This window comes from Neoarius graeffei, chromosome 18, assembly GCF_027579695.1.
Source record: "Neoarius graeffei isolate fNeoGra1 chromosome 18, fNeoGra1.pri, whole genome shotgun sequence".
NCBI lineage: Eukaryota > Metazoa > Chordata > Actinopteri > Siluriformes > Ariidae > Neoarius > Neoarius graeffei.
Genome location: NC_083586.1, coordinates 31,963,153 through 32,107,331, shown reverse-complemented (window position 1 = coordinate 32,107,331; position 144,179 = coordinate 31,963,153). Strand labels below are relative to the sequence as shown.

Sequence of the window (144,179 nt, the reverse complement as noted above, 5' to 3'; positions counted from 1 at the left end):
ACGTTAAACCACCATGATGCACAGCATGCGTTCATTTTGTGAATTCACATTTCTGTCTTTGGTAACGGCATTAGGTTTTGTAAGCGTTGTGGCAAGAATACAACGATGCATTGACAGAAAATGTACTTTTAATACTTAAGTATTTTTAAAAGCAAGTACTTCGGTACTTAAGTAAAATAAAATTTGACTGCACAACTTTCACTTGTATCAGAGTAACATTTGACCAGTGGGATCTGTACTTTGACTTAAGTAATGAAGTTGGGTACTTTATCCACTTCTGCATGTTACATTGCCTAGCCTAGCCTAGCCTAGCCTGACAAAAAGCAATACTGGACAATGTGCAATATAAATGTGTAATATAATGTGCAATACCTCTCCTGCTGGACTTTTTTTAATTTGTATATGTAAATATTTAATTTAATTTATCTAGAAGTTTTCTCTATTTTCTGTTCTCTGTTTATCCTGTAATGATGCTGCTGGAATTTAAATTTCCTTGAGGGAACCCTTCCAAAGGGATCAATAAAGTTCTAATCTAATCTAATCTAATCTAATCTAATCTAATCTAATCTAATCTAATCTAATCTAATCTAATCTAATCTAATCTAATCTAATCTAATGTGCTTTTTTTTTCCATCTATTGGGCGGCACAGTACTGTAGTGGTTAGCACGGTCTCCTCACAGCAAGAAGGTTTTAGGTTCGAACCCAGCGGCCAGCAAGGGCCTTTCTGTGTGGAGTTTGCATGTTCTCCCTGTGTCTGCGTGGGTTTCCTCCACAGTCCAAAGACATGTGGTTAGGTTAATATGGGACGGCCTTGGGCTGAGGTGCCGTTGAGCGAGGCACCCAACTCCCACCTGCGCTGTTAGCATGGCTGTCCACTGCTCTGGGTATGTGTGTGTGTGCTCATTGCTCATGTGTGTGTTCACTGCTTCAGATGGCTTAAATGCAGAGAGGAAATTTCACAAGTGTGTGATGAATAAAGTTGTTCTTTCTTTCTTTCTTTCTTTCTTTCTTTCTTTCTTTCTTTCTTTCTTTCTTATTAATCTGTATCCATCCTTTGTACAACCCCGATTCCAAAAAAGTTGGGACAAAGTACAAATTGTAAATAAAAACAGAATTCAATGATGTGGAAGTTTCAAAATTCCATATTTTATTCAGAATAGAACATAGATGGCACATCAAATGTTTAAACTGAGAAAATGTATCATTTAAAGAGAAAAATTAGGTGATTTTAAATTTCATGACAACAACACATCTCAAAAAAAGTTGGGACAAGGCCATGTTCGCCACTGTGAGACATCCCCTTTTCTCTTTACAACAGTCTGTAAACGTCTGGGGACTGAGGAGACAAGTTGCTCAAGTTTAGGGATAGGAATGTTAACCCATTCTTGTCTAATGTAGGATTCTAGTTGCTCAACTGTCTTAGGTCTTTTTTGTCGTATCTTCCGTTTTATGATGCGCCAAATGTTTTCTATGGGTGAAAGATCTGGACTGCAGACTGGCCAGTTCAGTACCCGGACCCTTCTTCTACGCAGCCATGATGCTGTAATTGATGCAGTATGTGGTTTGGCATTGTCATGGTGGAAAATGCAAGGTCTTCCCTGAAAGAGACGTCGTCTGGATGGGAGCATATGTTGCTCTAGAACCTGGATATACCTTTCAGCATTGATGGTGTCTTTCCAGATGTGTAAGCTGCCCATGCCACACACACTAATGCAACACCATACCATCAGAGATGCAGGCTTCTGAACTGAGCGCTGATAACAACTTGGGTCGTCCTTCTCCTCTTTAGTCCGAATGACACGGTGTCCCTGATTTCCATAAAGAACTTCACATTTTGATTCGTCTGACCACAGAACAGTTTTCCACTTTGCCACAGTCCATTTTAAATGAGCCTTGGCCCAGAGAAGACGTCTGCGCTTCTGGATCATGTTTAGATACGGCTTCTTCTTTGAACTATAGAGTTTTAGCTGGCAACAGCGGATGGCATGGTGAATTGTGTTCACAGATAATGTTCTCTGGAAATATTCCTGAGCCCATTTTGTGATTTCCAATACAAAAGCATGCCTGTATGTGATGCAGTGCCGTCTAAGGGCCCGAAGATCACGGGCACCCAGTATGGTTTTCCGGCCTTGACCCTTACGCACAGAGATTCTTCCAGATTCTCTGAATCTTTTGATGATATTATGCGCTGTAGATGATGATATGTTCAAACTCTTTGCAATTTTACACTGTCGAACTCCTTTCTGATATTGCTCCACTATTTGTCGGCGCAGAATTAGGGGGATTGGTGATCCTCTTCCCATCTTTACTTCTGAGAGCCGCTGCCACTCCAAGATGCTCTTTTTATACCCAGTCATGTTAATGACCTATTGCCAATTGACCTAATGAGTTGCAATTTGGTCCTCCAGGTGTTCCTTTTTTGTACCTTTAACTTTTCCAGCTTCTTATTGCCCCTGTCCCAACTTTTTTGAGATGTGTTGCTGTCATGAAATTTCAAATGAGTCAATATTTGGCATGAAATTTCAAAATGTCTCACTTTCGATGTTTGATATGTTGTCTATGTTTTATTGTGAATACAATATCAGTTTTTGAGATTTGTAAATTATTGCATTCCGTTTTTATTTACAATTTGTACTTTGTCCCAACTTTTTTGGAATTGGGGTTGTAAATGAATTAAATATAATAAAAAATTAATAATAACTAGACTGCATTTCCGCAGAGAAAATGCAGTGTGTTTGCTGAGCTGTAGAAGAACAGCTATCATGCTAGCATGCTAACAGCTAGCATACTAACATGCTAACAGCTAGCATACTAACAGCCAGCATGCTAACATGCTAACAGCTAGCATGCTAACAGCTAGCATGCTAACAACTAACAGCTAACATGCTAACAGCTAGCATACTAACATGCTAACAGCTAGCATGCTAACAGCTAGCATGCTAACAACTAACAGCTAACATGCTAACAGCTAGCATACTAACATGCTAACAGCTAGCATACTGACAGCCAGCATGCTAACATGCTAACAGCTAGCATGCTAACAGCTAGCATGCTAACAACTAACAGCTAACATGCTAACAGCTAGCATACTAACATGCTAACAGCTAGCATGCTAACAGTTAGCATGCTAACAGCTAGCATACTAGCATGCTAACAGCTAGCATGCTAACAGCTAACATGCTAACAGCTAGCATACTAACATGCTAACAGCTAGCATGTTAACAGCTAGCATGCTAACAGCTAGCATACTAGAGTGGAGGAGCTCCTTATGACATCATCACTCCAAAGTTCTACCCATTCATTTCAATGGCACGGAATTTTGCCGAAAAACGGGAATACCGAACGAACGACAAGGGGTAGCAACCATTTTAACAAGCACGCCATTCCAGATCGGGCCCTACGTTTCAGCGTTGGAACGGTGTCTCTATCTCGAAAGCCCTAGGAGGAGGAGTGAATCCAAAAAACTGGTGAAATGGAATAATAATAATAAAATAATAATAATAATCAAACTTAAGAAGAACAATAGTGTGCTTTTGCAAGTACACTAATAAAAATAAATAAATTGACTTGCAGCCGGAACAACTGTCAAAACTGCTGTAATAGAAAATGAATCAACACCTTCTGACCAATCAGAATCGAGAATTCAACATCGCGTTGTTTCAGTGTGAAATCGTTCCGAATTGTTGCTTGTGTCAAGAGCTCCATCTCGTGGACGAAGATTTGTAAGTGAATGAATCCTAAATCGCAGTTTTTCACACGCTGAGCACACTAGCTTAGACGTAGAAATCATTATGTCATGCCCTACGTAGTGCTCTAATATGTAGAGTACGTAGGCGTTTGGGAGTTAGCCGCGCTGAGTCGTTTTTGCGACAGTGCGCTCCGGGTTTCCGGCAGCGAGGCCGATGAGGATGAGGGGGAAGATGTCCGAGGCTCATGCCGAGGCGGGAAACGACATCATGCCGGCAAAAAAGCAGAAACTGAGCAGCGATGAAAATAGCAACCCTGACCTGTCCGGGGATGAAAATGTAAGCGAAGTGTGTATTTTAGACATTTCAGAGCTGTGAATGTTGTCTGAAGTGATGGTGGTGTTTGTAAAGCTGCATTCTGTGCTGTTGAAGCTTTAGCGAAGTTGTCATTGTTGTTTGTAGGAAGTTCACTGAGCTGTTTAGAGAAGAGCAGGACTTCCAGCATGACCATATGCTTATTCTGATTTGAAATGGTGCCGTTTTGTGTTTTCTTTCCTCTTGTTTCTGTCCCCTCTGAGAGCCCAGTGTGCTTTATTCACTGAGCTTGGCTAATAATAGCAGCCTGTTAGCAGGCTGGGTTTCATGGTGGACAATTGCCTGAGTTTGTTTTGATGTTTCCTGATATGGATGGAGTTTCACGTTATTTCTATTATTACTAAATAATTAACCTAACAAAAAGTGTATAATTAGGCCTACTACTTCATGTGCTTGGACGAGCTGCAAAGCCTGGCCTGTATATGTGTAGGTGTTTTCTAGGCAGAGATGCTAATCTTACTGAAACACTGCACTGAGAGATGATCCACACTATGAAGAGTAATTACACTGGGTTTAAACACTGCTTTCCTTGCAGACTGTCAATATGAAGGAGTGACACTGGTCTCTCACGACAATCATCTAGCTACAGGTATATAACAATGTTATGAGAATCATCCATCCGTTATCTGTAGCTGCTTATCCTGTTCTACAGGGTCGCAGGATCCTACCCGGCGAGGTACACGCTGGACAAGTCGCCAGGTCATTGCAGGGCTGACAAACAACCATTCACACCTACGGTCAATCTAAATTGGACTGTAGGGACGAAACCTACGAGGAGAACATGCAAACTCTACACAGAAAGGCCCTCGCCGGCCACTGGGCTCGAACCCAGAACCTTCTTGCTGTGAGGCGACGGTGCTAACCACTACACCACCGTGTCGCCGGTATAGCTCCATAAAATTCCTTAATTAGCAGATCAGAATCAACAACAAATCTCATCTCATTATCTCTAGCCGCTTTATCCTGTTCTACAGGGTCGCAGGCAAGCTGGAGCCTATCCCAGCTGACTACGGGTGAAAGGCGGGGTACACCCTGGACAAGTCGCCAGGTCATCACAGGGCTGACACATAGACACAGACAACCATTCACACTCACATTCACACCTACGCTCAATTTAGAGTCACCAGTTAACCTAACCTGCATGTCTTTGGACTGTGGGGGAAACCGGAGCACCCGGAGGAAACCCACGCGGACACGGGGAGAACATGCAAACTCCGCACAGAAAGGCCCTCGCCGGCCATGGGGCTCAAACCCGGACCTTCTTGCTGTGAGGCGGCAGCGCTAACCACTACACCACCGTGCCGCCCCTCAACAACAAATATTTAACTTAAACTAAGCATTAAAGTTTAAGTTGATGACAGTAAAGGCCTCTGCATGCTCTTGCGACAAGGCTTTCGCAGATAGCTTTTCGCAGACAGTTGTAATTTATCGTTGAGAGGGGAGTAATAGGCGTGCGCGATGTTATTCACCGCCACAACGCAAGGGGGCGCAAAGTCGCGAAATCGCTAGGAGTAGTTGGTGGGTGTGGTTAGTGGAGTGTTTATCCTCTGGTTACTTATGGCCCTTTTCCACTACCCTTTTTCAGCTCACTTCAGCCCGACACGGCTCGCGTTTCGACTAGGGCTGGGCGATATGAGAGAAAATTATATCACGATATATTTTTTCAAAATTTTCGATAACGATATATATCACGATATAAATCAAATCACCATTTTTGTATTTTCTTTAATTTTCTGCTCAAAATATGAACATTACAAATTAGTAGTTCCTTCCTAATTAACAAAAATAGCTTAACAAGCCTTCAAGTTTCACAGAACCAAAACAAACTGGATGCACATTCTTTTGTTCTTTTTGTTCAAATGAATAAATTGAAACTGAAAAATAAAAACTATATACCATTGTTAATCATTTGTGCAAATTCTAGCAGCTTTCAAATAAACATAAAAGACATATTGACATGTAAACCTTATGCTGCAAGGAGAAAAAAAGTGCAATCTTGTACATCAGTGTGTTTAAGGTTTTGTGTAACACTTTGTTGTATGTCCGATTTTAAATATCCAAAATACCTCCACACAACCGAAGATCTCTGGCCCTTCTTTTCAACGATGTCCTCCAGGGCAGTGCTCTGACTTTCCTGTTCAGAACTCCGGTCAGTCGGCTTCTCGCTCATTTTTATACAGGGTTCCTACAGATATTTTATGTTGAATTTACTACCTTTTTACTACCTTCACAATTTTTTTTACTACCACAGCGACAATTTGGATTTGGACATTTTCTCACAATTTAACAAGGTAATCTTTGAGTGTGCGGCACGGTGGTGTAGTGGTTAGCGCTGTCGCCTCACAGCAAGAAGGTCCTGGGTTCGAGCCCCGGGGCTGGCGAGGGCCTTTCTGTGTGGAGTTTGCATGTTCTCCCCGTGTCCACGTGGGTTTCCCCCACAGTCCAAAGACATGCAGGTTAGGTTGACTGGTGACTCTAAATTGACCGTAGGTGTGAATGTGAGTGTGAATGGTTGTCTGTGTCTATGTGTCAGCCCTGTGATGACCTGGCGACTTGTCCAGGGTGTACCCCGCCTTTCGCCCGTAGTCAGCTGGGATAGGCTCCAGCTTGCCTGCGACCCTGTAGAAGGATAAAGCGGCTAGAGATAATGAGATGAGATGAGATCTTTGAGTGTATGTGTTAGTCCAAGTGAATGTGCTACATATAAGTTAGTGACAACTCTACCCAAAGAGTTGGATTGATGAGACAAGATAGAAAGAAAATCTGAACGTACCGGTAGTGTAACTCTTTCCCTTTGGACGCATAATAGACCCTCCCATTGCTAGGGCTACACATGGAATAATGCATATTTGCATAAAAGAAAACAAACTTCCACATACAAGTTATAATTTTATTGAACTGTGAAACTGTGGCCCATAACCTCTTAACGGGTACACGGATTTGCACTAAACCTTGTGTGTCAACACTTCACATTAGGTACAAGATCTGATTACATTTTGTCGGCCAACACTTTCAAGATGGCCAACCTTTTGTTTGTGGAATAATCTTTTGAACAGGTGAACAGATTTGCACAAAAAATCTTATGTGCTTAGGTACATCAACTCATTACATTTAGATCAGGTCAAATGGCAAACACGAACCCCCACACACACATGACAAAGACAAGACACACACCCTAAAGATACAAAACACACATAACCCAAGCCCTATTTTGGCAGTCTCTCAACACATTGCCAAGTTTGCTTAAGATAGTCATTTGCACCAGTCCTGTAGTCGTGAAGGCCCATGGGCAGAGTCAACACCTTCCTCCCAGAGATCAGTGTTTTAGAGGGTTAATCTTAATCATTTGAACAGTTCAACAGATTTGCTCATCACATTTTGGATGCCTCAAATGGTGCACACACAACGCACCAGGCGCGCGCGCACACACAACACAACGCACCAGGCGCGCGCGCGCACACAACACAACGCACCAGGCGCGCGCGCGCACACACAACACAACGCACCAGGCGCGCGCGCGCACACACACAACACAACGCACCAGGCGCGCGCGCGCACACACACAACACAACGCACCAGGCGCGCGCGCGCACACACACAACACAACGCACCAGGCGCGCGCGCGCACACACAACACAACGCACCAGGCGCGCGCGCACACACAACACAACGCACCAGGCGCGCGCGCGCACACAACACAACGCACCAGGCGCGCGCGCGCACACACAACACAACGCACCAGGCGCGCGCGCGCACACACACAACACAACGCACCAGGCGCGCGCGCGCACACACACAACACAACGCACCAGGCGCGCGCGCGCACACACACAACACAACGCACCAGGCGCGCGCGCGCACACACAACACAACGCACCAGGCGCGCGCGCGCGCACACAACACAACGCACCAGGCGCGCGCGCGCGCGCACACAACACAACGCACCAGGCGCGCGCGCGCGCGCGCACACAACACAACGCACCAGGCGCGCGCGCGCGCGCACACAACGCACCAGGCGCGCGAGCGCGCACACAACGCACCAGGCGCGCGCGCGCGCACACAACGCACCAGGCGCGCGCGCGCGCACACAACGCACCAGGCGCGCGCGCGCGCACACAACGCACCAGGCGCGCGCGCGCGCGCGCACACACAACACAACGCACCAGGCGCGCACACAACGCACCAGGCGCGCGCACACAACGCACCAGGCGCGCGCACACAACGCATTACATGTGCCTCGATCAACTTTTCAATGAGCGCCTCTCGCCGATTGCCATCTACCGCCTTTAGCCAGTCTTTAAAATCAGGTTCCTCCAGCCAGAGGTCTGAAAATTTGCATTTCCCCATTGTTTAATTCTCGTGCAGATGTCGCCAGTCGGGTTAACAGATAGATTCGACTACAGCCGTATAAACAAAGTCAGTCTCGTACTAAACAATCTCTGGTATAAATTTATACTGGATTCGACCGTTATTGGAATTCAAAGCGCATGCGCCACCAACTCCTCACTGCGGTCCTCCTCGATACATAAAAATAAATTCGCCCAAATGTAGTAATTTATGGATATTATGGCATGCAGGTTAATTAAACGAATTAGAAAACACATAGGCCCAGTTGGGTGGGGGTCAAAAATTTTTACTACCACGTCAGATTACGTTTACTACCTTTTACTACCGTACTTTTTACCGGCCATAATTTAGCCTATTTTAATTAACTACCTTTTAAAACCCCGCGGGAACCCTGTTATAATCGCTTTGTTTCACGCTTTGTTGGAGAAATGCCGCGCTCCTGCAAACTTCACCACAGCCATGCTGTGCGTTGCTGCTACACGTGTGTGTGTTTGTGTGTGCACGCAACCTAACTTGACGTGGCTCTCTTCCAACTGATTGGTTACGTGCGGTACTGTTTAGTTATGATTGGCTGTTCGCGTGTCTGTCAAAACTTCGGATGAAGTAATGTTATTGAAGGCGTAGGCTTATCGTAGGCATATCGTACGTGTCTAATTTCTAATCGTAGAGATTTTATATCGTGAATAACATCGTAATCGTAAAATCGCCCAGCCCTAGTTTCGACTATCTAAGAACAGCACGACTCAGCTCGCTTCAGCCCTGCTCAGCCCCCAAAACTCGCACGGTTTTGGAGTGGGGCTGAAGCGAGCCAAACCGAGCTGAGTGAGGCTGGGGGCGTGAGCAGACACTCCCCTGTGCACTGATTGGTGAGGAGGAGTGTCCTCACATGCCCACACACGCCCCGCGAGCACGCTGGGATCTGTAAACACCATAAACCCGGAAGAAGGAGAATTACGAATTACGAGAATTATGAAGCCTTATGCGCCTCGCCTCATCTATACGCTCTTGCCAGTATCTGTTGGCGTTGTCGGTGACAACAAGCCACAGAACCAAGACCAGCAACACTAACGACTCCATGTCCTCCATGTTTATTGTTTACTATCCGGGTCGTGAGACTACCGCTTAAAAGCTCACTGATGTCACTGTTTGCGCCGCCTAACGACATCATGTGACGTCCACCCACTTTCGCTAACTCCACCCAATGTGTCCACCCACTTCCAGCCAGCACGGTTCAGCGCGGTTGTAGTCGAAATGCAACTCCAACAGCCCCACTCAGCTCGACTCAGCCCAACTCAGCGCGGCACGGCTCAGCCCGACTCAGCCGCGTTGGTAGTGGAAAAGCGGCATTATAATGACTAGAACTGGAGTCGTATAGATGTACATACTTCCTCACTTCCTCGATCAACCGCTCTTCGTGCTGCTCCATCTTCGCTCGTGTTTTTAAAAATGGCGGTCGTGAAAACAAAACAAACCGGGAAAGTAGGGAAGCGGAAGTGCGTGTACAGCGGATGTAGAGTGGACCAATCAGAGCCCTCTTGTCTGCAACGCTGTCTGCGAGGCTTCTGCGGTGGTCACAATTTTTGGGAGGTGCGCACAGAGCGTCTGCGAAGGTGGGGGGGCTACGCAGATGCTATCTGCGACGCCATCTGCGAGGACTGGGTTGTCAGCATAAATTGGCCTTAAACATGGCAATCATTGAAGACGTTTTGTTTCTCCACTGGCAGCCATGGACTCTGAACAGACGGCATATTTGGTTTGAAGTCAAAGCAGAAAATAAACGCGTACATCTCCATCCAGTCATCTTTATGAAATATTATTTTCAACATTGCAGGGCTCGACATTAAGGATTGTCCGGGGTAAGTGGGATATGTCCCCGACATGCCTGACCGGGCAAGTTGGAATGAGTATATATTACAAACTAGCACCACAAAAATGAGGCTTTTTGATCTTTTATTTCAGTTCCTAAAAGCGTCCCTCACTCCGTATCCGCCATTATATCTTGGCTGTTTTCTAAGTCTCAGTTTCATTTACTGCTTTGCAAGTTATTTTCTATACCCCTGCTGTTGTAGGATGGTACGCTTACTGTTTATAGACCCCTTCTGCATGATGTCACGCATCACGTGATGATTACAGCTGGGGTCAGACAGACACCGTCTTTCATGCAAGCAAGGCTTAATCTGTCTTCAGTGTGGTTAATTTTTGTGCTGTTTTTGCTTGTTCAAACAGAGAAATAGATAAAAGGCATTACCGTTTCCCCGCTATCAAGAAAAATGTTAACAAATAGAAGCAAATGCTTCAAGACCAACGATGAAGTAAGTGGTTAAAGAATACGACGAGAGGAGGTCAGCCTGAAAACTCCAGAGAAATTCATTATTGTATTTAAAATGCATTTTACAAAAACAGAAAGTCGGAAGTGAGGATGGAAGAGTTTGCTTAAGAATCTAGTTTTTTTTTTTTTCTCCTGCTCGCATTCGAGTCAGCTCCTTCATGAAATTGTTATTGTCTGTTACAAGTAAAAAGTAACCAAACTCAATAATAAACTTAATCAATAATGAAACTTCAATTCAATGTGTGATCTTCATTTTATGTTGCAATTTACAACTATGCTATGGTTTTCCTAAAAAATAAATAAATAAAAAAGTAGTGCTCGCAAAATAGGGGGCAAGTGATAATATTGGGGGGCAAGTGGAAATTAACCCCCAAGTGGGTTTAAAAGTTAATGTCAAGCCCTGCATTGTCATCTTTTGTTTTGTTTTCTTCTTTTTTAACAATCCATGTCCTCACTTAACTTTTCGCAGAGATTCGGGAAAGTCTGAAAACATTCCTGTTTTTAATGAACTGCCTGCAGTTAAATAATTTGCTTAAATCCGCGTGATTGGACATAACGGACGATCTGGTGCAGAAGCCGTGATGGTTCACGTTTTAAAAATGGTCTGTGAACTGTGTAGCTTGTTTACACACTGATCAGGCCTGAGTTTCCCAAAACCATCACAGCACAAAGATCATCATTAAATGGTGGAGCGAGCAGCACAATAAACGCTCTCTCTCTGAAATAAGACACTTTTAGTGCTAAGAGGCTTTTGGGAAGCCCACCGCCGATCTCATCTCATTATCTCTAGCCGCTTTATCCTGTCCTACAGGGTCGCAGGCAAGCTGGAGCCTATCCCAGCTGACTACGGGCGAAAGGCGGGGTACACCCTGGACAAGTCGCCAGGTCATCACAGGGCTGACACATAGACACAGACAACCATTCACACTCACATTCACACCTACGGTCAATTTAGAGTCACCAGTTAACCTAACCTGCATGTCTTTGGACTGTGGGGGAAACCGGAGCACCCGGAGGAAACCCACGGGGAGAACATGCAAACTCCACACAGAAAGGCCCTCGCCGGCCACGGGGCTCGAACCCGGACCTTCTTGCTGTGAGGCGACAGCGCTAACCACTACACCACCGTGCCGTCCCCCACCGCCGATCTGTTACAGTATATTTCGAGTGCTTGGTTTCTCTGAAATACTTGGCTGTGTCCGTAACTGGACGGCAGTCTGCCAGTTGACAAGCCGTGCTCTAAGAAAGACGCTTGACACGTTTTATTTGTTTCGATGTTTGCATCAGAGCTCTGAATATTGTACTGATTCAATATGATGAAATAATGTCCATGATTCGGTGTTTGAGGCCAGTCTTGGATTGGTGTGTCCCTCCTAGGGATTATAATCAGCATATGAAGTCAGTATTTGAGTAGTCATTTTGGATGAAACACTAATTGTTGATATGTCCTTGTGTTATAGGACGATGCCGTCAGCATCGAGAGCGGGACGAACGCTGAGCGACCCGACACCCCTACAAACACGGCTAACGCCCCGGGAAGGAAGAGCTGGGGAAAGGGCAAGTGGAAATCGAAGAAATGCAAATACTCCTTCAAGTGTGTTAACAGCCTGAGGGTAAGAAAGGAGCAGCACATCACTTGATATAATCTTTCACTACTTTTCTTCCAGGCTTTATCACCTTCTCCGCAGAGTCCAGTTACTTCACGTACTACGACCAGACATTTAAAATATCCGCAATGAGAGAGCAGATGTCTTGGTGATACTCCGCTTAATTGAACGGGGTGTTTTGTGTCTGTTTTGATCTTTCTGTTTAATGCCTTTTCAGGAAGACCATGGCCAGCCTTTGTTTGGTGTTCAGTTCAACTGGCACAGTAAGGAAGGCGACCCCCTCGTCTTCGCAACAGTGGGAAGCAACAGAGTGAGTGGCTCAAGCTCTCTGCTGGGTATAAAAGATTAGCAGTCTTTTGATTATGTAATAAACCACAAAGCATCGCTGTTTAGCTACTAGCCTGTAATTTTCTGATCTTTTTATGTCAAATAGAAACAACCGACCAGCTTCTTGCATAAAAAAGGCCAAATAAGTACAGGTTATATTTCTGTGTTAGCATCTTCACTTTTATGGGTCAATGCTGTACACAACTCAAAAACACCAGATTGTAAGAAACTTGGGCCCTGGTCACACTACAGCTTCCGATGGGTTTGCGAATACTTGGCAATGAAAAATTGGTAGCATTGCCACCAGTCGTGTAATACAGGCTTTCGTCTAAACCGGGGAACAGGGGCGCTGCGCCCTCTTACTCTTGGCGTGCACCCCCTTACCGAAATGCCAATTGAACCCCAAGTAGTCACACTTAGGCCATGCACTTGTATGCTACTGCACAACATGCAATTTTTCTCAAAACGATCTTTTCTCCGCGAAAACATCCCAGCAACACCACGTGACAATGTGTCTGATCATCAAATACGTTATAATTACTCAAAAAATATTCCAATCATAGTAGATACACCGCCAGACGGTGCAAAAACAATCCAAATTGGCGTTTTCCAGACTGAGGCGCCATGTTGTTTAGTTGTTTACTTGTCGCGGCTGCTCTCGCGAGATTTGACATGGGTTACATACAAGGTCAGCTGACTTGTAGAGCGAGATTTCTCGAGACTGAATGACCTTTCACCCACCGGCGCGGGAGCTTTTGACAGAAGAAGTTCGCGAGTTGTTTTTGTTGACACTTGGGCATTTAAAGATGTCATCCCGCAGCACGAAACGGAAGAAAGCCAAAGACTGTCCGGGGCAGAAGAAGATTACTTCTTTCTTTTTCAATGTTGACAGACAATTTGTTACAATTTCCCTCTCAGATAGCCTCAGAATGTCCCACTGTAGCCTCAATTTTTCAAAGGCTTCGCGTGGCGGAGGGGGGGGGACGGACAACCGGCACCATCCCCCTGCTCCCTCACCATGGTGAGCGCCCTCATACTAAATTTTTCTAGAAAAAACCCTGTAATACACAGCTATTGTTCTCCAAGCTTCATGAGTTGTTTTTTGATGTGTCTCTGCCTCGTGAGTGGCCAAAAAACATAGCGAAAAATTTCAGTGCATGTATTGAAATTTGGTGGCGACGTTTTCGTCGGCAACAGTGTTTCCCCCAGCGCTTTCCAGGCAAGGCGGCCGCCCTGGGTAACTCGACCGCCTGCCCTAGCAAGGTTCCAAGAAAAAAAAAATGCGTCCAAAAAAAAAAAAAAACGAAGTGGTAATGCATTTCAGCGCAGGGACTGACAGCTAGACTAAACTGCGGCACCTAGTGGTTGGATATATTACTACGTCATATGTCCTCGAGGCCATATTTACAAACATTTTAATTTTAAATTCAACGGTTCAGCGGGAAAGTCGAGACGTTGCCATTATCGTCGGTGGAATAAGAAGGTAAGTTGTATTTGTAACTGCTCATCTAAACGGTGCATTTGCACTGTTACAGTGAAATTTAATTTTCATGTACTAATATAAGTAAGATAATAATATAATTATATAGCCTAATGCTATATAATGTTCATGTGCTAATATAAGTAGGCCTAATATAAATGTATTAAGGTAGGCAATATAAATTATGGCTGTAGGCTACATTCGTGGGACCCTTCCGTTATTTTTGTTGGTCCACCCAGCGAGTAGGCCCACCAGTAGGGCAGTTCAATTACAGCAGAGCACTGGAGCTGTTTTTTGAAAAACCCAGAAGGATGGCCTGCAAGGACAAGACTTGCAAGATGTGCCATAAGTAGCCTAGTAAATGTTGCACTCTATGTTGTTTCTAACCGTTTTTCCCTTATGTAAATGACCTGCACTTTTTGTTACTTTTTTCTTGCTGCTGTACTGAGAGCACTTTTATTGGCCAGGAAACCATTTTACCTCAGTTTTTGTAAGTAGTTGTGACATTTAATTTCAATAAATACCTATTTTACAGTTCTACACAGCTTTGTTATTATTGTAGTACTACCCCCCCCCCCCCCCCCCCCCCGGACTATCTGTGCAACGTGTGACGCGTTACGGCCCGACAACCCCCCCCCCCCCGGACCACTATCCGTGCCGCGCGTGATGCCCACCGAAGACTCACCACCTTGACTAAGCAATTTTCTGCGGGAAACACTGGGCAAACTAAGCAGCGAATACTCACAGATGGGTTTGGGAATACTTCCCCAAACTCTGAGAACGTTCTTTGAGCCTCTTGAGATGTATTTGTCTCAAATCCATGTCCCCGATGCTCGCAGGCGTCAAGTCAAGTTTATTTGTATAGCACTTTTAACAATAAACATTGTCGCAAAGCAGCTTTACAGAATTTGAATGACTGAAAACATGAGCTAATTTTATCCCTAATCTGTCCCCAATGAGCAAGCCTGTGGCGACGGTGGCAAGGAAAAACTCCCTCAGACGACATGAGGAAGAAACCTCGAGAGAAACCAGACTCAAAAGGGAACCCATCCTCATTTGGGCGACAACAGACAACATGACTAACATTAACAGTAGCCTCGTCAACACAGCAACTCGGTGCAGCCTAACCTCCCCGTGACCTTAAAAAATGCATTTACATTCAGGGATCCTTCGGAGTGCATTGTGCATGCGCTTGGGACCCAGTCATTATGGGAAACACCTGATGCTGATTTGAGTGCAGTCAGCATGCACATATAAGGATGCTGTTTTCATAGAGACTTTGCAAAGTATTCTGTCAGGTATGCGGCGGTAGACGGATCGAAGTGCAGGAAGAGCGTGTATTAGCAGGTGGGATATTTAGAAAAATGAAACCAAAAGCAAAGCCATAAACATGGCTAGGAACAAATGTGACCGTGGTAATGATAATACTTCGCAAAGCCTCCGAAAACAGCATCTTTATACGCTACCGTTCAAAAGTTTGGGGTCACTTTGAAATGTCCTTATTTTTGAAAGAAAAGCACTGTTCTTTTCAATGAAGATCACTTTAAACTAATCAGAAATCCACTCTATACATTGCTAATGTGGTAAATGACTATTCTAGCTGCAAATGTCTGGTTTTTGGTGCAATATCTCCATAGGTGTATAGAGATCTTGCAGTCACGTGACCGGAAAGTACACAACCGCCATCGTGTCGGTCAAAAACACAGCTGAATACTGCTGCACTCGTGTACAGAATGGATCAATTTCAACCGACGGACTACACGGCTCGTTTTTCTAATGAACAGATAACTAGATATATGTCTAAAATAAACGATCTACAGATTTGTGACCCTTATGGCTTTCCGGACGGAGTTTTCACGACCGGATTTTGAACTGCCAGCGGAATACCCGGACGTGTATGATTACCTCATCAACTTTCCCTCGCTGTTCAGTGGTGAAGCACTGCGTGCTTATAAATCTCTGGACAGTTATCTTTACAGAAATTCAGGATTTGTCAGCGACTCAGATGTGGCATCTTGTAAACAAGAAAATGATCCTCACTGGATGGGTAAGTCACTTAAGTATTGAGTATAGCACTGACCAGCCGATTATAGAATAGAATAAGGTAATTCCAAATCGTCCGTGTTGTTTACATGGATCTGGCGTTGGAGAGGTAGAGGCTTGGCAGTGGAGATTTGAGTGGCTGTTTTCTGAGCTTAGTCAACAGGCTGGCTCTGCCTGTAGCCTCGCTTTTGCTTCGGCTCCCGGCGCCGCCTCCTTCGCTTTGCTTCCGATAACAATCCACGGAGACCCCGCTGGTCTCGCAATCTGGTCTCGTCCGGAATGTTGGTTTTTTTTTTTCTCGTCCGGAATGTTGTGCATGCGATGGAAATCGCTACAAACCATCATTCTCTGCTGGAAACCAATGTCCAGTAAGTCCATACGGTTGTAGTGGATATTGAAGTCCGGTACAGACGAACAACACGCAAAAATACACACAAAAAACATAAAAACCGTGCACAGGTACGGAGAGCTTGTAGCCACAGCCGTTGTAGTAGAATTGTATATAGTAGGGTTTTCCAGAAGAAAAGGTAGAAGTAGAACCAGAAGTAGAGGTAGAAGGCGGAATATCGCGTTTGACCGACACGATGGCGTCTGTCACAATCTGGATTGGCTGTGACGTCACATGCAAGATCTCTATAGAGGCCCATTTCCAGAAACTCTCACTCCAGTGTTCTAATGGTACAATGTGTTTGCTCATTGCCTCAGAAGGCTAATGGATGATTAGAAAACCCTTGTACAATCATGTTAGCACAGCTGAAAACAGTTGAGCTCTTTAGAGAAGCTATAAAACTGACCTTCCTTTGAGCAGATTGAGTTTCTGGAGCATCACATTTGTGGGGTCGATTAAATGCTCAAAATGGCCAGAAAAATGTCTCGACTATATTTTCTATTCGTTTTACAACTTATGGTGGTAAATAAAAGTGTGACTTTTCATGGAAAGCACAAAATTGTCTGGGTGACCCCAAACTTTTGAACGGTAGTGTATGCGCGTGCTGATTGTGCTCAAATCAGCATCAGGTGTTTCCCATAACGGCTGGGTCCTGTGAGTGAGTGTGGCCACTCGAGCACGCGAAGGCGTGACAGTCTGGTGTTCACCTGCTGTGTGACCACAACTTTTAGCTCACCTGTATATCGCCATGCATAGTCACCGAAGCGCCTCATTTTCATCCATGACCCATCGCGAGTTGTAGTGTGATCGTAGCTGTACTATTTCTCTCAGACGGAAGAAAAATACAGTTTAAAATTCAATTAGCGGGAACATCCTGAAATCATGAACTTTATGATTTAATGAATGATTGATTAATTATGGTTTGTTTTTTTTCCTTTTCTCTACAGGTCACCTTATATGAATGTCATTCCCAAGGAGAGATCCGACTCCTACAGTCTTACGTAGATGCAGATGTATCCTTATCTCACTCTCTTTTTATTCCTCATCTCCTTATCAGTAACTTTTTTGTCAATAGGCTAAATCACTAACAGTAAACTATAGCAAAGGGCTGTACACTATATCATTGTGGTATCACAGCGTAATATACAAGTGAGCAACTTCAGCAAATCACACTGTGTGTCTCAATTCGTGTGCTGACACACTTACACTTGCTGTTTTGAATGGCAACAATGCTGAGTACCTGTATCAAGTCAAACTCCCTTCCCACGCCATGTGGCACATAGGGTGGCGCCGATCTCCGTTTACGTAGCCCTCGGCCTCTCGCCTATTACATAGCTAGGGTTACAGTGGGGGGCTAGTCCTCTGGTAACTGCGAGAGTTTGACTCCCCACTCGCACCTGTATTGCAGCATGCCTTGCCAGACGGCAGTAGGTACCATTTTTATGACGGTCTTTGGTATGACCCGACCGTGAATAGAACTCCCGATCGAGATGCGGACACGCTAAGCACTAAGCCAACTCGCGGTACAAGTACCTGTACAGTGTACTCAAAATGTTCAGTGTTGCACACTTCCCACCCTCAAGGGGAAGAATCGCCAACCTGTTTTCAGCCAGTTGGAGGAGGGGCCTTTGTTGACGCTGATGGTGTGAAATATCTTTGCACACAAGGGAGGAAAATTTAAAAATGCGTTCATTTTTAAGAGGTCAGCAAAAAAAAAAAAAAAATGGCAGATATTTTTTGGTGGGTTATGCGACAGTCGTGGGCAAATTTTACAGTCGTCATTTGCAGTAAGTGCCATGTTTGATTTGAGACGGCACTACCCTGTTGAAATTCACGCACTACGCAAGTACATGAAGGTTTACTCAAATTGAGACACAGCGGCAGTGTTCAGACTACATATATGTTCTGTGCACGTTTGCTGAGGATATTTTTGATAAATTTTGGCAGTGTTGTGAAACAATACTTTAAGAAGAAGAACAACTTTATTCATCACACGCTTGTGAAATTCCTCTCTGCATTTAAGCCATCTGAAGCAGTGAACACGCACGTGAGCAATGAGCACACACACATCCCCAGAGCAGTGGGCAGCCATGCTAACAGCGCCCGAGGAGCAGGTGGGAGTTAGGGGCCTCGCTCAAGGGCACCTCAGCCCAAGGCCGTCCCATATTAACCTAACCGCATGTCTTTGGACTGTGGAGGAAACCCACGCAGACACAGAGGGAACATGCAAACTCCACACAGAAAGGCCCTCACCGGCCGCTGGGCTCGAACCAGGAACCTTCTTGCTGTGAGGCGACCGTGCTAACCACTACACCACCGTGCCGCCCATGCAGCGCTATTTAACCATGGAACATCACTGTTCGTCAGTGTTGCAATATATGTGTGGCAGTATGAGCATTTTAGGGCAGACAAATGCCCTGGTCCTACAACACCGATAACTACCTGAATTTAGTTCCAGGCTGGAGCAGTCACACCAAAACTATAATCCCGGCTATCGGTTGTTGGTTTTCGTGGGAAAATGTAGTGGTTGTATGCTGTTTGTGTGCACACCCAGTGCACTCAGCAGCACACAATGTCTGACAGTGACCGCGAGGAAGAGCTGCTTTTGATGCTCATTTTGCACAGAAGGCAATGCCGAAAGAATAAGAAAAGGAGAATTTGGGTGCATGAAATCCTGCAGCACATAGATGACTATTAATCTCAGACTCCTGGCACTCCCACATGCAACAGACCCACTCGGACAGTCCGTGCGTGACAGACACAGCTATACACTGTACATAAATAAGGCACATGCCTGTGTGTTTTGCTTTGAGAGTGCTAACCAAACACAAACAGGTAGCCTAAACTGTGGCTGACACGTTTTATCCTGTTTACGGTGGGCGTTCCCACCCCGAAAGAGAAACCAATCAAAACCAAAAGCGTGAAAGTGATTATTCACGTGGTAATGGCGTGATATTCTTTTGTAATTGCGGAAGCGGGCAGTCAGTGCTCCGACTCCAGTGTGAGAAAGGTGCAGTTTTATGTTTCATCTAATTTAGGTAGGCGGCACGATGGTGTAGTGGTTAGCACTGTCGCCTAACAACAAGAAGGTTCTGGGTTCGAGCCCAGTGGCTGACGGGGGCCTTTCTGTGCGGAGTTTGCATGTTCTCCCCGTGTCTGTGTGGGTTTCCTCTGGGTTCTCTGGTTTCCCCCTCAGTCCAAAGACATGCAGGTTAGGTTAATGGTGGCTCTAAATTGACCGCGAGTGTGAATGGTTTTGTCTCTATGTGCAGCCCTGCAATTACCTGGCGACTTGTGTACCCTGCCTCTCACCCATAGTCAGCTGGGATAGGCTCCCACGACCCTGCACAGGATAAGCGGTTATGGATAATGGATGGTTGGATCTAATTCAGGTCATTTAAAAAATATATTATTTGGCAGTGGGCACATTGGAAAGTGTATCAGATATGAGACCTCGTGCTGCAAAATCTTTTTTTTTTTTTTACCTGATTCACAGATAGTATTTGTGGCAAAGTGTGTATGGCTGTGCGCTGTAAAAGATCACTCTACTGCCGATGATCTTCCATACGTCTTCCTTTTTGGTTGTATCTTTGTACAGCTTGTGCTTTTTGTCATAAAGCATGGGATTCTTTGACACTTCTATAATCAACTTCTCCTCCATTGATACCACAAAGATGCCCGGGAAAAATAGCACGTGCTCAGACAACGTCACATGTAAACAATTACCTGATTGGTCAGATCTTTTATTGGATCAGGTTCAGGCCTGGAAAAATCGCTCCAGAAGTAATCTCACTGATACGGATAAACCCAGGCCTGGGCTATAGGTATCGTTATCAGTCTGGTGTGACCATAAACCGCAGGGGACCGATTTATTTATAGTTATCGTTATAGTTATAGGTATAGTTATTGGTGTTGTGGGACTGGGCTCTAAGTGTGATTTCCTCATGCAGTGTCGTGTCTCATTCAAGTTGTTTCATAGTTACATGCTTCAACAAAACGCGCATAAACCTGATCAACGTACCAGCTGACAAATTGTGTCCGAATCACTACACTGCAGTCAGAATGAGATCTTTAAACACATTTTTTTTTTTTTTTCCCCTTATCACTTTTTGGGTTAACCAGAATGTTAAACATGCTAGCATACTAATACTGCTTGCCGTGTAGATACTTGCAAAAGAGAAACATATTCTTCAACTGAGACACATTATAGGTATATGGTTACAGAACCATGTTATTTCCATCAAAAAGGGCTCTTCAGTAGTTTTCACATAACACCAGCCCCATACTGTTGTGATCTCCAGTGCCTGAGAAAGAGGCTGTGGATGACGGTCATTTTAGCCGACTTTGGAGCTCTATTTCTGTCGCCTCCAGTGCTGCTATGGAGCTCATGTTTCAATAGATTATTTTCCCCAGGTCAGAGACTATTTATTCCATCAAAATTTTGAAGCCAGTATTGTGAATGTAATCGAATCATGACTAGAGTGTATTGTTAATCTAGAAGGGTTTTCCCAGGCTACCGCACATTTTGCATATTGCTCTTGGAATATGCTCCAAGTCATTTTTAAATGTATATCGTACAGCCTTATTTAAATATCCAAGTGCATCTCTGGTATTGTGACCCCCCAAAAAATCTGTTATTTGTAAAGTATTTGAATATTTTTATCGCTTCTTAACGACTGCACAGGCAGATGAGAACTTCTACACTTGCGCTTGGACGTATGACACCAGCACCAGTCACCCTCTGTTGGCGGTTGCTGGCTCCCGCGGCATCATTCGCATCATCAACCACATTACTATGCAATGTGTCAAAGTAAGTTAACATTGCTGTGTAATTATTTTCATCCTCCCTGTGCTCACTAGTTATTACATGCCATTCTATCCATAACTAAATGTCATGCCTCCAGAATAAGTGTAACATATGAGGGGCTCTGTATGAAGAACTAAGGAAAGTGTGACCAGTATGTGACGTGAGAAATGTGTAAAACCATCTTCCTGTAGAATGCATGACACAGTAAATTCTTGCGACACAAAACAACAGAAGTATCTTCAGGACTAAGGAGAATATAATGTTTAATATCAGCAACTTATATTTGCCCTACTCTGTCCCAGAAGTTCTTTATTATTGTTCATTTGCAGCATTATGTGGGACACGGAAATGCGATCAATGAGCTTAAGTTTCATCCAAGAGATCCCAACCTTCTGCTGTCTGTGAGCAAAGGTAAAGAACACACTTAATGCTAAACAAGGCTATTGCTCAAGTACGTGGCTAACATTTCCACTGTCACTGATCAGACCATGCATTACGCCTGTGGAACATCCAGACAGATACACTCGTAGCCATATTTGGAGGTGTGGAGGGCCATCGAGATGAAGTCTTGAGTGCGGTAAGTTTGGAAACAGGAAGAGCTGACTCTGTGTGTGTGTGTGTGTGTGTGTGTGTGTGTGTGTGTGTGTTAAAAGGTCTTTAAAATCTGTGAAATAAAGGGTACATATAGTGGAACAAATGTTGGTCATTTATAAAAATATTACAAACTGTTAGTATACATGCAGGACACTTCTTCAATGGAATAAATGTTATTTACCAGCTGGGAGGTCCGTATGGTGAAATACCGTGACCGAGGCCTTGAAAGTACTGAGCGAGGCCCTCTGGGCCGAGGTCAGTATTCAAGGCCGAGATCACGGCATTTCACCATATGGACCGACCTTAAGCTGGTAAATAATATATTTATTTTTTTCTTTACCAAATTCTAACAGAAAACGAGAGCGCCCTAAAGGGAAAACCGAGGCGAGCCGCCATTTTGAATCCTCATTCACGGCTGTAATGCAAATGGCTTCCTCCTCGGTATACAAGTGCACTTCCATGGCAGGAAAAAAACGACATTTTGCTGCCTATGTCGTCCCCTATTTATACAAAATTGAGTAATTCAGGATTCAGCCATGTTTTTGCTCGGCGTTAGCAACAGTTACAGGTTTTTAGCTTTCTCCTGAAATGTTTTCTTTTATTTCGTCTTCCTCAGGGTAGTAAAACTCGCTTTCGCTGTGAACACTGTCGTTATCGCTATCCATGCTGTAAAATTAATGCTATTCTCCTGAGAAATGCTGACAAACATTTATAAGATTCTTGATAAAAATCATAAATAAATCTTATAAAAAAGATAAATGTTGACAAATTGCTATTATGTTTGTTGTTGTGAAGGAGCAAGTCGCCAGAGGTCCGTAACCGGGGTCCGTATCCTAGGATACGGACCCGCTCGCCAGCCAATCAGAGCGCAGGATTTGATGGAAACCGGACCGCGAAAAAAAAACAACATATATTCTATTCCCTTCAGTGGGTTTCATTCATTTGGTTTGATAGCATGCAATATTGTTAGCATATTGCTTATCCTACTTGTATTACGCCACTCTACCCAATGGAGAATGAGCATTGAATATGGTTTACGATATTGCATGGTTGTCGAGACAACATGTCACACGTCGTAGCTGATGCGAACATTCAGTGAGAGTTTTCTGCTGCACATGCGCAGACGCATTTTTGTTTGCTGGCAGCGCCTGCAGTAAACTATCACAGTGAATTGAAAATGCCATAAGATGCGTATTACATGTACAACTTCCGTGCTAGCGAGTGACTGTGATCATTTGTAAGCAAACATGGCCATCAGGTTATATACGGAAGATTTTCAGAGAATTTTGAATGTATTATAATAATAATATGGCTTCTTTTGTGGCATATTAGATATATTCTATTCAGCTAGCATGATACTGAACTTGTCTTCGACTCATTCAGTATAATGCTAGCTGAATGGAATATATATGATATACCACTCAATGCCAGCCAATATTAAAGTATTAAATGTTATAAAAAAAAAACTAAGGATGAAAGAATTGGAAAATAATATTTCTGAGGTCTAAAGATTATATCTAAAGATATAATCCTGTGGATTATAGGACTTTGACCTACTTGGGGAGAAGATCATGTCCTGTGGAATGGACCACTCTTTGAAGCTGTGGAGAATAAACTCCGAGAGAATGCAAAAAGCAATACGAGGCTCTTATGAGTACAACCCCAGCAAGACCAACAGGTAAGAACAGTTACAGGGATGTGATTTTTCCGCGAATTCGCGGAATTCCGCTTTTTTCACCTCAAAACTTGAAAAAAAAATGTTTCCGATTTTTCCCTCAAATCCACATTCGTATCCTATTCGTTCCGACTTTGTTTGAAAGATGGCAGCCTCGGATTTGCATCTTTGCGCCTCGATCACGGAGGTTGCCATCTTTCAACTCTTTGTTTGAAGCGAGCGCATTCATTGGTTGTTACAGAGCGATGGGCCAATCATGTACCTCGTTTCATCTCATTGACGCAATTACGTCATTGAGATGAAACGAGGTACGTGATTGGCCCATCGCTCTGTAACAACCAATGAACGCGCTTGTTAGATAGCTGTACGTAAGCTCGCTTCAAACAGAGTTGAAAGATGGCAGCCTCCGTGATTGAGCGTAAAGATGCAAATCGAGTTAAAGAAATCGACAGAATAGTGAAAAACAAGTTCCGCTGGGAATGGTTGGAGAAAGAGATTGCTACAGACGTTGGACATAAGACTGTGAGACATTTGTTCAGCGATTTCGTTCTTTGGGGAGAGGGCAGAGGTCTCTGGCTGTCAAGTTTGGGGATACTGGGACCTCCCCTGCCCGAGCTACGAGCGTCCAAAGTCGGGTTGGAGCCCGGGATAGAAACGAAACCTAAGCGGAGCGCCGCGGCTCGCCTCGGGGCGAATTACGTCCCAAGGCGCGGGGCTAGCGGGCCCTGCCGCGCTGGTTCTTTGGGGGGGGGGTGAGTGTGTGTGTGTGTGTGAGAGAGTGAGAGAGAGCGCGCGCGAGTGAGAGAGAGCGCGCGCGAGTGAGAGAGAGCGCGCGCGAGAGTGTGTGTGTCTCAGAGTTGCATGTTGACCATTAAATTGGCTTGAATTTGTTAATCATGAAGTTTTTTCTTGTGTGTTTGCTTGCCATTTTAGTACAATTTTTAAGTCAGAAAACCCCAAAACCCAGGAGCTTTGGGGGGCTTCCCCCCTTGTCCCCCCACCAGGGTGCTGCCCTGGACCAGCTGGGGGCCTGTGGCCCCCAGACCCCCGGCTAAAATTTTCAGATAATTTCACCAGCCCCAAATCACATCCCTGCAGTTAGACTGTAGGACAGGGGTGGGCAATTATTTTTTCCATAGGGCCACATGAGAAACAGAAAATTTTGTGGAGGGCCGGACCAAAAGGCTGAACTAAATTCTGCATAATATTAATTGTATTTCTTTATATAAAGCAATAAATAACATTGTTTTTACAAGCTGCTAAGACTGGTAAGAGTATGGAAAAAACGAGGTTGCCTTACAAAAAATGTCATTTATTCAATCAAATTTCCCAAAACAATGGTTAACAAAATGTGAACGTTTGTACCTTTTTTTTTTTTTTTTTTCCAGTCACATTCACCCCAAAACACAATAAAGGCATCACAGTATTGTCTTTCTACTCCAAACATCAAGCAAGATGCATCATATAATAATGATGCCCACATTTCTAGTCTAATCACCTCATTTGGTGTTTTTCAGTTTTTTATTTGTTCAGTGAGAGAAATCTAGTCTCTGTTTGTCTTTAACGAGTGCATCAGAGTCAGGTTGAATGTCTGAGGCGGAGATGCGAAGCACAGCTGACAGATGATCATCAGTTGATTCGGTGTAGGAATCAGATCTACAGATCGGCTCGGGCTCCGGCGCCTGCTGGTGACGTCACACTATGTGATTGGCTGGACCGTTTGAAGGATGACGTACAAGTTTGTGGTTGGTCTGGACAAATTACGGAAGTAGTTATCGTGGGATTAGGTTTTGTGGGATTTCATATCATGTTCATGTCGCGCGCATTGCGTTTTTGTTGAACACAACTTCAAAATAAAAGCAATGCACATTCAGTCCATTCATGTGGTAAAATTAGAAAATACGTTTATTTTGTAATTTCTAATTAACCTTACGCGGGCCAGTCAGAATGAACCAAAGGGCCGGATGCGGCCCGCGGGCCGTAAAATGCCCAGGTCTGCTGTAGGCTATGGCTGTAGTTGTTAAAGTCCCAGGTAATATATTGTGAAAAAAAAACATTTATACCAAATAAGTGTTAAATAATAAACATGCAATGCAGTGTAAAAGGTTGTGAAATACAAGACAAATATTGTTAAACAATAACTTCATTACTTATCAGACCAATCTGAGAGCAGCCCCGGTGTGGTTCTGTGTTATAATAAGTGTACTTGATGGACATCACTTTGTTCATTAAGCAAAATATAAAAGCAAAATAATTGGGATTGCTCCGCTCTGTATGTACAAATCTAATTATTCTGGAGACTGTGTGGGAGGGCAAATGGCCTTGTAATTGGTGAAGAACAGTACAAATACCGACGGATCATCTTTGTCCTATGATCCTGATGGGAGTGGTCTCTTCCAGGATGACCCCACCCCCATACCAGGGCTTGGCATTAACTTTTTAATCCACTTGTCCAGTCGGGCAAGCAGGAAGATTTTTCACTTGTCCTGACCATGACCTTTTTATTACTATGTATTTACTAGTTCAATGAAAGGAAAGTAATTAACAAAGTTCACCAAAAAGCAGGTATAGTTATGATCATCTTTATGCTTTAATGATTTTATAATTTTTCAATAAAACTCAAATTTGAACTCAACCTTAAACAAAAACTATCCAAAGCCCCATTATGGTGCGTGTGTTGTTCTAACCCATTACCTGATCTGCAGTTTTAAGAGTTAGACTCGCCTAAATTCAAAGCTTCTGGAGGAAATAAAGTTAAATCTTGATTAATCCAGTAAAACTTGAAGTATAAATTAATTTATTGAAATGAAACTGAACGAAAACAAGTTGGACATGATAAGGGGGACAGAATCACGTTGTGAATGAAAGCAAACGGTAAGTGAGTTCGGCACTGTCGTAAAATTCCTGCAAAATATTTTATGACATTTGTGATTGTTAATGTGAACCATACAAAAGAAAGATTCAATGAATGTCCAAATGAAATGAAGATTCACCACAGATGTTTATTTTATTGAGGTATTTGATTTTCCATTTTTGATAAATTCAAAGTCCAGTAATCTGTAAGTAGATATTACGATGTGGTTCTTTTTACACACACCTCTGCTGTACTCTGCTTCCCCGGAATTTCGTAAACAGTAACACGATCGGATCACTGAGGGGATTGACCTAGATTTGATGGAGCTTTATTGATGCAACTCTTGAATAATTACTATAAAATGGTGGTTTTTAACAAATATTCATCTTGTCCCATTGGACAGGAAGATGCGGATTTGACTTGTCCAGACCAAACATTTGATTGTCCCGGACAGTCGGACTACTGTTAATGTCGAGCCCTGCATACACACAGCCTGAGGGCTTACTGAATGTTTTTTGAATAGTATAAAAATAATGTACAGTATCAGTCAAAAGTTTGGATAGACCTTCTAACTCAATTGTTTTGTTTTTTAATTAAAATACACTTCATGTCTTAAAGTAATGGTGGATGTCGTTTCGGTTCTTGACATAGTATGGATTACTACAGTTGTGGAATAGGGTTATTTACAGTATTACTATTATTTACTATTTACTGTTTCATCTTCGAGGCATTAAGAAGGCAAGAAATTGCACTAATTACCTTTTGATGAGACACACCTGTTAATTGAAAAGCATTCCAGGTGACTACCTCATGAAGCTGGTTAAGATAATGCCAGTAGTGTACAAAGCGTCCTCAAGGTAAATGGTGGCTACTTTGAAGAATCAAAAATATATTTTTAACACTTTTGGGTTTTTTTTTGTTTATAATAATAAAATAATAAGCTCAATTTATATAGCGCCTTTCTCAAAACCCAAGGTCGCTTTACAATTTTAGGGAGCAAAAAGGTCCACCAAATAAAGGTCAGGATGTAATTCCAATGGCGTAGCAGCCACAGTCCCACCAAAAGGCCCACAAAAACAAGTCCCGCACAGCCGGCGCGCCGCCGCCGGGCAACACCACCCGGAACACCATGCCACAGACCCACAAAGCGAGCACAGACGCACCACCATGCAGAGCGCTGATATGTCCCAAACTGCCTGCGCAGCCACCGCGATGCCACCGAGCAACATCGCTCGGAACATCGCGCCAAGCACTAAAGCATGGCTGCACAGAGCACCGGACAACCACGATGTTAAAATGAGCAACAAGCTCACTGCAGTCCATAGCTAGGAGCACAGGCATCACCCACGGCGAACAAACGCCTGGAGGGAACCGACGTCCAAAAATGGGTCCGGAGCTACACCACAACTGGCGGACAAAAACACTCAAACAAAAAACAAACATCAAACTACACAAACACACACACAAAAAAAATGCTCCGATGAGAAGTGGCAGCCAGAATGCACACTACATACTCTCAACCGGAAACGGAAATGACGGGTTTACCACAATTCCATATATGTTCCAGATGTTATTCCATAGTTTTGATGTCTTCAGTATTGTTCTGCAATGTAGAAAATAATCAAAATACAGAAAAACCTATGAATGCATACGTGTGTCAAACTTTTGACTGACTGTAAATCAGTGATTTGCTTTTTTACGTTTGGTTAATGCTGGTTTTAAGGTCACACATTATGTGCTTGGGCAGAATTCTACCCCGTTATAGAGTACCAGTCAAAAGTTTGGACACCCCTATTTATTCATAGGTTTTTCTGCATTTTGACTATTTTCTACATTGTAGAACAATACTGAAGACATCAAAACTATGAAATAAGATATGGAGCATTTAAGGAATTATGTGGTAAACAAAAAATGTGTTTTAAAAACAAAATATGTTTGATATTTTAGATTCTTCAAAGTAGCCACTGTTTACCTTGACGCTTTGCACACTATTGGCGTTATCTTAACCAGCTGCATGAGGTCGTCACCTGGAATGCTTTTCAGTTAACAAGTGTACCTCGTCAAAAGTTAATTTGTGCAATTTCTTGCCTTCTTAATGCGTTTATGATCAAATAGTAAATTATAAAAATACTGTAAATAGCCCTATTCCACAACTGTAATCCATATTACGCCAAGAACCGCTCGACTAAGTAAAGAGAAACAACATCCTTCATTACTACAAGATAAGAAGTGTATTTTTAATTAATAAAAATCAAGAAAAGCCATTGAATTAGAAGGTGTGTCTAAACTTTTGACTGCTACTGTATGTTCGTTAAGACTTTGAAAAATGCATATTATTATATGGCCTATTGTTTATAGCTATTTTATATTTCAGGCCTTTTGTGTCTCAGAAGATTCATTTCCCAGATTTCTCCACACGGGACATCCATAGAAACTATGTAGATTGCGTGCGCTGGCTTGGGGATTTAATTCTCTCAAAGGTAAGATTTGATTATTTTCATCAAGAGTCACAGCACAGGATTTATTCAGGACTGAATGTGAGAAAATAAATCTCTGTAAGGCTGTGTGGCAGCCCTGCTGTGTGTTGATCCTCAATCCTTTTGCGAGTTTTCATTGTCCAACAGGGTGGCCGCGGGTCCTTAAAAAGTCTTACATTTAATTTTCCTAAAATAAGGCCATTAAAAAGTCTTAAATTTCAAACCCCGTGGTCTTAAATTTTCAATCTTAAAGTTCCATTCCACCATTGGATGTATTTTTTTGGCATAAAATACAATATATTTTATGACAACATGACTAGACAGAGAAATCTTTTAGCTTCAAAATGATCTATCAAACATTATTTTTTGACAACGACAAGTATATTAATTTTGCGACCAAAGTCACCTACCCTTTTAATTTCCGCGCGGTAGTGAAACGTGATGTCATCGGCAGGTTCCCCTTCTTGTGTGACGTGGCACAGATTATCAGCAATGGCGGATAGAACGCGATTGTCAGCTTCGGAAAAGAAGCGAAGGAAAATAGCAAGTGATGCCCAAAGGAGACGGTCGATGGTGAATATCGGCACAGCAATCGACAAGTGGAAATCGCGTTCTATCCGCCATTGCTGATAATCTGTGCCACGTCACACGTGACGTGGTACACAAGAAGGCGAACCTGCCGATGACATCACGTTTCACTACCGCGCGGAAATTAAAAGGGTCTGTGACTTTGGTTGCAAAATTAATATACTTGTCGTTGTCAAAAAATTATGTTTGATATATCATTTTGAAGCTAAAAGATTTCTCTGTCTAGTCATGTTGTCATAAAATATATTGTATTTTATGCCAAAGAATACATCCAATGGTGGAATGGCACTTTAAATTTATGGAAATTTTACTCAGTCATATCGTTAAAATGTGGTACACTTTGGATGGGGGAAAAAGTTTAATCGTTTTTGATGCTCACAATTATACCGCGCAGGCTCCGAATCCACCGGTTGCTAGACACACGCGTGCTTGACAACCACTCAGTGCCTGATCTGTTGATGGAGGGTAGTCCGAGCCACAATGGGTAAATGTAAATTTAATGATAACTGGCTGCAAGATGCAAAATACTCGTGGTGGCTGAAAGCTGTACCCAAAGATGCCAACGAGGCATACTGTGTAGCATGCTGTAAGACTTTTAAGTTGGGCACAATGGGGATAAGAGCGGTGGACTCTCATATGAAGAGCGCCAAGCACGTTGCTTTTGCTCAAGGCCGCGAGCATCAGCCTCAAATATCCAACTTCAGCGCTGCCACCACGAACGGTCGTGGAGAAGAGGATGGATCTGCGAGATGTAAGAGAATATTGTGTGTGTGTGTGTGTGAGAGAGAGAGAATATATTCTATTGCGTGCATGTGAGAGAATAGTATTGTTTGTGTGTGGGTATCGTTCCACGTGTTTTAAGAAGTGCAAGTGAGCATACCTTTTCAAGTGAGTGAGCCGAAGTTTCAGGCGTACGTGCATTCACATTGTTTAACTGTTGTTTTCTGCATTGTTGTTTGACCAAAGATGGAATTGAACAATTCTGCTTACAATGTGACTCCCCAAGCAGAGAAAATAATAATTAAAAAAACCTGTTGCATTGGATTCTGTGTGTGACTTCATTCACATTTTCACATTGTTACATTGGATTCAAACGTTGTGACTGCATTCTGATTGTCACATAGTTACAAGTTTATCCGATCCTTATATTGTGTTCTGAGTGTGTGAATGCCTGTCAAGGAAAAGAAATGAAGTATACTCAGCAAAAATAAAAACTTGACACTCATTATTTTTCAAATAGTGTTTAGAAACTTTTCTTGAAAGAGTTCTTGTTGTGATTCTGGTTAAATGCATTGTCAAGGGCATTACGTCACACATTCATTCTACTGGTCGGGCCTACGTAGATCGTGCGAGAGCACTGCACGCTAAAATCACGTTTCCACGTGACACAAGTGACGTGACCTATTGATACATGTGCAATTGATCTCACGGTAGCAGAGTAGAGTGTCATCTCAGAAAAACAAGGTTTTATGGTTAATTATTCGTTAATTTGCAATGCCACGACTGTCAAACATTCAGCGTGAACGTGTCATCGGCATGCTGAATACGGGAACATCCGTCACTGACGTTGCGAGGGTTATGGGATGCAGTCGACAGACCATCCATAATCTCCAGACACGTCTCCATCAAACTGGCACCACAGCCGACCGTAAGGAACCCTCCACAGAACTCGCAGGAGCTTGGTGCCATGTTGGTACAAATATGGCGGCGCATTCCCCAAGCTGTGTTCAGACGCATCATCCAATCCATGAGGAGACGTTGTATCGCAGTTGTGAACGCCCATGGAGGACACACCCGATATTGACATGATTTCATTAAGTTGTGACTCACAGTTTTTGATCACGGACATTGTCGTCGCATTTCCGGTGGAACCGATTCCGTGACAAACATGATCTGTATGCTATAGCATCTTTAATGACAAGATAATTGAATACAATCGTTATTTCAAACCTATTTTCCAAAATGTTCAAATTATTGACTTTGAAACGAGTGTAAAGTTTTTATTTTTGTTGAGTATACTTCTACTAGAATAGCGTTTTCTGGTGAATGTTTACAAGAACAATAAGTTACATTAAATTATATAGTTTTTTTTTTCAAAAGAGTATGTTTTTGCGTGACTTTAGATTTGGTCTTAATTTTTTTTGGAACATAGTATGAAAAAAATCTTAAATTTAACTTGGACAAACCTGTAGACACCCTGTCCAATTAACCATCACTTTGTGTCTTAGTCTTGTGAAAATGCCATCGTGTGTTGGAAACCTGGCAAGATGGAGGATGATATTGACCACATCAAGCCCAGCGAGTCCAACGTGACCATTCTGGGCCGCTTCGACTATAGTCAGTGTGACATCTGGTACATGCGCTTCTCGATGGACTTCTGGCAGAAGGTACAGTACCTACAAAATACACAGAAAACTACCTCTGCTGCATCTGAAATCACTCATGCACTACCTCATTCAGTGTTTACTCTGCAGACTGACAGTGTACAGTGCTATCTGGGGCAGAAGTAACAGAAACACTAGACTGAGTTCAAACATTTACTGTTACGTGCTCTGGGAAAAACATCATTGTGACTCACCATTTTATATAAAGTTTGAACATTACAAAGTACCTTGCAACTTCTGACCATGAAATACAGTACAGAAGCAAATTTCTGTATTAAATACACCACTAACATGGTGTACACTGGATTTAGAGTGTGCTGTGAGGAATAATATAGTGAGCTATCCAGGTATGTAATTTGTCCACTGAGAATTCAGAGAGCACTACAAAATGGCTGCACTCTAAATACTGCACCCTAAATCCCGCATTTTACGATCCCAAGGATTGCCAAAGCAAGTGAGCAACAATATCGCGTGACCACCATGGGGTGTACAGGTAGTCGTCGACTTACGACTGCGTTTTTGGTTACGACTGACCGGTCGTAAACCGATCTGGTCGTAAGTCGGCCTATGTTAAATGAACGTAAGTACACTGTGATGTATAATGATATTGTAATCATCTTAAAATCTTATTTTATCAACATTTTCTTATTTCATTACCTTGGCTCATTATTTGGTTTAAGTCAAACACTGCATACTACACTGCGTACAGTACAATTCGTTTAATATGTGCAAAACAAAAAATACGAAATACAGGTGTGAAAAATAGAAAACATTTTAGTTTGAAACACACCAAAATACAAATGTAAAACATAGTAAAATACAAAATTTAGTGACTGCTGGCATCACTGGTGCTTGGCTGTGGGTCGTCTACGTCATCATCAGCTGTTGCAGCGCTCGGGCTGGCGGGAGCATTTGCTCGTTTCATAAACCAGGAGCTGGGGCGGAAACTGTATGATAGAGAGCGCAAGAGAGACTGCGCATGTGCCTGGAGTTGGGGCGGAAACTGTCGTACGCTCAGCTGGGAAACACTTGCCAGTCATAACCAGACGGTCGTAAAGTCGATCGGTCGTAAGTCACATAGGTCGTAAGCAGTGATGGGAATAACGGCGTTAGAAATAAACGGCGTTACTAACGGCGTTACTTTTTTTAGTAACGAGTAATCTAACTAATTACTTTTTACATCGTTATAACGCCGTTCCCGTTACTTACAATAAAATACTATGCGTTACTTTATTAAAGCTGTTCTCATCTGGCACGCTGCTCGCTCAGCCTTTCTTTACTCTGCTTTCGTGTGGGGCGGGGAGACGCGAGACAACGGCACAGTAAGCCAATCAGAGTAGATTTGGACAACATACGTAGGTAGGCCACGCCTACTGCACTACTGCGCGCTCTTTCAATCGGAAGAGCCAGCGATGGCGAGCGGTCAGCCCAATACTGCGCTTTCACACTGGAAATACAGCCAGGACTTTTCATTACTTGAAATAAAAGGCAAGAGTGTTTACGTGCAATGCACATTATGTCGAGGAACAAAGCGTTTGTCCTCGTCAGTGGCCAGTAATTAGTAACATAATTTTAATAACTACAAAAATATATTACATTTGATAGATGTCTTATCTCACATTGTCCCACAAAAATATTAATATAGTGTAGATAGCGTTACTAATTGGTTCTGTTAAGTGTCCATTTCAGTCATTAAACACATTTAACATTCACTTTTATTATGATTACACTAATTGAATTTGATTTTTTTTGAGGGGGAACAAAATGTAACGGAATAATTACTTTCCCTGGTAATTAGTTACTTTCATGACAAAGTAACTCCGTTACTAACTCAGTTACTTTTTGGGAAAAGTAACTAGTAACTATAACTAATTACTTTTTGAAAGTAACGTGCCCAACACTGGTCGTAAGTCGACGACTACCTGTATTTGACCTACTTTTAACCAAAACAAGTCGGTGTGGGCAAACATGGCGGACTCCGCTCTCCCGCCAGCTAAAAAGAAAAGGAAAATATGAAAATTAATCAGTTAGAAGACGCACCAGAAAAGCGATGGAAACCAAAAGGTTTTCCGCAAGAATTTTGATGAAGGGAAATCTGGCAAAGAATTTGCAGCATTTGTCTTGGATTAGTGAGACTGAGGCCATGTACACACGTAGCCGGGTATTTTTAAAACCGAACATTTCCCCCCCCTCCGTTTATAAAAATGTTTTATCCACACCACCTCGTCTTCGAAAAAAAATCCCTTCCACACATAACCGAACATCTGCGTTTTCAATCACATTCATAAGCATTCCAAACCTGTAGATGGCATTATTTCCCCAAATCCTACCCCCTAATCACATCAGAATAGCCCTCTGTTGGCGTCACTTCCGCCTAAACATAAAACATGGTGCCAAGCTCGTTCGTCTGGACAGACTCGGAGACAGAATTGCTTCTAAACACAATTTTGGAGTATAAACTTCAAAAGATGCAAGAAAACGTTGATTGGGAATCTTGTCAAAGCAAATATGTGGACATATTGACCCTGTTTTTGGAGCAGTAGTTGGGCTTCTAAAATTAAACATGTAAATAGCACCTGCACAATAATTAACGCTTTCAAGGCACTACTCCGATCCATTACTCTTTGTCCATGCTTAATCTGGCTTCTGCAGTAAACAAAGGTCGCACGTTTGACGTCAGGGCAGATTTGTTGTCTTTTTTTTTTGGCGCAGATTGTGACGTTCTAAAACGCAAAACTCCGGTTATCTCTGTCTACACGAAAAGGCATACACGGAGTTTTCAAAAATCTTCACTTTGCCTGGAGTTTTTTTAAATATTCGTTTTTGATGTGTTTTCATGTGGATGACAGGCCAAAACGTAGAAAAATATCTTCGATTTAGCAGATACCCGGCTACGTGTGGACGGGGTCTGAGTGCACTGCAAAAAAAAATTGAAAACTGAATTTGAGGAGAAAATGACTTAATACTAGTGAAATTATCTTGCTGCATGGACAGATATTTTTACTTGAAGACATCTTAGAATAAGTTGGTCCCAATCTAGAACTAGCTTTAATAATCTCAGAATCGGTATCTTGTATTCTTCTAATAGAAAATGCTAGATCGTTTCAATTATTTTCAAGATATTTTCACTTGCTAAGATATTTTTTGCAGTGTATGGAGTTACACACCTAATGCTTTGATCTTACAGAGAACGAAACGATAACACAAAAGCAGTAACAGACAAAAGATGGATTCGTCTTTTGTTTCACGGATCTGTTCGCGAATGTCAACCACAAATTACATCCCTGCAACTCAAAACTCTCCAGTCGATGCAGAGTCACGATGTTTTCCACGCGTCGCCGTCTTGGTGCGACGCAGTTCCATAGTTATGTGAATTAGTTAAAGCTCCTCGCGTTCGGCTGTTTCCATCGGACCATGCTGTTTACCTCGAGAGGTAGGAAACCGGTCCCAAAACGGAGAAAAGCGACCTTCAGCACGTCAAAATGATCACATCTCGTCCACGTGATATTGTTCTTGCGGGACATAGGAAAATGCCATGCACGATAAGAAAAAAATTTCAAATGACTTTGCAGTCAATTCCTATAAATGTTTTTGCATGATATGACTGTACTGTGATGAAACACTTCCTTGTTGGTATTAATACAGGGTGTCTCAAAAAAATGTACTCACACTTTGAATGACGAGAAAACCTTTATTTATGAACATAGAGTGAAATGGAATAGCTTCGAATACAGAAGACAAATGTAATTGAAGAATCATGTTCACAAATGTTCAAATTGATGACCATTATTGTCCAGACAACGCTGATAAGGCGCACCAAGGGATTCGCAAACGTCATGAAACAGGTCATTAGGAATATCGCGACATTGTCTTTCAATTTCCAATTTCAATGCATCGATTGTTCTTGGTTTGGTGCGATAAACTTTGTCTTTGAGATATCCCCACAAAAAGAAGTCCATGCTGTGATTAATTAATTACACCTGCAACACAAGGCGGCACGGTGGTGTAGTGGTTAGCGCTGTCGCCTCACAGCAAGAAGGTCCTGGGTTCGAGCCCCGTGGCCGGCGAGGGCCTTTCTGTGTGGAGTTTGCATGTTCTCCCCGTGTCCGTGTGGGTTTCCTCCGGGTGCTCCGGTTTCCCCCACAGTCCAAAGACATGCAGGTTAGGTTAACTGGTGACTCTAAATTGACCGTAGGTGTGAATGTGAGTGTGAATGGTTGTCTGTGTCTATGTGTCAGCCCTGTGATGACCTGGCGACTTGTCCAGGGTGTACCCCGCCTTTCGCCCGTAGTCAGCTGGGATAGGCTCCAGCTCGCCTGCGACCCTGTAGAAGGATAAAGCGGCTAGAGATAATGAGATGAGATGAGACCTGCAACACAAAAAAGGCAGCATGTTAGGGACAGTTAAAGTGTGAGTAAATTTTTTTGAGACACCCTGTATTGACAAAATTACCATATTTATAAAAATTGGCATTTTATGGGTTGAAATTGCCTCAAAACGCAAGGCTGATGCTGACGTAGAGTCAACCGTTTGGGGATTTATGTAAAAAAAAACAATGTTAATGCCCTCTAATCAGAGATGGGAGTTTTCAGGGCAGAGGACTCTGTGCTTTCTGGGTCTCAGTAACAGAACAAGCTACGTTTTCCCCCTTATTAACTTAAAGAGGAACAAAAAAAGTTAGGTTAGTGAGGGAACAAATGCCTATAAATGTTTATCTGACAATTTGTCGTGGTATTTGCTACTGCTACAGATGTTGGCTCTGGGAAATCAGGTCGGAAAACTGTACGTGTGGGACCTGGAGGTCGAAGATCCTCATAAAGCAAAGTAAGATCAGTCCTTGCCTATTTAACATACTAGAACTGGTCGTTTACTGTTAATATCAGCTGACTATAGGATTGATGGCCGCTTTGCTCATTCTACAGGTGCACCACTCTCACGCTACCTAAATGCACTTCAGCCATCAGGCAGACCAGCTTCAGCAGAGACAGTAGTATTCTCATAGCAGTGTGTGATGACGCATCTATCTGGCGCTGGGACAGGCTACGCTGATGACTCTTCATTCCCTGATGCTTTCTTCCCTCAGACCGCTAGAAATGAGCGCTCGTCACAGGACACGTTCCTTATGGCTGAGCAGCCTGGACTATGGATGCTTATTAGCTGAAGCTTTGGATGTTGCTTTCCGCAGATGTATCTGCTTTTTTTGGTTCTTCTTTTGTTACCTTTTTCTTTCTTGAATAAAACCTATTTTTACTTGTTTACCTTGTTTTTTAAGACAAGAATATCTGTCTGAATGATTATAAAACTGCTTATGTGTACAGTTTTTAACTTGACTGTTGTGTTGAGTATATAGAGGAGTTTCTTTACATCACGTCGTTGAAGAAGTCTTCTCTATAGCAGTGTTTATCACACAGTGGTGAATAAACAGAATCACCACAAGCGTCAACAACTAGCAAAAGGTAGCGTGAATAAACCAAAAAAACCAAACATTTTAAATGAGATCAACAAGTACGGGTTAAGCAGTTGTGAACTTTAGAGAGTACAAAACAGAGACCCAACTATTGTTTTACAATTTCCTCCTTAGAATTAAAACCTCTTTGAAGCAAAGGGAAAATTTGCCACAAACCAGTTTAAATAACATGCCCGAGACCAGGAATGTCCACGGAGAACATAATAGAAACTGAACAAGATCCTTGTACAGTATGTATGCTTTTGCTGTGGCTGTGCTGTGGTTCTTCGCCCTCTGGACCTGCCTGATTCATCTTCTTGATGCTCTGTTTTGCTTCTGCACTTATCATTCGCCTTCTGCTGCCGGGATGGTCCCATGTGAACACTGCCAAAAGGTTAATTTCTCCAAAACAACTGATGCCCAATTGTCTCTCATGATTTAGTAGATAATCTCACCTTTTACGGTTATTGTGACTAAGAACTGCTGCTGTAATCATAAAGTCTGTGATGCTCGTTGGTCTTTGTCTTGTCTCGGAATCAACCACATTTTTACTCGGTCTTGTCTCAGTGTCAGACATGGAGGACTCAGGAATTTATTTCAAGACCACAACTGCAGGGATTTCACTAAATTGTCTGATTTATTTGCTAATATTACTGTGATTGGATGTATAAATTTCCTGCTTCAAATGCAATTAATAACATGACTCATTGCTAATTTTTTTTTTTTTGTTACTGGTAACTGCTGTCACCCCGCCCCTTCAAACACCCTGGCCTGGTTCTGGTCTTGACTCGATCTCACCCCGCCTTGGTCTTGACTTGATCTGGACCCTCAAAATCTTGGTCTCGATGTACTCTGATCTCGATCGTGGCTTGGGTTTAGATGGTCTTCATTACAAGGCTAGCTCATACTGAACATCCTTTCAGCACAGTACTCTTGTGCTTTTATTATATACTCTAAGGAGTATTGATTTATAATCATATCTAGTGTCATGCAGAAGATAATGGGTTTCCTTTTTAGTCTGGTCCCTTTCAAGGTTTCTTACTTGTGCCATATCGGGGAAGTTTTCCTTGCCAATATAGCCTTTGGTTTGCTCAATGGGGATCTAAGTCTATATCCTGATTTAGGTAAAGCTGCTTTGTTCGAATGTCTGATGTTTAAAAGTGCTATGCAAATATAATACGACAAATTGTATAAATGGCAGGATCTCTATTATGAGGCATTGTTTTCTCTAATTTTGCATTATTCTGTTCTAATATGATAACATGATACAGAAACTATGTCCTGCTGCATAACTGCTCTGGGGTTTTTTTCATATAGAGATGGAAAAAAATATTTAACTGTTTAAACCAGAACCTTGCTATAGCCTGATAATTCTTATGACTGACAAAGACGATAGACTAATTTTTTGACCTTACTGAAAGCCATATGCTGCATTTAATAATAATAATAAGTAGATTATTGTGAATAGTGAACTTGCCATTTTAAAATGTCATTTATAAACCAAATCTCAAAAATAGAGGTTTGTTTAAAAAAAAAAAAAAAAACTATTAGATAGTGGGAGGGGCGGCACGGTGGTGTAGTGGTTAGCGCTGTCGCCTCACAGCAAGAAGGTCCTGGGTTCGAGCCCCGGGGCCGGCGAGGGCCTTTCTGTGTGGAGTTTGCATGTTCTCCCCGTGTCCGCGTGGGTTTCCTCCGGGTGCTCCGGTTTCCCCCACAGTCCAAAGACATGCAGGTTAGGTTAACTGGTGATGCTAAATTGACCGTAGGTGTGAATGGTTGTCTGTGTCTATGTGTCAGCCCTGTGATGACCTGGCGACTTGTCCAGGGTGTACCCCGCCTTTCGCCCATAGTCAGCTGGGATAGGCTCCAGCTTGCCTGCGACCCTGTAGAAGGATAAAGCGGCTAGAGATAATGAGATGAGATGAATGAGATAGTGGGGGCAGTACGGTGGTGTAGTGGTTAGCACTGTCACCTCACAGCCGTGGCCGGCGAGGGCCTTTCTGTGCGGAGTTTGCATGTTCTCCCCATGTCCGCGTGAGTTTCCTCCGGGTGCTCCGGTTTCCCCCACAGTCCAAAGACATGCAGGTTAGGTTAACTGGTGACTCTGAATTGAGCGTAGGTGTGAATGTGAGTGTTAATAGTTGTCTGTGTCTATGTGTCAGCCCTGTGATGACCTGGCGACTTGTCCAGGGTGTACCCCGCCTTTCACCCTTAGTCAGCTGGGATAGGCTCCAGCTTGCCTGCGACCCTGCAGAACAGGATAAGCGGCTACAGATAATGGATGGATATAATAATAATGATGGGTGGCACGATGGTGTAGTGGTTAGCGCTGTTGCCTCACAGCAAGAAGGTCCGGGTTCGAGCCCTGTGGCCGGCGAGGGCCTTTCTGTGCGGAGTTTGCATGTTCTCCCCGTGTCCGCGTGGGTTTCCTCCGGGTGCTCCGGTTTCCCCCACAGTCCAAAGACATGCAGGTTAGGTTAACTGGTGACTCTAAATTGACCGTAGGTGTGAATGGTTGTCTGTGTCTATGTGTCGGCCCTGTGATGACCTGGCGACTTGTCCAGGGTGTACCCTGCCTTTCGCTCATATTCAGCTGGGATAGGCTCCAGCTTGCCTGCGACCCTGTAGAACAGGATAAAGTGGCTAGAGATAATGAGATGAGATAATAGTGGCCGGCACGGTGGTGTAGCGGTTAGCACTGTTGTCTCACAGCAAGAAGGTCCGGGTTCGAGCCCAGCAGCCGGCGAGGGCCTTTCTGTGTGGAGTTTGCATGTTCTCCCCGTGTCCGCGTGGGTTTCCCCCACAGTCCAAAGACATGCAGGTTAGGTTAACTGGTGACTCTAAATTGACCGTAGGCGTGAATGGTTGTCTGTCTCTGTGTGTCAGCCCTGTGATGACCTGGCGACTTGTCCAGGGTGTACCCCGCCTCTCAGTCATTCAGCTGGGATAGGCTCCAGCTTGCCTGCGACCCTGTAGCACAGGATAAGCGGCTACAGATAATGGATAGATATAATAATAATAATAATAATAATGGGTGGCACGGTGGTGTAGTGGTTAGCGCTGCCGCCTCACAGCAAGAAGGTCCGGGTTCGAGCCCAGCAGCCGATGAGGGCCTTTCTGTGCGGAGTTTGCATGTTCTCCCCGTGTCCGTGTGGGTTTCCTCCGGGTGCTCCGGTTTCCCCCACAGTCCAAAGACATGCAGGTTAGGTTAACTGGTGACTCTAAATTGACCGTAGGTGTGAATGTGAGTGTGAATGGTTGTCTGTGTCTATGTGCCTATGAGAACATGGGAAAAACGTGCAGAAGGGACTCAGCAGATGTCCATCTTCACATTCACACATTAAGAAATAAGTGAATTCAGTGGGTAGAGCAAGTGCACAAATTATTATTATTATTATTATTATATCCCCAATAAAGGACCAAATCGAACAACTTTGAAAACTAAAACGATTCGCCGAAAACTGCACGTGACCAGAAGCCACGCCCTTTATGTATTTTATTTCCGGGGTCAGAGGTTGCAGCTGCTGTTTCAGCTTATCAGCTCCTGGTTGAGGACCGCCTACTTTTCGAAGTTTCTAGTAGCAGGAGAGAAAGAGAGAGAGAAACCCACAACACAACATTAGCAGTGTGGTGTGCGCTGCTCGCCAGACTGTTATAATGTTGGTCTCTTTGCGCTCATAAAGCCATGTTTGCATTCAGAGCAGAATTGTCTGTGTTTCTTGGTTCGAGAAGAATAACTGGGTAAACTAGCACTACACTGGCGTTCAGACTGACAGGTGATCATGTTTGGGTGTTTAGTTGCAGGCAGATTGGTGAGTATTGAATCGATGTTGACTGGTAATTGTGAGCATCGGTGTCACAAAATGTTATTTATATCCAGAAAATGATTTAGCTGTATGTTGAGGCCAGTGCTGTGGAGTGGAGTGGAGTGAGTTTAAAGCCATTATAATGAAGCCGCTTATCCATTGTAGGTCCAAACCGACGCCCAGCAGGTTGCTGGTGATAAATTTGTGTTCAACCTGCCTGACTATGAGAATGTTAACCACGTGGTGGTGTTTATGCTGGGCACAGTGCCTTTCCCTGCTGGCATGGGAGGTGCAGTTTACTTCTCCTTCCCTGATCCGAGTGTGGGCCAGGTGTGGCAGCTGCTGGGCTTCATCACCAACGAAAAGCCAAGTGCCATCTTTAAAATCTCTGGCCTGAAAGCTGGTAAGTTATTTAATTAATTGATTAATTAATCATCAGTTCCCGTACGTGTCATTCAGTACGATCAACTTTTGATTGAAGGACGGTATCACTCAGGTGTCAAGGGGCATTTCTTTAACATATTAAACTCTCCATTTTAAGGGCCTGGAATTCCCACAGCATCCTTAAAAGACAATTAGTAGGCATGATGGGCCTCGTACAGGGTGTCCGGAAAGTCTGCATAGGAGAAATTAACCATAACTTTATTATTCATCTCATCTCATTATCTCTAGCCGCTTTATCCTGTTCTACAGGGTCGCGGGCAAGCTAGAGCCTATCCCAGCTGACTACGGGTGAAAGGCGGGGTACACCCTGGACAAGTCGCCAGGTCATCACAGGGCTGACACATAGACACAGACAACCATTCACACTCACATTCACACCTACGCTCAATTTAGAGTCACCAGTTAACCTAACCTGCATGTCTTTGGACTGTGGGGGAAACCGGAGCACCCGGAGGAAACCCACGGGGAGAACATGCAAACTCAGCACAGAAAGGCCCTCGCCGGCCACGGGGCTCGAACCTGGACCTTCTTGCTGTGAGGCGGCAGCGCTAACCACTACACCACCGCGCTGCCAACTTTTTTATTGTTATTTTTTTTTTTTTAATCCTCTACATGATTGCCATTTCTTTGTATGTGCACATGGAGCCGTATCTCCCATTCATGATGAACTTGTTAGCATGTCTAGTGTTATGTATGTACCCGTAATTGCACTTCATATATGTTCCCTTGTGACAGCTTCCCAATCCAGCCACGAGAATGATTTCAATGTGGTGGGGTGTTTTTTGTGTGTTTTAAAGGCTATTTGGGGAGGATCGAGTAGGAAAAATTTTGGAAGTCATTTTGCTTAAAAAAGGGTTAATTTACCTAAGTATGGAGACTTGTTGAACACTGTATTTTAAAAATTTAGTTGCTTATGATAAAGGCACAGCTAACATAATAATGGGTAACTGTCTATCTGTCTTTTTAAATAAGATGCATGCATACATTTATATGGCCAAAAGTTGAACACCTAACTAATCAAGGCTGAGCGAGAATGTCCGAATGTTGTGCATCAATGCTTCCACAATTGGCTTTTAGATCTGGTGAAGGAAAGTCTTAATACTGCAATGTATCTTAATACCACAGCATATAGGTGGCACGGTGTTGCAGTGGTTGGCACTGTCGCCTCACAGCAAGAAGGTTCTGGGTTTGAGTCCAGTGGCCGACGGGGGCCTTTCTATGTGGAGCTTGCATGTTCTCCCCGTATCTGTGTGGGGTTCCTCTTGGTGTTCCAGTTTCCCCCACAGTCCAAAGACATGCAGTTAGGCTAACTGGCTACTCCTAAATCAGGGGTTCTCAACTTTTTCTGCTTTAAGACTCACCTATTCATTCTTGTAATGAGTCGGGGGGGGCAAGGCAAGTTTATTTATATAGTACATTTCATACACAGTGGCAGTTCAATGTGCTTTACAGAAGTAAAAGCAAAACAGTAAGCAATAGAAAATAAAGTTACATAAAATAAATGGGGAAGAAAAATAATAAGAATTAAACAATAGTAGAAATAAAATAATAAAATGAAGTAAAAGTTCAATTAAAAAAACCAGCAGAATAAAATAGAATAAAAGTTAAGTAAAATTTAAAACATGCAGAGACTGTAAAAGTAAAGAGTTTAAAACATGTAGAGATGACAATATTAATAATTTAGCAGAAAGCATCTGAAAACAGCTTGGTCTTTAAAGTGCCATTCCACCATTGGATGTATTTTTTTGGCATAAAATACAATATATTTTATGACAGCATGACTAGACAGAGAAATCTTATAGCTTCAAAATGATATATCAAACATGAATTTTTTTGACAACGACAAGTATATTAATTTTGCGACCAAAGTCACCTACCCTTTTAATTTCCGCGCGGTAGTGAAACGTGATGCCATCGGCAGGTTCCCCTTCTTGTGTACCACGTCACGTGTGACGTGGCACAGATTATCAGCAATGGCGGATAGAACGCGATTGTCAGCTTCGGAAAAGAAGCGAAGGAAAATAGCAAGTGATGCCCAAAGGAGACGGTCGATGGTGAATATCGGCACAGCAATCGACAAGTGGAAATCGCGTTCTATCCGCCATTGCTGATAATCTGTGCCACGTCACATGTGATGTGGTACACAAGAAGGGGAACCTGCCGATGACATCACGTTTCACTACCGCGCGGAAATTAAAAGGGTCGGTGACTTTGGTCGCAAAATTAATATACTTGTCGTCAAAAAATTATGTTTGATGTCATTTTGAAGCTAAAAGATTTCTCTGTCTAGTCATGTTGTCATAAAATATATTGTATTTTATGCCAAAGAATACATCCAATGGTGGAATGGAACTTTAACCTAGATTTGAAGCTGCCAACAGCAGGAGCATTTTTAATGTCCTCTGGGAGTTGGTTCCATAGCTGTACTGCATAGTAGCTAAAAGCTGCTTCACCATACTTTGTTTTAACAACAGGTTTTACCAGTAAATTTTTCTGCTGCGATCTGGTAGATCTGATTGGGTTAGGCCGCTGCAACATGTCAGAGAGGTAATTGGGCCCTGTACCATTTAGAGATTTGTACACCAGCAGCAATGCTTTAAAGTCAATTCTGTAGCTTACTGGAAGCCAGTGAAGGGACCTTAGAATTGGAGTAATGTGCTCTCTTCTTTTTGTTCGTGTGAGAACTCTAGCTGCTGCATTTTGAACCAGCTGAAGTCGTTTGATGGTCTTTTTTGGCAGGCCTGTGAAAAGGCCATTGCAGTAATCAACCCTACTAGAGATGAAGGCATGTATAAGTTTTTCCAGATCATTTTTTGACATAAGTCCTCTTAGTTTGGAAATGTTTTTTAGGTGATAAAATGCCGATTTAGTGATTGCTTTCATGTGACTGTCAAAGTTTAGCTCGCTGTCAATGAAAACACCAAGATTTTTAACCATTTCTTTTGTTTTAATCCCCTTTGTGTCAAGAATAGTGGTAATCCTGAGTCTTTCATCTTTTTTTCCAAATAGAATTACTTCTGTTTTATCTGTGTTCAGCTGAAGAAAATTTTGTGACATCCAGTTGTTGATTTGATCGATACACTGGTAGAGACATTCAAGGGGGGCATAATCATTAGGTGATAGAGCAAAATAAATTTGGGTGTCATCTGCATAGCAGTGATACAAAATTGAATTGTTCTTGATAATTTGCCCAAGTGGGAGCATATAAAGGTTGAATAGTAATGGTCCAAGAATCGACCCCTGGGGGACACCACAGGTCAAGGACATTGATGTTGAGGAACAATTTCCCATGGTAACAAAGAAGCTTTTATCTTTTAAGTATGATTTTAACCAATTGATAACTTTACCAGTCAACCCAACCCAGTGTTCAAGTCGATATAGCAGTATGTTGTGATCAACAGTATCAAAAGCTGCACTGAGGTCCAGTAAGGCCATTATTAAAAAATGTTCTGTTTCCGGTCCACCGGCCAGGTGAGTGCCGTTTGTGCGGGTGAATTTTTTTTTTTAAACGCCGGTTTTTCGACTTTTTTTTCGGGCTCGTAAATCTAAACTCGAACTTGACATTTACGCATTCCCAGGGCTTTCCACTAAAGTGGGGTTTACATTAGACCGTATCAGCGGATCATCAGATTAACGTTTTTAAAAACGATTAGCGTGCACACAGCAACGCCAATACATGATTTGCGTGCACACAGCAACGCCAATACACGGATACGCTAATCACATGACTAATTAGACGGCATGTAAGTTGAAATGTGTAAATTTCTCCTCAGCGGCTCGGCTCCGCAGGCATCCTGCGCTCCAAATCACTCCGCCCTGAACAGCGAGTGCCCTCTGGAGGGTGCGCACTCCGGCCCTGCGCAGCTCACAGAGCGCGCGAGTGAAGCGCACGAGCAGTGATTTGGGACTGAGCCGCTGTGTGTGTGATCCCAGTGCATATCGGGCATGCGCAAGTCACTCACCACTTGCAAGTGGAAGGATGGCAAGCCTAAAGACAATCATAACTACACAATGGGCAGTATTTGCATCAGTATTTGCAGTATTTTCATACTTTTATACTCTTTTTAATGAAAGGTGATACAAGGCGGAAGTCCGCGCCGTTTTTCAGCAGTCGCGTCACATGACCAACGCCAGCGAATCAGGAAGGTGAATGTCACAGTGACGTTGTCCAATGATGACGTCAGCTAGAGCTCAGCACAGCGTATCCGTGTATCCTCAATGTTTACACAGCACCGGACCAGACACGAACTGGGTTGAATACGTGGGCCCTGGCGGATTCCTGCTTCCCGGTGTTTTAATGTGAACGGACAGTGCATCCGCGAAGAAAACGAGACAGATGCGGTCTAATGTAAACTTGGCCTAAGGCTCATACTGCCTCCGCCGAGTGCGCGCGCACACTACTGCCTCCGCCAAGTGCGCGCACACCGCATGTCGGGGCCGCGGATGAGTTACTCTCCCCTGATCAACGAAGTCGGCGGGGAATTTGTGGTTATCGGTACAAACAGTGCAAATCACAACTTAAATGAGTGCGGTTCAGTTTGACATTATTGTCAGTCCGTTAGATAAACATTTAATTTTATTAAAATCGAAAATTAATATTTAGAGCCTGTGGACTACAAAAATAAGTCATTAAAGTAGCCAGCTGGACTTAATTGTGTGGCCGCAGCCGGCGCTTGTGGAAAGCCCTGCCGAATCAGCTCTGCGCATGCGCCGTGTGGCACAAAAAAATGGCAGCCACCATGAAGGAAGGAGATCCGGAGTTTTCAAACATTTGCTTAAGTGTGAAATCGCAAAATGGTATTCTAGTGGACAACAAAATAGTAAAGATTCAGAAAAAGAAATCATTCAGTGATCATTTTAATAGTGTAATTTCATCCGAACTAGGCCTAATGGTCGATTTAGAACTACAAAAAGTCCGTGTGTCGGACATTTTAAGTACCTTTTGTAAAAGTTTTGCAAATGTTGCAGTCAGCATTTAAAATGCTAACTTACAGTTTTTGTACAAGTTTCAGTTGATTAAACTGTCATATTGTATTAAATGTGTCTGCTTTTGTAATAAAGTACTGAAAGAAAAAGCAAACACAGCATTGCAATTTCTTATCCATCCATATAATTAAAAAAAAATTAAAAAAAAAAAAATCCCTCCCTTCCGACTGAATTTTTTTGCTCACCTGGTGGACAGGAAACAGATTTTTTTTAAGGATGGCCTAACACCAGGACCGATGTTTTGCCTGCATCAGTATTAAGACGTATGTCATTTATAACTTTAATCAACGCTGTTTCAGTGCTATGATTGGCACGAAATCCTGACTGAAAATTATCAAAACAGCTGTTTGATATCAAGGCAGTTAATTGATTGAAGACAATTTTTTCAAGGATTTTCCCGATGAATGGTAAATTTGATATTGGCCTGTAGTTATTTAATACTGAAGCATCCAGATTATTCTTTTTAAGTAGGGGCTTTACAACGGCTTTTTTCAAGGACACAGGAACAATGCCAGTCTCTAGGGATGTATTTATGATTTGAAGCACATCTGTAATTATAAGATGAAGAACAGACTTAAAAAAGTTGGTGGGCAGAATGTCCAATTCAGATGTTGAGGAACTGAGATTTTGTACAGTTTTTTTCAAGAATCTCATAATCAATTAAACAAAATTCTGACATTGTGTTGAAGTTATCTGTCTGTGTCACTGGTGATTGCAGTTTTTCAATTTTTTGCAACTGAGATATATTATGAGCAATATTCTGCCATATTTTATCAATTTTACCTTTGAAGAAGGATGCAAACTCATTGCATTTATTAACTGAGAGAAGTTCAGGTGCTAATTGTGGTGGGGGATTAGTTAGCTTCTCTACTGTTGAAAATAGCACACGGGCATTGTTCATATTCCTGCTGATGTTGGAGAAGAAAGACTGTCTTGCTTTACGAATTTCATAATTATATTTACAAAGCATCTCTTTATGGATTTGATGATGGATGTGAAGTTTAGATTTGCGCCATTTTTCTTTCAGTCTTTCTACATTCTCTCTTTAGCAGTTTAACAGCCGGGTACTGCTTCCATGGTGCTTTCTGCTTATCATTGACTCTTTTAATTTTGAATGGAGCAATATCATCCATAATTTGGGTCATATTTAAATTAAAAATTTCCAGTAAATCATCTACAGAGTCTGACATTTTGGTTGAGATCCGAGAGAGAGCTTGCTCAAAGAGAACACGTGTTGTCGTTTATGACTCTACTACCCATAGTCGTTGAGCTGTTCTGAATGTGAGGAGACATAGAAACATCAGAGAAAACACAAAAATGATCAGATAAGGCTAGGTCAACAACAGTAGTAGAAACAGTAAGACCCTTTGCGATAACGAGGTCAAGGGTATGACCACGAGAGTGGGTCGGCCCCTGTACATGTTGTACTAGGTTGAAGTTGTCAAGAAGTGCAAGTAGTTTTTTGGCATAAGTGTTTTCAGGATTATCTACATGCAAGTTAAAATCCCCAGATATAATAAGACAGTCAAACTCTAAGCAAATGACTGACAACAGTTCACCAAACTCTTCCAGAAAAACTTTGGCTGAATGTCTCGGAGGCCTGTAAATAGTTAATAATAATGTGTTAGGAGAGCATGTAACAAGTGCACATAAGTGTTCAAAGGATGTAAAATCACCAAGTGAGGATTGTTTACATTGAAAAGAGACTTTGAATATATTTGCGATCCCTCCACCTTTCCCCTGTCGGGTAACATTCATAAAATTAAAATTTGGGGGAGTTGCTTCAATAAGGGTGGTAGCACTATTTGCTTGATCCAGCCAAGTTTCAGTTAGAAGCAAAAAATCAAGATTGTGTTTGCAGATAAGATCATTAATTAAAAATGACTTGTTTGAAAGTGATCTAACGTTCAGAAGAGCTAGCTTTACAGAAAGTCTAGAAGTAATATCCGCTTGGGCATTCTGATATTGTTTTGAAACAGGAAGGAGACTAGACTAGTTTACCCCCAGGGTTAAATATGCTCCGTTTTTTCTATTTCTTATCAACACAGGAATAGAGAATGGCATAGGCATACTGGGTCCCAGCTTGTTTTCAAAACTACACCCAATGCAGGGACCCACAGCACATCATACAAGACTTTCTATATGTTCCATTTGGTTTGACGGTGAAAGAATTGATGTCATGTATCTTTTAGATGGTGAAAAAGATTGGTAGCCAGCTGAAAGTCCTGGGCGAACACAGTTCAGTCTGTTGGTTAAATTTTGATGAACTAGGTACACTGCTTGTCGTGACAGATTTGGGCTGGAAAAAGAGTGTAGCCACTGGCAGCAGTCTCTGCATACTATTGGTGAAATCCATGCAGGGGGGAGACGGAGATGGTACAGTAAAATCAGAAGAGCGAGACTTTGGTGAGGTCTTTGTAAGTGTCTCCATGACTGTCTCTGTGGTGACTGTCTCCCTGATAGTTTGTGATACTTGCATGGGGTCGAGATGTGGATGATGCAGCCTTGACATGATTATCTTTAGTCAGGTCCTCAATCTGGATGGAATCGCATGATAAAATCGCATGCTCACATTCTCCGTGTGATTGTTGATGTCCTTGGCAGTCTGCCCCAGATGGCTGTGTGTCCTTGGTGAAGACTTGCATAGATGATTGTTTTGGCTTTGCAGAGGTATTGTTGATATTAACTGGGTCAGTCTGCGACATCTTAGCAACTGTTTTCCTCAATGTTGGCTGAGAGAAAATTGCAAGTCTATAATGATCTGCGAAGACTTTGGTCCCAATCCAGCTGAGTTCAGTGCTATTTGGCTTGAAGAATTCTCTGCGATTCCAGAAAAGGTTAAAATTGTCTATGAAGTTCATACCAGATGAAAAACAAGTTTTTCCAAGCCAGGTGTTAAGACTGAAGAGTCGAGTAAATGCAAAGCTTCCCCTTGCAGGGAGTGGGCCACTGATAAAAGATTGTATTCCAGTCTTATAGAGATCAGAAAGTTTTCTGAAATCATCTTGGACAAACAGCTCATCTCATCTCATTATCTCTAGCCGCTTTATCCTGTTCTACAGGGTCGCAGGCAAGCTGGAGCCTATCCCAGCTGACTACGGGTGAAAGGCGGGGTACACCCTGGACAAGTCGCCAGGTCATCACAGGGCTGACACATAGACACAGACAACCATTCACACTCACATTCACACCTACAGTCAATTTAGAGTCACCAGTTAACCTAACCTGCATGTCTTTGGACTGTGGGGGAAACCGGAGCACCCGGAGGAAACCCACGCAGACACGGGGAGAACATGCAAACTCCACACAGAAAGGCCCTCGCTGGCCACGAGGCTCGAACCCGGACCTTCTTGCTGTGAGGCGACAGCGCTAACCACTACACCACCGTGCCACCCTGGACAAACAGCTGTTCTCTGAAAACATCATTTGCTCCCACATGCACAACAATACGTTTGATAGTTTTATGCTCGGACATGAGCTTCAAAATGCTGTCTTTGGTGTCAAAGATGGATGCATTTGGAAGGCAGCAAATAATCATCCCATGTCCTTTCAAATGTCTTACAGTGGAATCACCAAGAACAAGGGTTGTGGGATCAGGTGGTGTTACGAGCTGCTTTTTGCCTCTTCCCACAGCTCTTCGGTTGTGGTGCGATCTCTTTTTACGATGTGTTTGTCCGCCTGAAAATTCTGCTTCCACATCCCTGAGGCATTCAAATTTGTTCTGAAGCCTTATGGGCTGTGGATTTTCCATAGGATTGTAAATCCTATTGTAATTTGTAGACCTAGCTCTATTTCTAATAGCATGGCTATGGAGCATGGGTTGCATAGTATCAGAACGAGCTGGTGTTGAGGTAATTACTTTTCTGTTTTTATTTTTGGGCCTGCCACCCATCATGTGCCAGTTTTCTGTACTCACATTTTGCCCTGTTAGATCGATGAATTCATCCACTTGATCTGCAATGCCATCGGCCTGTCGGGGTGCATTCTCTGCATTCTCAGCCACTGTTTCAGTACTCCTTTCCTGAGATATCGCTCTTAATTCGTCCGTCTTTGGCAGAGCATCAATCTTTGATTCCAGGATAGAAATCCTCTGTTCTAGTTCTGTGCATTTTCTGCAGGATCTCCTGGATTTTTTGCCCCCTGGCATTTTGTTTTAAAAGCTAACTTATCTTATAAAGATGAAAAATAAAATGAAAAAAATAGTGGAAATTAAATTAAAACTAAATTAAAAGCTTATAAAGATGAAAAATAAAATGAAAAAATAGTGGAAATTAAATGAGAAAGTAAAGTAAAATAAAGATCAAGCAGGAGCAAAGCAAAGAAGCGTCCTACTCGCTTGAGTAGGAGGAGCAAAAGTAAGGGGGGGGGGCATTAAAAAAGATCCCCAATTATTTTGGCTCATCTATTCTATTAGAATCTAAATCTATTGTAAAGTGTATTAATGGGATGCAACATTACTCCCTGTTACAGATGGGAGTCCAGGAATTAAATAAATGCAATAAAAACATATATATTTTTTTTATTGTAGGTATTGTATTTAAAACTGTATGGATGTGCCAGAAGCCAAACCCTGTATGCAGGGCATTCTAAGTCAAAAGGGATTAATGATCCAAAAGTGGTGTGTGGTTCATTAACGCGAACTTATTGCCATGTTTGTGTTCAGCAACCAAGCAAGTTATTAAAACCAAGAATTTCACTCAAAAGAAGTGGATATAGAAACCACTCAATGGGATTAGATCCTTACATGCTAACAAAGAAGGATTTTTCCTCATCTCATTATCTCTAGCCACTTTATCCTGTTCTACAGGGTCGCAGGCAAGCTGGAGCCTATCCCAGCTGACTACGGGCGAAAGGCGGGGTACACCCTGGACAAGTCGCCAGGTCATCACAGGGCTGACACTTATGGCCCTTTTCCACTACCCTTTTTCAGCTCACTTCAGCTCGCTTCAGCTCACTTCAGCCCGACACGGCTCGCGTTTCGACTACCAAAAACCAGCACGACTCAGCTCGTTTCAGCCCTGCTTAGCCCCTAAAACTCGCACCGTTTTGGAGTGGGGCTGAAGCGAGCCAAACCGTGCCGACTGAGGTTGGGGGCGTGAGCAGACACTCCCCTGTGCACTGATTGGTGAGGAGGCGTGTCCTCACATGCCCACACACGCCCCGCGAGCGCGCTGGGATCTGTAAACACCGCAAACCCGGAAGAAGAATAATTATGAATTACGAGAATTTCTGAAGCCTTATGCGCCTCGCCTCATCTATACGCTCTTGCCAGTATCTGTCCGCGTTGTCGGTGACAACAAGCCACAGCACCGAGACCAGCAACACTAACGACTCCATGTCCTCCATGTTTATTGTTTACTATTCGGGTCGTGAGACTACCGCTTAAAAGCTCACTGAATCAGTGACATACAGAGCATCGTGGACGAGTTCGCGGAGCGCAAGGCTCGCCGTATGCCCTTCAAATAATGCGCGCAGTAGGCTATTGATGTTTTATTATGAGCCATGTACAGTATGTCGCCTAATGTTTTTTTTGTTTCTGAGTTACATGTTCGTTTGAAGGACTTAATGTACAAAATAACATAGTTGCACCCCGTAGTGTTGAAATTGGTAAACACAGTGCATTCAGTGAGGTTTGCACCGCCCTCCTTTTATTTCTGACTCTTCCTGTCAGCGTTGCAACCTCTGAGCGCTCATTCGTATGCCCTTCAAATAATGTGCGCAGTATAGGCTATTGATGTTTTATTATGAGCCATGTACAGTATCCTAATGTTTTTTGTTTCTGAGTTACATGTTCGTTTGAAGGACTTGATGTACTAAATAACATAGTTGCACCCGGTAGTGTTGAAATTGGTAAACACCGCAGTTGCGGACATTTTGTAGCCTAAAATGATGTTATGATAAGCTTTAATAAAGGGCCCGGTCATTTGCCCCGCCCCCGGCCCGGCTCTGACTTGTTCCGCCACTGTCACTGATGTCACTGTTTGCGCTGCTTAACGACATCACGTGACGTCCACCCACTTTCGCTAACTCCACCCAATGTGTCCACCCACTTCCAGCCAGCACGGTTCAGCGCGGTTGTAGTCGAAATGCAACTCCAACAGCCCCGCTCAGCTCGACTCAGCTCGACTCGGCACGGCTCAGCCGCGTTTGTAGTGGAAAAGCGGCATTAGACACAGACAACCATTCACACTCACATTCACACCTACAGTCAATTTAGTGTCACCAGTTAACCTAACCTGCATGTCTTTGGACTGTGGGGGAAACCGGAGCACCCGGAGGAAACCCACGCAGACACTGGAAGAACATGCAAACTCCACACAGAAAGGCCCTCGCCGGCCACGGGGCTCGAACCCAGACCTTCTTGCTGTGAGGCGACAGTGCTAACCACTACGCCATTGTGCCGCCTGAATTTTTCTTCTGAAAGAAAAATTTACTAGCTAAATTTGACATTAGTAGAATAAATTTTGATCCTATTGTAGCTGTAACTAAATACAAAGGCAATAGTTATGCATACTATTAATTAACTTAATGTGAAGAGCATAACAGATCAGATTTAAATTTTTTTAAAGATTGTTTATTTTTAGTCTTTTGTATTTGTAATTATTTGTGTCTGTACATGCATGACCCCACCAGCTCTGCTGATCAACTTATGTTTAAATAAAGTTATTTATTCATTTATGAGTTGGAAAATGATCCATCCATTGAGTTCCCCAACATCTCAAACTACCTGGTGCTGCAGACATCGTTCTACACGGAAACACAGATGAAAACCTGGAAGAGCATGGAGGGAAACAACTTTTTATATATGGCTGGGTTAAAAATCTGGGGATCAGGACACAAGATAAATCGTGTATCATTTTTGCCCGGGTAAAGAGGAGTTTCTGGTCTTTTTGTACGTGTCTGTGATGGTTGCTCGGACACTACAAGTTTTAGTATCGGGTGTAAACAAACCACAGCGGCTCGATTCTCAGTCCTCCCTGCTCTTCTCTTCCAGCAGGCATCACAGATCCATATAATTTACCCACAAATGTATTTATTCAGCTCGCTGTGTGTGCACACGCGTGGGTTAAATGTAGAGGAGGAAAGTGGCAAAATAAAATATTGTTTTTAATTTACCCACAAATGTATTTATTCCACTTGAAAAGTGTTTGGTGAACCAGCTGCTGGATTTGGGACATGACGACATCCTGAACTATTTAGTATTTGGTTTCAAACTTGGAAAAATTTTTTTGCTGCCCACTAGATGGCGCTAATGGGCCATAAGTCTAGTGTTTGAAAAACTCTGCTCTAAATTACCGTGTGAGAGAGAGAGAGAGAGAGGGAGACAACCTCTATAATCCAGTAGAAGGCAGCGGGAAACCACTACTGTAATAATTCCCTAGAAACTTTGATGGCTGAAGCAGTCAGAGTGGACCTGCCGTCAGGCAGAGTACTAAAAATGTGTGAGGATATTACACAGTGGCGTGAAGGTATGAACTTTATCTGTGAGTGGTGAAGATAAACTTCAGCTCTTCAAGCCAATGTTTGATTTTCTTTCTATTATATAGACACATTCACAAACAAAGTACCCAAAAATTGATTCATCAATTTTCTCATGAGTGACACATGGAGAAATGTGACAGTTATAGTTCTCCATGTCCCAGACGTAGTTCAGATGAAAAATAAATTCATCCATCTGTTATCCGTAACCACTTATTCTATGCAGGGTCGTCAGCAAGCTGGAGCCTATCCCAGCTGACTATGGGCGAGAGGTGGGGTATACCCTGGACAAGTCACCAGGTCGTCGCAGGACCGACACATGGAGACATGGGTGGAGACTGGTGGAGAGCATGCCAAGACGCATGAAAGCTGTGATATTTAAATGTCAGGGTTATTCCACCAAATATTGATTTTTCTGAACTCATCCTAAGTTCAAGCATTTAGTATTGTGCTGTTTTTAAAATTGAGAATGGTCTTGATTTCAGACTTTGGTTAATGCACAGAAAACCTTTTTGTTATTTTGACCAGTTTTCATTTTCTGCAGTTAAATGCTCTGAGTGACAATATTTTTATGTGGAATTTGGGGGAAATTTTGTCCGTTGTTTTGACAACTGGCAGAACGTTTCTTCCCAAACACACACTCATGCATTTTGTGCCTTTTGAGTTGATCCTGCATGTACAACATGCTGAGTGCAAAGACTTTATTTAAAACTCAGACCTGAAGCTGGTGTAAGTGAAATATATATTAAAATGAGTACTCATTATTTGCATAATACAATGAATGTCTGGGATGCTAACTAGATCTGATTTGTCAGCACAGTTTGCAAGCAGATAGGACAAATGATTTATACCAGGGTCAGTTAGCTAACTTCACCTGTGCTCACCATGCCTAGATCACTGATTGATTTTTATTTAACTAACTGAAAACAAAAAGGAGATCAAAAGTAAAATACAACTGCTCATGCATCCCTAACGTATCCCTGTGTTTTAAAGGTGAAGGTGGAACCCATCCGTTTGGGATGATGTCTGCCCCACAGGCTGCCTCAGTGGCTCAGGTTGGCGTTTCTGTTGAACCCCTTGACCAGCTCGCTCAACAGACACCAGTTTCCAATGCAACCGTCTCCACCATGGATTCCTTCACACAGGTGTCAAGCTGAAGTTGAACAATCTTTATGTTTGTGTTATTTGGTATGCTGAAGATAGAATGTCTTGGCTTGATGTTACCCTTCTGTTTATTACTCTGGATAGTTCACCCAGAAGATGTTGGAGAGCCTGTACAACTTCACTTCCTCCTTTGCGCTGTCACAAGCGCAGATGACGCCAAACCCCTCAGAAATGTATGTTCCAGCCAGCTCCATCCTTAAATGGTGAGTGTTCTGTAAAACTGATCATCCAGCCATCCATCTACCTACATTTAATCATCAGGGTTGTGAAGGAAGCTGGAGCCAGTCCTAGCTGACTTTGGCCCAGAGGTGGGGTACATCCTGGGCAAGTCGCCAATCTATTGTAGGGTAAAGATGAAGATGAACAACGATTCACACCTATGGGCAACTGCTGGGTTTCAGTCACATGACCCTCCCCCCAGTGGTTTTACTGGAAGTGAAATAGCTGGTGGTCTAAACGGCTGCCGTAGTGCAAACAACTAGCGATAACTTATCAGAGTATGCTCGTGATCTAGAAGCCACTGCTGGCTTTAGATATATTCAGAAGATTGCTGTGTGCAATGGAATCGACCCCTACAGTCTGGGAAAGAAGGATTTGTCATACGATCTTGAAAACTACCCTTCAGTCGAGTTCCCCGACATCTCGAACTATCTGGTGTTGTAGACGTCCTTCTACACCGCAAAACGGATGAAAGCGGGGAAGAGCATGGAGGCTTACAACCCTTTTTTTTGGGGGGGGTAAATGTGGCTGGGTAAAGGACCTCGGTATCAAGTCACTGCTGAATGAATCCTGTATTGTTTTTGTCCGTATAAGGGTTTTTTTTTTTTTTAAAAAGCACTTCGTGTCGGCTCTTATCTCTCCAGTAAATCATTCACAAACATCATCAGAAACCCCTTTAAAGACCTGGATCTTAGTTAAACAAGTCGGAGAAGTGATCACGGCGCATTGTAACTGTATGGCTGGGTAAGAATTTTGTCGCAACCTTCATGCATATGGACTTTTTGAGGAGTAAACAAAGAAACAGCTGGGGACTTTAGCGCTTCGTGACTAAAAAAAAAAAAAAAAAAAGTACTGTAAAATAACACACAGCAAGAAAAGTACTTGGAAAACACTAAGGCCATAGCTGAGAGGGAGATACAAACCTTTCACCAAGTGATCACTTCAAACTCGAGCATGCTTCGACTCCACTCCCTTCGATTTCAGTGAGAGGTTCAAAAGCCACCTTTCTCGACGTCTTTTTGTGAAATCCTGTGTTCATTCACCCTTTTTTATTCGTTCACGGGGAACCCTGAAGAAACTCTGATCAGCTTCACGGTTTGATCGATTCGAACAACAAACAATGCAAACGTAAGGCATTTTTCATGCGAGCAATGCACCTTCTCCATACAAACGCTTTGTCAACTGAGCTTTGGTCGACCACCAGCTAAAGTTTTGGATAACTAATGAGGTGGATGTGATGTCATGTGAAACCCAGCAATTCAGAGTAGCCAGTCGACCTAATCTGCATGTCTTTGGACTGTGGGAGGAAATCGGAGCACCCAGAAGAAACTGACAGTCATGAGAACATGCAAACTCCACACAGAAAGGCCCCCAGTTATCACACCCAACTAAAATAAAAACATTATATTTTTCTGACAGTGATGTGGCTGCTTTGACAGCTTCAGCCATTAAAGTTTCTAGGGAAGAATTACAGTAGTGGTTTCCTACTGCCTTCTACTGTATTATTATAGATGTTTTCTCCTCTCGACCATTCACTCACTCACTCACTCACTCACTCACACACACACACACCCACCCACCCACCTATGGGCAATTTAGAGTAGCCAGTTAACCTAACCTGCATGTCTGTCTTTGGGGGAAACCGAAGCACCCGGAGGGAACCCATGCAGACACGGAGAACATGCAAACTCCACACACAAAGGCCCCCGCCAGCCACTGGGCTTGAACCCAGAACCTTCTTGCTGTGAGGCAACAGTGCTAACCAACTGTGCCACCCTCCAAGTTTAGACAAGGTTTTTATTTTTATATATTTATATATAATTTTTTTTTCAGGCATTCAGCCAATGAAGGAAAAGTTTCTAGATTCAGTATATGTAGAATGTGTCAAATCTTGAATGTACAAATTATTTTAATGGCAATATGTTTTAGTTTGCAGAGTGACATACTGTTTGTTTACTTTAAACCCCCACAAATACTACAACCAATACAAAACTGCGTTGGAATTGCAGAAGTCTTGCGCAGTGATGGGAATAACGGCGTTAGAAATAAACGGCGTTACTAACGGCGTTACTTTTTTTTAGTAACGAGTAATCTAACTAATTACTTTTTACATCGTTATAACGCCGTTCCCGTTACTTACAATAAAATACTATGCGTTACTTTATTAAAGCTGTTCTCATCTGGCACGCTGCTCGTTCAGCCGTTCTTTACTCTGCTTTAGTGTGGGGCGGGGAGACACGAGACAACGGCACAGTAAGCCAATCAGAGTAGATTTGGACAACATACGTAGGTAGGCCACGCCTACTGCACTACTGCGCGCTCTTTCAATCGGAAGACCCAGCGATGGCGAGCGGTCAGCCCAGCACTGCGCTTTCACACTGGAAATACAGCCAGGACTTTTCATTACTTGAAATAAAAGGCAAGAGTGTTTACGTGCAATGCACATTATGTCGAGGAACAAAGCGTTTGTCCTCGTCAGTGGCCAGTAATTAGTAACAATTTTAATAACTACAGAAATATATTACATTTGATAGATGTCTTATCTCACATTGTCCCACAAAAATATTAATATAGTGTAGATAACATTACTAATTGGTTCTGTTAAGTGTCCATTTCAGTCATTAAACACATTTAACATTCACTTTTATTATGATTACACTAATTGAATTTGATTTTTTTTTTGAGGGGGAACAAAATGTAACGGAATAATTACTTTCTCTGGTAATTAGTTACTTTTATGACAAAGTAACTCCGTTACTAACTCAGTTACTTTTTGGGAAAAGTAACTAGTAACTATAACTAATTACTTTTTGAAAGTAACGTGCCCAACACTGGTCTTGCGTCAGTTTTGTGACACCTGCCTGTCTTTTTTTTTTTTTTTTTTTTTTTGTCGTCCAGGTATGAAAACTTCCAGAGACGAATGGTGCAGAATCCCAACTTCTGGAAGACATGACATGCTTTATTGACCGAGCTCTTAATTAACAGGGAAGCAGAAAATTGTGAATTCATATTAATATTTGGCCTGTCTTGAAACGCCTCACTTAAGAAATATGCCAATCGATATATCTCCTGTATTTTCTAGCTCTTGTGGAACAGCAGACAAGTTAATGCAGTATTACTGCAAGTGTTTTAATACAGTGGACACTGATTGGTTGGATGAGTTACAGAATTTTCATACTGAATGACTTTATTTTGTAGTTATAAAAATACAGTCCTTCACATGTTGACCTATGTAGGCTGGTGTTCTAGACAACAAAGGATTTGAATTTTTTTTTTTTTTAAATTGCTTCATGTCTGTAATAAAGCTTCAAGAAGAATACAGTGGTGTCTTATTTTTTTGAGTGAAATAAATTTAATAACTGCTTTTGTTTATCGGATTTATGACCATTTTAACTGTGAGGTCATGAAACTGATTGAATCAAGAAAATTGTTCAGTCTTTTCATTCGTTTGTTACGGTTACCAACAAGAACTGCATAAATTATATCTGGGATATAAAAAAAAAAATGAATAGAATTGGTCCAAAAATAACCCCTTTGGACATAATGTGTACAATTGTACACATGAAGTTTCATAGCATTTTTCCTTGTGTCCGAAGGGGATAATTGCATTTTTTTTTTTAATAAAATTTTTTTATTTATTTAACTGGTAAAGAGTTTCTTAAAGGAAGGAAAAAGCTTCACTTTGTTAGGAATGCCTGTACATCTTTTTATAAATGTGATTAATACATGGGGCCAAATTACTCAATTCTGATTGGTCAATCAAGGAGGGCTTTTTTTTTTTTTCCCTTAACATGGGGCCGTATTTCTGAAATGCTATTGGCTAGTTCGTTGCTTGGTTACGGTTGCTAAAATTATCAAATTTTGTCATCAAAATGGCTTTTGTAAAGAAGTTCCAATAAAAGTTTGTAAACTACTTTCAAAATCCTTGTGTCGTGTCGCCGTGTCATGATGAAAGACGCTTTAGAAACTGATTCAAACGTGCAAGGTAGTCTTGCACCCTGATTGGTTCAGAAAACGTGAATGACAAATATTGTGAACTTGAATGGCTTCCGAAGTGTGAATTTGGCCCTATATATTATAAACAAGTAATCGTATGGTTCCTTGTAAAATCAAGGGTCGATTTCACTCGTGATTTCAAAGTTTTGAAATCACTCATGAAATTAATCTTTTAATTTTACTCGTCCCCGTACAATTACCTATACTAATCTAATCAGCCAATCAAGTAGCAGCAGTGCAGTGAATAGAGTTGTACAGGTCAAGAGCTTCAGAGCCTCACCCAAACTGGACAGCTGAAGATTGGGGGGGGGGCATCACATGGTTTTTCTTCTACCTTCAGTTGTCCACTTTTGGGGAGTCGGAGATTCCTGTGCTTGGCTAACAGCAGTGGAAACTGGTGTGATGATCTGCTGTTGTAGATAATTTGCCTCAAGTGTTAATGTGTGCTCTGTTGTGCTTTTCTCCTCACCGTGGTTGTACAGAGTAGTTATTTGATCTACCATAGTTTTCCTGTTAGTAAGACCCTGTCTGTCTGTTCTCTTCTCCCATCAACAGTGTTTCTACTTACAGAACTGCGGCTTGCTTCAGCTTTTTTTCCCCCCATGTAAACTCGGGCTGTGTGTCTGTGAGGGTTCGTTTAGTTCCAGGAGATCAACAGGTTCTGAAACACTCAATCCAGCTTGTCTGGTAGCAACAACCATGCCACGATTAAAGTCCATCCATCCATTATCTGTAGCCGCTTATCCTGTCCTACAGGGTCGTAGGCAAGCTGGAGCCTATCCCAGCTGACTACGGGCGAAAGGCAGGGTACACCCTGGACAAGTCACCAGGTCATCGCAGGGCTGACACATAGACACAAACAACCATTCACACTCACACCTATGGTCAATTTAGAGTCACCAATTAACCTAACCTGCATGTCTTTGGACTGTGGGGGAAACCGGAGCACCCGGACACGGGGAGAACATGCAAACTCCGCACAGAAAGGCCCTCGCCAGCCACGGGGCTCGAACCCGGACCTTCTTGCTGTGAGGCGACAGCGCTAACCACTACACCACCATGCCGCCCACTTTGTGGTGTAAAGAAATTATTTTCTTTGGGGAATTCTGAAGAGACAAGTTGAGCATCACTCTCCATCCAGCATCCAGTCATTAAAAGAGGTCATTGTTGAAGAATGGAAAAAGATTGATGTTGCAAAATGTCGCCAACTTGTTCATAACATGCCTAGAAGACTTGGTGCTGCCATTAAAAATCATGGAGGCCATACAAAGTACTAGATGTAGTAGTTTTTGTTGTGGGGTGTACTCATTTTTGCACCACCCTCATGTGAGTAAAACTGAAAAATGCGTCTCATCTCAAGCCGCTTTATCCTGTTCTACAGGGTCGCAGGTAAGCTGAAGCCTATCCCAGCTGACTATGGGCAAGAGGCAGGGTACACTTTGGACAAGTCACCAGGTCATCATAGGGCTAACACACAGACAACCATTCACACTCAATTTAGAGTCACCAGTTCAGTTCAGTTTATTACTTTATCCCAAATGGGCAATTTGATTGCAGACAGGACCACATACAATACCACACCACCATGGACACAGCACAAATTAGCAATCCAATTGCTAGACAGGACACATACCACACCACAATATACACAGCACATTACAAACAAGATAAAAATGCTCAATAAATAAATAAATAAGATACATATAAAAAGAAGAAATAGGTACTTAATGGACAAAGCTATCTTTTTCTGATATGTGCATTCAGTAGTTGGATAGAAAAGGGGATGAAAGAGTTTTTGTACCTTTGTTTGAGAGCAATGGGAGTTTTGAGACGTAGACCAGACGGCAGAAACACATATTCAGAATACATGGGATGAGCTGGATCTTGATAGATTTGAATGGCTTTGTTAAACACCTGCTTATTAAAATATTCAGTTAAACTATCAAACTTCACCCCCACAATCTTACTGGACACATTTACAATTTTTGAAAGTGCATTTTTCTCTTTGATGGTAACATTTCCATACCAGCAGATGATGGAGAAAGTGAGTATTGATTCAATAAAAGCTTTGTAGAACAGTGTCATCAATGTTTTGTCTACCTGAAACTTGGCCAGTTTCCTGAGTGCATAGAGTCTTTGTTGCCCCCTCTTGCACAGGGAGGTGGTTTTCAGGTCAAATTTAAGACGGTTGTCTATCAAGGTGCCTAAGTACTTATAGGATGATACAGCTTCAACATCCTGGCCATTTATGACACTGGGCCTAAAAGCAGGGGGCAGTCGTCTAAAATCTATAGACATGTCCTTAGTTTTGCTGATGTTCAGATGCAAAAAAGCATCATTACACCAGGACACAAAATCATTAATAACAGGGCCATGCTCATACTCATGGGAATCTAAAAGACTGACAATGACAGAGTCATCTGCAAATTTTAGAATATGCCTGTTAACATGCTGGCTACGGCAGTCATTGGTGTACAAAATGTACAACAAGGGGGACAGGACACACCCCTGGGGTGAGGATGTAAGGCTACTGGACAGTATTTTATTTACCTTCACCCTCTGAGATCTCTGTATAAGAAAATCAAGCAGCCAACCAATCAGGTTTTGGTCAAGGCTAAAATTGTTCAGTAGTTTCTCGATCAGTAGATGGGGTTGGATGGTGTTAAATGCTGAGGAGAAGTCTACAAAGAGCAGCCTTACATGGTTTCCGCTTGTCTCCAGATGTTTGTACACAAAGTTAAGTAGAGTGATGGTAGCATCCTGCACCCCTCTCTTGGCCCTATAAGCAAACTGGTAAGGGTCCAGGAGAGGTTCCACTTTAAGTAGTAGCTCAGTTTTAATCAGCTTCTCAAGAGATTTTGCAATGAGAGATGTGAGGGCAACCGGCCTAAAATCATTTAAGGTTTGGGGACGGCTGACCTTGGCTACAGGCACCACTACAGATTGTTTCCATAGGGATGGCACCCTCTGCAGGGAGAGTGATAAATTAAATAAATAGTAAAAAAATGGGACCCAACTGTTCAGCACACACTTTCAGTGTGCGCCCACTAATGTTATCTGGGCCAGGGCTTTTCTTTGGATTGCAGTATTTGAAACACCTAACCACGCTCTGCTCATTAAATCTGGGGGTGAATGGAGGGGATACCAGAAGACTTTCCTTGAGTTCAGAATGTCTGTTGCTGAAGTCATGTGTGTCAAATCTGACATCGAACCTGTTTAGATCCTCTGCCAGAACCTGATCAGGTATGCTGTTAAATTCTAGCCTCCTTTCTCCCCTTTCCTTAAGCCCTACAATGGTCTTCATGCTATCCCAGGCTGAACCCAGGTTGTTAACTTTGAGTTGTGTTTCTAATTTATCTTTATACTTTAATTTGCCCATCCTAATTTCTCGTTTTATGTCCTTCTGGAGTTTATGCAGTGCCAGCAGATTTCCCTCCTTAAAAGCTCTACTTTTTTCACGTAAAAGACCTTTAAGAGATTTAGTAACCCATGGTTTACTGTTGGGGTAAACTTTTATAGCCTTATTTGGAATGACAGTATCCTTACAATAGGACACCCAACTGCTAATGACATCTGTTAGTTCATCAATATCAGAGCATGAGTTCTTAAACATGTCAAAGTCTGTGCACTCCAGGCATCCCTGGAGAGCAAGACAGTGATCCTCTGACCAGTCCTCAATATAAACAGTCTGTGGCTTGAGTCTCTGAAGGGCAGTTTGATATGAGGGGATAAGGTGAACACAGTTGTGGTCAGATGAACCTAAAGGTGGCAGGGGGATGGATTTAAATGCATTTTTTACTGAACAATAACATAAGTCCAATGTTTTGTTATGTCTAGTAGGGCATGCAACATACTGATGGAAGTCTCTAAGTATTTTGGACAAAGAGCAATTGTTCATGTCCCCAAGAATAATGATAGGTGCATCAGGGGATCGCATTTGGAGTGAGTGGGTAACTTGGGAGATAATTTCACAGGCATTGTTACTGTTCGCTTTAGGGTGAATATACACCAGGGTAACGAACAGCTGAGAGAACTCACGTGGGAGATAGACGGGGCGCAATGCCACCGCAAGCAGTTCGACATCAGCTGTGCAAATTCTCTCTCTGACAATGATCGATCTGCACCAGCGTTCGTTTACGTAAAGACACACACCCCCACCAGTGCGCTTGCCAGTAGACGTTTCATCTCTGTCCAGCCGAACCGGTGTACCGAAGCCGCATAGTTTCAGATCACCATCCATATCCTGATCAGACAGCCATGTCTCCATAAGCGCCAGGATGCAAGAGTCTCTGAACTCGTGGGAATACCGAACCTGTGCCTGTAGTTCTTCAGATTTGTTCCGAAGTGACTGCACATTTGAGAGGATGATTGTTGGCAGAGGGATGCGTGAGAGTGACTGTTTTTTCACCCTAAGACGAACACCTCCTCTGCACCTTCGCTTCCTGGTCCTGGTACTCCCAGCGGAACCCGATCCACGGTGTTGTTTTCCAGCTGGTTGTATGCTTGATAAATCCCAGATAGATGGCGAATTTGGTGGCAAGTTTGTAACATGACTCCAGCTTAGGAGAAACTCCCTGGAGTACTGGATCCTTGTTGCCGAGATTGGAGATGAGTCGCCAAGGCTCCAAACCAACCAAAACGCCATCCACAACAATAGCAGTGACCAAAGTTCCATTTTAGTTTACCGAACGACTTGATGTCAACAAAGTCAAAACTCACAGACGCGTGCTTGTCCGGAGTAATTGTTACTGGTTTAAAACACCAAAAACAAACATCAACAACGCACAGACATGACCTGCTGCCGGTCGCTGCATGAGCATACGCCATCGACATTTCCAGTTAACCTAACCTGCATGTCTTTGGGGGAAACCCACACAGACAACATGCAAACTCCACACAGAAAGGCCCTCGTCGGCCACGGGGCTCGAACCCGGACCTTCTTGCTGTGAGGCAACAGCGCTAACCGCTACACCACCATGCCATCCTGAAAAATGTGTAATCTAAGTTATATTATTAACCTTACTTTTTCCTGTTATAAGTTAAACAGATGTTCTATTAAACTTTGTCTTGTCAACATTTTGGAAATTGTTTGTGTTCATTGAGATCTCATCTCATCTCATTATCTCTAGCCGCTTTATCCTGTTCTACAGGGTCGCAGGCAAGCTGGAGCCTATCCCAGCTGACTACGGGTGAAAGGCAGGGTACACCCTGGACAAATCGCCAGGTCATCACAGGGCTGACACATAGACATAGACATTCACACTCACGGTCAATTTAGAGTCACCAGTTAACCTAACCTGCATGTCTTTGGACTGTGGGGGAAACCGGAGCACCCGGAGGAAACCCACGCGGACAACATGCAAACTCCACACAGAAAGGCCCTCGCCGGCCCCGGGGCTCGAACCCAGGACCTTCTTGCTGTGAGGCGACAGCGCTAACCACTACACCACCGTGCCGCCCCTGTTCATTGAGATATTGTTTAAAATGTTACTTTTCAAAGGGGGTGCACTCATTTACGCTGAGCACTGTATCTCATGGATTTGAGTTAGGTTAACTTCTTATGACTCAAAATGTCAATGGGTTATGATCCACAAACCATTGACATTTTGAAATAAATGTAGTCTCTGGGTCTGGGATGAGGTAAATGTGCAATAAAGTAGTGTTGTAATATTCAGAGAAACTCTAGGTGCTGATTATTAGGCTGTAAATACCCTGGCAATTCCGTCTTGCACTCTATTGTATCAAGTCCCAATGTGGGAGGTTGTGGGCGCATCAGTGTATTGTGTCGATTCCCCATGGCAACGAGCTCAGCTCAGCTCAGCAGGATTCCTGAGCACTTCAGCAGAGCTCGCAGGGAGAAAACACGGACTTTTATAATAAATTGATCTGATTTTTCTTCAATTTCAGGGTCAGTTTTAACATCATGACCGGCGGCTTGCTCGCCGTGGTGTCGGGGGCAGAACGCAACAGGTTTCCAACCCTCTCCCAGCTGAGCGAGAACGGTAATGTCCTCTCAGCAGTGAACTAAAAGGCTGAATGAAGATAACAGTAGAGACAGCTAGACTCTGGTTTGTTTTGTTTGTACTCTGTATAGTCTGTTATTATTCAAGCAAAAATTCAGCAGCTGAAAATCTCCTGGAGGCAAATTAACATCAAAATAAACTTGATTGGCATTTCCTGAAAGAATACTCGTGCTTGCAAAGAAAAAAATAGATGAAGGAGTGAAAAAGATGAGTTTAGATACAAATAAAAATAAACTGCAGTAAAGTTTCTGGTCTGTTAGGAATTTCGAGATTGTCTTTTCTGTTTCTCAAGAAATAAGCACACAAAGGGTAAAATGTGTGTTTCCTTACTCTGAAATAGACACAGAATCAAGTACAACTGAAAATAATTTTACATTTTGTCTCATTGAAGCTAAAATCTCAGAAACTCAGGTCACCAGACTGGTGCTTTATTGTAAAGGACTCAGTAAGGGACCGTCTAAAAAGTGCATGACATGGACCAAGATTACAGATGGCTACAGGAAGCCATGGCCTAAGGCAGCTGGGCCATAGAAGGTTCACGCTGCACGCTGCATGCTGCACGCGTGTAAAGAAAAGTGGACAAACGTAGCATGACTTGCTCTGGGCCATAGAACGGCGTTCACGTTGCACGCTGCACACTTCACGCGTGAAGCGAGAAATGAACATGCACACTTTTTTCTAGGCGTGAAGATGGAAATTCCAGTCAATGCATGCGGTCACCGCCGCGCCAGCCAATCAGAACGGGTCTAGGGAGATAACGCTATGCTTTCAGGGGAAAACTTCAGAAAAAATATAATTGAATGGTATAATTGAAAAATAGTTCTTCATCGGGATTGTCAAGCAGATTATAGAATGTTCGGTGAAATTCACCACGGGTTTCTCTCAGAAGGAAGTGTTCTCGGCTCCAAATTCTGTTCCTTTTTCTCTTCCTCTGTCTCAGTAAAAGCAGAATGAGGCAATCGTCGTCATCCGAAGAGTCCATATTGTTGGTTACTCGGTCAAAGTAGAACAGGCGCAACACGTGAACATCCAAGCATGAAGTTTAATGGCCCAGGGTCCGGTTCTTCACGTGAACGTGTAGCGTGTAGCGTGCAGCATGCAGCGTGCAGCGTGAACCTTCTATGGCCCAGCTGCCTAATGGTTAGAGAAACAGCTTTAGGACCAAAAGGTTGCTTGTTCCATAGATTTACATAGAAGACTAGATGCCTCAGGGGCGGCACAGTGGTGTAGTGGTTAGCACTGTCGCCTCACAGCAAGAAGGTCCGGGTTCGAGCCCCGTGGCCAGCGAGGGCCTTTCTGTGCGGAGTTTGCATGTTCTCCCCGTGTCCGCGTGGGTTTCCTCCGGGTGCTCCGGTTTCCCCCACAGTCCAAAGACATGCAGGTTAGGTTAACTGGTGACTCTAAATTGACCGTAGGTGTGAATGTGAGTGTGAATGGTTGTCTGTGTCTATGTGTCAGCCCTGTGATGACCTGGCGACTTGTCCAGGGTGTACCCTGCCTTTCGCCCGTAGTCAGCTGGGATAGGCTCCAGCTTGCCTGCGACCCTGTAGAAGGATAAAGCGGCTAGAGATAATGAGATGAGATGAGACTAGATGCCTCGTCCCTGTTGCCCGTCAACGAAGTCGAACGTCCGCACATAGCGGCCATCTTACCTCAGACAGCTGGCTTACCCATTACATTGTGTTGGTAGCGATATGTACTTTTCAGATGACCGTAACTTCCTCAAATTTCAATCGATATTCAAACGGTTTGGTTTGTTATATAAAAAAAACAAACGGAAGTATGTATTTATGATATTAATGATGAATAATCATTTTATGTTTTAAAAAAATACGCATAGCTTGGCGAAAATATTTCAGTATACTACAGACTGTAAGACAGGATGCATGCTGAAATTCCTATGCTGTGAGAAGCCTAACACTGCATACTTATGGATAACTGCGGCCTTAGGACAAATAACCATACAATTTATTTCCAATTTTTAGTGAAAATATTTTTACATGTGATAGGGCCGTGGGGGAAGCTAAAGTTAAATAAACAGCTTACTCACTTCTGAAACTTCAGAAATAATTCATCCACCTCAAAAACCTAATGCACTCACATCATAGCATAATAACAAATGTAAACTCACATCATAGCATAATAACAAATGTAAACTCACATCATAGCATAATAACAAATGTAAACTCACATCATAGCATAATAACAAATGCACTGCCCGAGTAATAGTATAAAACAGTGACAGCGACTCATGGTAGTTTGTGACAAAAAAAGCATTTAATTAATCACATGTGGTTATACTTCCAAGGATAAAAAGATATCTTTACATTTACCAAAAGAACATTCAAAGCTGATTATCATGTCAAAGATTGACATTTCATTTGACTAGGCTCCAATGTGCAGTTAAAATAAAACTAAACATACTGATATAAACATCTACAATTAAAACACACACAGACACACACATCATCTTGTCATCAAAGTCAGTACTTTGATTTCCTGTAAATCATAATGTGAGTGCTGGGCTGGGCTGGGCTGGGCTGTGTTTGCGTAAGTCTTCATACCCCTTGTCTGTGGTAAGATGGCCGCCCTGTGCGGACGTTCTGGAATACGCGGTGAGGAATCTAGTCTTCTATGTAAATCTATGGCTTGTTCGATTCCCTGGACTAGCAGGATTGGCTTAAGTGCCCTTACTGCTCCGGCATACCATGTGTCTGATTAGCCAAAGAAAAACTGATGATTTGATTATCAGTTCAGGCATTGAATCCAACCAACTGAACTGTGTATGCTTTGTTAATGATAGACATATGTAAATGACTGGTGCCACATAAAACCCAGGGTTAGTTTTAGCAAATGCTGAAAGAAGTGTTTTATATTGCTGTTTTTTTTCTGCAAACAAATACAAATGGCGGCACGGTGGTGTAGTGGTTAGCGCTGTCGCCTCACAGCAAGAAGGTCCGGGTTCGAGCCCCGTGGCCGGCGAGGGCCTTTCTGTGTGGAGTTTGCATGTTCTCCCCGTGTCCGTGTGTGTTTCCTCCGGGTGCTCCGGTTTCCCCCACAGTCCAAAGACATGCAGGTTAGGTTAACTGGTGACTCTACATTGACCGTAGGTGTGAATGTGAGTGTGAATGGTTGTCTGTGTCAGCCCTGTGATGACCTGGCGACTTGTCCAGGGTGTACCCCACCTTTCGCCCGTAGTCAGCTGGGATAGGCTCCAGCGACCCTGTTGTAGGTATCATGCCGCCATCTTGTGTCAGAACTACAATTCCCAGGCAACTTCCGTGTGACCTACGTCACGCGTGGGCGGGATCACCTACGTCAGTCTGCCATGCACGCATAAATCCAAGCGGAAGTTCCACCATCTTGCTCTCTCACGTCTGCCTTCCGATGGATCTGGATGTATAAAGAGGCGCGCTCTCCACCCAAAAAGACGTCTTCTTTCTTGCAAGATCCATCACTCAGCGCGATCTTCTTACCCTTGGCAAAGGTAAACTCTAGAATCGCGCGATCTTTAAACTCAACCTGAGTTACAACTTGCATTAGAAGTGACGTCACGACTGCAGCCCAGGCAGTCAGAAGTTAAGAAGCGATTGAATCCTTTTTAACTCAAAAGCGCTGTGCATCTGATTCTGATCAGAGACTTTTCCTCACGAACGCTGAGGTTCGGACCAAGAATCCTCTGCTTTCCACGGGAACCACCCAAGTGCTCCGCTGGACCCGAAAGTTTTCTACGCCTCCATCACGAGCGGCTCACGTGCTCCCACGGCGAGGCCCGAAACTACACCGGCGAATAGTTCTTCATATCTTGCTAAAGGCAGGATTAAGTAAGATTTTGGCATTTGGGCATAATTAGGATAGTCTTAGGAATTTGCTTTTATTTGGAATAGTGTGAATTTAAACCCAGGTTTATCTGTTACACTGTTAGACACGCAGCGTGTTGATTTATTTTGGTTCTCTGTTCTCTCAATTGTTTAATAGATAGGCTGCGCATGCTTCTCTCTTTTATTCTTTACTACTAACATATAGTTCTCTTATTATACATCTTGATCTCAAGATTTCAGTGGATTCAGTATGGTTATGAGCTAGTGGGTTAGCTACAGCTTCCCTTTTGTCTGCTTAGCAACACAAAGCTAATCAAGGCCTACCATGTGCTCAGCAGGCCATCAGGCCTGATAAACCACACCTCAGCTAGAAATCCACACGCTAGCTTTTAGTTAGCTACGGCTAATACCCTTGTCTTTAGCAACACGTGCTCAGTAGGCCTCACCAGGCTTAACAAACACACTTTTTAGCTAGGCCATAGGGCCTTTAGCAAACTCACACTAGCAACACAAGGCTAAACACAGAGCTAATCCTTTGTTCTGTTTAGATAACATTCTTTTGTTTAGCTACCAACAAGCTAGGCCTCCACCACGTGTAGTTAGCTACACGAGGCTAAATACATGGTCAAGTCCTTCTCTCACACACACACACCTCACTGCTTGTATATATTGATTTATTATTTTACCTTTTTATCTTTGTATAATAAATTTATTTATTAAACAAACTGTTTATTTGTGTGAACAACAATATCTGAAATCCCCAATCTTCTCGAAGAATTCAAAAGGGTGCAAATGTTATATGGTAAGTGATCTTAATAATTTGGAAATGTACCATAATTTAGCTGTTTGGTAACTTATTATTAAGCACCAGGATTAATGGTATGATTCACTAAATGATTCATTGAACGATTCACCAAATGATTCACTAAACGATTCATTGAACGATTCACTAAATGATTCACTGAATGAGACTGATTCTATGGTATGATTCAATTCAAACGAGTCAAATTAAACGATTCAATGGGATTGATTCATTTTAATTATTAACCTTCAAAATTTAATGAGACTGATTTAACGAGATTGATCACTTAATATCAATAATTAACTGATTGCACCCACACTGTAGAACAGGATAAAGCGGCTAGAGGAGAGGAGATGAGATGAGTTACACATGTAAAACCAAATGCACTATGATACTGTCAATTATTCCAACTAACTATAACAAATAGTTGTTTAAAAAAAAAACCCCTCAGTTGTGATTTAGGGTGGCACAGTGGTGTAGTGGTTAGCACTGTCGCCTCACAGCAAGAAGGTTCTTGGTTTGAGCCCAGAGGCCGGCGAGGGCCTTTCTGTGTGGAGTTTGCATGTTCTCCCCGTGACTGCATGGGTTTCCTCTGGGTGCTCCAGTTTCCCCCACAGTCCAAAGACATGTAGGTTAGGTTAATTGGTGGCTCTGAATTGACAGTGAGTGTGAATGGTTGTCTGTGTCTATGTGTCAGCCCTGCGATAACCTAGCGACTTGTCCAGGGTGTACCCCGCCTCTCGCCCATAGTCAGCTGGGATAGGCTCCAGCTTGCCTGTAACACTGTAGAACAGGATAAGTGACTACAGATAGTGGATGGATGGAGCTGTGATTTATTTTTTAAAGAAAAATAAGCTTAAAGTTTTTTTTTTATTGTAGGAGATACGCAAGTAAAGCAAATACACTATACATCAGAGTGGCTAATCATCCTTTCTTGCAGCTGAATAGCAAAGGATGCAGCTCAACATGGCCGAGTCAAACGCATACAAAAGGGTGGCAGCTGCCATATTACTTTTGTCTGACTACCGAACATACCTCAGATATACACACCTATGGGCATTTTTAGAGTAGCCACCTAACCTAACTGCATGTCTTTGGGGGAAACCAGAACACCCAGAGGAAACCCATGCAGACATAGGGATGTAAACTCCACATAGAAAGACCCCCGTCAACCACTGGGCTTGAACCCAGAACCTTTTTGCTGTGAGGCAACAGTGCTAACCACTGCATCACCATGCCACCCCAAATAGACAGATATGATTTTATCTATTGCTACTACTAAATACATTTTAAAAACTCAGTTGTGACTTTATTTTAATTTTTATTATGAAAAATAATCAAAATTCTCTAGCTTTTGACTGTGGGAGTTACGTATATAAAACCAAGTGCACTGTGATACTGTGTATTTGTCAGATCTACAGGTGACAGAAAGATGTAAATGCAGAACAGAGTTTATTAAGGTACACAGGCAGACAGATCCAAAACGTGAATCTTTACATTACACGACATTTAGCAGATGCTCTTATCCAGAGCGAAGTACAACACGAATCAAAATCAGGCAATAGTCAGGCGAGGCACAAACAAGATATCAGAGGCAAGAGGCAAAGTCCAAAAAACACAAAACAACGTTAAAACCAGAATATCACTATGAACCATGGAGGCTTGGTAATGTCAGGCAATGATCACACTGAGCATTACTTCACAAAGTAACTGTGAAAACTAAAGTCCTTAAAGGAACAGTCCACCGTATTTCCATAATGAAATATGCTCTTATCTGAATTGAGACGAGCTGCTCCGTACCTATCCAAGCTTTGCGCGACCTCCCAGTCAGTCAGACGCAGTCAGACGCGCTGTCACTCCTGTTAGCAATGTAGCTAGGCTCAGTATGGCCAATGGTATTTTTTGGGGCTGTAGTTAGATGCGACCAAACTCTTCCGCGTTTTTCCTGTTTACATAGGTTTATATGACCAGTGATATGAAACAAGTTCAGTTACACAAATTGAAACGTGGCGATTTTCTATGCTATGGAAAGTCCGCACTATAATGACAGGCGTACTAACACCTTCTGCGTGCTTCGGCAGCGCATTGATACGGAGCTCAGATATCAATGCGCTGCCGAAGCGCGCAGAAGGTGTTAGTACGCCTGTCATTATAGTGCGGACTTTCCATAGCATAGAAAATCGCCACGTTTCAATTTGTGTAACTGAACTTGTTTCATATCACTGGTCATATAAACCTATGTAAACAGGAAAAACGCGGAAGAGTTTGGTCGCATCTAACTACAGCCCCAAAAAATACCGTTGGCCATACTGAGCCTAGCTACATTGCTAACAGGAGTGACAGCGCGTCTGACTGCGTCTGACTGACTGGGAGGTCGCGCAAAGCTCAGATAGGTACGGAGCAGCTCGTCTCAATTCAGATAAGAGCATATTTCATTATGGAAATACGGTGGACTGTTCCTTTAAGTACTGTGGCTGTGTGAGGTGAGGAGATAAATGTGTGAGTGATTAATAATCAGGGGACTGTGAGCGGTGAAGTGCAGGATGGGTACTGTAGTCCATGGTAGGCAGTTGTAGGCAGAGGTGAACTGTGGGAAACAGAGTCTTGAGTGCTCCCAGGTGCAGGTGTGACAGGCAAGGAGTTCACTCTGGGAGCAATAATCTTCTTTGGAGGCCCCTGGTGGCGAGGGCCTGGTTTGTCTGGGTGCCTGGCATGAAATTCCTGATGGAGCAGGGGGTCCAGGATGTCCTGCATTGGGACCCAGCACTGCTCTTCAGGGCCATAACCCTCCCACTCCACCAGGTACTCCAGCCTGCCATCTCTCCTGTGGGAGTCCAGAAAGTTCTTGAAAATGTAGACAGGCTGGCTGTTGATGTCAATGGGAGTGGGAAGTGTTGTGGAGGCGACTTTGGTTACTAGGGGACCTGGGATGGCAGGCTTGAGGCAGGAGACATGAAACATGGGTGCAAGTCTACTCTTCTTGGCCAGTTCTAGCTTAAATGAGACATCATTGACACGTTGCAATATTTTGAATGGGATGATGTATTTGGCACTTAGCTTTCTACCACCAGGCAGATTCTTGATGTATCTGGCAAACGGCCACACCCAATCACCGGTGTTATACTGGGGTGTTTCTCCTCTGTGATAGTAAGCATAGTGCGCCACCAATTCCAAACGCTGGTGGACACTCTCCCACAACTGCTCACTGCATTTGAACCACTTGTCTGCTGCGGCTATGTCAGTGAGGGAATCATTCCATGGGAAGAGGGGAAGCTGGTAGCCTAGTACACACTGGAAGGGTGTAAGATGGGTCACAGAGTATCACAGGGAGTTTTAGGCATATTTGGCCCATGGCAAGAACTGCGTCCAGTCCCTCTGGTTCTACACACAGAACACCCTAAGGAAACATCCAATCGCTTGGTTGACCCTTTCCACTTGGCCATTTGACTGTGGGTGATAGCCTGAAGTCAAGCTCACTGAAGCTCCCAGTTTGTTCATAAACCTTGATCACAGACAAGATGTGAACTATGAACCATGATCATTAATGATATCCTCTGGAATACCAAAATAATGAAACACAAGGATGAAGAGGAGTTTGGCTGTTTCAAAGGCTGTGGGGAGAGCTGGGAGAGGGACTTTGAAAATTCATCTATGATGACCATGATTATGGTATTACTTTGGGATTTGGGAAGATCTGTCATGAAGTCTGTGGCAATATTTCAGATTTCAGATTTATTTTATTTCACACACACCATTATTTAACTTTCAATTGCATGTAATGAAAAAAATTTAACAGCATGGAGAAAAGGGTCCCCAAATGAAGCTAAGAATAAGCTTATAAGCTGGGGCCCATGGTACAGTAAGTAATAGGTATTACAGCAAAGAAAAATAGTCAGGCATACAATATGCAAAACAGTTATGACAACCTGCATTTACTCATCACCATACGACATATCTAGGTCCATAAGACATTTGGCACAATTATGAAATACAAAACCATCCACATACACCCACAACCACACCCACGCACACCCACAACATACACACACAGGTACACAGATACACATTCACATGCACACACACAGACACTCAACCCAGCTAACCATGGAAGAGGAAATTTTAGCTATAGGTTTGTAATAGATGACTAAGAAGATGTTTTTTGAAGTTGGAGATAGATGGCATCACCTTCAAAGCTTCATCAATTTTGTTCCAAATCTGTGGCCCCCTACAAGCAACACTCATACTGGTGCGTACACACCTGCGATATTTGCCTAGAATGAGTGTTTTGTGTCGCGTGTGATGGAAATGCTGGGGGCTAGAGATGGGGATGAGACTGCATAATTTGAGGTTTCTTTTGTTAACAACTTGAAACATGAGACAAGCATTATGACATTTGTTTAGTTCAGTTAGTCCTAATAACTTAAAGTGGCGGAAGAGAGGGAGAGATGGAGAGTTTAACTCAGACCAAGACAGGGCCCTAATGACTTTCTTTTGTAAGGATTGAAGTTTTTTGAGATGGCTAGAGAAGGTGTTGCCCCATATAACATTGCAGTAGTTGAGATGAGGTTCAAATAAAGTTTTATATAAAGTAAAAAGAGCCGACTGAGAAAGATGTCTGACTCTGTAAAATAAACCAACATATTTAGATAATTTGGATACAAGGTGATCAATATGACATTTAAAGTTGAGTGAGTCATCTATGAGGACCCCCAGAAATTTTGTGGCATCCACTCTTTTTATTACTTCCCCACTTATGGCAATTTGACAGTGCTCTACAGTTTTAAACTGTTTATTTAAGGTAAATAACATAAAATTGGTTTTACTGATATTTAGGGAGAGTTTGTTGCATTTGAACCATGCGTCTACTTTAATTAGTTCAGAGTTAACAGAATCTTGTAATATTTCTAGGTTTTTGTGTGATGCAAATAAATTAGTGTCATCAGCAAATATGATTTTATGAAAGATTGTGGAGGAATTAACAAAATCGTTTATATAAAGAATAAATAAGAGTGGCCCCAAAATAGACCCCTGGGGGACCCCACAGGTTATAGGCTTGCAAGAAGAGTTATGGTCATTTACATACACATATTGTTCTCTGTTGTACAGATAGCTCCTGAACCAGTCAAGTGCGACACCTCGGATACCATAGTGCTGTAGTTTGTGTAAGAGAATGTCAAAATTTATGGTATCAAAAGCCTTTGACAGGTCCAGGAAGATACCGATACCACATTTCCCCTCCTCAATGCAGTCATTTATTTTTTCGATTAGATCAATCATTGCCATACATGTTGTACTCTTTTTTCTAAAGCCATACTGGGAGGGAACAAGAATATCCAACATGTCAAGGTAGCCACTTAATCTATTGTACACAACTTTCTCCATCACTTTAGATAGGACTGGTAAAATAGAAATTGGTCGATAATTACTCAGGTCATTTTTGTCTCCCGATTTAAAAATTGGGATGACCTTAGATATTTTTAACATCTTGGGAACAGTCCCAGTAAGTAAGGAAAGATTAATGCAATGGGCCAGTGGCTCTGCAATGATGTCTGCTATAGCTTTTACGATTTTACTGCATATTCCATCAACACCAACAGTATGTGAGCTCTTTAAGTTAGAGATGATCTTTATGAGTTCAGTAGTATTTGTTGGTGCCATGTAAAAAGAATTACCGGTGAGAAACTGCTTAAAGTGCTGATGACACGTTTTTGACATCTTTGGCGAAGTTTTATAACATAAAAAGTAATTCCCGATGATCCATATATTAATTCACGAAGGCGCCTATTTTACAAGTTATGATAAAAAACGCGGCTATTTGGGCAAATTTGACGGGGCTGCAGCACCCAGGAGACGAAGGAGGAGGAGCTATATGACATCAGCGAAAGAACCTTCCTCCTAACTTACCAGTTTGTTGTTGATGCGACAGGTGTTCAGTTTATCATTATTAGTATTTTATTATACATTATTATACATTTTATATATACAACCCCGATTCCAAAAAAGTTGGGACAAAGTACAAATTGTAAATAAAAATGGAATGCAATAATTTACAAATCTCAAAAACTGATATTGTATTCACAATAGAACATAGACAACAAATCAAATGTCGAAAGTGAGACATTTTGAAATTTCATGCCAAATATTGGCTCATTTGAAATTTCATGACAGCAACATATCTCAAAAAAGTTGGGACAGGGGCAATAAGAGGCTGGAAAAGTTAAAGGTCCAAAAAAGGAACAGCTGGAGGACTGAATTGCAACTCATTAGGTCAATTGGCAATAGGTCATTAACATGACTGGGTATAAAAAGAGCATCTTGGAGTGGCAGCGGCTCTCAGAAGTAAAGATGGGAAGAGGATCACCAATCCCCCTAATTCTGCGCCGACAAATAGTGGAGCAATATCAGAAAGGAGTTCGACAGTGTAAAATTGCAAAGAGTTTGAACATATCATCATCTACAGTGCATAATATCATCAAAAGATTCAGAGAAACTGGAAGAATCTCTGTGCGTAAGGGTCAAGGCCGGAAAACCATACTGGGTGCCCGTGATCTTCAGGCCCTTAGACGGCACTGCATCACATACAGGCATGCTTCTGTATTGGAAATCACAAAATGGGCTCAGAAATATTTCCAGAGAACATTATCTGTGAACACAATTCACCGTGCCATCCGCCGTTGCCAGCTAAAACTCTATAGTTCAAAGAAGAAGCCGTATCTAAACATGATCCAGAAGCGCAGACGTCTTCTCTGGGCCAAGGCTCATTTAAAATGGACTGTGGCAAAGTGGAAAACTGTTCTGTGGTCAGACTAATCAAAATTTGAAGTTCTTTATGGAAATCAGGGACGCCGTGTCATTCGGACTAAAGAGGAGAAGGACGACCCAAGTTGTTATCAGCGCTCAGTTCAGGAGCCTGCATCTCTGATGGTATGGGGTTGCATTAGTGCATGTGGCATGGGCAGCTTACACATCTGGAAAGACACCATCAATGCTGAAAGGTATATCCAGGTTCTAGAGCAACATATGCTCCCATCCAGACGACGTCTCTTTCAGGGAAGACCTTGCATTTTCCAACATGACAATGCCAAACCACATACTGCATCAATTACAGCATCATGGCTGCGTAGAAGAAGGGTCCAGGTACTGAACTGGCCAGCCTGCAGTCCAGATCTTTCACCCATAGAAAACATTTGGCGCATCATAAAACGGAAGATACGACAAAAAAAGACTTAAGACAGTTGAGCAACTAGAATCCTACATTAGACAAGAATGGGTTAACATTCCTATCCCTAAACTTGAGCAACTTGTCTCCTCAGTCCCCAGACGTTTACAGACTGTTGTAAAGAGAAAAGGGGATGTCTCACAGTGGTAAACATGGCCTTGTCCCCACTTTTTTGAGATGTGTTGTTGTCATGAAATTTAAAATCACCTAATTTTTCTCTTTAAATGATACATTTTCTCAGTTTAAACATTTGATATGTCATCTATGTTCTATTCTGAATAAAATATGGCATTTTGAAACTTCCACATCATTGCATTTCATTTTTATTTACAATTTGTACTTTGTCCCAACTTTTTTGGAATCGGGGTTGTATATATATAGTTATTATGCCTTCGCGTTGTGTTGCCAGCTTTTGCTCCAAAACCCGCAAGGATGGGGTAAGTTTATTCAAGTTTCCCAGAGATCCCGAGCTGCATGCGAAGTGGGTGAAGCAAGTCAGGCGCACTCGTGACAAGTGGGAGCCCTCACCAACATCCGTCCTGTGCTCTGAACACTTCGATTTGGATTGTTTTGACACCCTTCCCAGCTTAAAAGAATCTCTTGGGTGTTCAGTTCAGCACAAACGTGTGTTACTACCATCAGCAGTGCCTACACAGTGTTGCCAGATTGGGAGGTTTCCCACCCAGTTGGGCGGTTTCAAGTGCATTTTGGTGGGTTTTGAACATATTTTGGGCTGGAAAACGTCAGCAGTATCTGTTGCCAGATACCGCTGAAGTTTTCCAGCCCAAAATATGTTCAAAACCCACCAAAATGCACTTGAAACCGCCCAACTGGGCGGGAAACCTCCCAATCTGGCAACACTGCCAGTATTCCGGAGGGGGTCTACTAGTAGCTATGCCGGATCCAAAGACAGTCCTCCTGTCAGAACATGTGTTGTGAAATGACATAAGATAAAGGTACGTAGAGCTATAGATTCTACATGATAATCATAAATGTAATCATAAAGTCGGCATGATATCAGTCATGTATTTGCTTGTGAAAGCTTGCGGCTTTCATGTAACTGCCGCCTAGCAACGAGAGGCAAAGGGTAAAGAGGGTAGGCTATCATAGATTCTATTCGGAAGAGATCAACACAATTCTAGACTCCCAGAAGAGGAAGAGCTAGCACTAGAGAGTTCACCGGCGTTTTCATGCGCCATTTCCATTGAGTAGAACCAGAGTAGAACAGCCAGTGAACCGCAGCGTGTTCTTCCGCTGACGTCACAACATGGCCGTGAGCCACGGACCCAGTTTTCTTGCGCTGTGCAATTAAAAGTTGGATATTCGCGTAACAACAGCTGCTTTTCACGTAATTATAACAGAAATCTAACATGTTTGCCATGTTGTATAGTTTATTTAAGAAATTGCATAGAGTCATGTTCGTGTCATCAGCCCTGAGGTTGGTTGATTTTCTTGGAAAGGTTTTGGCCTATTGAGGTAAAATACTCATTGAAATTCTGTGTTAAATTAGCAGTGATGTTACCAACATCTGGGAGCGTAGTGACTTTTTGTCTCCTGTTCAAAACTTCATTTAACACATTCCACGTCCCCTTACAGTCCCCCTTCGAAGCATGTAAAAGCTCTGTGTAGTGTTGCCTTTTGCTTTTTCTTATAAGTGTAAGTTTATTTTTGTAAGAGATATAGTTATCTTTTTTAAGGCTAGACGGATTTTTCAGGTAGGATTTGTAGAGATTATTTTTATGTTTAATAGACTTTAAGATTCCCTTTGTTATCCAGGGGCTCTGGAGGGTAGTACTGCACCTGACGGCCTTCTCAGGAATAGTGACAGTCACAGAATCTTGAATAATCTTAATTAGACTGTCGTATGCTTCATTGGGTGTACTACAGGTGTAAACTGTGTCCCAGCACTTGGTTTGAAGGTGTACAGTAAGATGTTGCAAAGTTCTCTTATTTACAATTTTTGTTTTTATTTTAGAGATTGGAGGTGAGGACCGCTTACCTGAGCCCCAGAATATTACAATGGGAAAATGATCTGTAATGTCAGTCTGCAAAACTCCTGTTTCCAATTTAGTATTTTGAATGTTTGTTATAAAATTATCAATGATCATTTTTGATGACTTTTGATGACCAGGGTCACTGAAACATGGGCAGTGGCATGAGTTCACCTACTGAAAGCACTTGAGGCACTTTAGCCTGTGCACATGCTGAATGTGAGGAGATGTAATGGTTGATATCTGTCAACCTATTGGGCCACCTGTATTTAGTCTTCAGTAGTTGGTATGTGTGTTGATTGTCTGGATCCCCAGTTGCAGGATTGGTGTGTGTCCAGGTGATCATATGACCTCTGAGGCATGGGAGGACATAGGTAAGATTGGCAGGACAGTTGGCAGGGACATTATATCATGGTTCGAGCAAGTTCTTGGTCAATCTCCCAGGTCAAGGATTTCACAAATCATGCTGGAGAGATAAAGGGTTCTGCTACCTGGACTGGAGTTGTGGAGGGGTAGATATGGGACAGAGAATCAGCTTTTGTGTTCTTGGAGCCAGGCCTGTAAGCTATGGTGAACTGAAAACGTGTGAAGAAGAGGGCCCAGCAGGCTTGACAAGGATTCAGGCATTTAGCAGTCTTCAGATACTCCAGATTTTTGTGACCGGTAAAATGGTAAACGGATAGGTCACTCCCTCCAGCGACGCCACTCCTCACGTGTTAGCTTGACAGCCAAAGCTCCTGTTTACCAATGTTGTAGTTCCGTTTTGTGGAGCTAAGTTTCTTGGAAAAGAAAGCTACAAGGTGCAACTTGGGCTTCTCACTGAAATGCTGATATCTGAGCCGGCACAGGTTCATGTAATAATTAGTCCTTGTGGTGTGCGCTGCACACAAATGTGCATTGATGCGACAATGGACAGTATCATAGGGCATTTGGTTTTATAAGAGTAACTCCTACAGTCAAAAGGCAATTGAATTTTGATAGTTTTTCTTATACACCCCCCAAAAAAAAAATTTTAAATAATAAAAAACCCTCACAACTTTGTTTTTAAAATCAATTTGTTGTAATTAGTAGCAATAATAGCCTGTATCATAGTGCACTTGGTTTTATATGTGTACCTCCTACAGTACAAAAGCTTTTGAATTGATTATTTTTCTTTACAAAAATTAAAATAAAAATTAAACCTGGGATTTTAATATCTATTTGTTGTTGTTTACTTAGTTACAACAAGAGACAGCATCATAATATATTTGTTTTACATGTGTAGCTCCTACAATCCTATGATATTGAATTTTGATTATTTTTCTTAATAAACAAACAAACAAATACATAAATAAAAGTAAAAAAAAAACTAGTTAGCAATAATATACATTATCATATTGCACTCCTACAGGCAAAAAGCGATTTAATTTTGATTCTTTTTCTTAAAAACAAAAAAACAAATTACAATAAAAATCATCCAAACTCATCTCATCTTATTATCTCTAGCCGCTTTATCCCGTTCTATAGGGTCGCAGGCAAGCTGGAGCCTATCCCAGCTGACTACGGGCGAAAGGCAGGGTACACCCTGGACAAGTCGCCAGGTCATCACAGGGCTGACACATAGACAACCATTCACACTCAATTTAGAGTCACCAGTTAAGCTAACCTGCATGTCTTTGGACTGTGGGGGAAACCGGAGCACCCAGAGGAAACCCACGCGGACAACATGCAAACTCCGCACAGAAAGGCCCTCGCCGGCCACGGGGCTCAAACCCAGACCTTCTTGCTGTGAGGCGACAGCACTAATCACTACACCACCGTGCTGCCCATCATCAAAACCGAGTTTTTAAAATCTATTTGTTGTCATTAGTAGTTATAATAGGCTGTATAATAGTGCATTTGGTTTTGTATGTTTAACTCATCTCATCTCATTATCTCTAGCCGCTTTATCCTTCTACAGGGTCGCAGGCAAGCTGGAGCCTATCCCAGCTGACTACGGGCGAAAGGTGGGGTACACCCTGGACAAGTCGCCAGGTCATCACAGGGCTGACACATAGACACAGACAACCATTCACACTCAATTTAGAGTCACCAGTTAAGCTAACCTGCATGTCTTTGGACTGTGGGGGAAACCGGAGCACCCAGAGGAAACCCACGCGGACAACATGCAAACTCCGCACAGAAAGGCCCTCGCCGGCCACGGGGCTCAAACCCAGACCTTCTTGCTGTGAGGCGACAGCATTAATCACTACACCACCGTGCTGCCCATCATCAAAACCGAGTTTTTAAAATCTATTTGTTGTCATTAGTAGTTATAATAGGCTGTATAATAGTGCATTTGGTTTTGTATGTTTAACTGTTGCAGTCAAAAAAATATTGAATTTCGATTATTTTGCTTTAAAAAATAACGTTAAAAATATCACAACTGAGTTTTGAAAATCTTTTTTTTTGCAGTTAGTGCAAATAATAGACAGTATCATAGTGGATTTGGTTTTACCTCTGTATCTTCTACAGTCAAAAAGATATTACATTTTGTTTATTATTATATATAATCTTTACTGGTATAGCACTATATTAATTTCAGATTTTTTTTTTTTAAATCAGGGTGCATTGTCACACTCCTCATATACATGAATGCAACAATACAGACATTCTTTCAAATGCCAGACTTAAGTGAATTATCTTGAAGGAGGAATGAAAATGATTCTAAGCAAATAAGTAATGTGTTTTATTCCTGCATAGATGTGGATAACATTTGGGCAAATGTGTCAGCTTTTATCGAACGGCACATGTCTATGCAGAAGGTAAGTGACTCAAGGTAAAGTAGAAAGAGCCTGCTAGTATAAGAAAATCTGGAGAGAAAAAAAATGCTACTCTGTGAAAAGTGAGAGTTCATTTTTCAGAAATTGAATTGAATTATGGATCGTGTTCACTAAAATCGTCAAGTCAAAGAAAGTTTATTGTGATCTCATCCATATGAGTGGATTATTTGTAGTCCATTACACTCAATCCTACAACCCCGATTCCAAAAAAGTTGGGACAAAGTACAAATTGTAAATAAAAACAGAATGCAATAATTTACAAATCTCAAAAACTGATATTGTATTCACAATAGAACATCTCATCTCATCTCATTATCTCTAGCCGCTTTATCCTGTTCTACAGGGTCGCAGGCAAGCTGGAGCCTATCCCAGCTGACTACAGGCGAAAGGCGGGGTACACCCTGGACAAGTCAACAGGTCATCACAGGGCTGAACAATAGAACATAGACAACATATCAAATGTCGAAAGTGAGACATTTTGAAATTTCATGCCAAAATATTGGCTCATTTGAAATTTCATGACAGCAACACATCTCAAAAAAGTTGGGACAGGGGCAATAAGAGACTGGAAAAGTTAAAGGTACAAGAAAGGAACAGCTGGAGGACCAAATTGCAACTCATTAGGTCAATTGGCAATAGGTCATTGTGGCAGTGGGGGCGTGGTCAAGCGCCGGTGTGTGACAGGAGGGTGGAGCCGGGGAAGGTGAGTGGCAGAATCGCGACACCTGAGGATAATTAACCTGTTTGTGTGTGTTTTTTCCCAGTAACCGCTCCCTATTTAAGGAGGCAGAGAGAGAGGAGAGGGAGCGCAACCCGGGACCAGACGAGTGTGTGTGTGTGAATGAATGAGATTATTAGACTGAAAAGTTATAAAAATAAATCGCCTTGTCTGCCTCCAAACGCTGTCCTGCCGTCCTCTGTGCTCCACCCACACTCGATACACGCTACAGTGGTGCCGAAACCCGGGAAAAGGTGGAGCACCAACCCAGCAGCCCCATGGAATCCTCCCCGTTCGCGGACTTGGTCCACGCCCTCGCCACGGCTCAGCAGAGCCAGCACCAGGCACTTGTCATGCTCCGAAAGGAGCAGGAGTGCCGCTTTGAAGCCCTGGTGCTGGCCCAGCAGGAAGATTGAGAGGCGTTCCGGCGTCTCCTCGCGTCGGCGGGGTCCACCAGCGCCCCGGCTGCGGGCCCGTCTCCCCTCACCGTGACCAAGCTGGGCCCGCAGGACGACCCCGAGGCTTTCATCACATTGTTCGAGCAGGTCGCCGAAGCCTCGGGGTGGCCGATGGAGCAGCGCGCGGCGCGCCTCCTCCCCCTCCTGACGGGAGAGGCGCAGCTGGCCGCACTACAGCTCCCCGCCGATCGCAGGCTGGCCTACGCCGACCTTTGCCGGGCTGTCCTCCAGCGCGTGGGGCGCACGCCGGAGCAGCAGCGCCAGCGCTTCCGCACGCTGCGGATGGAGGAAGTCGGCAGCCCGTTCGCGTTCGGCCAGCAGCTCCGGGACGCCTGCTGGCGGTGGCTGAGGGCCGAAGATCACGACGCCGAGGGAGTCATCGACCAGGTGGCGCTGGAACAGTTCATCGCCCGCTTACCAGCTGGAACCGCGGAGTGGGTCCAGTGCCACCGCCCAGCGTCGCTGGATCAGGCCGTGGGACTGGCGGAGGATCATCTGGTGGCTGTTCCGGCAGCAGGACAGCGGACGACAGCATCTTCTTTCTCCTCTTCTCTCTCTCTTTTTCCCCCCCCTCCTCCCGTGTCCCGTCCTCGCCCCATTCCCCCACCGCGGAGGCGGGGGCCGGCTCCACCCCAGCCGGCCCGCCGCACCCGTGGTGCCCTCCCGTTTCTCCCTTCTGTGTCTGTCTCTCCCCCCCCTCAGGTGAGTGAGCCCCAGAACACAGCTGCAGAGGGAAGGCCCGGGCCGGTTTGCTGGCGCTGCGGGGAACCGGGCCACCTGCAGCAACAGTGTGCAGCGATGGAAGTGGGGGCGGTGGTGTGGATCCCCAACGCGCCAAAGGCTGCCCTCGATCGGGCTGGAGCGTATCGCATACTGGTAAGTGTAGAAGGGGCTACATATCAGGCGTTGGTGGATTCTGGTTGCAATCAGACCTCGAGCCGCCAAAGCCTCGTGCAAGACGAGGCATTGGGGGGAGCACAAGGGGTGAAGGTGTTGTGTGTGCACGGGGATATTCACAGCAACCCGTTGGTGTCGGTCCACATACATTTCAGAGGGGAGAAATCGATAGTGAAGGCGGCGGTTAATCCTCGCCTTACCCACTCTTTGATCTTGGGGACTGATTGGCCGGGATTTCGGGGTTTAATGGCATGCCTAATAAAGAGTGGGTCCTGCCGGTTAACAGGGGAGGGTCCCGGTGTCGCTTTGGCTGGAGCTGCGGTCGCAGAGCCGTCTACGTCATATCCGCGACAGAGTGAGGAGCCACCGGCCCCTCCTCTTTCTATTGGGGAATCCCTCGCGGATTTCCCACTGGAACAATCGCGAGACGAGACTCTGCGACACGCGTTTGACCAAGTGAGAGTAATCGATGGTCAGACGCTCCAGCCGGGCGCCACCCCCTCCTTCCCCTATTTTTCCATTTTGAAGGATAGGATATACCGAGTGACGCAGGACACTCAGACGAAAGAGCGAGTCACCCAATTGCTAATTCCAAAGAGCCGCCGGGAATTGGTATTTCAGGCGGCTCACTTTAATCCCATGGCTGGACACCTCGGGCAGGATAAGACACTCGCCCGGATAATGGCCCGATTCTATTGGCCGGGGATTCGCGGCGACGTCCGTAAGTGGTGTACGGCGTGCCGCGAATGCCAGTTAGTAAATCCAGCGGCCATTCCAAAAGCGCCCTTGCGCCCCCTACCATTAATCGAGACCCCGTTCGAAAGAATTGGGATGGATCTCGTCGGGCCATTAGATTGGTCAACACGAGGGTACCGCTTTATATTGGTTCTGGTGGACTATGCAATGCGATACCCGGAAGCGGTGCCTCTTCGCAATATCTCAGCACGCAGTATTGCGGAGGCCCTCTTCCACGTCATCTCCCGGGTTGGAATCCCGAAAGAGATTCTGACTGACCAAGGCACCTCGTTTATGTCACGAACACTGAGCGAACTGTATGGGCTACTGGGTATTAAGCCGATCCGCACCAGCATTTATCACCCACAGACGGACGGTTTAGTTGAACGGTTCAACCACACCCTCAAGAATATTATCAAAAAATTCGTAAGTGAGGACGCACGTAACTGGGATAAGTGGCTCGAAACCTTGTTATTTACAGTGCGAGAGGTCCCCCAAGCCTCCACGGGGTTCTCCCCGTTTGAATTATTATATGGGCGTAAGCCGCGCGGCATCTTAGATGTACTGCGGGAAAATTGGGAGGAGGGACCTTCACCGAGCAAAAACAAAATTCAGTACGTTATGGATCTGCGTGCAAAACTCCACACGCTCACCCACCTAACTCAGGAGAATTTGCGGCAGGCCCAGGAACGGCAAGCCCGCCTGTACAACAAGGGCACGTGCCTTAGAGAGTTCACTCCGGGAGATAAGGTACTCGTCCTGTTGCCCACGTCGAGCTCCAAATTAATCGCCAAGTGGCAAGGACCCTTTGAGGTCACACGGCGAGTCGGGGACGTTGACTATGAGGTTAGGCGAACGGACAGGGAGGGGGCGCTACAGATCTACCACCTCAATCTACTGAAACGCTGGAACGAGGAGGTCCCCGTGGCATTGGTGTCGGTAGTTCCGGAGAAGGCGGAGCTGGGGCCGGAGGTCCAAAAAGGGTCATTGGCATCACGTACCTCTCCGGTCCCGTGTGGAGACCACCTCTCCCCAACCCAACTCACGGAGGTCGCCCAGTTGCAGGCCGAGTTTTCGGATGTGTTCTCGCCCCTGCCCGGTCGCACTAACCTCATAGAACACCACATAGAGACGCCCCCAGGGGTGGTAGTGCGGAGCCGTCCTTATAGATTACCCGAACACAAAAAAAAGGTGGTTCGGGAAGAACTTCAGGCCATGCTCGAAATGGGCATCGTCGAGGAGTCCCACAGTGACTGGAGCAGCCTGGTGGTCTTGGTTCCCAAGGCCGACGGCTCAGTCCGGTTCTGTGTGGACTATAGGAAAGTCAACGCGGTGTCTAAATTTGATGCGTACCCAATGCCTCGTATTGATGAGCTGCTCGATCTACTAGGCACGGCTCGCTTTTACTCGACACTGGATTTGACGAAGGGATATTGGCAGATCCCCTTGACTCCATTATCCCGGGAAAAAACGGCCTTTTCCACACCGTTCGGCTTACACCAGTTCGTCACACTTCCTTTTGGGCTGTTTGGGGCGCCCGCTACGTTTCAGCGGCTGATGGACCGGGTCCTCGGGCCCCACGCCACCTATGCGGCCGCTTACCTAGATGATATCATCATTTATAGTAATGATTGGCAGCGGCACCTACAACACCTGAGGGCCGTCCTTAGGTCGCTGAGGCGGGCGGGACTCACTGCCAACCCAAAGAAGTGTGCGATTGGGCGGGTGGAAGTACGGTATCTGGGCTTCCACTTGGGCAACGGGCAGGTGCGTCCCCAAATTAATAAGACAGCAGCGATTGCAGCCTGCCCGAGGCCCAAGACCAAAAAGGGGGTGAGGCAGTTCCTGGGGCTGGCTGGCTACTATCGTAGGTTTATACCTAATTATTCGGACGTCACCAGCCTGCTGACTGACCTCACTAAAAAGGGGGCGCCAGATCCGGTCCAGTGGACGGAGCAGTGCCAGCGGGCTTTCTCTGAGGTAAAGGCTGCACTGTGTGGGGGGCCACTTTTACACTCCCCTGACTTCTCTCTCCCTTTTGTGTTGCAGACCGATGCGTCGGACAGAGGGCTGGGGGCCGTTTTGTCCCAGCAGGTGGAGGGGGAGGACCGCCCGGTCCTGTACATCAGCCGGAAGCTGTCAGTGCGTGAGGGGCGCTACAGCACAATTGAAAAAGAGTGCCTGGCGATTAAGTGGGCGGTCCTCGCCCTCCGTTACTACCTGCTGGGGCGCTCTTTCACTCTCTGTTCGGACCACGCGCCCCTCCAGTGGCTCCACCGCATGAAGGATGCCAACGCGCAGATCACCCGTTGGTATCTGGCACTCCAACCCTTCAACTTCAAGGTGGTCCACAGGCCGGGGGCGCAGATGGTCGTGGCGGACTTCCTCTCCCGTCAAGGGAGGGGGGAGTCGGCTGCGGGCCGGACGAGCGCCCGGCCTGAGTCGGGCGGTGGGGGTATGTGGCAGCGGGGGCATGGTCAAGCGCCGGTCTGTGACAGGAGGGTGGAGCCGGGGAAGGTGAGTGGCAGAATCGCGACACCTGAGGATAATTAACCTGTTTGTGTGTGTTTTTTCCCAGTAACCGCTCCCTATTTAAGGAGGCAGAGAGAGAGGAGAGGGAGCGCAACCCGGGACCAGACGAGTGTGTGTGTGTGAATGAATGAGATTATTAGACTGAAAAGTTATAAAAATAAATCGCCTTGTCTGCCTCCAAACGCTGTCCTGCCGTCCTCTGTGCTCCACCCACACTCGATACACGCTACAGTCATTAACATGACTGGGTATAAAAAGAGCATCTTGGAGTGGCAGTGGCTCTCAGAAGTAAAGATGGGAAGAGGATCACCAATCCCCCTAATTCTGCGCCGACAAATAGTGGAGCAATATCAGAAAGGAGTTCGACAGTGCAAAATTGCAAAGAGTTTGAACATATCATCATCTACAGTGCATAATATCATCAAAAGATTCAGAGAATCTGGAAGAATCTCTGTGCGTAAGGGTCAAGGCTGGAAAACCATACTGGGTGCCCGTGATCTTCGGGCCCTTAGACGGCACTGCATCACATACAGGCATGCTTCTGTATTGGAAATCATAAAATGGGCTCAGGAATATTTCCAGAGAACATTATCTGTGAACACAATTCACCGTGCCATCCGCCGTTGCCAGCTAAAACTCTATAGTTCAAAGAAGAAGCTGTATCTAAACATGATCCAGAAGCGCAGACGTCTTCTCTGGGCCAAGGCTCATTTAAAATGGAATGTGGCAAAGTGGAAAACTGTTCTGTGGTCAGACGAATCAAAATTTGAAGTTCTTTATGGAAATCAGGGACGCCGTATCATTCGGACTAAAGAGGAGAAGGACGACCCAAGTTGTTATCAGCGCTGAGTTCAGAAGCCTGCATCTCTGATGGTATGGGGTTGCATTAGTACATGTGGCATGGGCAGCTTACACATCTGGAAAGACATCATCAATGCTGAAAGGTATATCCAAGTTCTAGAGCAACATATGCTCCCATCCAGACAACATCTCTTTCAGGGAAGACCTTGCATTTTCCAACATGACAATGCCAAACTACATACTGCATCAATTACAGCATCATGGCTGCGTAGAAGAAGGGTCCGGGTACTGAACTGGCCAGCCTGCAGTCCAGATCTTTCACCCATAGAAAACATTTGGCGCATCATAAAACGGAAGATACGACAAAAAAGACCTAAGACAGTTGAGCAACTAGAATCCTACATTAGACAAGAATGGGTTAGCATTCCTATCCCTAAACTTGAGCAACTTGTCTCCTCAGTCCCCAGACGTTTACAGACTGTTGTAAAGAGAAAAGGGGATGTCTCACAGTGGGAAACATGGCCTTGTCCCAACTTTTTAGAGGTGTTGTTGTCATGAAATTTAAAATCACCTAATTTTTCTCTTTAAATGATACATTTTCTCAGTTTAAACATTTGATATGTCATCTATGTTCTAATCTGAATAAAATATGGCATTTTGAAACTTCCACATCATTGCATTCCGTTTTTATTTACAATTTGTACTTTGTCCCAACTTTTTTGGAATCGGGGTTGTAGTTATAACATCTACACTATAAAGATGTGTAGACTTGCAGTGGCACTTTTTTACAAGTCTACACCACAGGTTCCCAACCCTGGTTCTGGAGTACCCTCAGTCTTCCATGTTTTATTGTTTCCTCATATGTTTGACTCAACTAATCAGCTATTTAATAACCCTTCTTGAGTTGGTGTGTGGGTATGTTAGAGCAGCGAAAACACTATAATGTGCAGGACAGGACCAGGTTTGGACCAGGGTTGGGAACCTGTGGTCTAGACAACAGCGTACTTAAAATATCCATTCTGTAAGGTACTTAGTGTTCTTCAATGCAAAAAGTGTACTTCAGTGCAAACGTGTCAGGATGTAAGTGGTCAAATGAATATTCTTTAGGGAGTGTGCATTGCCGGCCTTGGAGTGTTCACCTTCTCCCAGCAGAAGCTGGATATAGGCAGCAAGTATATCCTTTATCAGAGGCCAATCTTCATCTTAACTGAGAAACTTTGCCAGTCTCATGGTCTTAAACAGACCAAACCTCTTGCTGTAGGTGAGTAAATGCATCATCACACTGGCCAACCGCTAACACAATAATTTTCTTAAATCCATCTTCTTTAGACCTGGACTTTTCTTTTCTAAGATAATTTTAAGATAAACCCTTTAGCAAGGCATCATAGCTAATGGACAGAAGTGGATAGAAGTTATACATAATAAAAAAATTTAGTAATTAAACGTTATATGTAGTTTTTGGCTTCCAGTAATAGAAATTATATTGTCATAACAGCCAAGACACTACCATAATGCTATGGTGCAAGCATTTACTGCATTTACCACTTTAGTTTACATTAATAAACTTATTAATTATGAATTTCAGCATTAATTAATAAAGCAAAAGAAATGTTGTAGTATCAAAGTAAGTTAACATATACTGGATACTAATTTATGCTTATTTAAGTGTTAAATAAATACACCTGCATTAATTAATGGTTATTCAGTCCATGACTAAAAAGAAATTCACATAAATTAAAGGACAGCATGCTCCTAAATGTTGATAACTTTCTGAACTCTCCTATTTAATGGTGTAAACATTGGAACTTGCTTCAGCTTCAGTTCTAATTTTTGCCAGTGAACAACCACAAACATGTTCATTCATGTTGGTCATTGTGGGGTTAATTTTGCTCACTGATGGTATGAACTCTAGTTAATACGGGTATTGATTATCTTATTGGTTTCATTATTTTAATATAAACAGATCAGCCGTAACATTATGATCACTGACAGTTGACGTGAATAACATTGATTCACTCACTCATGGTGGCCTCAGCTGAGTCGCACGCCTGGAACCCCAATCCTGTCGATCAGCCATGCAGTTGGCTAGCTCAGCAGTACTGGCAGTACCCACATCCCTTTTCAGGGTGTTGATGAAGGTTGTGGGGGGATGGCCTCAACTTCTGCAACTGTGGAGAGGCTCCCACAGCACAAGCTCACCAGCAGGCAGATTCTTGTGCCTGAAGCAGTGGCCCACAAGCCCAAGTCTTGGCCAGGCCACCTTGTCAGAAATTCTGGGGAAGGCACCATATAAGTCTTCATTTGGTACATAGCTCTGCCAGCTGATGTTCAGGGCTGTACGTAACATTCGAGTGTGGGAGCCATCAAGAGATCTTTCTAAGGTAGAGGTAAGGGACCAGCATTCGCATCCGTACAGGAGGACAGACTTGATGGTGGCCACAAAGAGCTTACGTTTCAGCTCGTGAGAGACACTTGATTTCCAGAGCTTACTCATATCATTCAGCGCCTGCCAGGCTAGTGCCTTGCGGACTTTGATATCCTGCTCAGCTGAATTAACCCATGAGCCTAAATACTTGAAATCGTCTACTTCATCAAGTACCATCCCATCGCTTGTGGAGAGAGATGTTGGAGATGTAACATGGCAAGACATCACCTTGGTCTTCTTGTCATTTAGAATGAGCCCAATGCAATTACACTCTTTCTCAATGTTAGCCAGCAATGTCTGTGCCTGTTGGACATAATTAGATAGCAACACGATGTCATCAGCAAAGTCCAAGTCCATGATTACCTTTTCTGGGTTTCTACGAAAGTGTCTAGGCGTTAACGTAAACCCGAGGTCGGATTCTCTGCCACAAATAGCCTTCAACATAACATTGATTATCTCTTTACAGTGGCATCTGTCAAGGGGTGGGATATATTAGGCAGCAAGAGAACAGTCAGTTCTCGAAGTTTATGTGTTGGAAGCAGGAAAGCGTAAGGATCTGAGCGACTTTGACAAGGCCCAAATTGTGATGACGAGATGACTGGGTCTGAGCATCTCCAAAATGGCACATCTTGTGGAGTGTTCCCGGTATGCAGTTAGTTAGTACCTACCAAAAGTGGTCTGAGGAAGGACATCCGGTGAACCGATGACAGGGTCATGGGTGTCGAAGGCTCATTGATTCGCATGGGGCATGAAGGCTAGCCTATATGGTCCAATCCCACAGAAGAGCTACTGTAGCACAAACTGCTGAAAAAGTTAATGTTAACACCTTTCTGTTTTAGCCAGCATTACAGTACCTACTTTTGCATTTTTGTATATCTGTAATTTCATGGCAAAGATTAATTTCAGGATTTACTCATTGTACTGATGACATGACAGTCCCACATGAATGTCCTGAATCTATCTTTGCAATATATCTAAAACCAGAAATTGTTCTGTGCATTGTCGATAGCCTGCATTTATATTTTGCCTTTGGCATAACACATGTTTGCAGAAACTGATATTATTATTTGCTTGATAATATTTATATTTACCTCGCCTGGGACGTAGTCCACCAGGGGGCAAGGTATTGTTTTCAGTCGGGTTTCTTTGTTTTTTTGTTAGCGATATTACGGGAAAACGGCTGGATCAATCTTCATGAAACTTTCAGGATAGATGTGCATTGGCCTCAAATAGAACCTTCAACATTTTGAGGGTCATCCGGTCAAGGTCACCAAAAAGGTCAAAATTGGTTTTGTTGTGGCTACGTCATCGTGATGTAAGAGTGTAACAATCATGCACTGCGCATACACATGTTCCGATTAAAATGGCCGGTGAGTGTATGCAATTCGGTTCACCAGTCGAAATAAATGGACTAGACTAAAGAAATCGCTTTCAGCCATGTTTATGCTTATTACAGAGGGAAAGTATGTTCCAGTGATCTCTAGCACCGGGCCATTTCCGGGAAATAAGAGTTTCTGTCATGGTGACAGCGTGTGTATGTCAGCCTCGGTTCACAGGTTTCAGTTTCGAAAACTGTAGGAAGTAAGATTAGAATAATATAAAGTACAGACACCTTGGTATATTTTACTAACGTGATTTTTAAATTGTTCATTTTTGGATTACGCTTCATTTTTGTGGCTACTGCCTCATAGAGTAGATATATATGCTATATTTACTGGATGGACATGGTATCAGAAAACAATTTTATTTATAAGCAGTAGCCACATGTACCCATAAGGTACCTATTTTTATTCACGATATCTTCCTTCATATTTATCATAAGTACTACCAGGCGAGGTTTGTTTTGCCTGGCAACACTTGTTTATATTTATAATTAATATCTACATTTAACATTTAGATTCATATTTAAAATTTGCCATGAAATTAAGTTATATGGTATGAATCACTATCTTGATGTGTCACAATAGCCTCAAATGTAAAAAAATAAAAATCAGACAGAAAAGACTATTCAACTTTTTACATTTTCAACCCCACAGTCTAGCAGCTTGTTTTTTGAGCGGTTTTAGAAATACCTTCATTCAACTGTATTTGATACAGTACAGTAGGTGTGTTTCCTGTTGCAGTGTGCAAAGCATACACAGAAGAGCTAATATCATTAACCAGGTTTCAGCCAAATTTCCAGCCCAAATGCTTATAATCCACAAAAAAGGCCTGCAATTAGTCCAAACATATTTGGGAGAAAAGGGAGAAACATTTTTTTCTTCTTTTTCTCAGCACTTTATATAGGTTTGCTTAGCCTCGTGTGACAGTTTGGTGTCATTGATATCAGCGGGTTGCCAGCTCGATGCAGTTATTGCAAGCAAGGGATATGCAACCAAATATATATGTTATTTACCAGTTGGGAGGTCCGTATTGTGAAATACCGTGACCGAGGTCTTGAAAGTACTGAGCGAGGCCCTCTGGGCTGAGGTCAGTATTTAAGGCCAAGGTCACGGTATTTCACCATATGGACCGACTTTAGCTGGTAAATAATATCTCGTCTCGTCTTCTTCCGCTTATCCGGGACCGGGTCGCGGAGGCAGCAGTCTAAGCATGGAAGCCCAAACTTCCCTTTCCCCAGACACCTCGGCCAGCTCCTCGGGAAGAACACCGAGGCGTTCCCAGGCCAGCCGAGAGACATAGTCCCTCCAGCATGTCCTGGGTCTTCCCCGGGGCCTCCTCCCGGGGGGACATGCCTGGAACACCTCCCCAGGGAGGCGTCCAGGAGGCATCCGAAAAAGATGCCCGAGCCACCTCAGCTGGTTCCTCTCGATGTGGAGGAGCAGCGGCTCTACTCCGAGCTCCTCCCGAGTGACTGTGCTTCTCACCCTATCTCTAAGGGAGCGCCCAGCCACCCTGCGAAGGAAACTCATTTCAGCCGCTTGTATCCTCGATCTTGTTCTTTCTGTCATTACCCAAAGCTCATGACCATAGGTGAGAGTCGGAACGTAGATCGACCGGTAAATTGAGAGCTTCGCCTTTTGGCTCAGCTCCTTCTTCACCACGACGGACCGGTAAAGCGACCGCATCACTGCGGAGGCTGCACCGATCCGCCTGTTGATCTCACGCTCCATCCTTCCCTCACTCGTGAACAAGATCCCGAGATACTTAAACTCCTCCACTTGAGGCAGGACTTCTCCACCAACCTGGAGAGGGCAAGCCACCCTTTTCCGGTTGAGAACCATGGCCTCGGACTTGGAGGTGCTGATTCTCATCCCAGCCGCTTCACACTCGACTGCAAACCGCCCCAGTGCATGCTGAAGGTCCTGGTTTGAAGAAGCCAACAGGACAACATCATCCGCAAAAAGCAGAGATGAAATCCTGTGGTTCCCAAACAGGATTCCTTCCGGCCCCTGACTGCGCCTAGAAATTCTGTCCATAAAAATTATGAACAGAACCGGTGACAAAGGGCAGCCCTGCCGGAGTCCAACATGCACTGGGAACAGGTCTGACTTACTGCCGGCAATGCGAACCAGACTCCTGCTCTGTTCGTACAGGGACCAGACAGCCCTTAGCAAAGAGCCCCGAACCCCATACCCCCGAAGCACCCCCCACAGAATACCATGGGGGACACGGTCGAATGCCTTCTCCAGATCCACAAAGCACATGTGGACTGGTTGGGCAAACTCCCATGAACCCTCGAGCACCCTATGAAGGGTATAGAGCTGGTCCAGTGTTCCGCGACCAGGACGAAAACCGCATTGTTCCTCCTGGATCCGAGGTTCGACTATTGGTCGAATTCTCCTCTCCAGTACCCTGGAGTAAACTTTCCCTGGGAGGCTGAGAAGTGTGATTCCCCTATAATTGGAGCACACTCTCCAGTCCCCTTTCTTAAAAAGAGGGACCACCACCCCAGTCTGCCACTCCAGAGGCACTGTCCCCGACGGCCATGCGATGTTGCAGAGGCGTGTCAACCAAGACAGCCCCACAACATCCAGAGACTTGAGATACTCAGGGCGGATCTCATCCACCCCCGGTGCCTTGCCACCAAGGAGCTTGCAAACCACCTCAGTGACTTCGGCTTGGGTAATGGACGAGTCCACCTCTGAGTCATCAGCCTCAGTCTCCTCAGTGGAAGACATGACAGTGGGATTGAGGAGATCCTCAAAGTATTCCTTCCACCGCCCGACAATGTCCCCAGTCGAGGTCAACAGCTCCCCACCCGCACTGTAAACAGTGTTGGCAGAGTACTGCTTCCCCCTCCTGAGGCGCCGGACGGTTTGCCAGAATTTCTTCGAGGCCGACTGATAGTCCTTCTCCATGGCCTCCCCGAACTCCTCCCAGTTCCGAGTTTTTGCCTCCGCAACTGCCCGAGCTGCAGCACGCCTGGCCTGCCGATACCCGTCGGCTGCCTCAGGAGTCCCGGAGGTCAACATGGCCCAATAGGACTCTTTCTTCAGCTTGACGGCATCCCTTACTTCCGGTGTCCACCACCGGGTTCGGGGATTGCCGCCACGACAGGCACCGGAGACCTTGCGGCCACAGCTCCGAACAGCTGCATCCACAATGGAGGTAGAGAACATGGTCCACTCAGACTCAATGTCCCCCGCCTCCCTCGGAAGCTGGGAAAAGCTCTCCCGGAGGTGGGAGTTAAAGACCTCCCCAACAGAGTGCTCGACCAGACGTTCCCAGCAGACCCTCACCATACGTTTAGGCCTGCCAGGTCTGTCCAGCTTTCTCCTCCGCCAGCGGATTCAACTCACCACCAGGTGGTGATCAGTTGACAGCTCAGCCCCTCTCTTCACCCGAGTGTCCAAGACATAGGGCCGGAGATCAGATGAAACGACAACAAAGTCAATCATCGACCTCCGACCTAAGGTGTCCTGGTGCCACATGCACTTATGGACACCCCTATGCTCGAACATGGTGTTCGTTATGGACAAACCGTGACTAGCACAGAAGTCCAATAACAAAACACCACTCGGGTTCAGATCGGGGAGGCCGTTCCTCCCAACCACGCCCCTCCAGGTGTCACTGTCGTCGCCCACGTGAGCATTGAAGTCCCCCAGTAGCACAATGGAGTCCCCAGTCTGAGCACCCCTCAGTACCTCTCCCAGGGACTCCAAGAAGGCCGGATACTCTATACTGCTATTTGGCCCGTAGGCACAAACAACAGCAAGAGCCCTCTCCCCAATCCGAAGGCGCAGAGAGGCGACCATCTCGTTCACTGGGGTAAACTCCAACACATGGCGGCTGAGCTGGGGAGCTATAAGCAAGCCCACACCAGCCCGCCGCCGCTCACCACGGGCGACTCCAGAGAAGTGGAAAGTCCAGCCCCTCTCGAGGAGCTGGGTTCCAGAGCCCAAGCTATGCGTGGAGGTGAGCCCGACTATCTCTAGCCGGTACCTCTCAACCTCCCGCACAAGCTCAGGCTCCTTCCCCCCCAGCGAAGTGACATTCCATGTCCCAACAGCCAGCCGCTGTGTCCGGGGATCAGGTCGTTGAGGCCCCTGCCTTCGACTGCCACCCAATCCACATTGCACCAAACCTCTACTGCTACCTCTGTGGGTGGTGAACCCACAGGAGGTCGGGCCCACGTCACCTCTTCGGGCTGAGCCCGGCCGGGCCCCATGGGCAAAGGCCCGGCCACCAAGCGCTCGCATACGAGCCCCAACCCCGGGCCTGGCTCCAGGGTGGGGCCCCGGCTGCGTCCTACCGGGCGACGTCACGGTCCTGGATTTTTTCTCCATAGGGGGTTTTTGGTGAACTGCTCTTGGTCTGGCCTGTCACCTAGGACCTGTCTGCCTTGGGAAACCCTACCAGGGGCATAATGCCCCCGACAACATAGCTCCTAGGATCATTCAAGCACACAAACCCCTCCACCACAATAAGGTGGCAGTTCTAGGAGGGGGGTAAATAATATATTTATTTTTTTTCTTTACCAAATTCTAACAGAAAACGAGAGCGCCCAAAAGGGAAAACCGAGCCGAGCTGCCATTTTGAATCCTCATTCACAGCTGTCATGCAAATGGCTTCCTCCTCGGTATACAAGTGCACTTCCATGGCAGGAAAAAAACTACATTTTGCTGCCTATGTAGTCCCCTATTTATACAAAATTGAGTCATTCAGGATTCAGCCATGTTTTTGCTCGGCGTTAGCAACAGTTACAGGTTTTTAGCTTTCTCCTGAAATGTTTTATTTTATTTCTTCTTCCTCAGGGTAGTAAAACTCGCTTTCGCTGTGAACACTGTCGTTATTGCTATCCATGCTGTAAAATTAATGCTATTCTCCTAAGAAATGCTGGCAAAAATTAAGATTTTTGATAATCTTATAAATAAATCTTATAAAAAAAGATAAATGTTGACACTACATTTACATAAATGCTACTATGTTTGTTGTTGTTGTGAACGAGCAAGTCGCCAGAGGTCCATAACCGGGGTCCGTAACCGGGGTCCATATCCTACGTATCCTTGCCAGCCAATCAGAGCGCAGGATTTGATGGAAACTGGACCACGAAAAAATAATAAGTGTTATTTACTTCAAAGGTATCTGTATTGGTTACTATCTAAGGTTTTTACTTTTAGGCAAAATATCCAATATTTTGATCACCAAAAAACTAGGTGGATGTCACCAAAGGTGCCAAGTTGTTTAACACATCTAGTAAACATCAGGAAATAAAAGTTGAAATTCTGACCTATAGTCTCATATTCATTATTTGATCTCAAACACAAATGTTTTTAGTTTATAGGAAAAACAATAGAATTGGTCTTGCCCTTCCAATACTTTTAGAGGGGAATGTAACTCTCTTCTGTAACTCTGAGCTAATTGATTCTCTAGCCTTTCTTGATGTTGTTGGGGCAGTGATCTTGTACAGCTGATTATATATGTATATCGTGTGGCTCTGCCTCACCATCCCGTATTGACAAGCAGACACCACTGCTTGACATTTTCAAATCTGGTTTCCTCTTCAGAGATCTAAATCTACACCTGGTTTTGTGAAAAGCTGCTTTGTGACAACGTCTATTGTTAAAAGTTCGATACAAACACAAATGTTATTTCAACTGATTTTGTATATGTCCAGCATTTAATCCAGTGGTGATAAATTGCATTCCTGGAGGCACTACAGTGTTTAATGTTTTACTTGCTGTACTATGTGTTCCAACTCTTACAATTATTATTATTATTATTATTATTATTATTATCTCATCTCATTATCTCTAGCCGCTTTATCCTGTTCTACAGGGTCGCAGGCAAGCTGGAGCCTATCCCAGCTGACTACGGGCGAAAGGCGGGGTACACCCTGGACATGTCACCAGGTCATCACAGGGCTGACACATAGACACAGACAACCATTCACACTTACATTCACACCTACGGTCAATTTAGAGTCACCAGTTAACCTAACCTGCATGTCTTTGGACTGTGGGGGAAACCGGAGTACCCGGAGGAAACCCACACGGACACGGGGAGAACATGCAAACTCCGCACAGAAAGGCCTTCGCTGGCCACGGGGCTCAAACCTGGACATTCTTGCCGTGAGGCGACAGCGCTAACCACTACATCACCGTGCCGCCCTACTATTATTATTATTATTATTATTATTATTATTATTAAAGAAATATGACCAAGTATGTAAAGTTTTATGTGTAAAAAGATATTTTAGCATCATCCCACTAGGTAATTTTGCCCTGAACAGAACCACCATGTTTAACTATATTCGAGAAGCCAACTGAGTGAAGCCAGTAGTAGTATTTCATAGAGCTTTCTAACATGAATGGCACACAGCAGGGGACATTCCAGTGGTGCAGCTCAATTTCACCACCCTGAGCATGGACAGCCCATTCGAGCGCGATGTGGTGGAGGGCTGTGTGAGGGAGATGCTCCTTTTGCTACTACGTGCTGTCACTGCCCAGCGCACCGTCTTCCTTATCTTCAGGGGCATTGGCATCCTCTCATTCCGTCACAGCAGCGTCAAGATGAGGTTCTTCCGTGACTTCATCTCAAGCATGGATGGCTCAGGAACACTCCTCTGGACTTTGAACAATGTGAGTTTGAGTTTACACACATATAGGTTGAGATTTAAGTGTGATTAGAGTGATGGGTCTCACTAAATCTCTAAAATATACAGTTACCTCTTGAGGAGAATATAGATGTTATAATGAGGGATCTAGTTTAGCACAGAGCTATTTCACTCAAACCAACTTTGTTAAATTGGTTAAATGTTAGTTATGATATTTGTGATGCAGTCTGATAGCAGTTAATTGACATAAGTGGTTTTAACAAAGGTCTCATGCTTTCATAAAACAGCAAAGATGCGGTGTCTTGCAGTTATTTTCTTTAGTTCCAGAGGCGGGAACCTCCAGTCAAATATTTCTAACTCACTTGTCATGTTTTCTCTGTGCATTGTAGCATTTATTCCTGGTTACTTTTGTCCTGAAGGTTAAAGAGTCATCTTCACATAATAGAGGACTCTCTTTTCATTTTCCGTCAAGGAAACCTACTGACTGTTACTACCTCACATTTACTAGGGGAAACTAAATTATTTATACATAGTGATATTCAGTATGCCATAATGAAATTTGATCCTTTTACAAAATCATTTCTTTTTAGAATGCTTATCATTTAACACTATCCTTATTCTTTTCATCTCTGAAATCTTCCCCCTGTCATTTAGCCCAAGCACTTCGAGTGTTGTCTTTTGGAGATGACACTTTGTATTCCCAAGAGGTGCTTTAATTGTTCATAGAAAAATGTGAATTTTGATATTGGGCATTTCATCATATTTTAAATTACAACAAACCAATAAACAATACCTAGAAATTCTCTGTTTTAAAAGACTTAAAATGAGCCATAACTCTTTCCTTTTTTAGCCTGAGTGCTGCCACACTTTAGTTCATTCTGGGGGGTTTTCTCTCTCTTTTTTTTAATGGAAGACAGTGCTGCTACTTGATTCCCTATTGAATGCCCATTTGTATACAGTGGTGCTTGAAAGTTTGTGAACCCTTTAGAATTTTCTATATTTCTGTAAAAATATGACCTAAAACTTCATCAGATTTTCACACAAGTCCTAAAAGTAAATAAAGAGAACCCAGTTAAACAAATGAGACAAAAATATTATACTTGATCATTTATTTATTGAGGAAAATGATCCAATATTACATATCTGTGTGTGGCAAAAGTATGTGAACCTTTGCTTTCAGTATCTGGTGTGACCCCCTTGTGCAGCAATAACTGCAACTAAACGTTTCCAGTAACTGTTGATCAGTCCTGCACACCGGCTTGAAGGAATTTTAGCCCATTCCTCCATACAGAACAACTTCAGCTCTGGGATGTTGGTGGGTTTCCTCACATGAACTGCTCGCTTCAGGTCCTTCCACAACATTTCAATTGGATTAAGGTCAGGACTTTGACTTAGCCATTCCAAAACATTAACTTTATTCTTCTTTAACCATTCTTTGGTAGAACGACTTGTGTGCTTAGAGTCATTGTCTTGCTGCATGACCCACCTTCTCTTGAGATTCAGTTCATGGACAAATGTCCTGACATTTTCCTTTAGAATTCACTGGTATAATTCAGAATTCATTGTTCCATCAATGATGGCAAGCCGTCCTGTCCCAGATGCAGCAAAACAGGCCCAAACCATGATACTACCACCACCATGTTTGACAGATGGGATAAGGTTCTTATGCTGGAATGCAGTGTTTTCCTTTCTCCAAATATAACGCTTCTCATTGAAACAAAAAAGTTCTATTTTGGTCTCATCCGTCCACAAAACATTTTTCCAATAGCCTTCTGGCTTGTCCACATGATCTTTAGCAAACTGCAGACGACCAGCAATGTTCTTTTTGGAGAGCAGTGGCTTTCTCCTTGCAACCCTGCCATGCACACCATTGTTGTTCATTGTTCTCCTGATGGTGGACTCATGAACATTAACATTATCCAATGTGAGAGAGGCCTTCAGTTGCTTAGAAGTTACCCTGGGGTCCTTTGTGACCGCGCCGACTATTATACACCTTGCTCTTGGAGTGATCTTTGTTGGTCGACCACTCCTGGGGAGGGTAACAATGGTCTTGAATTTCCTCCATTTGTACACAGTCTGTCTGACTGTGGATTGGTGGAGTCCAAACTCTTTAGAGACGATTTTGTAACCTTTTCCAGCCTGATGAGCATCAACAACGCTTTTTCTGAGGTCCTCAGAAATCTCCTTTGTTCATGCCATGATACACTTCCACAAACATGTGTTGTGAAGATCAGACTTTGATAGATCCCTGTTCTTTAAATAAAACAGGGTGCCCACTCACACCTGATTGTCATCCCATTGATTGAAAACACCTGACTCTAATTTCACCTTCAAATTAACTGCTAATCCTAGAGGTTCACATACTTTTGACACTCACAGATATGTAATATTGGATCATTTTCCTCAATAAATAAATGTCCAAGTATAATATTTTTGTCTCATTTGTTTAACTGGATTCTCTTTACGTTTAGGACTTGTGTGAAAATCTGATGAAGTTTTAGGTCATATTTATGCAGAAATATAGAAAATTCTAAAGGGTTCACAAACTTTCAAGCACCGCTGTAAGTAACAAGTCTCAAACGGTGTATTATAATGAACACAGGGTTCTGAAACAATATTGAGTAAAGCCACAAGCTTATTTTTAGAGACCGGGAACGAGCATCTCTCTAGTCTCTGGGAAACTCTCAAGCCTCCAGCGCCTGGGGAGCTGCAATGCCATGGCATTCCCCAAAATCTCATCAGGAAAGACACTGAGAGAGGAGGAAGTGGAGGATGAAAGTTCTGCCGCTGAGCTGTATGATAGACAAAAGGAGAATAGGAAAGGTGAGTTAATACCCATAGATCTCCTTTACATAACAACTAAACACTTTCATAAATCATCTATGTGTGTTTGAAATTAATACTGTAAAGTTTTATATTTTGTGACCATCATTAGCCTGGAGGAATTCTTCAATTATACATTCAAGAAAGTCATAGCATGAAATACGTAATTTGTCTGAGTATGTGTGTATGAGTGTGTGTTACAGAGTCCCAGCTTTCAGTACAATCTGAATTCAGGCCATCCACATCCAAATCAAATGGAAATATCTCAAGTGATCACCAAGAGACTGACATTTCATTAGAAATGATCGAAAGGTACGTCAGACTAAATATGTTAGTCAGTGTAAAGCATATATTTATGAGCATATACTTCTATTTCTAAGTCCAAAAAATAAACAGGCTGAACCTTCAATCAGTTACAGCCTTTATATTACAACCCTTAAGTCATCTTGTCTCTGCATGTGAGCCTGGTGTTCACCTGTCGTCAAATCCATCTCACAAGCTAGCCCTTATGTTCTACTCAGGTCAAAATGATCCAGGACTAAAAATGAAACTTTCTTTGCTTAATTCGGTTTTGCTAATGAACACTTAGTCAGATTTATTGTCTAGGAAGTTTGAGGTGAGACTGAAGTAAAAGTGCGAAATGTGATTGGTCCATGTGCTCTTGTATCCCGAGTCTTTCATTTACCCTCCCACCTGTGCACACACAACTGCCACCAAGATGAGCTCCAGGCACTGTTGTGACCATTTCTATAAATACTGTTTTGATTACAATAAAATATACACTCTATGGCCAAAAGTACATGGACACCCATATGTTGTTCTTGCCTAAACTATTGGAAGCACACAATTGTATAGGATGTCTTTGTATGCTGTAGCATTACAGTTTCCTTTCACTCAAACTAAGGGGCCCAACCATGCATAGTTCCAGCAGGGCAATGCTCCAGTGCAGAAAGCAAGGTCTGTGAAAACATGGTGTAGCAAGTGTTCTAGGTGGGTGGAGCACAGAAGCACGGCAGGCCAGAACTGAGTTCTCAAAAACCCGTTTATTTTAGCTTTTCAGCCTTAACTACACATACACACACGCACGCACACAAGTCTCCAGGTTGGGGAGTAGCTCCCTTCCTCCGCTCTCTCTCTCCTCTTATAGGGCGCGGTCACTGGGGAAGACACACAAACACAGGTTAATTCCCATCAGGTGCAGTGATTCCACCACTTACCTTCCCTGACTCTGCCCTCCGTTCACAGACCGATGCTTGACCACGCCCCCGCTGCCACATACCCCCACCGCCCGACTCAGGCCGGGCAGCCATCCGGTCTGCAGCCGACTCCCCCCCCCCGACGGGAGAGGAAGTCCGCCACAACCATCTGCGCCCCCAGCCTGTGGACCACCTCGAACTTAAATGGCTGGAGTGCCAGATACCAACGGGTGATCCGCGCATTGGCATCCTTCATGCGGTGGAGCTACTGTAGGGGCGCATGGTCCGACCAGAGGGTGAAAGGGCGCCCAGCAGATAGTAGTGGAGGGTGAGAACCGCCCACTTGATGGCGAGGCATTCCTCCTCTATGGTGCTGTACCTGCCCTCGTGCACCAACAGCTTGCGGCTGATGTACAGCACTGGACGGTCCTCCACCTCCTGGGACAGAACAGCCCCCAGCCCTCTGTCCGATGCGTCCATCTGTAAAACAAAGGGGAGAGAAAAGTCAGGGGAATGTAACAGTGGCCCCCCACACAGTGCAGCCTTTACCTTCGAGAAAGCCCACTGGCATTGCTCCATCCACTGGACCGGATCTGGTGCCCCCTTTTTAGTGAGATCAGTCAGCGGGCTGGTGACGTCTGAATAATTAGGTATAAACCTACGATAGTAGCCAGCCAGCCCCAGGAACTGCCTCACCCCCTTTTTGGTCTTGGGCCTCGGGCAGGCCACAATCGCTGCCGTCTTATTGATTTGGGGATGCACCTGCCCATTGCCCAAGTGGAAGCCCAGATACCGTACTTCCACCCGCCCAATTGCACACTTCTTCAGGTTGGCTGTGAGCCCCGCTCGCCTCAGCAACCCCAGGATGGCCCTCAGGTGTTTTAGGTGCTGTGGCCAGTCATTACTATAAATGATAATGTCATCTAAGTATGCGGCCGCATAGGTGGCGTGGGGGCGGAGGACCCTATCCATAAACCGCTGGAACGTAGCGGGCACCCCAAACAGCCCAAACGGAAGTGTGATGAACTGGTGTAAGCCAAACGGTGTGGAAAAGGCCGTTTTCTCTCAGGATAGTGGAGTCAAGGGGATCTGCCAGTATCCCTTTGTCAAATCCAGTGTCGAATAAAAACGAACCGTGCCTAGTCGATCGAGCGACGAACTGCTCCAGCGCCACCAGATCGATGATCTCCTCGGCGTCGCGGTTGTCGGCCCTCAGCCACTGGCGGCAGGCGTCCCAGAGTTGCTGGCCAAACGCGAACGGCTGGCCGACCTCCTCCAGGCACAGCGCGTGGAAGCGCTGCCACTGCTGCTCCGGAGTGCGACCCACGCGCTGGAGGATGGCCCTGTGGAGGTCTGCGTAGACCAGCCAGCTGTTGGCGGGGAGCTGTAGTGCAGCCAGCTGCGCCTCGCCCATGAGCAGGGGGAGGAGGCATGCTGCGCGCTGTTCCACCAGCCAACCCCATGCCTCTGCTGCCTGCTCAAAGAGAGCAAGGAAGGCCTCGGGGTCATCATGCGGGCCCATCTTCGTTAGGGTGAGGTGGGAAGGGCCCGCGGCGGTGGAGGTGGTGGACCCCGCCGACGCGAGTAGGTGCCGGAATGCCTGGCGATCTTCCTGCTGCGCCAGCACCAGGGCCTCGAAGCTTTGCTCCTGTTCTTCCCGGAGGGCGATCAGCACCTGGTGCTGGCTCTTTTGGGCCGTGGCGAGGGCATGGATCAGGTCCTTGAAGGGGGAGGACTCCATGGGGCTGTTCTCTCCTGCGCTCCGTCCTGGGTTTCGGCACCACTGTAGCAAGTGTTCTAGGTGGGTGGAGCACAGAAGCACAGCAGGCCAGAACTGAGTTCTCAAAAACCCGTTTATTTTAGCTTTTCAGCCTTAACTACACATACACACACGCACGCACACAAGTCTCCAGGTTGGGAGTAGCTCCCTTCCTCCGCTCTCCCTCTCCTCTTATAGGGCGCGGTCACTGGGGAAGACACACAAACACAGGTTAATTCCCATCAGGTGCAGTGATTCCACCACTTACCTTCCCTGACTCCGCCCTCCATTCACAGACTGACGCTTGACCATGCCCCCACTGCCACACATGGTTTGCCAAGGTTGGACTGTAACCCTATTGAACACCTTCAGAATGAATTGGAACGCCAACTGCACACCAGGCCTCCTCACCCAACATCTATTGCTGTTATGTCTGAATAGCCAAATGAATACCCCCCACCCCCATCTGGAATGGGATGTTCAAAATTCACTTAATGTATGGGTGTGATATTCTAGTGTCCATATAATGTATATAGACGTGTGACAGGTTATAGGAAAAAAACAAAACAAAAATTGTCTTAGGAAGGTGTTGGACTACCATGAGCCACAAGAATAGCTTTAATGAGCCTTGGCATAGATTCTACACATCTCTGGAACTGTACTGTACACTATTTTCCCCAAACAGTATTGGTGAAATATTGTGATGGAAAATCCATGATTGTGGATATTGGTACAAGGACATAGGTGTTCAATTGAGATCCAGAGACTAAGGCCAAAGCATGTGATTTACATCATTTTCAGACCATCATGCCTGTAGATGGAGGCAGAGTTATCCTGAAAGAGATCACGCCCAAGACAGAAATATTTCATCATATGGCAAAGGTGGATAAGGATAAGGACCCTGACCTCTAATGTGAGGTCCTTCCTTTAATTTGCCACCAGTGTGTGTATAAAACCCCAAATTAGAAGAATTTGGGAGGGGAAAAGCAAAAGCAAATAAAAAAGCAGTGATTTGTAAATTTACTTTGACTTGTATTTCATTGCAGACAGTATGAACCCAAGATATTTCATATTTTGTCTGGTGAACTTTGTTTCATGTTTCTAAAGGGTTCAACTTTCCATATGGTGTTTTCCTTTCTCCAAGCATACCACTTCTAATTTAAACAAAAAAGTTCTATTTTGGTCTCATCCATCCACAAAACATTTTTCCAATAGCCTTCTGTCTTGTCCACGTGATCTTTAGCAAACTGCAGATGACCAGCAATGTTCTTTTTGGAGAGCAGTGGCTTTCTCCTTGCAACCTTGCCATGCACACCATTGTTGTTCAGTGTTCTCCTGATGGTGGACTCATGAACATTAACATTAGCCAATGTGAGAGAGGCCTTCAGTTGCTTAGAAGTTACCCTGGGGTCCTTTTTGACCTCACCGACTATTACACGCCTTGCTCTTGGAGTGATCTTTGTTGGTCGACCACTCCTGGGGAGGGTAACAATGGTCTTGAATTTCCTCCATTTGTTCACAATCTGTCTGACTGTGGATTGGTGGAGTCCAAACTCTTTAGAGATGATTTTGTAACCTTTTCCAGCCTGATGAGCATCAACAACACTTTTTCTGAGGTCCTCAGAAATCTCCTTTGTTCGTGCCATGATACATGTGTATCATGTGTATCATTTCCACAAACATGTGTTGTGAAGATCAGACTTTGATAGATCCCTGTTCTTTAAATAAAACAGGGTGCCCACTCACACCTGATTGTCATCCCATTGATTGAAAACACCTGACTCTAATTTCACCTTCAAATTAACTGCTAATCCTAGAGGTTCACACACTTTTGCCACTCACAGATATGTAATATTGGATCATTTTCCTCAATAAATAAATGACCAAGTGTAATATTTTTGTCTCATTTGTTTAACTGGATTCTCTTTATCTACTTTTAGGACTTGTGTGAAAATCTGATGATGTTTTAGGTCATATTTATGCAGAAATATAGAAAATTCTAAAGGGTTCACAAACTTTCAAGCACCACTGTAAATAATGACATGATTTGAAACAAGTGAGATCAACAGGTGATTGTAATCATGATTTAGTACAAAATCAGTATCTAGGAAAGGCCTAGTCTTTGAGGAGCAAAGTTGGGCCAAGGATCTCCAGTTTGTCAACAAATGCATAAGAAAAAAATGATTGAAATATTTAAAAAAAATGTTCCTCAAAGAAAGACAGTAAGATTTTGGATATTTCACCCTCTATGGTGCATAATATCATTAAATGATTCAGGTAATGTGGAGGAATTTCAATGCGTAAAGGGCAAGGGCGCAAGCCTAAGCTGAACACTTGTAATGTCTGAACCCTCTGACCTGTCCCCAAGAGGGAATGTGTGGTGGATTTTGAAACGAAAAATGTGACGAAGACCCCGTACTGTTGCACACCTTAAGACCTGTTTGCAGGAAGAATGGGACAAATTAACACATGAACTGCTTCATCACTTGGTGTCTTCAGTCCCTAAACATCTTTTAAGAGTTGTGAGAAGGAATGGCAACATTATAAAGTGGTAAATGCTTTACCATCCCAACTTTTTTGTTTTAATTTGTTGCAAGAATCAAAATTGAAATTAGTGTATATTTGGGGGGATAAAACAATAAAGTTCATGAGGTAAAACATCTATAATATGCTTTTGTATTGTTTTCAGTGCAATACAGGTCAAAGATTATTTACAAATTATTGTTTTCAGTTTTAATTTCAACATACTGTTGCAACTTTATCTAATTTGGGGTTGGAGAACAAAAGTGGCACATCTATGTTGATATCATTAAATGAGTCCTCGGGTAATGGAAAACCCATTACTAAGTACCTAATAGATCATGATGGCTAAACTCTGCATGTGTCCTGCAAGTCCAGTGTAATTGAAGCCCTCTGAAAAAGTCACTCTTATTCTGACCTAGAACCAGCTTATGTACTGCCAGATTCTAACAGAAAGCATTATAAGAGAGACTGCATCTCTGAGCTGAGAGCAGTTTCAAAAGCTCAACCTCTACTGGCCCTGAAACTCAAAACCTTGCAGAGAACGTTGCGATCTGTCAGCACTGTCCCATATCACAGTAGGAAACAGACAGTCTACATGCTGGCCTTTAGCAACCTGTTTTCTCAGCGTGTGTTGATTGAACGGATTTAGATTACCACTCAGTGGGGGGTGTGCTGACAGACCGATTTTTAATTCACTGCTTCATGGAACTCATGGAATATTCATATGCTTCCTATGAGATTCAAAACCTGCTTGTGTTCTAGATCCACCATTAATGTCAGCTGTTTTTAATTTATTAAAAAATTAATACATTTTACAAGCTGATACTTATTATAAATTAATTATGAAAAAGTATGATGTACTACTTAATAATTATTTATTTTTCATCCTGATGCCCTATAGGTCAATCAGTTGCCAGCCTCTTATGAGGCTGTCTGCATCTATCAAGAGCACACACACTTAGGTGGTGTTTACATTAGACCGTATCAGCGGATCATCAGATTAACGTTTTTAAAACGATTCGCGTGCACACAGCAACGCCAATACACGATTCGCGTGCACACAGCAACGCCAATACACGGATATGCTAATCACATGACTAATTAGACGGCACGTCACATGATCCCAGTGCATATCGGGCATGCGCAAGTCACTCACCACTTGCAAGTGGAAGGATGGCAAGCGAACACCTTCTCCAGCAGATAAACACACCTGGCTGTGATGTTCATGTTCTCACTGAGTTTAAGCGCCTGAAGGAGGTAACTAAGTTGAAATGTGTAAATAAACCTCAGTGCGGCTCAGCGCTTCCTCCTGCGCTCCAAATCACTCCGCCCTGAACAGCGAGTGCCCTCTGGAGGGTGCGCACTCCGGCTCTACGCAGCTCACAGAGCGCGCGAGTAAAGCGCACGAGCAGTGATTCAGGACTGAGCCGCTGTGTGTGTGATCCCAACGCCAGCGAATCAGGAAGGTGGATGTCACAGTGACGTTATCCAATGACGACGTCAGCTAGAGCTCAGCACTGCGTTTCCTCGTTCCTCAATGTTTACACAGCACCGGATCAGATACGAACTGGGTTGAATACGTGGGCCCTGGCGGATTCAAGTTGTTCCGCCTGTGGAGTCGTTTCCCGGTGTTTTAATGTGCACGGACAGTGCATCCGCGATGAAAACGAGACAGATACGGTCTAATGTAAACACCACCTTAATCTACTGCCGGCTTGCTAGGCCTCTCACAGCTTCACAACCATTCACACTTGCGGTCAAATTAGAGCCATCAATTAGCCTAAAGGCCAATTTATGCTGACAACCCAGTCCTCGCAGATAGCGTCTGCGTAGCCCCCACCTACCTTCGCAGACGCTCTGCGCGCACCTCCCAAAAATTGTGACCACCGCAGAAGCCTCGCAGACAAGAGGGCTCTGATTGGTCCACTCTACATCCGCTGTACACGCACTTCCGCTTCCCTACTTTCCCGGTTTGGTTTGTTTTCACGACCGCCATTTTTAAAAACACGAGCGAAGATGGAGCAGCATGAAGAGCGGTTGATCGAGGAAGTACGTACATCTATACGACTCCAGTTCTAGTCATTATAAAAAAAAAAAGTTCTAGTCATAAGTAACCGGAGGATAAACACTCCACTAACCACACCCACCAACTACTCCTAGCGACTTCGCGCCCCCTTGCGTTGTGGCGGTGAATAACATCGCGCACGCCTATTACTCCCTGCTCAACGATAAATTACAACTGTCTGCGAAAAGCTATCTGCGAAAGCCTTGTCGCAAGAGCATGCAGAGGCCTTAACTTGCATGTCTTTGGAGTGTGGGATAAACCAGAGGACCCAGAGGAAACCCATGCAGACACGGGGAGAACATCCAAACTCCACACAGAAAGGCCCCCGTAAGCCACTGGGCTTGAACCCAGAACCTTCTTGCTGTGAGGCGACAGTGCTAAATCACTACACCACCGTGCTGCCATAATTATTATTAATCACTAATTATTAATTATCATTATCACAGTGCTGTTGAATTCTGAAATCTGATTAGTGAGAAGGGGTTGATTAATTTCCTATACTAGCAGCTCTGATAATTGTGCCAACTGTAATTAAAATCACAAAAATGTTCTCTAATACATTGTTATTTAATAACCACTAATTCACAGACTTGTATGGAGACACAATAATCTAAGGCTAATAGTAAACCTTTTTTTTTAGTGCTGTTATTTAACAAAGAAAAATATTGATATGTGAAATTGTTGAAGTGTTTTCTGGAGACATGTGCTTCACATTTATTGAAAGAGTCTCCAGTGTCAGCATTTTGTAGCAGTCTTTAAGTTTTCCACCATGGGACGCTCTTCAAGACAGATGACTTTGCACTTTCTGGCTTCTCAGGAAAGCACAGTATTTAAGACACACACAATAAGATTAAAACCTGAGGGTTCTTTAGTGGTGAAATAAACCTGAAAAATACTCCTGGAAACCCTTTGTTCAAATCGTAGCACTTGAATGATTAGTTATAAAGTTATGCAGAATGTCATAAAGTTGCACAACCTAACAGCGATCCTGTTCAATTGTAGACATGCTAAAGAGCCACAGCCGCCAGATGGCACTGCTGAAGAAGTAGAAATGAAGCAAGAAGCTGCCTACCCGAGTCTGGCATGCCTCGACCACACCCGAGCGGGACAGGTGAGTCAGCTTGTTTCTTAACTGAGCTATGCAACTCTTCAAACTTTCCCCATGCAAGGGATCTTAAATGCTCAGAATTGTTTAGAGCAGAGGTTTTCAAACATTTTGTACCCAGAGACCCCTTTCATGTAAAGAAGAAGAAGAAGGGGAAAAATGGATCCCCTTAATACAGATTTATTTCATGAATATAATAAATCTAATATTGTGTTTATTGTTTAAGTGCATTTACTGAAGCACTAGAGGTTTTATTGTTTTTTACACTTTTTAAAATTTCATATATATTATTTGAATCCATTTATAGGCCTAATTTTTGAGTTCCTGAGGTTTGGATCATTTAAAATATATTTAACAGTTATTCCACGAAATGGTGTCGTACATGCCTCGTCAGCTATAAGCCATCGGCAGAAAATCACTAATGTGAGCCATTTCATGTCTGACAATGTTATGCACACATTTCAGAATTATAGAAACAGAATAACTCAGTGTTTGAGTGTTTTCAGATAAAATACCACAAGGACTGTCAGATGTCGAAAACCGCACATTGATATCTCATCTCATTATCTCTAGCCGCTTTATCCTGTTCCACAGGGTCGCAGGCAAGCTGGAGCCTATCCCAGCTGACTACGGGCGAAAGGCGGGGTACACCCTGGACAAGTCGCCAGGTCATCACAGGGCTGACACATAGACACAGACAACCATTCACACTCACACCTACGGTCAATTTAGAGTCACCAGTTAACCTAACCTGCATGTCTTTGGACTGTGGGGGAAACCGGAGCACCCAGAGGAAACCCACGCGGACACGGGGAGAACATGCAAACTCCACACAGAAAGGCCCTCATCAGCTACTGGGCTCGAACCCGGACCTTCTTGCTGTGAGGCGACAGCGCTAACCACTACACCACCGTGCCGCCACACATTGATATATGCAGTAATAAAAATTTGACGGCAATGAATGTGGGTCAGAATGGCTACAATTTCATGGATTTTTTTGTCTCATTTTTTTCAATGAGGAAAGTTGTACATCTTCTGTATTGTAATATAATATAATTTCAGCTTATTGGATGGACGGTTTGTGCTAGTGTATCATATTTCTTCATCTTTCAGGCTGAAGTCCACCATTTTGTTGCAAAATATACATCTTGTTGGACCACGCATGAAATGTCTGCAGTGTGACAGATTTACTTTTGAGATCTTTTCTGTCAAATTTATCAAGCTCGTGATGTCAAATTTGCATTTAATATCTAGTTTATAATGAATTTCTCATCTACAAAGTGTCCAGATGGGAAAAAAAGCAAACATGTTCATAATATAACTTTCTAATACTACTGAGGTACGATTCAAAATGGTATGGCAAAATGACAAGCATCTCTGTATGGTCCATAGGCCCCCTTACATACACAATGCTGAGAGACATACAGTGAGCTCAGTACAATAACTATGAAGGGTCTTTAGTATGGTATTTGGAATATCTTGCTGAATTACAAAATGCAGGACAATTAACTCACTTGTAGTGTCCGTAGCCCACCTGTAGTGTCCGTAGGCCCCATGTTATCTCATACAAAAAATCAATTGCATAAAAAGCTGTAGGCAACTTATTGAAGTAAATCAGGAAAAATCATTCATTTTCTCTGTATGTGACACAAACAAATACACAAGGAACTTTTTTCATGATATTTGGACGATTTAATTACAGTTCAAAAACACCACATGCTTAGCCTGGCAAGCCAGACTAAATGTGAATATTTAGTCTGGCCTCGATCCGTAGACATTTCCGAAGGGGGTAGGAGGAACAAACCGCTGTCTTTCAAACTGTCTCTGTGCGTATAGGCCAACGCTCTGACCAATCAGCGCAACAGTGACTGTGACGTAGTCAGAGCGACAGAAAGCAGTGGGGGAGACCTTGAAATAAATAATTTTTCAAAATGCGTATTAATTAATAAACAGGTTCTAGATATTAAGAAGTTTGGAGATAATGACCACAAGTTTGGAGTCTGTACCACATACTTAACATACACTTATTTTTTTCCAAGTGTTTTTCAAGGGTTTGCTTAAACTGTTTTTGAGAGTTTTTATTTAGTGGTGTTTGGTGAAATAATTTCCCTTAAATTTAAAATAACGGGAAAATAAGAAACAATCAAAAAGTAATGTTTCAAAGCTGTTTATTAATTCTTCGTACTGCACAAACTAGCCCCATCCTTTTGGCTACGAGCGGAGCCAGCTGGTAGATCAGACTTTTGCCATAGCCGGTCGGCAAAACAGCGAAAACATCCTTCTTGAAAAGGAATGAGCGGAGAGCCTCTTCCTGCTCATGTTTCAATGAAAACTCCAAGTCTAATTCTTCTAAAACTGATTCCAAAGCGGAGTCAAACGAGCGCTGTTCACTAGCCGTAGCCATCTTTCCTGCTGTGCTTTCTCCAGCGTCACGCAGCTTTGTCGTCACTCCTGCAAAAGCCCGCCCAAAGAATCCAAACAAAAACCTTGCGTTGTGATTGGCGGGCACGATTTGATGCCCAGGGTGTTTTTGTTTATATGGTGCGAGGCTAGACCCATTCGCTAGGCAAAAATATTTTGGGCCGCTAGGCGGGTGGGTCTAGTTTACTAGGCTACCACATGCTGAGAATTCTGATCTTGCTAGAATTCAAACAAATTATTGGGATAGTATTGATTTTAAAAATTCTAGACCTGAATATTGTTAGTTAATCAGAACATGAAAAGCATCCTTGAATAAAAAGCAATGCCTTTCCACATTCATTTATTGTTAGAGTATGAAGGGCCTACGGACACTACATATATTAGCGGAGAGCAGTCTTTTCAGTAACGGGGAAGATATTGCTGTTCTCTGGTCTTAATATGACTGATTTTACAGACCAAATCAATTTCTGTCAATAATTTTGTCCTTACAAGTATATTTATAGCATTTCTTTATCACAAATACAAAGTAATATGGCAAAACGTAGCATCCAAAGGCCCCTGATAGTGCCGTAACTTGAATGTATGTAACTTTTGCCATTGAAGATTAGTGAGAAAAATTTTACAGGTATATTAGACATAATTTGTGGCAATAAATTAAATAAATAGGTTTCTACTGGAAAGGACATGGTAAATTTTTGGCCCTCAGTGAGACACATTTGGTACACATTAGTGATTTTCTGATGCATGTACGATGAGATTGAGTGGAATAACTGTTTTATTCTATCCACATTCACTGGATTTTGAGAAACAGAGCATTTTTGTTATTTTTTGCAAATTCGATAAATAAAAACTTTATTCAAAACGTCCAACAAAATAATTTTCGCTTAGAATGTAAACAAACTGGTGAAATGACAGGAGCAATTTGTGAAAAATGCTATAATAATAATTCTTGAAAAATAAAAAAGATATGTGAATGGTTGTCTGTGTCTATGTGTCAGCCCTGTGATGACCTGGCGACTTGTCCAGGGTGTACCCCGCCTTTCACCCGTAGTCAGCTGGGATAGGCTCCAGCTTGCCTGCGACCCTGTAGAAGGATAAAGCGGCTAGAGATAATGAGATGAGATGAGATGAGATAAAAAAGATACATTCTTACCATCAAATACTTTCGTTCCATATTTTGTTGCTTTTTTTGTATTTTTCTGCGGTTTTGTTTTCGAGTAGAGTTTTTATTTCATCTTCGGTTGGTTCAGCAACACACTCCACCATTTTGTTTTTCTCTACTCATGGTATATGAGCTGATGTCCTAGTAGAGTAGCCAATCAGAGCATGCGATTGCTTATATCCAGTGAATGTGGATAGAATGAACAGAAACATCTACTAGGAGTCAATAAATAAATAACATTGATAAAGATTGAAGTAAAGATTAAAGGTCTCTGCACCCCACTTTGACAGGCATGGATTTATAGCATGTAAGTCCATCTTGAGCAGTCTGTCACACACTCTATATCTCAGTCAAAAATGTTCTTATGAGATCCATGTTGTGCTGCAATCATTGCATGTGCTCATGTATGTGTGTGTGCAGGAGCTTTGCTACCTGTGTATGCAGCGAGCCCAGCGTAATGTGCCACTGTATCTGGCAGAGGATCGACGCAGAGAGGACAAGGAACAGGAGAAACTGCTGCTGCTCGCTGAGAAACACAGAGATGAGCAGTTCTTACAGAGAGAACAAGTGAGGCCTAGCCACACTAAATCCCCCAACACACACACAGAGTTCATAATTTCTCTGTAAATATATAATGGCAATATAATTATAATATATAGTTAGAGAAGCATGATAAACCATACAGGTATCTCCACACAAACAAAGTCACACAACACAAATTCCAGTCATGTGATGCTTTAAGGCCAAGCAAGAGCAGAAACGGCAGGACAATAAGAAGATGGCAGCATTTAATCTTGGGCTTGCTGAAACGCTGAAGGCAAAGAAGTCAGTAAAGTCATCCCAGTTTGAGGTGTGTCCTAGCAATGTAAACACACACACACTTAGATTGCTATCATTATGGGGCTTTCCGATTACTCTAAGCATTAATATAGCTAAATGTGATTCATGTAAGACGGGATGTCCATACTTGTTTCAAAGGAGTTCAAATACAAAATACCCAAGGGCTGGTCTCACACACACACACACACACACACACACACACACACACACACACACACACACACACACTGTTCACTTTATTTGGAAAACATGCACATTCATGCAGTTATCTAATCAGACAATCATGTGGCAGCAGCACAATGTATGAAATCATGCAGATATACAGGTCAAGAGCTTCAAATAATGTTCACATTAAACATAAAATGAAGAACAAGTGTGATTTCTGTGACATTGATCATGGTATAGACATCGGTACCATTGATTGTGGTGTAGATATTGGAATCAGATGGGACCGTTTGAGTATTTCAGAAATTATAACAACGATGACAAAAAAAAAAGTCAAAATGCAGAGTTTTAGCCTTCAGAGTATTTACATGCAAATCAGGTGAATGTTGTAGGAATTACAGCAAAATAACACTCATAAATTAAATTCTCATATTTAATTTTTGGTTGGTTAGCACTGTCACTTCACAGCAAGAAGGTTCTGGGTTTGAGCCCAATGGCTGACGGGGGCCTTTCTGTGTGGAGTTTGCATGTTCTCCCCGTGTCTGCGTGGGTTTCCTCCGGGTGCTCCGGTTTCCCCCACAGTCCAAAGACATGCAGGTTAGGTTAACTGGTGTCTCTAAATTGACTGTAGGTGTGAATGTGAGCGTGAATGGTTGCTTGTCGCTACATGTCAGCCCTGCGATGATCTGGCGACTTGTCCAGGATGTACCCCATCTCTCACCCATAGTCAGTTGGGATAGGCTCCAGCTTGCCTGCGACCCTGCACAGGATAAGCGGTTAAGGATAATTGATGGAATTTTTGGTTGCAAATGCAATTTAATTAAGGAACCTTTCAAGAGTTCACAAAAGGTTTGACATATAGTTTAATTTTAAAAAGTTTTATAAAAAGTTACTTCTGCCAGGATAGCTTCCAGCTGCTTCAGTTTCTCTGACCTCTCCTCCTTATTGCCCATGATTTGTTCCCTGTCTCAGGATATTAAATTCTTTAATTACTAGAACAGTTTCTTGACATACCACACATTTGCTATGGCTTTTGATGAAAACATATTCTTGTTTCCATTTTTTTAACATCGTCCCTTCTTACTTTGCACCTTTTGTTTTGACTGTATTTCCTTCAGTAAATTAATTTGCAGGTGAATTCCAAAGAAAAAAAGAGATAAAAGTTAAAAAGATAAAAACACAGTCTGCTGCCACTATTAGATGAAAGAAAAAATTGCAACATGTTTTGCCCGTGGGCCACCTATCATTCATCCTAACAGAGAAACCGTGGCCCAATTAACATCTATCTACGGGCTACATTTGGCCCTAGGACCTGAATTTGGACACCCCTGAGCTAAACCTAACTCTGTGCTTCACCTTCAGTAACTTCATCCATTAATATAAATAAGGTTTGCTGTCTGTAGCACTCTATATTATTATAAATACAGTGCAACATGTTTTGTGTTATTTTGCTGATAACGTTCAATACTTTTTATTACGTTAATACAACACACTGTCCCAGGGATCATACATCTTTGGTAGACGGCCTGTCACTCCTCCCAGGCTTGTGAAACAGAAGTGCTACATGCAGGAATTGACAGAGCAGCTCACCCAGAGGAAGCTCAACCACACACAGAGATGCCAAGACCAGGAGCTCACTGAGCGACTACACCAAATCCAGCTAGCTGATGAGTAAGACTATGAATCTGTGTTGCTGTGTCTGAGAGTACTTCCTCTCTCACTCATGCACTATTCACTATATAGACTGTTCTCTATAGAGCAGGAGTAACTAAGGCACCGGACCATTTTTGAACGACACTTACTTATGTATGTTCCAAAAACACATCATCATGACCTTCCATTGAATAAAAAAAGGTCAATTGAGTTTTATATAGGTTAGCAGTACTATCACAAGATATGTAAGGAATAATACATGACTGTGCAATACTGTTATAATCAAAAATAAATATCAATTTTAGTGTATCACATCACCTATGCATGGATTATTCCTCTTTACCAAAGCAATATGCAAATGCTTTTATTTATGAAAGAAATATGGCATACTTTTTTATAGTTACGTTGAATGTTGTGGGATGTCTATGAAACAAAGTTCCATTGTAACAGCTACAACATTTGTATTCCTCTCTCATCAGCCTTTTTTCCCTCTCTCTAAATGCTTATAGATACCATAACAAAAAGTGCACTTTGTTACATTATTGAGAAACTGCAAAGCCATCTGTCCCAAAGACTCTTCCTTTTTGGAAAACTTGAAGTTAACTTTCAATAATTTGGAGTTTGACATGAGTCTTGCAGGACCTCTCATACGAGCCACATATCCTGATTACGGATGTCATTTTGAACAAATATAGAAATCATATTTTTAGGATTTGATAAAAACATCTGACCAGGCAATCTGTTTGCAAATGGTAAACACCAATTTGTATTAAATTAATCCCCCAAATTTGTGCAGTACATGAAAAAGTGTTTGAGAAAAAAAGTACACTGTAAAAAAATTTACAATAGATTTTTTTAAAAGTAACTTACTGGCAACCAAAGTACTGTACGATTTACAGTAAACAACTGTAAAACATTTACAGTGAAGTAATATAATCCAGTGCATTTTCTTATTTGGCTGATGCTGGACACACCTGAGGTGAAGGTAAAAGGTCTTACTCAACCACGGAATTTTGGCCATAGTGGGATTTGAACACTACCTTCTGATCTGTAAATCAGAGCTTTAATGACTGAGCCATCACAAATAGCTCAGCTAGCTTGCATCAATTCAATTCAATGGAAGAAGTGGCTGAATCAACACAAGCTGGTTGCGCTAGTCATGGTGGCTCAGTGGGAAATAATCTCACCACTCAACCAGGGGTTGGTTAAATATTATTCTGTACTGCACTGTTGGAAAAGCTCTAAGAGTGCAGAAAAGAATGTTTGGTTTAATAATTGAGGTGTTGTGTTCCTCAGGTTCACTAAACTGAAAGCTCAGGAACTTTTCCAGAAAAAGGAGAACATGAAGAGGCTCCAAAAGGCCCTGGATCTCCAAGTAAGGGAATGAGCATAGTGGTAGACAGATATAGTTCTTGGATCCTGTTTTATAAAGTTGGAAGGTTTAAATTCAGGTTAATTTTAAAGCTTTAAATAGGTTTGATTAGCACACATTAAGTATGTATGAAAAGTAGCTGAAGCATTTAATTTGCACACGTAAAATGTCCTGTACAGCAATTGCAACATAGCTCATAACTACCACTGTATAGACAGGGTTTGGGGAAAAGCAGCAGTGTTGCACGTTTAACGTAAAGAGTGTTAAAAAGTAGAGTGTTATGTATTATATGTCTAATATGCATAGATTTCAATACTTAATAATCATCAGGTCTGATATAAAGTATACTGTAAGACTCAAAATCGAAATGTAAACATGTTATGTGATTTTATTTATTTATTATGGTATTGCAACTGTCTAGAGCAAGATGAAATATCAAGCCTCCAGGATCACAGGAAAAACACGATAGGTGCTTTTTACGTAGGACCAGTGCAGTAAATATAAGACAAGAGCTGTCTGTCTGTCTTTCCTCACTCAGCGAGAACATCAGAGTCCAGGCCTCCCTGCCCGTCAGCCTGACTCGGACGGCCCTGTGTTTGGGGTATGGGATGGTGCTCCAGCTTTGCTGGCTGAACAAAAACAGAGAGCCCAAAGAGTTTGTGAAGAGCAGGTAAAGGCAGCATGCAGCAAGAGGAAGGAGGTGCTGTGCAGATGGCTGCGTGAGCAGAGAAAAGAAAGAGAGATGCTGCAGTGCAACCACCAAGAGTGAGTGCATACAACCTAAAAAACACAACCAGAGCAACACAACAAAAATATGTGCTGCACCCACATGTTCTGGTTGATATGTCCCACTGCAGCACAGTTATACCATTTTGGAATACTTCATGTTCATCTCAATTATTTGTAATGTAAGCAACATTTATGAGAAGAGACACAAAATAGATACTGACGTGCAACAGAAATCCAATGTGTATCGTGTGTGCAAAGATGGGAATGCACCAGGGACAAAATCATCATTATTTTTCATTTATTAGCATCAGTTGTTTGTTTAAATTTCAGGAAAGGTTTAAAGTGGGCTATTCTGATTCAAACTGAACGCAGCTATTATTATTATTGTTATTATTATGGCCACATTTTCCTGCTGATTGCCATATTCATCCTTCAGTACATGAATTTAAAGGAAACATTGTGTTCAGAGACCACAAGTGCATAAAGACTTTCATAAACAATCCATTCATAAATGTTTCCGTTAGACTTCGTTATAGGTTAAGTAACTGTCTTGCAGTCAAATTCGGGTGAAACAAATATGTTAAATACATGAGTCATTCTATAATTTGGGGTACATTTCACAGCAACAGAACAATCAGTGGTGCAAGTTAGTATATTCCTTCAGCCTTCAGTGTACCATATCCGCTAGTTGCAAAGCTTAAAAAATGAACACTTTTTGGATGTTTTTAACGAAAGGATGTTTTCACTAGTTTGTCAGCTATGTTATGGACAAACTGGATGTCATTACAGTCATTAGATTAAATCCTGCACTTCAAGTAAAATACAAATCTTAAGGCCGCTTGAATATACAATGATGTTTTAAAAAATAATTAAGAATTTAAGATTTTTTTTTCAGATATACATGTGATATGTTCAGCACTGTCATTAAGGACAAGAATATTTTTTTTATGGTTATACAACCCCGATTCCAAAAAATTTGGGACAAAGTACAAATTGTAAATAAAAACGGAATGCAATGATGTGGAAGTTTCAGAATTCCATATTTTATTCAGAATAGAACATAGATGACATATCAAATGTTTAAACTGAGAAAATGTATCATTTAAAGAGAAAAATTAGGTGATTTTAAATTTCATGACAACAACACATCTCAAAAAAGTGTGTAGTTCCAGATGTGTAAGCTGCCCATGCCACACGCACTAATGCAACCCCATACCATCAGAGATGCAGGCTTCTGAACTGAGTGCCGATAACAACTTGGGTCGTCCTTCTCCTCTTTAGTCCGAAATACACGGCGTCCCCGATTTCCATAAAGAACTTCAAATTTTGATTCGTCTGACCACAGAACAGTTTTCCACTTTGCCACAGTCCATTTTAAATGAGCCTTGGCCCAGAGAAGACGTCTGCGCTTCTGGATCATGTTTAGATACGGCTTCTTCTTTGAACTATAGAGTTTTAGCTGGCAACGGTGGATGGCACGGTGAATTGTGTTCACAGATAATGTTCTCTGGAAATATTCCTGAGCCCATTTTGTGATTTCCAGTACAGAAGCATGCCTGTATGTGATGCAGTGCCGTCTAAGGGCCCGAAGATCACGGGCACCCAGTATGGTTTTCCGGCCTTGACCCTTATGCACAGAGATTCTTCCAGATTCTCTGAATCTTTTGATGATATTATGCACTGTAGATAATGATATGTTCAAACTCCTTGCAATTTTACACTGTCAAACTCCTTTCTGATATTGCTCCACTATTTGTCAGCAGAGAATTAGGGGGATTGGTAATCCTCTTCCCATCTTTACTTCCGAGAGCCGCTGCCACTCCAAGATGCTCTTTTTATACCCAGTCATGTTAATGACCTATTGCCAATTGACCTAATGAATTGCAATTTGGTCCTCCAGCTGTTCCTTTTTTGTACCTTTAACTTTTCCAGCTTCTTATTGCCCCTGTCCCAACTTTTTTGAGATGTGTTGCTGTCATGAAATTTCAAATGAGCCAATATTTGGCATGAAATTTCAAAATGTCTCACTTTCGACATTTGATATGTTGTCTATGTTCTATTGTGAATACAGTATCAGTTTTTGAGATTTGTAAATTATTGCATTCCGTTTTTATTTACAATTTGTACTTTGTCCCAACTTTTTTGGAATCGGGGTTGTAAAACTACCATACAGATCATCTTGATAGTTTTAGGAGATTCCATGCAAAGCTCCAACCTGTACAGTATAATCTAGTTATTTTAAACGTGAAAAATTAGGTGTAACATAAATAAAATTCACTATGTTTACATGCACAAAATATTTCGTTTTTTGCCCTTATTCTGAAAAAGACAATATTCCTACTAAGCTGTTTACATGGTTGATGTAAGTGAATATTTCACTAATATTCCCAATTACATACAGCCGTGCGTACTCTGATTGTCTAGTTGGTTTGTGTACAGCGCACAGAGCTGACAGTAAACAGGTAAGAGGTTGTGTGTCGCAAACTGCCTTAAAAACCCCAACTGAGACACATATAATGAATGCTCTGTATACACATCCAAAGAATGCTCGTAAAACCCGAATAATATCAGTATCTCCCACGTTTTAATTGGAAAATGCTAAATTCAGAATAAGGCCAAATTCAGAATGTCCAAATGGAATATACTGTTTACATGACCTGTATCAAAATCCAAATATTTTCATATTCGGAATAATAGTGGAATATTTGTGTGCATGTAAATGTACTGAATGAAAGTCATGCAGCTTATGCCATGCCTCTCTCTACTTCTCCAAACATGCTTCCCTCCTTGCAGGATCAGTATCCTGACAATCCCTGTATCTCCATGGTTTCTTTTCTATTTAAAAATTGGATTTTTAAAAAATGTGTAGAAGGAGAAAGGGAAAGAGAATCCATATGAATAATGTTTGTTGTGACACATATACAGTGCCTTGCAAAAGTATTCATCCCCCTTGGTGTTTGTCTTGTTTTGTCACATTTCAAGCTGGAATTAAAATGGATTTTTGGAGGGTTAGCACCATTTGATTTACACAACATGCCTACAGCTTTAAAGGTCTCGTCTCATCTCGTCTTCTTCCACTTTATCCGGGACCGGGTCGCGGAGGCAGCAATCTAAGCATGGAAGCCCAAACTTCCCTTTCCCCAGACACCTCGGCCAGCTCCTCGGGAAGAACACCGAGGTGTTCCCAGGCCAGCCAAGAGACATAGTCCCTCCAGCGTGTCCTGGGTCTTCCCCGGGGCCTCCTCCCGGGGGGACATGCCTGGAACACCTCCCCAGGGAGGTGTCCAGAAGGCATCCGAAAAAGATGCCCGAGCCACCTCAGCTGATTCCTCTCGATGTCTCTTGGCTGGCCTGGGAACGCCTCGGTGCTCTTCCCGAGGAGCTGGCCGAGGTGTCTGGGGAGAGGGATTACTTATGAAGGGTATAGAGCTGGTCCAGTGTTCCGCGACCAGGACGAAAACCGCATTGTTCCTCCTGGATCCGAGGTTCAACTATTGGTCGAATTCTACACATGGCATTACCCATGATGGCCAAAAAGTTCAATTTTTGTCTCATTTGACCAGAGAATGCTCTTCCATGTGTTTGGGGAGTCTATCACATGCTGTTGGGCAAACTCCAAACATGTTTTCTTCAGCAATGGCTTTTTTCTGGCCACTCTTCCATAAAGTCCCACTCTGTGGAGTGTACAGCTTAAAGTGGTCCTATGGACAGATACTCCCATCTCTGCTGTGGATCTTTGCAGCTCCTTCAGTGTTATCTTTGGTGTCTTTGTTGCATCTCTGATTAATGCCCTCCTTGCCCGGCCTGTGAGTTTTGGTGGGCAGCCTTCTCTCGTCAGGTTTGTAGTGGTGCCATGTTGTTTCCATTTTGCTATAATGGATTTAATGGCATTCCCTGGGATATTCAAAGTTTGGGATATTTTTTATAACCCAACTCTGATCTGTACTTCTCCACAAGTTTGTCTCTGGCCTGTTTGGCGTGCTTCTTGGTACTCATGTTGCCTGCTTAGTAGTGTTGCAGAGTCAGGGTCCTTCCAGAACAGGTTGATTTATACAGACATCATGTGACAGATCATGTGACACTTTGATTGCATACAGGTGGATCTTAATCAACTAATTATGTGTTATGAAGTGAATTGGTTGGGCCAGCTCTTATTTAGGGGTTTCATACGAAAGGGGGTGAATACTTATGCACATTCCAGATTTCTGTTTTTTCATCTAAATTATTGTTTGTGTCACAATAAAAAAACAATGTGCACCTTTAAAGCTGTAGGCATGTTGGGTAAATCAAATGGTGCTAACCCTCCAAAAATCTATTTTAATTCCAGCTTGTAATGCGATAAAACAGGACAAAACACCAAGGGGGATGAATACTTTTGCAAGGCACTGTAGCTTGATCATGATTATGATGTGATAATGATGCTTGATGATGTAGACTACTGGGTAGCATAGTTAACAAGTAGCATAGTTGACAATTTCCCTATTTTGACCCATAATGTCAATGGTAGGCCTTGGCGGGCTGATCACGTTTTTTTTTTTTTTGTTGTTGTTGTTTTTAGCAAGTTAACATCAAATTGGAACATAAAATTGATCTCATCTCATCTTCATCCACTTATTTGGAGCCGGGTCGCGGAGGCAGCAGTCTGAGCATGGAAGCCCAAACTTCCCTCTCCCCAGACACCTCGGCCAGCTCCTCGGGAAGAGCACCGAGGCGTTCCCAGGCCAGCCAAGAGACATAGTCCCTCCAGCATGTCCTGGGTCTTCCACGTGGCCTCCTCCCGGGGGGACATGCCTGGAACACCTCCCCAGGGAGGCGTCCAGAAGGCATCCGAAAGAGATGCCCGAGCCACCTCAGCTGATTCCTCTCTATGTGGAGGAGCAGCTGCTCTACTCCGAGCTCCTCCTGAGTGATTGTGCTTCTCACCCTATCTCTAAGGGAGCGCCCAGCCACCCTGCGAAGGAAACTCATTTCGGTCGCTTGTATCCGCGATCTTGTTCTTTCGGTCATTACCCAAAGCTCATGACCCTAGGTGAGAGTCGGAACATAGATCGACCAGTAAATCGAGAGCTTCGCCTTTTGGCTCAGCTCCTTCTTCACCACGATGGACCGGTAAAGCGACCACATCACTGCGGAGGCTGCACCGATCTGCCTGTCAATCTCATGCTCCATCCTTCCCTCACTCGTGAACAAGATCCCGAGATACTTAAACTCCTCCACTTGAGGCAGGACTTCTCCACCAACCTGGAGAGGGCAAGCCACCCTTTTCCGGTCGAGAACCATGCCCTTGGACTTGGAGGTGCTGATTCTCATCCCAGCTGCTTCACACTCGACTGCAAACCGCCCCAGTGCATGCTGAAGGTCCTGGTTTGAAGAAGCCAACAGGACAGCATCCTCCGCAAAAAGCAGAGATGAAATCCTGTGGTTCCCAAACAGGACTCCCTCCAGCCCCTGGCTGCACCTAGAAATTCTGTCCATAAAAATTATGAACAGAACCGGTGACAAAGGGCAGCCCTGCCAGAGTCCAACATGCACTGGGAACAGGTCTGACTTACTGCCGGCAATGTGAACCAGACTCCTGCTCCGTTCATACAGGGACTGGACAGCCCTTAGCAAAGAGCCCCGAACCGCATACTCCCGAAGCACCCCCCACAGAATATCACGAGGGACATGGTCGAATGCCTTCTCCAGATCCACAAAGCACATGTGGACTGGTTGGGCAAACTCCCATGAACCCTCGATCACCCTATGAAGGGTATAGAGCTGGTCCAGTCTTCCACAACCAGGACGAAAACCGCATTGTTCCTCCTGAAACCGAGGTTCGGCTGTCGGCTGAATTCTCCTCTCCAGTACCCTGGAGTAAACCTTCCCGGAGAGGCTGAGAAGTTTGATTCCCCTATAATTGGTGCACACTCTCCAGTCCCCTTTCTTGAAAAGAGGGACCACCACCCTGGTCTGCCACTCCAGAGGCACTGTCCCCAACCACCATGTGATGTTGCAGAGGTGTGTCAGCCAAGACAGCCCCACAACATCCAGAGACTTGAGATACTCAGGGCGGCTCTCATCCACCCCCAGTGCCTTGCCACCGAGGAGCTTGCAAACCACCTCAGTGACTTCGGCTTGTGTAATGGACAAGTCCACCTCTGAGTCATCAGCCTCTGTTTCCTCAATGGAAGACGTGATGCTGGGATTGAGGAGATCCTCGAAGTATTCCTTCCACCGCCCGACAATATCCCCAGTCGAGGTCAACAGCTCCCCACCTGCACTGTAAACAGTGTTGGCAGAGTACTGCTTCCCCCTCCTGAGGCACCGGACGGTTTGCCAGAATTTCTTCGAGGCCGACCGATAGTCCTCCAACATGGCCTCACTGAACTCCTCCCAGTTCCGAGTTTTTGCCTCCGCAACTGCCCGAGCTGCGGCACGCCTGGCCTGCCGATACCTGTCAGCTGCCTCAGGAGTCCCAGAGGTCAACATGGCCCGATAGGACTCCTTCAGCTTGACAGCATCTCTTACTTCCGGTGTCCACCACTGGGTTCAGGGATTGCCGCCACGACAGGCACCGGAGACCTTGCGGCCACAGCTCCGAACAGCCGCGTCAACAAATGGAGGCAGAGAACATGGTCCACTCAGACTCAATGTCCCCTGCCTCCCTCGGGAGCTGGGAGAAGCTCTCCCAGAGGTGGGAGTTAAAGACTTCCCCAACAGAGTGCTCGGCCAGACGTTCCCAGCAGACATTTGGGCCTGCCAGGTCTGTCCGGCTTCTTCCTCTGCCAGCGGATCCAACTCACCACCAGGTGGTGATCAGTTGACAGCTCAGCTCCTCTCTTGACCCGAATGTCCAAGACATAGGACCGGAGATCAGATGAAACGACAACAAAGTCAATCATCGACCTCCGACCTAAGGTGTCCTGGTGCCACGTGCACTTATGGACACCCCTATGCTCGAACATGGTGTTCGTTATGGACAAACCATGACTAGCACAGAAGTCCAATAACAAAACACCACTCGGGTTCAGATTGGGGAGGCCATTCCTCCCAATCACACCTCTCCAGGTGTCATTGTCGTCGCCCATGTGAGCGTTGAAGTCCCCCAGTAGAACAATGGAGTCCCCAGTCTGAGCACCTCTCAGTACCTCTCCCAGGGACTCCAAGAAGGCCGAATACTCTATACTGCTATTCGGCCCGTAGGCACAAACAACAGCAAGAGCCCTCTCCCCGACCCGAAGGTGCAGAGAGGCGACCCTGTCGTTCACTAGGGTAAACTCCAACACATGGCGGCTGAGGTGTGGTGCTATAAGCAAGCCCAGACCAGCCTGCTGCTGCTCACCATGGGCGACTCCAGAGAAGTGGAGAGTCCAGCCCCTCTCGAGGAGCTGGGTTCCGGAGCCCAAGCTGTGCATGGAGGTGAGCCCGACTATCTCTAGCTGGTACCTCTCAACCTCCCGCACAAGCTCAGGCTCTTTCCCCCCCAGCGAAGTGACACTCCATGTCCCAACAGCTAGCCGCTGTGTTTGGGGATCAGGCCGTCAAGGCCCCTGCCTTCAACTGCCACCCAATCCACACTGCACCGGCCCCCTACTACTACCTCTGTGGGTGGTGAACCCACAGGAGGTTGGACCCACGTCACCGCTTCAGGCTGAGCCCAGCCGGTGCTCAATATCGGTGATATAATTCAAAATTTGTAAATCATAATGCATGTAACATACTTGACGGTCAATTAACATACTCATTAACAATGTGCTATTATAGATGAAATATTAAAAAAAAGAGGGCACTGTCCACAATGTGTTTAATGTGTTGGCCACAGAGGAAAATGACACCATGTGATTTTGAGTTGAGATTTTTGAGTTCTGTTAGTAACATAGTAGTTGACAGAACTTTTGCGGTCATTAATAAATTAAAATATTTTAATTATTTAAATTAGAGAATCAATTAAAATATTATTTTTCTTGTGTATTCAGACTTTTGAAATAAATAAATAAATAAATAATTGTTGTTGACTTTCATGGATTTATTCATTATTTTGAAACCAAGCTGAAAATACAGTCAATTTAAGAACATCATGACAAATTTCAAGCTAAATGAAGCACAGGATGCACAATGTTTGTGTGATGATATAACTTGCTTTCCACTAATAGGTAAAATATGATGTTCTTGAAAAAAAAATAGAATAAGTCATCATCATCAATGGACATGGGATGTACCCCAAATTATAGAAAGACTCATAAACGATAAAATAGAAACAGTAGTGTTCTGTAATATTCAGAGTTCTGTTGAACATAGGCAAGAATAACTGATCGTAGATGTGAAAATGGTGGTGAAAACCTCTCAAATAAACAGCCAAAATATTATTTTTTTTATACATTCAAATAGTGTGCTGAATTTTTGGAATGGTTTGTTTGTAAGATAAATCTGCCTGAGGTGGTATATTTTAAACAGATAAATTGGTCCTTGACTGTAAGAACTTTGAGAGCCCCAGCATTTGTCCATATGAACTGTCCGTCATATTAATCACATCTTTAACATTCATTAATGCATGACCATCAGTTGACTCTGCTACTGGTAACACTGTAACCCAATACAACCTGCCGCCTGGACAGGTGGTCGGCGTCTAAACCGGCTCCCTCACCAGCTCCTTGCTGGTGAGAAGGGTGGCATTTCACCCTGCAGGACAAAAAACAAAACCTGTCAAAAGTGCGGATGAGCTCCCTGCAAGCCAGCGGTCAACATGCAAACCCCCTGTGGGCAGGTAGGGGTCTCAAGCCTTGGAAGGCAGTCCACCTAGGAGAAGGTCACTCTGAAGTACTGTATAACCTGCATCCTTGCGAGCCTCTTTTCTCATGGTAACTTTTGCACCAGATAGCAGATGACTTGTATAGGAGAAGAGTGTGGGTCTGGGAGTGCACACACCTTACTCACTATAATCCACTCGGGTGCAGGTCGTCCTGAGACACTCTGTTGACATCTATATTTTTCATTCATTTGAGTATGAAAATGAACATGTGGTTCTTAAGCCTTACTCACAGCCCACTGTAAGTGTTTTGGACACGCACGGGTCGCAGGGTTTGGTAGCTCGCAGCCATGCCACAGGGTCGCGGTGAACCCGGGGGAAGTTTGGTGGAGGAGTACGGGCAAAGTACTTGTTAAGTACAGGTTGCACACCTGACTTCCTCGAGGCGTGGGAAAAATTGTGCCGTTAGCCCGTGGAAAGCGTATATCTGACGCACGTGATCAGTGAGTGTGGAGTGTGTGAGACTTGCATTTTACCAGTTTCCTGCACTATGAGTTCGGGCCACACTTGTGAAGCATGTGTGATGCATGTGATTAGCACGTTACAATCACTCATAACTTGCGTGTGATGCAAGCCAGGAGTGGGTATAAAACCAGCGTGTCTGCAGCATTCTGCATCTGTCTTTTGACTGAAGAACATTGGATATTTTGGGGAAAAATTTTTAAATTTTCAGTTTAAAGTTTAGAAAATGGGACCCAAGAAGAAGCGAGCAAAAGTGAAGTAACCTAGCCTGAAACAGCAGAGGAGGAGGAAGAATTTGATGATGATGGTAGCAGCACTGGCGAGCCCTGCACAGACAGGGAGAAGTATGCCTTCAAGCTGGCAGAAGGCACAGCATCCCGCCAGAGGGATTTCCACAGGTAAATACACATGCTTTAAACATTCATTTCAGTATCTATATGCTTATGTAATTAATATTATATATGCTGATTTTCATGTATGTTTCAACTAACGACGCCCAGAAGTGAGGGCATTGCAATCCCATCATCGATGTCAGGCCATTGTGCCATGCTCAGCGATGAGAACAAGGACACCCCATCCCACCACTCAGTAGGAGCAGGACAGCAGCTTGGAGTCAGAGTGTGTTTCAGTGCCCAAACTGTTGGGCTATTTAGTTGGGATTTTTTACAGTGTAATAAAATGCATTATTCCCTTATACTCATGTTTTATTACTTGGCATTTGCATGGTAGGGCGGCACGGTGGTGTAGTGGTTAGCGCTGTCGCCTCACAGCAAGAAGGTCCTGGGTTTGAGCCCCGGGGCCGGCGAGGGCCTTTCTGTGCGGAGTTTGCATGTTCTCCCCGTGTCCGCGTGGGTTTCCTCCAGGTGCTCCGGTTTCCCCCACAGTCCAAAGACATGCAGGTTAGGTTAACTGGTGACTCTAAATTGACCGTAGGTGTGAATGTGAGTGTGAATGGTTGTCTGTGTCTATGTGTCAGCCCTGTGATGACCTGGCGACTTGTCCAGGGTGTACCCCGCCTTTCGCCCGTAGTCAGCTGGGATAGGCTCCAGCTTGCCTGCAACCCTGTAGAAGGATAAAGCGGCTAGAGATAATGAGATGAGATGAGATTTGCATGGTAAATTAACATAAATAAAAACAGCAAATGAGGTAGTCTTCTTCCCTTCTACAATGCTACACGCTACATGATCGGTTCCTTGGTTCCTCCCCAATATATATACCCAGAGTCTTGCCCCTCGTGTCGCGTGCAGGTCGCGTGCGCTGCGTGCACACCACACATAGGGGTAGAAAGTGAGATGCACTTCTGTCTTGCGTGCCGCACAAATAGCAAGTGTGGAATACTTGTGTAGTATTTCTGAGGCATGTCACTCATACAATGACCGTACGTCACTCATGAGTTTTACTGTCATCACAAAAAGCCGCTACTAGCCGCGCTGCTGATTTGGTTCAGGCGTACAAAAGGAATATGGGTCCCGTACGTAGTGTATGCATTCTTGATTTGTTGCAAGACCTGTAGAATTTGCATGTGCAGGACCAAAAGTCTCCACCGGCAGTCTGCGACCTTCTACGGCACTGAACACACGCAAGTGTCGTGCAAGTCTCAAGCATGGTTTTGCCAATTTTTTTTACCGTAGACCACCCGTAGCAGCCCGTATGGCGGGTTGTGAGTGAGGCTTTACTTCCCTTCTGTATAGCTGTGAAAATTGGACAACCTACCGTCATCATATTAAGGTACTGGAGCAAATTCAACAATGCTGTCTAAGATCCATACTGTATGTGGCATCAAGTGGCAAGGCAAGGTCTCTAATGTGGAGGTCCTAAAGCCCTGTCATGTCCCAAGTGTAGAAAGTCAAATCATCAAAGCACAGCTTCGTTGGGTGAGACGTCTCGCCAGAATGGAAGATTCCAGAATACCCAAAGCCATTTTCTTTGGCCAACTTAGTAATGGAAAGAGAGTGGTTGGGAGACATAGATTGAGATACAAAGACACTCTCAAGCAGAACTTCAAGGTCTGTGATATTAGCCCGGATAGCTGGGAAAGCAGTGCTGAGGTGCATGTGACTTGGCATGATGTGTACCTGAAGGGTATTTGGATGTTTGATGAGAACAGAACCAAACTTCTAATCACCAAGAGGGCCAAGAGAAAGGCTAACTCCGCTGCAGAGAACTCCCCATATATTTGTGAAGTTTGTAATCGCAGTTGCCAATCATGTATCAGCCTCCTGGCACATAAAAGAACTCATCATCGTTAACTGTGTTGCTGGATACTCATGCGTCGTCAACGACGTGAGAATCCATCATCAGTCCCAGTCCTGAGAATGCAATGCTTTCCAAAGGGCTTGCATTTTCCCTCCTTGCACACATACATGGCTGACCTCTTGATACTGAGCTGATGGGTTGAATCAGGTGTGTTCGAGTGGGGGAAAGACCAAAAGGCTGAAGAGCATTTAGTTAACATGACCGGAATGGAGAACCGGTGCACTGATATACTGTAGCAGCTCATTCCTTATAAACATACAGTAATACACGGTTGTATAATACACATACAGTTTGCATTGTGTTCAGATTAGACTTGGCTCTTTTCCAAGAGGCTTACATTATATCCAGATTGATTCAGATATGATCTTGGTGAAAATAAAATTCTTCCATACTGAGGTCATAGAATTGACCGGATAGTGAATACATTAACTCAGAGTGTTGATGTATTCTTGGAAAGGAATCTTTCTTATAAACAAATCATTCAGCAGTCAGTGCATGTGTGTTTAAGGTCAAAGTTCAATACATCATACAGCATGATTTTTTGCATGTACTGTTCCAGATGTAAGAACCAGATGTCAATACTATTCCTCACTGAGTATTGTGCATTTTCTTTGCAGTCATATAAATGAGGTACTATTTAATAAGAATAGGTTTTCTGTAGAAATCAGAACAGGCAATAGTGATCTTGAAAACATTACCATTTGTTATTTTTTTATAAGAACTGACTTGCCCAATTTTCTACAGAATTGCAATGAGACTCTGTTGAGCTCACATTTCACTATTTGGCAGACTGGTAGCAGACCGGATCTCCCGTTATGAGAGGCTGAAGAAACTGAGCACTGCACTAGAAGAGACATGGTCTCGCAGCGCTGACCTGAAACGCTGCCGAGACCTAGAGGAGAGAGCTTTCATTAGGTGAGACAAAAAGAAGGTTAAATAAGAAAGAAAGGAAAAAGAACACAAAGAACCTTGAAGAAAAGGGGATCTGACATGGAACAAGTTTTCATGAACAGCCATATAGATTATTTAGCACTTTTATTTTGACATAATGTAGTTATTATTTACTATTATTTTTGCGCTTAATTTTTAAATTGTAATATTGGCTGTGGGTGGCACAGTGGTGCAGTGGTTAATACTGTTGCCTTGTAGCAAGGAGGTTCTAGGTTCAAATCTTGTGGCTGACTGGGGGAGGGGCCTTTCTGTGTGGAGTTTGTATGTTCTCGTGCCTGTGTGGGTTTCTTCCTAACGACATTCTTTGTGGATTAGGTCAACTGGCTACTCTAAATTGCCCATGAGTGTAAATAGTTGTTCATCTCTGTGTTAGCCCTGTGACTGATTGGCAACCTGTACAGAGAGTACCCTGCTTCTTGCCCGAAATCAGCTAAGATTGGCTCCAGCCCCCCCAATGACCCTGGATAAATGGTATAGAGGATGGATGGATGGATATTAGCTGCTGTTGTTGTGAAAACCATTTTGTACTTTATTTTTTTGTAACTTTATCTCCTTTATACAACAGCTGTTGAATTCTCAAATCTAATAGACCAGAAGGTACTGATTAATTTTCTAAAGCACATAAAACTTCCAGGACCAGTTACTGGGCTGTAACTTTACTCACTTGTGTTTTACTATAGTTCAGTCAGGACGACTTTAGTCAAAGAAAATTTATTTACATTTGCAATAAGTTGTATTTGGCGGTGTGGCTCTGTTCTGGGACCTCCCTGCCCTTCCACGTGCATACGTGGAAAGCCTTGAGGCAGGGAAAGCACACCTCCCTGCCCTTCTATGTGCCTGCATGGAAAGACTAAAGCAGGATGAGCAGCAACAAAGACCCTGCATGGGGTACAGAACAGAGCAGGCATCAATGACACAGAAATAACATTGATTAAAATCAGAACAGCATAAAAAAGGAGTCGCCGCTTGGGTGGAGGTGGGTTGCAAAACAGCTTGCAGAGGAAGCAGCAAAGGTAGACAGGTTAAAGCAGCTTAAATAAGGCGCCTTTGTGAGATATGCCAGTAGAATGTGTAGAAGGGAATCAGCTGAGCTGTCAGCAGTTGTAGGCTGGTTTGAGATCAGCTGTAGTCAGCTGACATAGCCAGGATTGAGGGCTGACCTTGACTTTGTGCTCTGCCTGAACTACACTACACTCAATTTATTGAATAATTCACAGTATTTGTTAAATAATATACTTCAATACGAATACCTGAGCAATAAACTGAGACTTTCAGGAGTTACTATGCTGGGAGCCATGGCCTAATGTTTAGAGAAGCAGCTTTGGGACCAAAAGGTTGCCAGTTTGATTCCCTGGACCAGCAGGAATGGCTGAAGCACCCTTGAGCAAGGCACCTAACTCCCAGGCCGCTCTGGGTACGTTGTATGTCGCTCTGGATAACAGCATCTACTAAATGCCATTAATGTAATGTAATTTTTTTTCCCTAAAAATGGTTCCCAGTAGAGAAATACTGCAAAAGTTGAATGATTTCATATAAGATTACAAATTTCTCAGAAAACTGCTTTTGAACATATGCCTCTTCTCAATGTACACGTCGAGTCAGTGTTACTTATTCTGCAGTATTATTGTATATTATGGTTTTATTTGAATATGCTTGTATACGCAGGTCAGGTGGCAGGTTGCTGATGGATCAGTGTGAACAGTACCGCCGCTGTTTCCAGTGCAAGAGAAAAACCACCAACTGTGGAGAGAGCAGCATCTGGAAGGAGTCATACTACATCCCTGGGTCCCGTCTGATGGTGTAGCTTCCCCTAACTCTAACGATTCAACCCCAAATCAGAAGTTGAGATGGTATGTTGAAATTAAAACTGAAACCAATTATTTGTAAATAATCTTTGACCTGCATTGCACTCAAAATCAATACAACACAACATTATTTGATGTTTTACCTCATGATTTTTTTTTTCAAAATAAACACGTCAATTTTTATTCTTGCAACAAATTAAAAAAGTTGGGATGGTAAAGCATTTACCACTTTATAATGCTGCCATTCCTTCTCACAACACTTAAAAGATGTTTAGGGACTGAAGACACCAAGTGATGAAGTGTTTCAGGTGTTATTTTGTCCCATTCTTCCTGCCAGCAGGTCTTAAGGTGTGCAACAGTACAGGGTCGTCGTTTTTTTTTTTTTCCTCATTTCAAAATTTACGACACATTCTCTATTGGGGACAGAAGGACAGGCACCCTCTTCTTCCACAGCCATGCCTTTGTAATGTGTGCAGAATGTGGTACTGCATTGTCTTGTTCAAATATCCCTGGAAAAGATGTTGTCTTGAAGGCAACTTACAGAAATGTAAGTTACCTTTGTGAAGGGCACTGACCCCATACCATGACCGGTCCTGGCTTTTGGACTTGTTGCTAGTAACAGTCTGGATGGTCCTTTTTAATTTGGTCCAAAGCACATGGTGTCAATTTCTTACAAAAAGATTTGGAAAACTGATTCGTCTGACCACAATGTGTGACGGTCCATCCCAGATGTCTCTGAGCCCAGAGAAGTCGACAGTGCTTCTGGACACAGTTAACATAAGGCTTCCTTTTTGCACAATAAATTTTAACTGGCATTTGTGGATATAACTCTGTATTGTAGTGATTGACAAAGGTTTACCAGAGTAATCCCAAACCCATGTGGTCTATCAGCTATAGATGAATGACAGTTCTTGATACAGTGCCATCTGAGGGATCAGAGATTATGAGTGTTCAGCTTAGGCTTGCGCCCTTGCCCTTTACACACTGAAATTCCTCTAGATTCCTTGAATCATTTAATGATATTATATATTGTAGGGAGTGAACTATCCAATCCCCTTTGTATTTTTCTTTGAGGAACATTGTTTTTAAACATTTCAATAATTATCTCATGCATTTGTTGATCATTGGAGATCCTTGGCCCATCTTTGTTCCTCAAAGACTAGGCCTTTCCTGGATACTGATTTTGTACCAAATCATGATTACAATCAGGTATTGACATCACCTGTTTCAAATCACATCGTTATTTAATTGGTTTACCTCATTACTAGCTCTAAATTGCCCCCATCCCACCTTTTTTGGAATGTGTTGCCGGACTGAAACATAGGAATGGATGTATATTAACAAGTGAAATGAAGCTGACCAGACAAAACATGAAATGTCTTGGGTTCATACTGTCTGCAATGAAATACAAGTCAAAGCAAACTTAGAAGTCACTACTTTCTTTTTTTTATTTGCATTTTCCATATTGTCTCATTTTTTTTCTGATTTGGTGTTGTAGAAGACATGAGGTTCTGGCACACTTGAATCTGGCTATCTGTTTGGTATATGGTGTGAATGCTGAAGCCTGTTCTGAGTGAATTCTTCACTAAAAACAAACTGAAATAAAAGTCATCAAGATACAAATGTTTTTCTTGCTACACATGTAATTCTGTACATGTAATTCTTTTAATTGGCCAAGATAAAAAAAAAATCTGTGGCATATTTTGCTAAAACCTTTTTCAAAGAAAAAAAAATATTTTATTAATAATGAATAAATGCTTTTGTAATGAAGACTTAATACATGTACTAATTCCTGGAGCATCATGGATTGCAGTATTAAGAAAGATCTTAATCAAGATCTTTTAATAAAGATGGAAAATTGCTGTAGCATGTAAGAGGATCAAAACACCTCAGGACATACTGTTAAGGGAAAATAACCAAACTCGGGGTGGTAACAGTAAATCTGCTTCATGTCAGACCACTGCACACCACCCTGTTTTTGATTAATTTTTATTTTCATATTGCTGTAAATAATGTACATTGTCAGAAAACAGCTTTTTAGAAATCCAAATATAGATTTGGATCCCATCCCATCACTAACCAGGCCTGAATCTGCTTCACTTCTGATATCAGACAAGATCACGCATTCTAAGAGTGGTATGGCTTTAAGCTTGAGTTCCCTAATGCGCAAGCCAGAGATGATAGTGGTAAGGAAAAAAATCCCGGAGATGACACGAGGAAGAAACCTTGAGAGGAACCAGAAAACAGAACCCATCCTCTTCTGGGTGACACCAGTGCAATTACAAGTAAATTCTCTTCAACAAATGATGTTAAGTCATACATACATACTGAGTGTGTTGAAAGGATTTCTAGTACATGCATCCAAATTTTACTGGGAGCAAGTGCAGTGTGGAAAAGATAGGAGCGATGTGATCAATTTGTTTTGTTCTAATAAGGACTCTGGTTGTTGCATTCTGGACTAACTGGAACTTGTTTATGCAGCAACTGGATCATCCAGGCATTACAAAATCCAATCTAGAGGTAACAAAAGCATGAACTAGTTTTTCTGCATCATGTAATGACATATTTCTTATCTTAGAAATATTTCTGAGATGAAAAAAAGGTTTTAGTAAAGACATCACTTAGTCTTTAGTGAATATCCAGTATTTCAGTGACCATAAGCTGCTGTAAGTTACATTGCCACACTGGGATGGGACGAGAGCATATTATGGCTTCAGACATTGCCTGTGATCATTTTCACACATCTACAATGTTACTCTTAGTAACCTCTGACTTGATAAAAGCATATATCATTAGCTTTTACATTAATATTTATGTTAATTTTGAAATCAGGTGAATCTGGATTCACTGAGATGATTCTAGAGATTTACCTTGGTTTAGGGTTGGGTAATCTAGATGAATGTTTAATTTCTTTGCTGTAGCTGAATTCTCTGTGGTAAAGTGGTGGACTTCAAAGCTAAAGGTCCTGAGTTTGAGCCCCAGCAAGGACAGTAAAAAGGGAAAAAGCAAATTAAATTAGTCAGACGGGTATATAAGTGTAATTCTGGGTGGAGAGACATTAGAAGCTATAAAAAGAGGATTGGGTGAGTGAGAAGCAAGAGTCAAATTTATTTTTATAGTGCTTTTAACAATAGACATTGTCACAAAGCAGCTTTACAGAAATTTTAAGACTTTAAACATGAGTTAATTTTATCCCTAATCTATCCCCAATGAGCAAGTCTATGGCAACAGTGGCAAGGAAAAACTCCCTCAGACAACATGAGGGAGAAACCTCGAGAGGAACCAGACTCAAAAGGGAACCCATCCTCATCTGGGTGATAACAGACAACGTGATTTATAAATAACTTGCTTCTATAACAGTGTCCTGTAGAGTCACAAAGTAAAACTGTGTAACCAGAAAATTCATTATAGTTTTAACACCAAGTCTGTTTTGTTGAAGTTATAAACTGTTCACTGATGGAAACTTGAGTGCAAAACTGTTCATGACAGCTGCAGTCCTAAAGTTAGCAAGTTAACTGTAGTCCTCAGCCATAAAAGCATTATTGTAAGTGTCCAGAGCCGTCTTCCAAGTGCGAAGGGGGAAAGGTGAATAGATTGTGGTTGTTGAAATGAACCCCCTAAAAAAATCCAAGCCCCTTTTTTTAAATGAGTCCTCCCAAAAAAATCCCCTTTAAGAATGTTGACCTAATTCACCTTGGTAAATATAGAATCACTTAGGTGAATCCAGATTCACCTGGTTTCAAAAAACACCCGTAACATTTATCTATACTATATGGCCAAAGATATGCGGACACCTGACCATCACATCCATATAGTATGTGTTTTTTGAACATCTCAGTAACCCTTTTGAGGCTTGCGGAAAATAACGGACTGGAAGACAGGCTTGTGACAACACAAGGTGCATTTATTCACGGCTTACTTTCGTTTAGTCAGTGACTTAAACTGGGCACACACGCACACACAAAAGACACACGCCCCTGCTGCCACAATCTCATTCCACATTTAGTCCCCCTTTACTGTTATAACCTCCACTCTTCTGGAATTGCTTTCCACTAAATTTTGGAACATAGTTGTAAGGATGTGCACTGATTCAGTCACAAGAGCATTAGTAAGGTCAAGTGCTGATGTCAGGCAAAGAGACCTCGCTTCAGATCATAAATACATCCCTAGAGACTGGCATTTTTCCTGTGTCCCTGAAAAAAGCCATTGTAAAGCCCCTACTTAAAAAGAATAATCTGGATGCTTCAGTATTGAACAACTACAGGCCAATATTAAATCTACCATTCATCGGGAAAATCCTTGAAAAAATTGTCTTCAATCAATTAACTGCCTTCTTGATATCAAACAGCTGCTTTGATAACTTTCAGTCAGGATTTCGTGCCAATCACAGCACTGAAACAGCGCTGATTAAAGTTATAAATGACATACGTCTTAATACTGATGCAGGCAAAACATCGGTCCTGGTGTTACTGGACCTCAGTGCAGCTTTTGATACTGTTCACAACATACTGCTATATTGATCACAACATACTGCTATATCGACTTGAACACTGGGTTGGGTTGACTGGTAAAGTTATCAATTGGTTAAAATCATACTTAGAAGCTTCTTTGTTACCATGGGAAATTGTACCTCAACATCAATGTCCTTGACCTGTGGTGTCCCCCAGGGGGCGATCCTTGGACCATTTACTATTCAACCTTTATATGCTCCCACTTGGACAAATTGTCAAGAACAACTCAATTTTGTATCACTGCTATGCAGATGACACCCAAATTTACTTTGCTCTATCACCTAATGATTATGCCCCCCTTGAATATCTCTACCAGTGTATCGACCAAATCAACAACTGGATGTCACAAAATTTTCTTCAGCTGAACACAGATAAAACAGAAGTAATTCTATTTGGGGAAAAAAGATGAAAGACTCAGGATTACCACTATTCTTGACACAAAGGGGATTAAACAAAAGATATGGTTAAAAATCTTGGTGTTTTCATTGACAGCGAGTTAAACTTTGACAGTCATATGAAAGCAATCACTAAATCAGCATTTTATCACCTAAAAAACATTTCCAAACTAAGAGGACTTATGTCAAAAAATGATCTGGAAAAACTTATACATGCCTTCATCTCAAGTAGGGTTGACTACTGCAATGGCCTTTTCACAGGCCTGCCAAAAAAGACCATCAAACAACTTCAGCTGGTTCAAAATGCAGCGGCTAGGGTTCTCACACGAACAAAAAGAAGAGAGCACATTACTCCAATTCTAAGGTCCCTTCACTGGTTTCCAGTAAGCTACAGAATTGACTTTAAAGCATTGCTGCTGGTGTACAAATCTCTAAATGGTACAGGGCCCAATTACCTCTCTGATATGTTGCAGCGGCCTAACCCAATCAGATCTACCAGATCGCAGCAGCAAAATTTACTGGTAAATCCTGTCGTTAAAACAAAGTGTGGTGAAGCAGCTTTTAGCTACTATGCAGTACAGCTATGGAACCAACTCCCAGAGGACATCAAAAATGCTCCTGCTGTTGGCAGCTTCAAATCTCGACTAAAGACTAAGCTGTTCTCAGATGCTTTCTGCTAACTGATACAGTAAATGTCATTATCTTTACATGTTTTAAACTTTACTTAACTTTTACAGTCTTTGCATGTTTTAAATTTTACTTAACTTTTATTCCATTTTATTCTGCTGTTTTTTACTTCATTTTATTACTTTATTTCTACTATTGCTTAATTCTCATTTTATTTTTCTCTCTTCTTCCCCCTTTACTTTATGTAATTTTATTTTTTATTGTTTACTGTTTTGCCTTTACCTCTGTAAAGCACATTGCACTGCCACTGTGTATGAAATGCGCTATATAAATAAACTTGCCTTGCCTTGCATATATTCGGCATTCCAGTTCACCCCAAATGTGTTCAGTGGGCTTGAGGTCAGGACTCTGTGCAGGACACTCAAGTTCTTCCACTCCAATCTTACCAAACCATGTCTTCATAGAGCTCGCTTTGTGGACAGAGGCACTGTCATGCTGAAATATGTTTGGGCCTCTTAGTTCCAGTGAAGGGAAATTGGAAAGCTACAGCAAACAAAGACATTCTATGCAATTGTGTGCTTATAACTTTGTGGCAACAGATTGAGGAAGGATCACATATGACTGTCCACAAGGTTTTGCCTTAATACTGTACATATACTGTGTAAAGATTTCATTTAGAAGTGGAGATACTGGAAAGGAAAATACTCTAAAAGTATTTTATAGTAAAATACAATAGTCTCAATCGGTCTTGGGTTAACCTGTGTTGTTCCCAACACACCCTTCATAATGTAAATGGACTTTATTAATACTGCAAGTCATGGTATCAATTAACAAAATGACTTTACATGATGTTAACACTTTAATCTTATTAAGATCTATTTATACTGTATATGACTCAGAAGCTGCTAATGTATACCATATGCTTCATTATTTCCTTATGAGCTAAGGATTAGTGCACATATTAATTCATTATTACTATGTAAGCACTATGTAAATATTAATATATGCTTATTTGTAGACCTTACTGTAAAGTGTTTCCCATATTTATATGAGTATTAGATTTATAACCTTTAGGTGTTTTAGGAAAGCCCTGATTGTTTTTGACGCATATAAAGTATATAAAAAGAGGCATAAATTGCTCTGGAATGCGGCCCTTATCATGTATGACTGTGTTTGTGTGTGTATGCATTCTTGTGCTTTGTCTGCTTGGAAGAAGAGAGCATGCATGCACGGAATAAATTTCCTCTCTTCTAAATCAGTGCTTAACAGCAACAACGTTGTTGGATGTTTATTTTAACATCATGATATACAGTTTCTCTCTCTCTCTCTCTGTGTGTGTGTGTGTGTGTGTGTGTGTGTGTGTGTGTGTGTGTGTGTGTGTGTTTTCCCATTGCATTTCAGAGGTTATTTTGGCCTTGTGTTGGTCAGGCTTATTTTATAAAAATATAACAAATCATGTATAATGTTTTAAATGTAGTTAATCCCAAAAGAACGACAGCATGTGTTACCAAATCTGCAACACTGTTATAAATCTATTTTAGATAAATCTATTTTAGGATTGTACAACAATAATAAGATGATTATAAACCCTTTTTAGTGAAACCATCTTGGTCTTTACATGAATACTTGTAATGAAATATTCACATCATCTATTATGGACCAGGGATAATCAAATTACATTCAGGAGAGTGGAGTTCAGCAAATGACCACTAAAAAAAACAAAGGACAGATAAAAGTATGTGGAAAGTAAGGTAAAGTGCTGTACACCATTGAAGCTAGCTAAGCTACAGCATTTTTAAAATCGGGGTAGTTAAATTGTATACTTGATTCAATAACTAGAAGTAGATTTACTTTGCAAAGGACTGCTACACAGTGTTTAAAAAAAAGTAGTCAGTTAATAGAAACTTTACAATGCTTTTGGGAAGCTCGGCCCTGATCAGTGTTAGTCTAGTCGTAGTTAACATGCAGTGTGTGAATTCAGAATAAGGATCCTGATCTTGAATTCTTTGATTTTAGAAACAAAGCTACCATGGTTTTTACTGAAAGGGGGAAATGCTGTTATGCACTAGGACGGTGCCTTTATACTGTTTCTCTCCAAAGTGATTTCCATAAATTTTACATTACTGCTGTGTTGTTTGACTGCTTAGAAGTATGAACAGTCACATGGTTTTTGCTATTCTTGCAACTGGTCCCCCTTCTGACTAAATTTTCACCCCATTTCCTTAATGTGTTTGGTCCTAACCTAAAGTGACAACTGGATGTTCATTCTATGTAAAACATTTACAGTGATTGGCAATAAAGCTAGTACCGTGAGTTGGCCTAGTGGTTAGCGTGCCCGTCTCTTGATTGGGAGATTGCGAGTTCTACTCATGGTTGGGTCATACCAAAGACCATCATAAAAATGGTACCTGCTGCTGTCTAGCAAGGCATGCTGCAATACAGATGTGAGTGGGGAGTCAAACTCTTGTGGTTACCAGAGGTCTAGCCCCCCACTGTAACCCTAGCTATGTAATAGGCGAGAGGCCGAGTGCGGCGGAGATCAGCGCCACATGGTGTGGGAAGGATTTTGATTTGATTGTAATAAAGCTAGTACCAAAAACCCAATGTGTGTTGGAAATAAAATCACTCATTTGGTGCAGCCTGAGGTGCAAAAGACCATTTTCTGAAGTTTGAGCACCTTTTCAAGGACACTTTGTTGAAAATCCCAAAATAGTCAGTTACATTTTGAAGATTTGGGTCTGATATATAAACTCTTTGTGAAAAGTTGCCTTCTGATTCATGGGCAGTGAATAGTGCTGCTGGAGAAATGGGGAACAGATGGCGTTACACCCTAGAACTTGTGACCATTTTCCTATTTTTCATAACTCCCTTAACACCTCATTCTCCTTCAACCCTCTGAAACCCCAAAAAACCCTCTCTGCACAGAGCAACACCAACCATTATCTCATAAACTCCTAAATGGTTCCATACTTCTAAACTCAAGGAAAGAAAAGGGCTCTTCAGGGGTTCTTTCGTAAAGACAGTAGTTTTATGTAGAACTGTGACTATAAAGAACCATTTGAGCATTTAATTATTTGCCATTCAGAAAATGGTTCTTTATGTGTACCACTCAAATTATGCCATAGTTGCCTCCACAGGGTTAGTTATATTCTGTCTTGCACCTCACTGTCAAAAGTAATTAAAAGTGCAATTAAAGCCAATATTGTTTATTTTTATTCAATTAAATGTACTGTGTACAGAATTATTGACACCCTTCATAGAAAAAAGTGAAAATGGATTTATCCATGGATGTATCACACAACATAATCAGAATGTTCTATTCATTCAATAGAAGAATCTTTCTTCGAACAAAAAGAGAGAGATTCTTGACGCATCCGACAGTTTCCCACCACACCACCAGAGGAAAACCTCCCAGAGTTTAAAAAAAAAAAATCATAATTATTTATTCATTCTGTTTCCTGCTTGCAGAGTATTTAAACCATGTGGGGACACAGCCTTGCTGATAGTTTACACTTGTGTAAGTTCTGAGCATTTCGTTCTTGATAGCCAGTCCATGCATATATGACTTTGCCTAGTTTCTCAATTGCTCTTGTTCTGGATTGAGCGCAGTCACATGAGGTTATTGTTCATTTCTTTTCCTTTTTTTCTCCTAAAACATTACTGTTTGTTTTTTACTGGAATTTTGGTGACTATTATCACATGAAAGATGGAAATGATCTGACATGATTTATCTTGGTTTAATTTTTTTCCATTTTCATGACAAAAACCTGCAATTTTTACAGAGATGAATAGACTGTTTACAATTGCTGTACAATGTATACATACAGGTGGCACGGTGGTGTAGTGGTTAGCACTGTCGCCTCACAGCAAGAAGGTTCTGGGTTTGAGCCCAGTGGCCGACGGGGGCCTTTCTGTGTGGAGTTTGCATGTTTTCCCCATGTTTGCGTGGGTTTCTTCCGGGTGCTCCGGTTTCCCCCAAAGTCCAAAGACATGCAGGCTAGGCTAATTGGTGGCTCTAAATTGACTGTAGGTGTGAATGTGAGTGTGAATGGTTGTTTGTCTCTGTGTGTCAGCCCTGCAATGATCTGGTGACTTGTCCAGGGTGTACCCCACCTCTCACCCATAGTCAGCTGGGATAGGATCCAGCTTGCCCGCAACCCTGCACAGGATGATGGATGTATACATACATAGTACATCAATGAAGACATTATTCAAGGCTATATTAGACCAACCATGTCTCCTACAATGGCAGGGTTCTTCTTTGTGGGGAAGAAAGATGGCATGTTAAGACCTTGTATTGATTACGGATGTCTCTATGCAGTCACTGTCAAGTTCTGTCTCTTGTCACTTCTGCTCTCAAACAGGTGATTATATATATATATTTATATATTTTTTTTACCAAATTGCACCTAACCTAATACGTACCAGAGAGGGCAATGATTTGATAACTATCAGCCATTATAAATACCTTGTGATGCCGTATGGCCTAGGAAATTCTCCTTCAGTTTTCCAAGCTTTTGTGAATACAATTCTGAGAGAGTGCTTTAATAGATTTTTGTGTACATTGACAATACTGTATACTTCTCATAAGGGAAAGAACATATTCAGCATAGGGCTGGCCAATTGAGGTATTTCACTCACGTGACCAAGTCATGTGATGCTGCCATTTTGGACGGCACGGCTCGAATCGGTTTGAATGCGAGGAAGGCGACAAACGAAAAACGTAAAAGAAAAAGGAGCGAGATGCAGAAAACACCTTCACTATCCAGCGACGTAGGGCATTTACAGGGCGAGCAGAGAGAGAGGTATTTGCAAAAATTGAGGTTAGCAGGCTTAGAGAACGACGTTTACCTGCTTCCACCAGGATTGTTCACTGACAGCTAAGATTTGTTCACATTTTCATTTACTTTCGGTCCTCAGGATAAAATGTTATTAAATGTCATTGAAATAACTTCTTAGTCTGTTGAGACATGGCTCGTTATAAGTTTTTCCTTTACTGTATTTACTAGTTTACTGAGCGCGCTCCGGGGCTGGCCGGGGCGGGCTAGCTAGCTAGCGCTCCGGGGCTGGCCGGGGCTAGGTAGCGCTCCGGGGCTGGCCGGGGCTAGCTAGCGCTCCGGGGCTGGCCGGCGCTAGCTACCGCTCCGGGGCTGGCCGGCGCTAGCTACCGCTCCGGGGCTGGCCGGCGCTAGCTAGCGCTCCGGGGCTGGCCGGGGCTAGCTAGCGCTCCGGGGCTGGCCGGGGCTAGGTAGCGCTCCGGGGCTGGCCGGCGCTAGCTAGCGCTCCGGGGCTGGCCGGCGCTAGCTAGCGCTCCGGGGCTGGCCGGCTCAGTAAACTAGTAAATACAGTAAAGGAAAAACTTGAGACTGAAAGGTTTTAACAGTCATCCAAATGACTGAACGTAAACGTTGCTACAGCAACATACTAGATACTATGATGTTGACATTAGCTAGCTTGCCGTCCAAAATGGCGGACACTGGGGCGTCACGTGACCCTGTGACGTCAGGTGAAATACCTCAGTAGACTGAAATGAAACATTTCGACTATATCAATTATTGATCATTTTTAATAACCTATTTTTAATAATTACGAAGAGAAAAAAAGGTTTAATTTAACCACTTTATTTTGAATTTAAACACTTTACTTTTATCAGCAATTTATTCATCATCATTTGTACAGTGTTTCCCCACATAGACTTTACTTGGGCAGGCCACCTAGGAATATTAACAGCCATGAAAGTATATTTGGTGACCCATTTTAGCAAATATGTTTCAAGAAGGAGAATGGTCTGTGAGCCATAGATAAATAATAATGAACATAATGTACTGTACTGATAAAAGCAAGTGT

The 144,179-nt window shown here is 43.2% G+C and overlaps 3 protein-coding genes across 4 annotated transcripts; all 3 read left to right on the top strand.

The window, feature by feature from the left end:
• The first annotated feature begins 3,713 nt into the window (after positions 1-3,713).
• eed (embryonic ectoderm development) lies at positions 3,714-37,220 on the top strand. Of its 2 annotated transcripts, none has more exons than XM_060898697.1 (12): positions 3,714-4,035; positions 12,199-12,351; positions 12,563-12,655; positions 17,531-17,596; positions 21,268-21,393; positions 21,720-21,801; positions 21,876-21,967; positions 23,529-23,662; positions 28,888-28,993; positions 31,807-31,965; positions 36,713-36,786; positions 36,885-37,220. In XM_060898697.1, exons 1-12 carry the CDS (start codon positions 3,904-3,906, stop codon positions 37,009-37,011), a joined length of 1,344 nt encoding a protein of 447 aa, XP_060754680.1. In that variant the 5' UTR covers positions 3,714-3,903; the 3' UTR covers positions 37,012-37,220. The 2 variants fall into 2 exon arrangements, with proteins under 2 accessions (XP_060754680.1, XP_060754681.1); XM_060898698.1 differs by having other exon boundaries at positions 3,730-4,026.
• A 3,729-nt stretch (positions 37,221-40,949) lies between these two features.
• hikeshi (heat shock protein nuclear import factor hikeshi) lies at positions 40,950-58,825 on the top strand. The gene is made up of 5 exons (XM_060898696.1): positions 40,950-41,220; positions 41,380-41,617; positions 55,117-55,268; positions 55,372-55,490; positions 58,405-58,825. Exons 1-5 carry the CDS (start codon positions 41,191-41,193, stop codon positions 58,457-58,459), a joined length of 594 nt encoding a protein of 197 aa, XP_060754679.1. The 5' UTR covers positions 40,950-41,190; the 3' UTR covers positions 58,460-58,825.
• A 20,879-nt stretch (positions 58,826-79,704) lies between these two features.
• LOC132865761 (coiled-coil domain-containing protein 81-like) lies at positions 79,705-132,856 on the top strand. Its single transcript, XM_060898278.1, has 14 exons — positions 79,705-79,732; positions 82,080-82,141; positions 89,408-89,561; positions 98,490-98,749; positions 101,370-101,547; positions 101,739-101,859; positions 110,093-110,201; positions 114,199-114,345; positions 114,521-114,628; positions 116,285-116,454; positions 117,733-117,811; positions 118,347-118,573; positions 130,833-130,958; positions 132,660-132,856. Exons 1-14 carry the CDS (start codon positions 79,705-79,707, stop codon positions 132,796-132,798), a joined length of 1,908 nt encoding a protein of 635 aa, XP_060754261.1. The 3' UTR covers positions 132,799-132,856.
• The last annotated feature ends 11,323 nt before the right edge of the window (positions 132,857-144,179 follow it).

Bases quoted from the DNA above. Each gene is read 5' to 3' on its own strand.
- LOC132865761 (XM_060898278.1), top strand. From the start codon at position 79,705: ATGACCTCTGAGGCATGGGAGGACATAG. The intron at 79,733-82,079 runs GTAAGATTGGCA...ATTCCTGCATAG, and splicing joins TGAGGCATGGGAGGACATAG to ATGTGGATAACATTTGGGCA. The intron at 89,562-98,489 runs GTGAGTAAATGC...AATGGCACACAG, and splicing joins GACCAAACCTCTTGCTGTAG to CAGGGGACATTCCAGTGGTG.
- eed (XM_060898697.1), top strand. From the start codon at position 3,904: ATGAGGATGAGGGGGAAGATGTCCGAGGCTCATGCCGAGGCGGGAAAC. The intron at 12,352-12,562 runs GTAAGAAAGGAG...ATGCCTTTTCAG, and splicing joins AGTGTGTTAACAGCCTGAGG to GAAGACCATGGCCAGCCTTT. The intron at 31,966-36,712 runs GTACAGTACCTA...CTACTGCTACAG, and splicing joins CGATGGACTTCTGGCAGAAG to ATGTTGGCTCTGGGAAATCA.
- hikeshi (XM_060898696.1), top strand. From the start codon at position 41,191: ATGTTTGGGTGTTTAGTTGCAGGCAGATTG. The intron at 41,618-55,116 runs GTAAGTTATTTA...TGTGTTTTAAAG, and splicing joins AATCTCTGGCCTGAAAGCTG to GTGAAGGTGGAACCCATCCG. The intron at 55,491-58,404 runs GTGAGTGTTCTG...TTTGTCGTCCAG, and splicing joins GCCAGCTCCATCCTTAAATG to GTATGAAAACTTCCAGAGAC.